Here is a 123557-nt window from a genome sequence, read left to right on the forward strand (position 1 = left end):
TTTCAGTCATCGCAGTAAGATTAAGAGCAAGTTGTTGGTCAAATGATACCTGAACACAGAATAAAAAAAAGAGAGAAAAAAAAAGCAAAGAAACTGATTAACCAGCACACTTTTAATTAGCCTAGGGATAATATGCAATCACGGGGAGAGACTGGAAGCATGAAATTTTGGAAAAGGACTTCAGAGATAATCTAATTTGTTGTTCTAGAAAAGGCTGAGAACTATTAATCTAGTCCAATTATCTCATTTTTCAGACGAGAAACCAGAGATTAAGAAGAAAGAGAAGTGTGAAGGTAACAACTAGCAGAGCTGTTACCCAAAGGGCTCTCACACCTCCAGTGCCCTTTCTGCATATAACATATACTATACTATGCATTGGATTTGTACCTGGGTAGAGAAATTAAATCTTTCCTTCATTTTTCGGTTGCTAGTGGCTCCCTCTGGTATTTTCCCTAAGTGTGCAAGTACGATTCCTGCGAGCTAGGAATCTTTACTCCGGGGGATCAATAGTGAGATCCCCGCAAGCTAGGAATCTTCACTCCAGGGATCAATAATCCTTTCCTACTTGGGTACTGGTTATGCCTTAGTGGCAGAACTTCATGCCCCAAATCTAGAAGTTACAAAAGGTGGAGCTAAAGAAAAAGGTGAGTCCAAAGAAAATGTGAGCTACAGTGCTTGCCACTTCAGTCTTGTTTAAGACTTTGCTAACTAAAACATATTCTTCCCTTTTTCTAAGTTTGAACTAATAGGTAAACATTTACATGCTCTCCAATTATTTCATGTGTAGTGTGTCTCTCTAACTGGATAAAACAGGCAGGAATCATATCTTATTTATTATTTTTTGAGACAGAGTCTCGCTCCATTGCCCAGGATGGAGTGCAGTGGTGTGATCTCGGCTCACTGCAACCTCCGCCTCCCAGGTTCAAGAGATTCTTCTGCCTCAGCCTCCCCATTAGCTGGGATTACAGACAGCCACCATGCCTGGCTAATTTTTGTATTTTTTAGTAGAGATGGGGTTTCACCATGTTGGCCAGGCTGATCTCAAACTCCCAACCTCAGGTGATCCACCCACCTCGGCCTCCTAAAATATTGGGATTACAGGCATGAGCCACCACACCTGGCCAGGAATTAGATCTCAGATTTCAAAATATTTCCAACTTCTATAAAGAACTCAATAGCTAATTGTTGACTTGTAAGTCAAGGAAGTAGAATTATATACAAGATTTAAAAACATACACACAGAGGGTTCAATAATCTGGTATGGATGGGACACAGAAAACAGAATTTGTAGATCGGGCGCAGTGGCTCATGCCTGTAATCCCAGCACTTTAGGAGGCCAAGGTGGGCGGAACACGAGATCAAGAGATCGAGACCATCCTGGCCAACATGGTGAAACCCTGTCTCTACTAAAAATGCAAAAATTAGCTGGGCGTGGTGGCGCTCGCCTATTAAAAAAGATAATTGTATCTTTTCTGAAAAATGTTTAAAAAAAGAAAAAATTGTTTTTTTACCCTTTTCATTTATTCTTGGCAAATAATGCCACGTGGCAATTTTACTTTCACATCTTCACCAGTGCATCATTTTAAAAAAGAATAATCAGCCTCTCAAAATAATGGCATAAATAAAAATGTATAGGCATAGTGCAAATCCCACAACTTTAACCCAACTACTTCCCCTATATTTATGGGAACAAAACTAAGTGACACTTTACAAAGCCAAACAACGAGAAGAGAATCATCTGGGTAGCTTGATTCTCTTGCTGAAGGAGAACACAGCACGGACTCTGGATTCCAATTCTGATTTGCCACTCACTAGCTATGACATCCTGAATAAGTTCTCTATACCTGTTTTCTTAACATGGGAAGAAAGTATACATTTTGTACGATTCTTAGGGAGATTGAAGAGGAAAATGTACACAAAAGTATCTGGTGCATGCCAATTAGTATTAAGTTTCCTGTTCTTTTCTCATTTGGCACTGTTCTCTTCTCCAGTTCCTTCCGATACCAATTTCAAAAAAGTATTCCTCTCACTTTTTTCCCACTAGTTTTCTTCTTCTTCTTTTTTTTTTTTTAATTTGAGATGGAGTGTCGCTTTGTCGCCCAGGCTGGAGTGTAATGGTGCGATCTCGGCTCACTGCAACCTCTGCCTCCCAGGTTCAAGCCATTCCCCTGCCTCAGCCTCTGAGTAGCTGGGATTACAGGTGCACGCCACCACACCCAGGTAATTTTTGTATTTTTAGTAGAGACGGGGTTTCACCATGTTGCTCAGGCTGGCCTCGATCTCCTGACCTCAGGTGATCTGCCCACCTCGGCCTCCCAAAGTGTTGGGATTACAGGCATGAGCCACCGCGCCCGGCCTTCCTGGTAGTTTCCATTCCATCTCCCTGTATTTTTCTCTTATCACTCTCGAAGTCTATCTTTCTTGTTCTTTTCCTCCCTAGCTTTTTTTTTTTAAACACTCCTTTCAAGCTGTGTCCAACACCCACAAGGAATGACTATTTTTAACTAATCTTACTGACCTCATTTAATCTATTCAATAAAACCTCTGCCCTAAGGAGCAAAGAAACTTGCAGAGGAAGTAAGGCAAACTGGAAGAAGCATACTGTCAGCGGATTAAATTCTTGAGCAAGGCAATACTCCTTATGGACTCTTCCCATGTACAATCCGTAACTCTTCCCATGGGCCTTTATATCAACCCTAAGATAATTACACTCCTGCCTCAAAATAAAATAAAATAAAACCCACCACATCTTGTATTGTAGACATCCCAGCTGCATGTTAAGCTGGGTGAAAGTACCATGCTGTCTTTTAAATCACTTTATATCTACTTAATCATCCCACAGTAACCCGAGTTGAAGAAGTTACTTTGGTTTCTCATAAATGAATATGCACGTGCTGAACATATCGGAAAGAACCACACCCTCTCACTGATGAACACGTTGGCAGTTCTCCCAACTGTTTTATCAAGAGAAGCCAGAAGGTAAAGAGAAGGAAACAGAGCCCTATAGGAAAAATGATTGACTTCACATGTTTGAGCGATTTGGGCTTCAGCTATGACTTTGCTGGAGTACAGATGGGTGCCATCAGAGCACAAAGCTGAGCAAACCTCTCTTCTTACCCTGTGCCCTCCCTGAATTTTTGGATTTCTGAGCCTGTCTACTACCAACAAATGTTTTACCCTCCAGTGCACCTTTGACAGTATACAGCTCTATTCTTCAAACGGCAAGTATGTTATCCAAGTTCAGAGATACAACTGAGGAATTAACATGAAAACCATCTTTCACTCAATAAATCAGAAGCTGCTAGTTAAGTAAGCCTCAAGAACCTAAGAAAAAACACCAAAGTGTAAGTATTACTCAGTCACCAATCTAAAGAGAGAACTTTGACTCAAGGTAGAAATGAAACCGTAATTATATAAATATATTTATAAATATTTATACAATTATATACTTATACATAAGCACTTACACAGACTTAGAAAAAAATTTAAGAACATTAATTCAAAAGGACTCACTGAAGAATAAACAGATTTTTCCATGATTTCCTTGAGGAGATACAAAACTCATTCTTTAGGGAGAGTTCCTCAAAATTCAACCATTAGAAACCATATCCTATAACTGTGTACTAGCAACACATGGCATCTTTTTTCTTCTTTTCCCAAATCCCCTAATTGCCAAGAGAGCAATCTTAAAGTAGATGAAAACCTAAAGGTCTCTACGCAACATCTGAGGAACATACGCTCCTCAGATAAAAGAATCAATCTAAATCCTCAACTGACAAAAAGGTCCATTTAATATTTTTCATTTTACAAGTTAAAAGTTCTAGTTTTGCCACCAGAATCACGACTACCCCCCCTTCAGAGGACTCCACTTAAGCTCAAAATACGAAATGAGCATAGGGTGAAGTTGATGTGTAAATGGTATTCTACAGATTCAAGATGGCCTCTTCTAAAAACACTGAAGAAAGCTTTCACCAACTCTAATTTGATTTTGGGTTTTGTTGGCAGAAAAAGCCCATGACATCTGAAAATTACTAGTAACCTCCGCCATCCTCCTTACTAAATGTTGTCTTCTGGAGTTGAAAGGTCTTCCCCTTAGAGAGGCTTTCCGTTTTGATACCTTTTGAAAGAAAACAGCATGCAGACTCATGTTCAATTCAGTCACCAGAGCCTTTTAGAGACTATTCCAACCAGGGGCAAAAAATGAGCCATTATTTCTAACCAAAAGAACATGGTTAGCAACTCTCAGCTGAATGGTTTTCTTTTTCCCCAGGGACATACCTAAGTATGCCTGAAACAACACAGGACAATCAATAACCACAGTGGTTACAATTCCAAGCCATTGTACTACATGATTATTGACCAGCTGCCTTCCTACAGATCACTGCAGACTCAGACAATGGAGGGCTCCAAAGGAACTAATATGCTGTGCTGGCAAAAATAGCAAGCACCTTCCTATCCCAGTCACCACGACAGGTTCACTTCATGTCCATTCTTGGACTAGCAGGATCAATACAGAGTAATAAGGAAAACTGTCTCAGGTTAGGACAATGAAAGTCACCCCATGCTATATGCTCCATATTTAACACTCATTCTGCCAATAACACATGTCATGGAAATAGTCCTTATAGCTGGGAACATGAAAATCCTTTGAAAAAGGTTTTTAAGTATGATGAGCAATCATTACAAGGGATGCTTTTTCCACGTAAACAAAAGCCTGGATATTTTGTTAAGCGACATTTCCACATGAAGAACACAACAAAACCAAACCCATGTTAGAGAATTTCTTCTCCCTGCTAAACACGGGGACTTACAAAAAAGGGAGGGTTGTTCTTACTCTGAATCTAGCCATTCCTTTGCCCGAAGAGTCTGGGGAGTAACGTTAACATTTGATCCCAAAAAAGTGCCGTGCAAGAGACCACTTACTGGAACACACAATTCCTGCTGCTAGTACTAGGAGAGGTCTTATCCTTACACTTCAGTTTGGTCACCAGATTAGGTAAGAAAGAAAAGTGTGGGGGGAGGGGGGAGGCGGAAGGGTACGGAGTGGGGAGAGAGAAAACAGAAGAGGAGAAAGAAACAAAGGGGGAGAAAGAGACTGATTACAGGAGAGATCAAGAAATAAGAGAAGGAAGGTGACTTGCTTGCCCAACTTTGGCTCTGTGGTCCTATGAGCCAAAATGCATACTTAGTGACATGGTATCTCACAGGAAAAGGGAAAAAAGGGGTAAGCTGAGAGAGGTCAAGCCATGGTGTTAATTTCTTTCCTGTACAAAGACAGTCTCTTGAGGACAAAGGCCTGCCTCTTGCAATGTAATATCATAGTCCAGATGAGATAATTTCCTTCGAGGAAAGTTGGTGAGAAGTTCAAAACGTTCATTTGGGTATCCTTTAGACTGGACGTGCTTCACCAAAGCCTATAAAAACAAGAGAAAGACAAAGCCATCAGACGGAAAAAGAGGAAAGAGCATATTAGTGAATTAAATAGAAAACATTCTCTTTTTAATCATATTAGATCAGCTATTAAATGTAAGTTCTTCTTTCATATAACCAAAGCTTGCCCTTGGGGAAGGGCCAATATAAACCTTTGGACGGGGAGATAAATCTGACCCCAATTACTTACAGCCATTAAGTGATACTGAAATACACAGTTATTATTTGGCTCCCCAATAAATATACCCAGTCACTATTTATCAAATTAAATTATTTTCTCATTTTAAAACATTTTATCCGTTTTCCTTTCTTCCTTTTATCAAGGAAGATATGTCCTTCATTCTGCCTACACCCAATCTTGCCACCTGTGCACTGAATCTCTTCTTGCCTTCTCAGAAACTGGACCATTCCCATCTTTTGCAGGTTTCTCCAACATCTCCCTCTCTGCTTCCCATCAAACTTCAACACTGCTTGCATTTCAGTAACACAGTCTTCAAGAATCAGCCTAATTATCTCCAGCCACAGCTAACGGCCAGCAATGCCTGACCCAAGGGATTCATTCACAGGCTAAGCTAAGCTAAGCTAGTCAGACTCAAGATTCTGTTTCCAGCAGTTAAAAACAGAGGGTGTCGGGGCACGGTTGCTCACACCTGTAATCCCTGCACTTTGGGAGGCCAAGGAGGGGGACAGCTTGAGCACAGGAGTTGGAGACCAGCTGGGGCAACATGGCAAAATCCCATCTCATCAAAAAATATGGGCCAGGCATGGTGGCTCACCTGAGGTCAGAAGTTCGAGACCAGTCTGGCCAACATGGTGAAATCCCGTCTCTACTAAAAATACAAAAAAATTAGCTGGGCATGGTGGTGCGCACCTGTAATCCCAACTACTTGGGAGGCTGAGGCAGAATTGCTTGAACCTGGGAGGCTGAGGTTGCAGTGAGCCAAGATCATGCCACCGCACTCCAGCCTGGGTAACAGAGCCAATCTTCGTCTCAAAAAAAGTAAAAATAAAAATAAAAACTAGCCGGGCATGGTGGTGTGTGCCTGTAGTCCCAGCTACCGGGAAGGTCAAGGTGGGAGGAGAATGGCTTAAGCCTGGGAGGCAGAGGTTGCAGTGAGCCAAGGTCGTGCCCCACAGCACTCCAGCCTGGGCAGAGCCAGATCGTGTCTACAAGAAAAGGAAGAAAAAAACAAAAACAACACAAACCAAAAACCACAGAAAGCTCATCAGCTGTGTTAGACGAAAATGCCCGCAGCATCACCATGATGAACCACGTGAGAGCTGAGGAATAAACAAAAGCCACCAGTATGCAGAGAATGGTGTGAAGCAGAGAATCCCAAGAGAAAACCTACAGGCCCCAGAAGAGAAACATAGAGAAAAACAGACACAGTTCTTAAACACTTTGCAGTTCCAGCTGCTGGAAAACCACTATCCTCTTCAAATAACCCCAGTCGTCCTTTTCCAGAAGTAGTCATTTCAGTTGGGTTTCTATTCCATGCAGGCATGAAACAGAAAAATCTTCACTGGAACATACCTTATGTGGCTTACCTAATTTAATCTGGGAAGGAAATAAACTAATTAGAATTAAGATTCACAACCGGGTGCTCCCACCTGTAATCCCTGCACTTTGGGAGGCTGGGGCAGGAGGAGACTTGAGCTCAGGAGTTCAAGACCAGCCTGGGTAACATAGTGAGAACCCTTCTCTACAAAAAAGAATTTTAAAAAATTAGCTGGGTGTGGTGGCACACACCTGTAGTCCCAGCTACCTGGGAGGTTGAGGTGGGAGGCTCGCTTGAGCCCAGGAGGCAGAGGTTGCAGTGAGCTGAGATTGGGCCACTGCACTCCGGCCTGAGCGACAGAGCGACCCTGTCTCAAAACAACCAACCAACCAACAACAACAAGATGACTCACCACAGTTTGCAGTTAGAGATCAGACTAAACATCTAACACCTCTTTCTTTCTTTTTTTTTTTTAAATAGAGACAGGGTCTCGCTTTGTTGCCCAGGCTGGTCTCAAACTCCTGGACTCAAGTGATCCTCTCACCTTGGCCTCCCAAAGTGCTGGGATTACAGGAGTGAGCCACTGCACCTGGCCTCCCACACCTATTTCAAAGAATTATCAAGCAAAGCTCACTGAACTTACTCCAATGAATTAGCTTCTCTGCTTCGAGAAAATGCTTCCAACGCCCTGTTTCATTGTGCTTCAAGTTACTGAAGGTCTGCGGCAACCTTGTGTGTCAAGTGCCTCTATTGGCTCCATTTTTCAAACAGCATGTGCTCACTGCCTGTCTCTGTGTCACCTTTTGGTAATGCTTGCAGTTCATTATTTTATCTATTATAATGAACTGTGAGCAGTTACCTTTGATGTTACTATTCTGCTTTTGGGCACCACAAACCACGCCCACACAAGACCGCAAACTTAATAAAGAAGTATGTTCTGACTGCTCCACCTAATGGGAGTTTTCCCATCTCTCTCCCTCTATTCAGGCCTCCTTATTCCCGGAGACATGACAGTATTGAAAGTAGGCCAATTAATAACCTACCAGTGTAGGCCTCTCAGTACCCAAGTGAAAGGAAGTGTTGTCCGTCCTCAAAATCAATCAATTGCTAAAAATGATGAAGCTTAGTGAGAAAGGCACGTGGAAAGCTGAGACAGACACAAAGCTAGGCCGCTGGCACCAAACAGCCAAGCTGTGAATGCAAGGGAAAGTTCTGAAAGGAAATTAAAAGTGCTACTCCAGTGAACACACAAATGATAACAAAGCAAAACAGGCCGGGAGCAGTGGCTCACACCTGCACTTTCGGAGGCTGAGGTGGGTGGATCACCTGAGGTCAGGAGTTCGAGACCAGCCTGGCCAACATGGTGAAACCCCATCTCCACTAAAAATACAAAAGTTAGCTGGGCGTGGTGGTGGGCGCCTGTAATCCCAGCTACTCGGGAGGCTGAGGCAAGGAGAACTGCTTGAACCCGGGAGGCGGAGGTTGCAGTGAGCTGAGATCGCACCATTGTACTCTAGCCTGGGTGACAGAGCAAGACTCTGTCTCAAAAAAAAAAAAAAAAAAAAAGGAAAGAAAGCAAAACAGCCTTACTGCTGTGCTGCTGAAAAGGAGAAAGTTTTAGTGGTCTGTACAGAAAACTCAAACCAGTCACACATTCCCTTAAGCCAAAGCCTAATCCAAAGCAAGGTTCTCTTTTCAATCCTATGAAGGCTAAGGGAGTTAAGGAAGCTACGGAAGAAAAGCTGGAAGCTAGCAGAGGTTGGTTCATGAGGTTGAAGGAAAGAAGCCATCTCCATAACATCAAAGTGCAAGGTGAAGCAGCAAGTGCTGATGCAGAAGGTGCAGAAACTTATCTAGAAGATGTAGTGAAGACAGTTCATGAAGGTAATGACACTAAATAACAGATTTAAGTTTGACAAAACAGCCTTCTATTGGAAGAAGATGCCATCAAGGACCTTCACAGCTAGAGAGAAGTCAGTGGCTGCACTCAAAGGTTCAAACAGGCTGACTTTCTTGTTAGGGGGTAATGCAGCTGGTGACTTCCAGTTGAAGCCAATGCTCATTTAACATTCCAAAATCCCAGGTCCCTTAAAAATTATGTTAAATCTACTCTGTCTGTGTTCTGTAACTGCAACAACAAAACCTGGAAAGACAGCACATCAATTTACAGCATAACTTACTAAATATTTTAAGCCCACTGTTCAGACCTACTGCTCAGAAAAAAGATTCAACATATTACTGCTCATTGACAATGCACCTAGTCACGTAAGAGCTCTGACGAAAATGCAAATAAAAATGAATGCTGTTTCCAGTCTGCTAACCCAACATCCATTCTGCAGCCCATGGATCAAGGAGTCATTTCAACTTTTAAATCTTATTTAAGAAACACATTTTGGCCAGGCATGGAGCCAAATCTCAACACTTTGGGAGGCTGCGGTGAGAGGATTACTTGAGTCCAAGAGTTTGAGACAAGACCTGGCAACACAGCAAGAAACCATCTCTACAAAAAAGAAAATTAATTGGGTGTGGTGATCTACTCAGGAGGGTGAGGCAGGAGGATCACTTGAGCCGGGGCGGGGAGTCAAGGTTACAGTGAGCTACGACCACTGCACACCAGCCTGGGCATAAATACAGATTCCTTTGATGAATCTGGGCAAAGTAAACTGAAAACCTTCTGGAAAGGATTCAGCAGTCTAAATACCATTAAGAACATTCACAACTCATAGGAAGTCAAAATATCAACATGAACAGGGCTTTGGAAGAGGTTGATTCCAACCCTCATGGATGACTTTGAGGGGTTTAAGAATTCACTGGAGGAAGTCACTGCAAGTGGGGTAAAAACTGCAAGAGAACTAGAATTACAAGTGGAGGATGGCGATATGACTGAATTGCTGCAATCTCATGATCAAACATTAAAGGGAGGGGGGTTGCTTCTTATGGATGAGCAAAGAAAGTGATTTCTTGAGATGGAATCTACTTCTGCTGAAGATGCTTTTAACACTGTTGAAATGACAACAAAGGATTTAGAATATTGCATAAACTTGGTGGATAAAATTGCGGCAAATTCTGAGAAGACTGACTCCAGTTTTGAAAGAAGTTCTACTGTGGGTAAAATACTATCAAACGGCAGCACATGCTACAGAGAAATTTTTTGTCGAAGGAAGCAATTGATGCAGCAACTTCACTGCTGTCACATTTTCAGAAACTGCCACAGTACCCATCACCCCGATCAATCAGTAGCCATCAATATCAAGACCCTCCACCAACAAAAAGATGACTCACTGAAGATTCAGGGGATCGTTAGCACTTTTTAGCAAAAGCTTTTTAAAATTAAGTTATGTGCTTTTTTTTAGATATAAAGCTACTGCACACTTAATAGACTATGGAATAATGTAAACATAACTTTTATATGCACCAGGAAACCAAACAATTTGGGACTCGTCTTATTGCAGTGGTCGGAACTGAACCAAAGCAAGCCTGTACTTACTAGCAGTTTAGCTTGCTCTGGAAGAGTGATCTGTTCCCTTTTTCCATCTGGATACCGCAACATCAGCTGTGCTTTTGGTCCTAAAGGAAGGGTTTAAAAAAAAAAAAAAAAAAAAACGGGATACAGGAGTTTAAGACAGAATATTAGTTTAAATAAATATGTAAATAAATACAGCCATTCAGCAATTACTCAAGTGTTTTGCTGGAGTGCAGTGGCGTGATCTCAGCTCACTGCAACCTCCGCCTCCCTGGTTCAAGCCACTCTCCTGCCGCAGCCTCCCAAGTAGCTGGGACTATAGGCACGTGCCACCACACCTGGCTAAGTTTTGTATTTTTAGTAGAGACAGGGTTTTGCCATGTTGGCGAGGCTGGTCTTGGAACTCCTAACCTCAGTGATCCACCACGCCCGGCCCCAATATCTAAGTGTGAAGTAAAGTATGTCTAAATGTAACTTACCATTTACATCTATCCCCTCCACTACTCCATCTGCTTTTTCAGGTGGCATCTCCAGTATCTCTGAATCCACAGCTGGCAATCCTTGGTGGTTTGTGGCTGTTCCAGGATCAGTTCTGACTGGTGGCTCAGTCAGCGGCCTTCTATTCTCCTCTTTTCTATGCCCCAAATCTTTGTGGGGAGACTTTCTGGACTTGGCAAGATTCTCTACCTCTTCTTCTTCATCAGAGCCACAAACGGATATGAACTCCTCACTGCCAGAAAAAAGTTCAGATTCAGATTCTTCATCTGAGCGGCTATCCTGTTTTGTCTGTGTTGAATCAAAATGTGTTTCTTGTAAGGAGGCTCTGATGGCAGCTTCTAGCTGGCTGTCTTCACTTGCATCTATAAGGCTCTCCTGTGAGATGGAGTCATAAAACACAGGAAAAAGAACAAGTTAAACCAAAAAACAAGGCAAACGGCATAAGAAATATAATAGCTTGCCATTCATTATTATGTTCTGCTGACTGTATCCCTTCTACTTTAAGAGCAAGGACTGTGTCTTACACAGCCAAACTGGAATGGAGATATGTATATGTGTGTGTATAGACACACACACACGTTTTTGTTGTTTTGTTTTGTTTTGTTTTTGAGATGGAGTCTCACTCTTGTTGCCCAGACTGGAGTGCAGTGGCGCGAACTCGGCTCACTGCAACCTCAGCCTTCCCAGGTTCAAGCGATTCTCCTGCCTCAGCCTCCCAAGTAGCTGGGATTACAAGCGCCCGCCACCACGCCCAGCTAATTTTTATTTTTTTTGTGTGTGTATTTTTAATAGAGATGGAGTTTCACCACGTTGGCCAGGCTGGTCTCAAACTCCTGACCTCGGCCTCCCAAAGTGCTGGGATTACAGGCGTGAGCCACCGCACCTGGCACATACATACATACATACATACATACATATACACATATTTTTTCTTTCTTTCTTTTTTTAAGAGACAGGGTCTAAGTTCCCCAGGCTGGTCTTGCACTTCTGGATTCAAGTGAGCATACGCATTTTTTTAAGTATCAAAATGAAGGCCAGGCCGGGTGGCTCATGCCTGTAATCCCAGCACTTTGGGAGGCCCAGGTGGGTGGATCAAGAGGTCAAAAGATCGAGACCATCCTGGCCAACATGGTGAAACCCCGCCTCTACTAAAAATGATTAAGCTTAGTGAGAAAGACATGTGGAAAGCTGAGACAGACACAAAGCTAGGCCTCTTGCACCAAACAGCCAAGCTATGAATGCAAGGAAAAGTTCTTGAAGGAAATTAAAAGTGCTACTCCAGTGAACACACAAATGATAACAAAGCAAAACAGGCCAGGCACAGTGGCTCACACCTGCACTTTGGGAGGCTTGAGGCGGGCAGATCACCTGAGGTCAGGAGTTCGAGACCAGCCTGGCCAACATGGCGAAACCCCATCTCCACTAAAAATGCAAACATTAGCTGGGCATGGTGGTGTGCGCCTGTAGTCGCAGCTACTCAGGAGGCTGAGGCAGGAAAATCACTTGAACCCGGGAGGCAGAAGTTGCCAGAGATTGCGCCACTGCACCCCAGCCTGGTGACAGAGCGAGACTCCATCTCAAAAAAAAAAAAAAAAATCAAAATGAACAAAATCAAGAAAAGTTTATCTATTACCTGCCTAGAGAAAGACAAGAATTAAAAGTTTTAACTATAAAGTCAAAACACCATTCTTTAAAATGACTAAAACATAGAGACAAATGTTAACTTTGTTCACCACTGCATTCTTCAACTAGTAATTCCATTAATTACAGTGAAGGTTTTCATTATGATAACGAGAAATGCAAACTTCTACAGTTTTTCCCTTGGTAAAGTTCTAATGCCACAGATTTTACTAAACTTAATGAATCACAAAATACGTTGTTTGAGTGGAACTTACTTAGCTCCTGACTCAAACATACTATAGAGGAAAAAAATCGTAAGATAATCTAAAATTGAACACTGGATATTTCAGGATATTACAGAATTACTGCTCATTTTTAAGGGTATAATAATGACATTGTGATAGTATTTTTAAAAATAAAAAAGGCTTTATCTTTTAAATATATATGCCAGAGTATTAATTAATGAAACAATGAATTCTGAGATTTGCTTCAAAATAATTCAGATGTGATGGGATACAGAGGAAAGAAGACTGGCCATCTGTTGATAATTACCGAAATTAGCTAACAAAGAGGCTCAATAAACTACTTCAACTTTTGAATATGCTTAAAATTTTCCACAATAAATAGGTAAAAAAAAAAAAAAGTGTGAGTTGCTAATAAAAAACTAAAGAAACCACATTTTGGCTTTTACTATCAGGCAATCATGTAGCAAAAAATTAAAGGGAAAAACATTTTTTTGCTGGTTGTTTTTTTTTTTTTGAGAGAGGTTCTACTCTGTCACCCAGGCTGAAGTGCAGTGGCACAATCTCAGCTCACTACTATCTCCACCTGCCAGGCTCAAGCAATCCTCCCACCTCAGCCTCCCAAGTAGCTGGGATTACAGGCACACACCACCACACCCGGCCAAAGGAAAAATTTAAAGTAAACTTCAGGCGAACTTACCACCCCTAAAAAGCAAGTAGAGGTGTCTATGTGACATGCAATGGCTTAGGTGGATTGTAAATTTATAGCAATGACATTGCACATATAGCATGTAGCTCGATTTTTAAAATTGTGGCCATGGCAGACACTGTCAGGCTCCTATTGAATTTCATTCTCCTCTGATTTCCTTACTTATATAACCCTATTTAAGTTTATAAAACGTGTTCAACTAAAAAATTCATTTTACTAATTTCTCTTGTAGCTAGAAAATAGTACTGAGCAATAGCAATTCTTATCGAAAAATTATAGAATTAAATGCTTATATTAGAAGAGAGAAAGGTATCAAATTAATGACCTAAGCTTCCCCACCTTAAAAAAAAAAAAAAAAAGAGTATACATCCAGGAAAAGAAAATAAAATTAAGCTCAAAGAAAACACAAATTAATAAATGACCTAGAAAGCAAATACAATAGAGAAAAACAAAAAAACCCCACCAAAATCCCAAAAGCAGTTTTTTGTTTTGTTTTGTTTTTTGTTTCTTAAGAGACAGAGTCTTACTGTTGCCCAAAGACTGGAGTGCAGTGACTACTCACAGGTATGATCATAGCACACTACATTCCTGAACTCCTGGGCTCAAGCAATATTCCTGCCAAGCAGATGGGACTATAGGCACATGCCACACCCTAGCTGGTTCCGTAAGATCAATAAAACTACTAAGCCTCTGGCCAGACTGTCAGGGGGAAAAAAGGGAAGCCACAAATTCCCAAAAACAGAATTAAGAGAGGGAACAACTACAATCTCTACAGTCATTCATGGCATCACGAGGGACTATAATGAACTCTGTCAATATAGTAAAATGAACAAATCCCTAGAAAGATACAACTTGCTAAAGCTTATCCAAGAAGAAACAGATATCAAGTAGTCACGTATCTACCGATAAGATTGAATTTGTAGTTTAAAATTTTCCACCAAAAAAAACTCTAGGCCCATGTAGCTTCACTGGTAAATGTCATCAAACATTAAGGAAGAAATAACAACAATTCTACAGACACTACTGCAGAAAACAGAAGAGGAAGAAATACTTCTCAATTCATTGTGAGGTCAGCATTAACATGCTACCAAAAGCAGAAAACGACATTATAAAGCATTACATGGAAGAAAGGAAACAACAACAACAAAATGCTCTCAAAAAAACTATAAATCAAGCAGGAGAACTGCTTGAGGCCAGGAGTTCGAGACCATCCTGGCCAACAAGATTTCTATACTATCCCTTAGGGCTTTTCCTTAAATAGGCACTTTATTATAGGTGATAACTGAAGAAGTGTTCCTCACATCTTCTAAAACTATTTTTAGGCTGGGCATGGTATGGTGGTTCATGCTTATAATCCCAGCACTTTGGGAGGCCAACGGAGGAGAATTGCTTGAGCTTAGGAGTTTGAGATCAGGCTGAGTAACATATTGAGACCCTGCCTCCACAAAAAATAAAAAATTAGCCAGGCATGATGGTGCACACCTGTAGTCCTAGCTACTCAGGAGGCTGAGGCAAGAAGATCGACTGAGCCCAGGAGTTCAAGGCTAGCAAGTTGTTTTTTTTTTTTAAAGTTCTCTCAAAGCTGCAAAGACTACAGTGAGTTAATATCATGCCACCGCAGTCCAGCCTGGGCAACAGTGTGAGACCACATCTCAAAAAATACAATACAATAAAATAAATACAATACAATAAAAATTTTGCTGGGTGTGGTGCTCACACCCAGAATCCCAACATTTTGGGAGGCTGAGGCAGGAGGATTGCTTGAGGCCAGTTTGAGACCAGCCTAGACAACATATGGAGACCTCTGTCTCTACAAAACTTTAACAGCTTAGCTGGCATGGTGATGCACATCTGTGATCCCAGCTACTTAGGAGGCTGAGGTGGAAGGATCGCTTGAGCCCAAGAGGTGGAGGCTGTAGCGAGCCATGATCACACCACTGCACTGCAGCCTGAGAAATGGAACAAGATCCTGTCTAAAGAAAAAAACAGGACAGGCGCGTTAGCTCACGCCTGTAATCCCAGCACTTTGGGAGGCCGAGGAGGGCGGATCACTTGAAGTCAGCAGTTTGAAACCAGCCTGCCCAACAAGGCGAAACCCCATCTCTACTAAAACTACAAAAATTAGCCAGATGCAGTGGTGTACGTCTGTAATCCCAGCTACTTGGGAGGCCAAGGCAGGAGAATCGCTTGAACCCAGGAGGCGAAGGTTGCAGTGAGCCAAGATCACACCACTGCCCTCTAGCCCTAGCAACAGAACAAGACTCTGGCTCAAAAAAAGGAAAAAAAAAAAAACCAACAAAACAAAACTATTTTTATCCCTACTGCTATCAAAGCCAAACAGCCATGAAAACCAATGTGAGATTGCTGTATCTTTGCAAGTTCAGTCTCTTATTTGCAACCAATCTTGATACCAATTATCAAACATGTCTACCTAGTAATAGTATATTCTAGAAATTAAGTATAGAAGTAAATTCTAGGAGGGCCAGAGAGCCAGGCCCTAAAGCTATATTAACCAATAAAAATGCTCAACTATACCACGACAGTTGTTTCAGCAAAAACAAAAAACACCACTTCCAGCCGGCTGTGGTGGCATGTACCTGTAGTCCTAGCTACTCGGGCAGTTGAGGTGAGAAGCCTGCTTCAGCCCAGGAGTTCTAGGACAGTCTGGGCAAAACAGCAAGATCCCACTCCAAAACAAAAAACAAAACACACAAAAAAACCAACCACTTTCACTGCTATTTAGACCTGGATATCAGAAGCCCTCCCAGAGCTGCCCCTCAGGAAGTAGACACCTTTACCACTAGGCTTGCCAGGTCAGTCCTCCTGCCCAACCTATTCACATTGCTTCCTTCCAAATCCAGATCCTGGGGCATCTGCCTGCACTCTAGCTGCAAGACAGACTGGCAGGAGTATGAGTATCATGATTTCACCAAGAAGATGGAACTCTCATGTGGGAAATTATCAAAATATAAGGAGGATATCTAAGATGCTATAGCCACAGTGATAGTTGTCCACTAGTTAGATTATCTTTACCATCTTAACATCGAACATTTTATATAAGATGCTTATGACCAATTACATTTATTTTCCCATCACCACCTCCTAATTATACTTACTGAACGGGCACATTTTTTGGGGGGACTGCTAGAAAGTCCATCCAGTTGTCCATGTTCACCCAGAAATCCCGTCACTTGGTCCAAGAAAGAAGATACATCTAACTGGTGCCATTCTACTAGCTTCTGACCTAAGGATTAAAAACCAAGATCTATAAATATAATATCTAGAATCCTTCTGAACATTCTCCAGGATCTATAAATATAATACCTAGAATCCTTCTGAACACTCTCATTAAGTATCTCTTTCAGTATATGCATAGATTAAAAACCAGGATCTATAAAGGTAATATCCAGAATCTTTCTGAACATTCTCATTATCTCTTTCAGCACATGCATAATTAAACTGTACTGTAAAGACATATCCTCTCCACCAGCTTATGCTACATAGTGTCTTCATAACCTAGAAGTCACATCAATTATACTCACCTAACAGATTCCCACCCGTAATGATAGGGCAACTATCTTATCTGCTGCTATCACTTACTGCCATTTAGGAAGAAGAGATTCAGACAAGGCAATATCTATATAAAACACCATCAATTAATGAAACCAGCTCCACCCTCTGCTTCTCGGGTGGGATTACAACTAGTATCTGGGCAATCTTAATATTTTAATGATAAAAAAAACTTTTGTCTTGTTTTGTTTTTTTGAGACGGAGTCTCACTCTGTTGCCCAGGCTGGAGTGCAGTGGCGCGATCTCGGCTCACTGCAACCTCCGCCTCCCGGGTTCAGGCCATTCTCCTGCCTCAGCCTCCCAAGCAGCTGGGACTACAGGCGCCCGCCACCACGCCCGGCTAATTTTTTTTTGTATTTTTAGTAGAGATGAGGTTTCACTGTGTTAGCCAGGATGGTCTGGATCGCCTGACCTCGTGATCCGCCCACCTCGGCCTCCCAAAGTGCTGGGATTACAGGCATGAGCCACCACGCCCAGCTGGTAAAAAAACTTTTAAAAATCCCTTAAAAAAGGTAAGATGAACATATCAGTCATTCTTCAAAAGAACAGAACTGCACAAACATAAAATACTACCATCTCCCAATGTTGCCAGAAAAAGATGTCCTAAATACATACATCAATAGACGTTTAAATAATTATAAAGGGAAAAAAACGAAACCTTCACCTAAATTACTGCAATTCTGAAAACAGATCCAGTCAAATATTAAAGATCAATCATTTAGGTAACTGAAAGACAAGTAATAGGTTAAAAGCTGCGTGCTGATATAAATCTTACCTGTCCGTGGGTCCAATATGGAAACATAGGGGAAATCCCCTAACTTATAAAACTGTATGTATCTCTGACCTTCCTCACTGTCATGATAAACCTGTTAAATCATTGATATAAAAAAAAAAGTCAGCCTCTAAGAAAAGAACCAACTATAACCTTCTTATATACCAACATCAATTAGCTCTCCAAATATACCTCCGGCCTATGTATTAAGATCTCACTCCTACACTAAAAAGAAAATGAATCTGGTTTGAACTCCTTCAACTTCCCACTTCCAGCACTCTCTGGAAATTTACCATAAACATATTGACCCATTCCTCCTCCTTTCCCAGTTCAGATGAGGTATTATTCTTCCTGCTCAAGTTATCTGTCAACTATGTCATTCATAACTCTCAACCATATACATCTTAATAAATTACAATATATTAAGATTATGGGCCAGGCATGGTGGCTCACGCCTGTAATCCCAGTACTTTGGGAGGCCGAGGCGAGTGGATCACAAGATCAGGAGATTGAGACCATCCTGGCCAACATGGTGAAACCCTGTCTCTACTAAAATACAAAAATTAGCCGGGCCTGGTGACAGGCGCTTGTAGTCCCAGCTACTCGGGAGACTGAAGCAGAGGAATCGCTTGAACCCTCCCGGGTGAGCTGAGATCGTGCCACTGCACTCCTGCCCAGCGACAATGCAAGACTTGTCTCAAAAAAAAAAAAAAAGATTATGGCTCCACATGGTGGCTCGCACCTATAACCCTAGCACTTTGTAGGGCAGAGGCAGAGGACAGCTTGAGGCCAGGAGTTTGAGACCAGCCTGGGCATCTCCACGAGAAGTTTTTTTGTTTTTTTTTTTGTTTGTTTGTTTTTAAATTAGCCAGGTTTAATGGTGTGCACCTATAGTCCCAGCAACTCAGGAGACTGAGGTGGGAAGATCCCTTGAGCCTATAGGGGTTAGAGCCTGCAGTGAGCTATGACTGCACCACTGTGTTCCGGCCTGGGTGACAGAGCAAGACCCTGTCCATTTATTTAAAAAAAAAAGAAAAAAGAAAAGAAAAGAAAGAAAGAAAAAAAGATTATAAGCTCAAGAGTCCAGCACAGTGCTAAGCAAAGAGCTGCTCGATCAATATTTGTTGAATAAAATACAAGGAATTTTACCATTACAGTTACATTAAATTTAGGGGCCTGTAAAATATAAACAGGCAAATTAATAACATTAATAGCATATCTTACAGTAGGGGAAAAAATTAAGCTCCTTCATAAGTTTTTATTTTCTATAACTTTTCACAAAATAAAAAATAAAAAAATTGAGCCGGCACGGTGATTCATGCCTATAATCCCAGCACTTTGGGAAGCCAAGGGAAGCAGATGGCTTGGGCCCAGGAGTTCGAGACGAGCCTGGGCAATATGGCAGGACCCCATCTCTACAAAAAAAAAAAAAAAAAAAAAATTATATGGGCATAGTGGTGCATGTTTGTGGTCCCAACTACTCAAGAAACTGAGGTGGAAGGATCATTTGAGCCCAGGAGGTCAAGGCTGAGCCATGTTCATGCCACTGCATTGCAGCCTGGGTGACAGAGCAAAACCCTGTCTCACAGTGGGGGAAAAATGATACAAGGTCTGTAACCTTATCTCATTAGCTGGGAAGACTAAAGTGACATGTCTAAGAACACAGAGTTAAAAAGTATCAAACTCAAGCTAAAATCTAAGTCTTAGCCAAATGCTTCCAATTATCTCAAGATCTTCTATACCTGCACTGTCTAATACAGCAACCATTATCCACAAGTGGCTACTGAAGCACCTGAAATCTTGCTACTCCAAATGGAAAAGGGGTGTAAGTATAAAATACAAACCATATCTTGAAGACTCAACACCAAATAAATGCAGATCATCTCATTATTTTTGTATTAGTTATATAGATATATTGATTTAACCAAATACATTATTAAAGTTAATTTCATCTATTTTGATTAATCTTTTTTAATGTGGCTACTGGAAAAATTTAAATTATGTGTACAGCTTACAATATATTTCTACTGAACAGTACAGTTTGTTTGTTTTGTTTTGTTTGAGACGGAGTCTAGCTCTATTGTTCAGGCTGGAGTGTAATGGTGTGATCTTGGCTCACTGCAGTCTCCGCTACCCGGGTTCAAGTGATTCTCCTGCCTCAGCCTCCCGAGTAGCTGGGATTACAGGTGCCCGCTGCCACACCTGGCTAATTTTTTGTATTTTTAGGAGAGACAGGGTTTCACCATGTTGGCCAGGCTGGTCTCAAACTCCTGACCTCAGGTGATCCGCCGGCCTCAGCCTCCCAAAGTGCTGGGATTATAGGCATGAGCTACTGCCCCCAGCCGGTTTTACCTTTTTTTAAATGTCTTAATTCATTATAACCCAATTCCTTTCCCTCAACAACCCACACTACAAAAGTAAAATTCTACAAAACTTCTGATTAACTCTCCTTTTCACCTGCCAGAAAATGAAATGTTCCCGGATAATATTCTTCACAGCTTCGTTGCTCCACACATCGCGGTTGAGGCACTGACATGCAAAGTCTTGAACATTTTGAATGTTTATCATCAGCCACTTATTTTGCATCTGGCCACACTCTTTAGCCTGCAAGAGTAAAGTTACACATTTGTTAGAAATAATTTCTACTTAGTGACAGATGTTTCCGTAGTTGTTCAGAGGTTGTTGTCTTTCATTAAAAATACTAAGTTTTTGCCAGATATGACATCTAGAGTTTTCAGCATTTATACATTCTATATATTTACTTCGCATATGCATGTATAGCTATACTGTCCATTTCAAGCACTTCTCAAATTTAAATGAACTCATTTCTCTTTTATCCAGTTATTTGTTATAATGGCTGATTCTTTCTTTCCTTTCTTTCTTTCTTTCTTTTTTTTTTTTTTTTTTTTTTTTTGAGACAGAGTCTAACTCTATTGCCCAGGCTAGAGTGCAGTGGGGCAGTCTCGGCTCACTGCAACCTCCACCTCCTGAGTTCAAGTGATTCTCTCGCCGCAGCCTCCCAAGTAGTTGGGATTAAAGGCGTGCCCCAACACGCCTGGCTGATTTTTGTATTTTTAGTAGAGAGGGGGTATCAACATGTTGGCCAGGCTGGTCTCGAACTTCTGACCTCAAATGACCCGTCCACCTTGGCCTCCCAAAATGCTGGAATTACAGGTGTGACTCATCATGACCGGTAATGGCTGAATTTTTAATGTATGTTTAAACATCTTTACCTGAAAAGGATTCAACAAACTTAAGATCAACAAGTCACATAATTTTATTCTCTTGCAACCTCCATCAACAATTTTTTTTTTTTTGAGACGAGCTTTGCTCTTGTTGCCTAAGTCGGAGAACAATGGCACAATCTCAGCTCACTACAGCCTCCACCTACTAGGTTCAAGTGATTCTTCTGCCTTAGCCTACCGAGTAGCTGGGATTACAGGTGTGTGCCACCACGCCTGACTAATTTTTTATATATTTTTAGTAAAGAGACGGGGTTTCACCATGTTGGCCAGGCTGGTCTCAAACTCCTGACCTCAGGTGACGCACCCATCTCAGCCTCCCAAAGTGCTGGGATCATAGGCGTGAGCCACCGCGCCCAGCCAATTATACTTCTTTTTAATGAATGCAATTGGTGTGTATATTTTACTTTGTTTTCTTCAACATCATTTCTGGAACATTTTTAAACTGAGATTAAATCATATTAATCTCAGTTATTAGGCATATATGCTGTTTTGGAGAATCACCCTAAACATTTTAGTAAAAACTGCTGAGAGTTTTTTCTCTTAAGAGTTGTCTTCCTAGGAGTAGATTCCAAAAATTGGGATTACAAGGTCAAAGAATGTTTGAGAATGATCCTCAAACAACTCTACGATTCGTACAACAGATATCGATACATCAATCGTTAGTGCGTACTTTTTGCCTGTCAGTCCCTTGTCAGCATAAAGACCCATGAAATGCTGCTGAGTGGAAAACAATGGCAGAAAAGCAAATAAGCAAATGCTGCCTCAAATCTTTGCCTAGGAAAGAACAGTGACACGAAACCATAGTTTTGGAATAAATTTATCCTAGAACAGTATTCTTTTCCAAATCAGTGTGACATGGGAAAATCTTAAGAATCAATGAATTTGGTGTAATAACAATCCAAGAACATACTGGACATCATTTTGTGGGTACTGAAAAATGTGAGACTGAGAATATCTTCTGTTTTAAGAAGGTCTACATCATCTCACAAATAGCTTTTTTTTTGTATGAATCCCCCAGAATAAATTATTTTCTTTTTTGTTTTTTATATTTTTTGTAGAGACAGGGGTTTCACTATGTTAGCCAGGCTGGTTTGGAACACCTAGCCTCAAATGATCCTCCTGCCCTGGCCTCCAAAAGTCCTGGGATTACAGGTGTCAGTCACCCTACTCAGCCCCAGAATAAATTATCTTCTAATATTTGCTTACTGATTCCATGGGTGAAAACCCAAGGTCTAAAAAGAAATATCCTCATATTGTGCCAGGAAGCCACATTTAACTGGTCAAAGGCTTATTTTAAAATATACAAATATAATAATTTCTTGCTTATAAGAAGTAATATTTCCATTTACTTCCTTATAGGACAAAGATTAAAAAAGTGAATGATAAATGAATAATTAAGCTGCTTTAACTACAGAAACAGTATTTGAAAATAAACAGAAAAATGACCATACGTTCTAGAGATAGACTAGAGCGCACATATTCCTACAGCAGGGTAAATTTACATAAGTCTGCCCCAAAAACAATGACAAGAAAAAAATGTACACAACTGAAAATGAATAAAAGTCCAGAGTTTAAAATGGAAGAGTCACTTTTTTTTTTCGCTTTTAAAAATTTGTTTACTCACATTCATGCTTTCATTATCTCAGATTTATTCATTCAACAAATACTGAGTACCTATCATGTTTCAGGTACAGTTATAGATATTAAAGTTATAGCAGTTCTAAAATATAAAAATCCTTGCCTTCGTGAAGCTTCCAATGGGGGAGAAACCTAATACTAGCAAAAGAAACTTGGAAATGATACTAACCACATTGAAGATACTGTTAAAAAATTGTTACTGCTAAAAGGAAGGGTGCAAAGACACAATTTTCAAACAAAACAACAATATTGGGAGGGAATAAAAGAGTCTTGAATAGGCCAGGTGCAGTGGCTCACACCTGCAATCCCAGCACTTTGGGAGGCCGAGGTGGGTGAATCACCTGAGGTCAGGAGTTCAAGACCAGCCTGGTCAACATGGTGAAACCCCATCTCTACTAAAAACACAAAATTAGCCAGGCATGGTGGTGGGCACCTGTAATCCCAGCTACTCAGGAGGCTGAGGCAGGAGAATTGCTTGAACCTGGGCGGCAGAGGTTGCAGTGAGCCAAGATCGTGCCATTGCACTCCAGCCTGGCCAACAGAGTGAGACTCTGCCAAAAAAGAGAAAAGAAAGAAAAGAAAGAAAAGAAAGAAAAGAAAGAAAGGAAGGAAGGAAGGAAGGAAGGAAGGAAGGAAGGAAAGAAAAGAAAAGAAAAGAAAAGAAAAGAAGGAAGAAAAAAAGGAAGGAGGGAAGGAAGGAAGGAAGGGAAGAAGGGAGGGAGGGAGGGAGGGAGGAAGGAAGGAAGGAAGGGAAAGGAAAGGAAAAAGGAGAGGAAGAAAGAAGAGTCTTGAATAAGTCTAGAGATCTCATGTACAACATGAGGACTATACTTAATAATATCGTATTATACATTGAAAATGTGCTGAGAGCAGATTATTAGGTGCTGTTACCACACACACACACACACACACACACACACACACACGTAAAAAGACAATTATGGAAGGTAAGGACAGGTTAATTTGCTTGACTGTAGTAATCATTTTACTATGTATATCCAATCTTCATGTTATACATCTTAAATATGTACAGTAGTCTGGAGCAGTGGCTCACACCTATAATCCCACTGCCTTGGGAGGCCAAGACAGGAGGATTGCTTAAGGCAAGGAGTTCGAGACCACCCTGGGCAACACAGCAAGACCCCATCTCTAAAAAGATTTAAAATAATTGAATATATGCAATTTAAAAAGAGAGAGTCTTAAAAATAATCTAAGTATACCAATTATGTGAATCAAGGACTGGAGGTGAGAGTGGGCCATGAGAAAAATAATCTCCTCATGGAAGATTATCATTGAAGAAGATTACTGGAATCCTTGGAATCTATTAGGTTGTTCTGAATCAACATTTCAAAGCCATTATAATGGAGACCCCAGAGTAAAACAGCGGGAGACTAACGTCTCTCCCAGTACCAGCCAGATCAGGAAGGCATGATAAAAAAGGATTTAGGCCTGGCATGGTGGCTCATGCCTGTAATCCCAGCACTTTGGGAGGCCGATGTGGGCTGATCATTTGAGCCCAAGAGTTCAAGACCAGCCTGGTCAACATGGCGAAACCCCATCTCTACTAACGATACTAAAATTAGACGAGCGTGGTGGCGCATGCCTGTAATCCCATCTACTTGGGTAGCTGAGGTACAAGTATTGCTTGAATCTGGCAGGCAGAGGTTGCAGTGAGCTGGGATCATGCCACTGCACTCCAGCCTAGGCAACAGGGCAAGACTGCCTCAAAAAAAGAAAGAAAAAGAAAATGAAGGATTTGAACAAATTTAATATGTTTCAGTAAGTATATATGCATAAAGTCGAGAAGAAAATATATTAAAATATACACAGTACTTTTTTATGGAAATGGAAATTACAATTTTATTTTTCCTTGTTCATTTTCTAAATTTCAATGATTTGTCTAATTTGAATAAAACTAAATGTAAACAATATAAAGTTTAATCAGAAAAATGTTATATATTGCCAGGGGCAGTGGCTCTTGCCTGTAATCACAGCACTTTGGGAGGCCGAGGTGGGTGGATCACCTGAGGTCAGGAGTTCGAGACCAGCTTGACCAATATGGTGGTGAAACCTCGTCTCTACTAAAATTTAAAAAATTAGCCAGGCGTGGTGGTGTGTACCTATAGTCCCAGCTACTCGGGAGGGTGAGACAGGAGAATCGCTTGAACCCAGGAGGCGGAGGTTGCAGTGAGCTGAGATCGCGCCACTGCACTCTGGCCTGGGCGACAGAGCGAGATTCTGTCTCAAAAAAAAAAAAAAAAAAAGAAAAGAAAAAGGAAAAATTAGTTACTAAGTAGGCTCTTCTTCACATTTTCGGCTATTTTCACTTGCATTTATATTAAATACTTATGAAATTAACAAAATATTCTTAGTAATTAGAGCTAGGTGCATGTGTAATGGGATACCAATTTAAAATGTGGGGTTTTTTTCCTCATGAAATAAGAAATATTGGCCGGGTCCAGTGGCTCACACTGGTAATCTCAGAACTCTGGGAGGCCAAGGCTGGTTGATCACTGGAGCTCAGGAGTTCAAGACCAATCTGGGCAACGTGGCAAAACCTCATCTCTACAAAAAATACAAAATTTAGCCAGGTATGGTGGCACACGCCCATAATCCAGGCTACCTGGGGGACTAAGTTGGGCAGATCACTTGAACCCAGGAAGTTGGGGCTGCAGTGAGCCGAGATCGTGCCACTGCACTCCAGCCTGGGTGACAGAGTGAGACTGTGTCTCAAAAAAAAAAAAAAAGGAAGAAATATTACCGAAATTGTTCTGATTCTTTCTGTACAAGATTCCTTCTGGCATAATCATGATTTCACAAAGGCTAATTAATTAAACTGCTTTAGACCCCGTGGACACACAACAGTCAAGAAAACGAAGGCCCTGTGTTCACACAGCTTACAGCATGGTGGGGAAAGAGGAAAACGTAGGAAACATTCCCTTGCCCAGGTCAGACCATTTGGCCTCAGTGCTCTGCTCACTCAGCTGGTCTTCTTGGCGGTACCAGCTCTTTCCAACATCAGTATGCTCACACTGTATTTTCCCTCAGACCTGCCCATCGTTCGCATTCCCTCGCTTCACTAAGGTTTCTATTCATATCTCATCCTTTCAGAAATCTTCCCTAATCTTCCTAATACAGTCCTTTCTCTTCACAATTATAAACATATGTGGAACCTACGAAATCAATCTGGCTTTCAATTTGGCTGTAAGAAGAAACTGAATTTGGCAACATGGACACATCTACTTGCAAAGGACACTAGAAATTTCCAGATGCTTAACTCAATTCAGACCACACACATCAAATGGCCCTGAACAAAATACAGCCCCCCTCTCTCCTTCCCTTATTGTATTTTATTCTCCTTTTTTTTTCTTTTGAGACAGGGTCTCCCTGTGTTGCTCAGGGTGGAGGGCAATGGCACCACCACAACTCACTGCAGCCTCAACCTCCTGGGCTCAAGCGATCCTCCTACCCCAGCCTCCTGAGTAGCTGCTGGGGACCACAGGTGTGCACCACCACGTCCAGCTAATTTTTTCGACTTTTTGTAGAGACAGAGTTCCACCATATTGCCCAGGCTGGTCTCGAACTCCTGGGCTCAAGTAATCTACTCCCTTCAGCCTCCCACCAAAGTGCTGGGATTACAGGCATGAGCCACTGCATCCAGCTACATTTTATTCTTTCTCCAAGCAACTACTATAACTTGAAATCAATGTCACACTCTCTCTCTCCATCAAAGACAAACATATGTATTATATTCACTATTATATATATGTGTTTGTTTTACGTTATTTGTTTATAGTCTGTTTCTCCTACTAGATTATAAACGCTACAATGGCAAGGATTTTATATAATTTACCACTATCTCCCTGTGGCAGAAACTGCTTATAGGTACCAAATAACCCATTCTCCCCTTGTCCCTCTTACTTATAGAACCTCCAGTTTTTAACTAAGCATCTGGATTTCCTAGTGTCCCTTGCAAATGGGTGTAGCCATGCTGCCAAGTTATAGTAGATGGAATGTAGACAGAAGTGCTGGGTACAACTTCTAGGTTGTTCCCTTCAAGGGAAATGTGTACCCTTATCAGCTCCTCCCTCTTCCATGTTGTTTATTTTTTTTTAAGTGAAAGCAAGTTTATTAAGAAAGTAAAGGAATAAAGTATGGCTATTCCATAGGCAGAGCAGCCCAAGGGCTGCTGGTTGCCAATTTTTATGTTTATTTCTTGCTTATATGCTAATCAAGGAGTGGATTACTTATGAGTTTTCCAGGAAAAGGTTGGGCAGTTCCGAGAACTGAGGGCTCCTCCCCCTTTTTAGACGATACAGGGCAACTTCCTGATGTTGCCATGGCATTTGTAAACTGCCACTGCACTGGTGGGAGTGGAGCAGTGAGGATAACCAGGTCACCCTCATCACCATGTTGGTTTTGGGGGATTTTAGCCAGCTTCTTTCCATGTTGGTTTTGGGGGATTTTAGCCACAGCTTCTTTCCATGTTGGTTTTGGTGGATTTTAGCCAACTTCTTTCCATGTTGGTTTTGGGGGATTTTAGCCACAGCTTCTTTCCATGTTGGTTTTGGTGGATTTTAGCCAGTTTCTTTCCATGTTGGTTTTGGTGGATTTTAGCCAGCTTCTTTCCATGTTGGTTTTGGGGGATTTTAGCCAGCTTCTTTCCATGTTGGTTTTGGGGGATTTTAGCTTCTTTACTGCAACATGTTTCATCAGCAAGGCCTTCATGACCAGTTTCTTGTGCTGACCTCCTATCTCATCCCATGACTTAGAATGTCTAACCTTCTGGGAATGCAGCCCACTAGGTCTCAGCCTTATTTTACTGAGCCCCTATTCAAAATGGAGTTGCTCTGTTTTAAATGCTTCTGACATTTCCTCCCTCCCTTTTACAAGAGAACCCTTAATCCTAAGGGTTGTAGAGGGAAAAAGATTCAACTTCTGTAACTTCTTCATGCTTAATAGGGATGATGATATTCCTGTCTATTAGATCTCTTGCATTCAGAGTAGAGAGGACCTCAGTCTGAAAGCATCTGTATGGCGAGCGCCATTCCTAACTCTTGAGTCCCAACAGAAGGTGGTATCCTTCAGCCAACTGGTGCTCACAGATGATTTTCCTTTGGGTCAGGGGTATCTTCGGTATCATCCCTTCTGTGATTCGCCAGAAAGATGTTACTGGGCCCCACCACTTAACCAAAGTTAGCCTTTGGGTTGGTGGTTTCCTCAGTATTGTCCCTTCTGTGGTCGCCAGAATGTTACCGGAAAGGGGTCCGGATCCAGATCCCAAGAGAGGGTTCTTGGATCTAGTGCAGGAAAGAATTCAGGGCGAGCCTATAGAGTAAAGTGAAAGCAGGTTTATCAAGAATGTGAAGGTCACGCCTGTAATCCCAGCACTTTGGGAGGCCAAGGCGGGTGGATCACGAGGTCAGGAGATCGAGACCATCCTGGCTACCAGGGTGAAACCACATCTCTATTAAAAAATACAAAAAATCAGCTGAGCGTGGTGGTGGGCGCCTGTGGTCCCAGCTACTCAGGAGGCTGAGGAAGGAGAATGGAGTGAACCTAGGAGGTGGAGCGTGCAGTGAGGCGAGATAGCGCCACTGCAGTCCAGCCTGGGCGAAAGAGCGAGATTTCATCTCAAAAAAAAAAAAAAAAAAAAGAATGTGAAGGAATGAAGAACAGCCACTCCATAGGCAGAGGAGCCTTCCATGCTGTTTAGTAAGCAAACATGGTGGTAAGGCAACTTGAATCATGCAGACAAGGGCAAGCAAGACCTAGGAGATGGCAGAACAAGACAGAAAACAATTCTGCAACTCTAATAACTTTACAGAGCTAATCATCCTAATAGCCTGGACTTCCATCTTGCTTAAGCTACTGTTTGTTTGTGGTGGGGTGTTCCAAGATGGCCAAATAGGAGCAGCTCCAGTCTGCAGCTCCCAGCATGATCAATGCAGAAGACGGACAATTTCTGCATTTCCAACTGAGGTACCTGGTTCATCTCACTGGGACTGGGTGGAGAGCGGGTGCAGCCCACGGAGGGCGAGCTGAAGCAGGGCAGCGTGATGCCTCACCTGGGAAGTGCAAGGGGTCGGGGAAATCATTTCCCTTTCCTAGCCAAGGGAAGCCGTGACAGACTATCTGGAAAAACGGGGCACTCCCACCCAAATACCGCATTTTCCCCAAGGTCTTAGCAATTGGCAAGCAAGGTGATTCTCTTTCGTACCTGGCTTGGCAGGTCCCATGCCCATGGAGCCTTGCTCACTGCCAGCGCAGCAGTCAGAGATTGATCTGTGAGGTGGCAGCCTGGCTGAGGGAGGGGCGTCCGCCATTGCTGAGGCTTGAATAGGTAAACAAAGCGGCTGGGAAGCTTGAACTGGGCAGAGCCCACCACAGCTCAACAAGGCCTACTGCCCCTAAACTCCACCTCTGTGGGCAGGGCATAGCTGAACAAAAGGCAGCAGACAACTTCTGCAGACTTAAACGTCCCTGTCTAACAGCTCTGAAGAGAGCAGTGGTTCTCCCAGCATGGTGTTTGAGCTCTGAGAACGGACAGATGGCCTCCTCAAGTGGGTCCCTGACTCCCGTGTAGCCTAACTGGGAGACACCTCCCAGCAGGGGCCGACAGACACCTCATACAGGCGGCTGCCCCTCTGGGACGAAGCTTCCAGAGGAAGGCTCAGGCAGCAATATTTGCAGTTCTGCAGCTTCTGCTGGTGATACCCAGGCAAACAGGGTCTGGAGTGAAACTCCTGCAAACTCCAACAGACCTACAGCTGAGGGACCTGACTGTTAGAAGGAAAACTAACAAACAAAAAGGAATAGCATCTACATCAACAAAAAGGTCATCTACACCAAAATCCCATCTGTAGGTCACCAACATCAAAGACCAAAGGTAGATAAAACCACAAAGATGGGGAGAAACCAGAGCAGAAAAGATGAAAATTCTAAAAATCAGAGCGCCTCTTCTCCTCCAAAGGATCGCAACTCCTTGCCAGCAACGGAACAAAGCTGGATGGAGAATGACTTTGACAAGTTGACAGAAGTAGTCTTCCAAAGGTCGGTAATAACAAACTTCTCCGAGCTAAAGGAGGATGTTCGAACCCATCGCAAGGAAGCTAAACACCTTGAAAAAAGATTAGATGAATTGCAAACTAGAATAAACAGTGTAGAGAAGAACTTAAATGACCTGATGGAGCTGAAAACCACAGCACAAGAACTTCGTGACGCTTGCATAAGCTTCAATAGCTGATTTGATCAAGTGGAAGGAAGGGTATCAGTGAGTGAAGATCAAATTAATGAAATAAAGTGAGAAGACAAGGTTAGAGAAAAAAGAGTAAAAAGAAACAAACAAAGCCTCCAAGAAATATGAGACTATGTGAAAAGACCAAATCTACGTTTGATTGGTGTACCTGAAAGTGATGGGGAGAATGGAACCAAGTTGGAAAACACTCTTCAGGACATTATCCAGGAGAACTTCCCCAACCTAGCAAGGCAGGCCAACATTCAAATTCAGGAAATACAGAGAACACCACAAAGATACTCCTCAAGAAAAGCAACCCCAAGACACATAATTGTCAGATTCACCAAGGCTGAAATGAAGGGAAAAGTGTTAAGGGCAGCCAGAGAGAAAGGTCGAGTTACCCACAAAGGGAAGCCCATCAGACTAACAGCAGATATCTCTGCAGAAACCCTACAAGCCAGAAGAGTGGGGGCCAATATTCGACATTCTTAAAGAAAAGAATTTTCAACCCAGAATTTCATATCCAGCCAAACTAAGCTTCATAAGTGAAGGAGAAATAAAATACTTTACAGACAAGAAAATGCTGAGACATTTTGTCACCACCAGGCCTGCCTTACAAGAGCTCCTGAAGGAAGCACTAAACATGGAAAGAAACAACTGGTGCCAGCCACTGCAAAAACATGCCAAATTGTAAAGACCATTGATGCTAGGAAGAAACTGCATCAACTAATGGGCAAAATAACCAACTAACATCATAATGACAGGATCAAATTCACACACAATAATATTAACCTTAAATGTAAATGGGCTAAATGCCCCAATTAAAAGACACAGACTGGCAAATTGGATAAAGAGTTAAGACCCATCAGTGTGCTGTATTCAGGAGACCCATCTCACATGCAAAGACACACATAGGCTCAAAATAAAGGGATGGAGGAAGATCTACCAAGCAAATGGAAAGCAAAAAAAATGCAGGGGTTGGCCGGGCACAATGGCTCATGCCTGTAATCCCAGCACTTTGGGAGGCCAAGGCAGGTGGATCACGAGGTCAGGAGATTGAGACCATCCTGGCTAACATGGTGAAACCCCGTCTCTACTGAAAATACAAAAAAATTAGCCGGGCGTGGTGGCAGGCGCCTATAGTCCCAGCTACTCGGGAGGCTGAGGTGGGAGAATGGCATGAACCCAGGAGGCAGAGCTTGCAGTGAGCCCAGATCGTACCACTGCACTCCAGCCTGGGCCACAAAGCAAGACTCCATCTCCAAAAAAAAAAAAAAAAAAGAAAGAAAAAAACACAGGGGTTGCAATCCTAGTCTCTGATAAAACAGACTTTAAACCAACAAAAATCAAAAGAGACAAAGAAGGCCATTACATATTGGTAAAGGGGTCAATTCAACAAGAAGAGCTATCCTAAATATATATGCATCCAAATTCAAAAAGCAAGTCCTTAGAGACCTACAAAGAAGAGACTTAGACTCCCACACAATAATAATGGGAGAATTTAACACCCCACTGTCAATATTAGACAGATCAATGAGACAGAAAGTTAACAAGGATATCCACGACCTGAACTCAGCTCTGCAGCAAGCAGACCTAATAGACATCTACAGAACTCTCCACCCCAAATCAACAGAATATACATTTCTTCTCAGCACCACATCACACTTATTCCAAAACTGACCACATAGTTGGAAGTAAAGCACTCCTCAGCAAATGCAAAAGAACAGAAATCACAACAAACTGTCTCTCAGACCACAGTGCAATCAAATTAGAACTCAGGATTAAGAAACTCATTCAAAACTGCACAACTACATGGAAACTGAACAACCTGCTCCTGAATGACTACTGGGCACATAACGAAATGAAGGCAGAAATAATGATGTTCTTTGAAACCAATGAGAACAAAGACACAACGTAACAGAATCTCTGGGACACACTTAAAGCAGTGTGTAGAGGGAAACTCATAGCACTAAATGCCCACAAGAGAAAGCAGGAAAGATCTAAAATTGACACCCTAACATCACAATTAAAAGAACTAGAGAAGCAAGAGCAAACACATTCAAAAGCTAGCAGAAGGCAAGAAATAACTAAGATCAGAGCAGAACTGAAGGAGATAGAGACATAAAAAACCCTTCAAAAAATCAATGAATCCAAGAGCTGGTTTTTTGAAAAGATCAACAAAATTGATAGACCACTAGCAAGACTAATAAAGAAGAAAAGAGAGAAGAATCAAATAGACGCAATAAAAAATGATCAAGGTGATATCACCACTGATCGCACAGAAATACAAACTACCACCAGATAATACTATAAACACCTCTATGCAAATAAACTAGAAAATATAGAAGAAATGGGCAAATTCCTGGACACATACACCCTCCCAAGACTAAACCAGGAAGAAGTTGAATCTCTGAACAGACCAATAACAGGCTCTGAAATTGAGGCAATAATTAACAGCCTAACAACCAAAAAAAGTCCAGGACCAGACGGATTCACAGCCAAATTCTACCAGAGGTACAAAGAGGAGCTGGTACCATTCCTTCTAAAACTATTCCAATCAACAGAAAAAAAGGGAATCCTCCCTAACTCATTTTATGAGGCCAACATCATCCTGATACCAAAGCCTGGCAGAGACACAACAAAAAAGGAGAATTTTAGACCAATATCCCTGATGAACATTGATGCGAAAATCCTCAATAAAATACTCGCAAACCGAATCTAGCAGCACATGAAAAAGCTTATCCACCATGATCAAGTCGGCTTCATCCCTGGGATGCAAGGCTGGTTCAACATATGCAAATCAATAAACATAATCCATCATATAAACAGAACCAACGACAAAAACCACGATTATCTCAACAGATGCAGAAAAGACCTTCGACAAAATTCAACAGCCCTTCACGCTAAAAATTCTCAATAAACTAGGTATTGATGGAACGTATCTCAAAATAATAAGAGATATTTATGGCAAACCCACAGCCAATACCATACTGAATGGGCAAAAACTGGAAGCATTCCCTTTGAAAACCGGCACAAGACAAGGATGCCCTCTCTCACCACTCCTATTCAACATAGTGTTGGAAGTTCTGGCCAGGGCAATCAGGCAAGAGAAATAAATAAAGGGTATTCAATTAGGAAATGAGGAAGTCGCTCTCCCTCTCCCTCTCCCCTTTGCACGGTCTCCCTCTGATGCTGAGCGGAGGCTGGACTGTACTGCCGCCATCTCGACTCACTGCAACCTCCCTGCCTGATTCTCCTGCCTCAGCCTGCTGAGTGCCTGGGATTGCAGGCGCACGCCACCACGCCTGACTGGTTTTCGTATTTTTTGGTGGAGACGGGGTTTCGCCGTGTTGGCCAGGCTGGTCTCCAGCTCCTGACCGTGAGTGATCTGCCAGCCTCGGCCTCCCGAGGTGCCGGGATTGCAGACGGAGTCTCGCTCAGTCAGTGCTCAATGTTGCCCAGGCTGAAGTGCAGTGGCGTGATCTCGGCTCGCTACAACCTCCACCTCCCAGCCGCCTGCCTTGGCCTCCCAAAGTGCCGAGATTGCAGCCTCTGCCCGGCCGCCACCCCATCTAGGAAGTGAGGAGCGCCTCTGCCCCGCCACCCCGTCTGAGATGTGAAGAGCACCTCTGCCCGGCGGCGACCCCGTCTGGGAACTGAGAAGTGTCTCTGCCCCACCGCCACCCCGTCTGGGAGGTGAGGACCCTCTCTGACTGGCTGCCCCCTCTGAGAAGTGAGGAGCCCCTCCACCCAGCAGCCGCCCCATCTGGGAAGTGAGGAGCCCCTCCGCCCAGCAGCCGCCCATCAGGGAGGTGGGGGGCAGCCCCCGCCCGGCCAGCCACCCCGTCTGGGAAGGGGGGGGGCGCCTCTGCCCGGCCGCCCCGTCTGGGAAGTGAGGAGCCCCTCTGCCCGGCCGCCACCCCGTCTGGGAGGTGTACCCAATAGCTCATTGAGAACGGGCCATGATGACGATGGCGGTTTTGTCGAATAGAAGGGGGGGAAATGTGGGGAAAGGCAGGAGAGATCGGATTGTTACTGTGTCTGCGTAGAAAGAGGTGGACATAGGAGACTCCATTTTGTTCTGTACTAAGAGAAATTCTTCTGCCTTGGGATGCTGTTTATCTATGACCTTACCCCCAACCCCATGCTCTCTGAAACATGTGCTGTGTCCACTAAGGGTTAAATGGATGAAGGGTGGTGCAAGATGTGCTTTGTTAAACAGATGCTTGAAGGCAGCATACTCGTTAAGAGTCATCACCACTCCCTAATCTCAAGTACCCAGGGACACAAACACTGTGGAGGGCAGCAGGGCCCTCTGCCTAGGAAAACCAGAGACCTTTGATCACATGTTTATCTGCTGACCTTCCCTCCACTATTGTCCTATGACCCTGCCACATCCCCCTCTCCGAGAAACACCCAAGAATGATTAATAAATACTAAAAAAAAAAAAAAAAAAAAAAAAGGAAATGAGGAAGTCAAATTGTCCCTGTTTGCAGATGACATGATTGTATATTTAGAAAGCCCCATCGTCTCAGCCCAAAATCTCCTTAAGCTGATAAGCAACTTCAGCAAAGTCTTAGGATACAAAATCAATGTGCAAAAATCACAAGCATTCCTATACACCATTAACAGACAAAGAGCCAAATCATGAGTGAACTCCCATTCACAATTGCTAGAAAGAGAATAAAATACCTAGAAATCCAACTTACAAGGGATGTGAAGGACCTCTTTAAGGAGAACTACTAACCACTGCTCAACGAAATAAAAGAGGACACAAACAAATGGAAGAACATTCCATGCTCATGGATAGGAAGAATCAATACCTGAAAATGGCCATATTGCCCAAAGTAATTTATAGATTCAATGCCAACCCCATCAAGTTACCAACGACTTTCTTCACAGAACTGGAAAAAACTACTTTAAAGTTCGTATGGAACCTAAAAAGAGCCCACATTGCCAAGACAATCCTAAGCAAAAAGAACAAAGCTGGAGGCATCACGCTACCTGACTTCAAACTATACTACAAGGCTACAGTAACCAAAACAGCATGGTGCTGGTACCAAAACAGATATACAGACCAATGGAACAGAACAGAGGCCTCAGAAATAACACCACACATCTACAACCATCTGATCTTTGACAAACCTGACAAAAACAAGAAATGGGGAAAGGATTCCCTATTTAATAAATGGTGCTGGGAAAACTGGCTAGCCATAGGTAGAAAGCTGAAACTGGATCCCTTCCTTACACCTTATACAAAAATTAATTCAAGATGGATTAAAGACTTAAATGTTAGACCTAAAACCATAAAAACCCTAGAAGAAAACCTAGGCAATACCATTCAGGACATAGGCATGGGCAAAGACTTCACAACTAAAACACCAATAGCAATGGCAACAAAAGCCAAAATAGACAAATGGGATCTAATTAAACTAAAGAGCTTCTGCATGGCAAAAGAAACTACCATTAGAGTGAACAGGCAACCTACAGAATGGGAAAAAATTTTTGCAATCTACCCATCTGACAAAAGGCTAATATCCAGAATCTACAAAGAACTCAAACAAATTTACAAGAAAAAAACAAACAACCCCATCGAAAAGTGGGCAAAGGATATGAACAGACACTTCTCAAAAGAAGACATCTATCTATGCAGCGAACAGACACATGAAAAAATGCTCATCATCACTGGTCATCAGAGAAATGCAAATCAAAACCACAATGAGATACCATCTCATGCCAGTTAGAATGGCAATCATTAAAAAGTCAGGAAACAACAGATGCTGGAGAGGATGTAGAGAAATAGGGACGCTTTTACACTGTTGGTGGGAGTGTAAATTAGTTCAACCATTGTGGAAGACAGTGTGGCGATTCCTCAAGGATCTAGAACTAGAATTACCATTTGACCCAGCAATCCTATTACTGGGTATATGCCCAAAGGATTATAAATCATGCTACTATAAAGACACATGCACACGTATGTTTATTGCAGCACTATTCACAACAGCAAAGACTTGGAACCAACCCAAATGTCCATCAATGATAGACTGCATTAAGAAAATGTGGCACATAGATATTCAGAGAAGGACTGTGTGGTAGATAGAGCTCCCTCTCCCCTCTCCCCTCTCCCCTCCCCCCTCTCCCCTCTCCCCTCTCCCCTCTCCCCTCCCCCCTCCCCCCTCTCCCCTCTCCCCTCTCCCCTCTTTCCACGGCCTCCCTCTGATGCCGAGCCGAAGCTGGACGGTACTGCTGCCATCTCAGCTCACTGCAACCTCCCTGCCCGATTCTCCTGCCTCAGCCTGCCGAGTGCCTGCGATTGCAGGCGCGCACCGCCACGCCTGACTGGTTTTCCTATTTTTTTGGTGGAGACGGGGTTTCGATGTGTCGGCTGGGCTGGTCTCCAGCTCCTAACCGCGAGTGATCCGCCAGCCTCGGCCTCCCGAGGTGCCGGGATTGCAGACGGAGTCTCGTTAACTCAGTGCTCAATGGCGCCCAGGCTGGAGTGCAGTGGCGTGATCTCGGCTCGCTACAACCACCTCCCAGCCGCCTGCCTTGGCCTCCCTAAGTGCCGAGATTGCAGCCTCTGCCTGGCAGCCACCCCGTCTGGGAAGTGAAGAGCGTCTCCGCCTGACTGCCCATCGTCTGGGATGTGAGGAGCCCCTCTGCCTGGCTGCCCAGTCTGGAAAGTGAGGAGCGTCTCTGCCCAGCCGCCATCCCATCTAGGAAGTGAGGAGCGCCTCTTCCCGGCCGCCATCACATCTGGGAAGTGAGGAGCGTCTCTGCCCGGCCGCCCATCGTCTGAGATGTGGGGAGCACCTCTGCCCTGCCGCCCCGTCCGGGATGTGAGGAGTGTCTCTGCCCGGCCGCCCTGTCTGAGAAGTGAGGAGACCCTCTGCCTGGCAACCGCCCCGTCTGAGAAGTGAGGAGCCCCTCCGCCCGGCAGCCACCCCGTCTGAGAAGTGAGGAGCGTCCTCCCTCCTCGTCTGGGAGGGAGGTGGGGGGGTCAGCCCCCCGCCCGGCCAGCCGCCCCATCCGGGAGGCGAGGGGTGCCTCTGCCCGGCCGCCCCTACTGGGAAGTGAGGAGCCCCTCTGCCCGGCCAGCCGCCCCGTCCGGGAGGGAGGTGGGGGGGTCAGCCCCCCGCCCGGCCAGCCGCCCCATCCGGGAGGGAGGTGGGCGGATCAGCCCCCCGCCTGGCCAGCCGCCCCGTCCGGGAGGGAGGTGGGGGGATCAGCCCCCTGCCCGGCCAGCCGCCCTGTCCAGGAGGTGGGGGGGGCGCCTCTGCCCGGCTGCCCCTACTGGGAAGTGAGGAGCCCCTCTGCCCGGCCAGCCGCTCTGTCTGGGAGGGAGGTGGGGGGGTCAGCCCCCGGCCCGGCCAGCCGCCCCGTCCGGGAGGGAGGTGGGGGGGTTAGCCCCCCGCCTGGCCAGCCGCCCCATCCGGGAGGTGAGGGGCGCCTCTGCCCAGCCGCCCCTTCTGGGAAGTGAGGAGCCCCTCTGCCCGGCCAGCCGCCCCGTCCGGGAGGGAGGTGGGGGGGTCAGCCCCCCGCCCGGCCAGCCGCCCCGTCCGGGAGGGAGGTGGGGGGGTCAGCCCCCCGCCCGGCCAGCCGCCCCGTCCGGGAGGGAGGTGGGGGGGTCAGCCCCCCGCCCGGCCAGCCGCCCCGTCCGGGAGGGAGGTGGGGGGGTCAGCCCCCCGCCCGGCCAGCCGCCCCGTCCGGGAGGGAGGTGGGGGGGTCAGCCCCCCGCCCGGCCAGCCGCCCCGTCCGGGAGGGAGGTGGGGGGATCAGCCCCCCGCCCGGCCAGCCGCCCTGTCCGGGAGGTGAGGGGCGCCTCTGCCCGGCCGCCCCTACCGGGAAGTGAGGAGCCCCTCTGCCCGGCCAGCCGCCCCCTCCGGGAGGGAGGTGGGGGGGTCAGCCCCCCGCCGGGCCAGCCGCCCCGTCGGGGAGGTGAGGGGTGCCTCTGCCCGGCCGCCCCTACTGGGAAGTGAGGAGCCCCTCTGCCCGGCCAGCCGCCCTGTCCGGGAGGGAGGTGGGGGGTCAGCCCCCCGCCCGGCCAGCCGCCCCGCCCGGGAGGGAGGTGGGGGGGGTCAGCCCCCCGCCCGGCCAGCTGCCCCGTCCGGGAGGTGAGGGGCGCTTCTGCCCGGCCGCCCCTACTGGGAAGTGAGGAGCTCCTCTGCCCGGCCACCACCCCATCTGGGAGGTGTACTCAACAGCTCATTGAGAACGGGCCATGAAGACAATGGCGGTTTTGTGGAATAGAAATGGGGGAAAGGTGGGGAAAAGATTGAGAAATCGGATGGTTGCTGTGTCTGTGTAGAAAGAGGTAGACATGGGAGACTTTTCATTTTGTTCTGTACTAAGAAAAATTCTTCTGCCTTGGGATCCTGTTGATCTGTGACCTTACCCTCAACCCTGTGCTCTCTGAAACATGTGCTGTATCCACTCAGGGTTGAATGGATTAAGGGCGGTGCAAGATGTGCTTTGTTAAACAGATGCTTGAAGGCAGCATGTTCGTTAAGAGTCATCACCACTCCTTAATCTCAAGTACCCAGGGACACAAACACTGCGGAAGGCCGCAGGGTCCTCTGCCTAGGAAAACCAGAGAACTTTGTTCACTTGTTTATCTGCTGACCTTCCCTCCACTATTGTCCTGTGACCCTGCCAAATCCCCCTCTGCGAGAAACACCCAAGAATGATCAATAAAAAAGAAAAAAAAAAAATGTGGCACATATACAACATGGAATACTATGCAGCCATAAAAAAGGATGAGTTCATGTCCTTTGCAGGGACATGGATGAAGCTGGAAACCATCATTCTCAGCCAACTATCACAAGGACAGAAAACCAAACACCACATGATCTCACTCATAGGTGGGTATTGAACAATGAGATCACTTGGATACAGGGCAGGGAACATCACACACTGGGGCCTGTCGGGGGCTGGGGGGCTGGGGGAGGGATAGCATTAGGAGAAATACCTAATGTAAATGAGTTGATGGGTGCAGCAAACCAACATGGCACATGTATACCTATGTATCAAACCTGCATGTTATGCGAATGTACCCTAGAACTTAAAGTATAATAAAATAAATAAATAAATAAGCTACTGTTTGTTTTTTTCCAGTCTCTCTCACATGCAGTCAAACCTTTACTCTTGATCACCTAGAACTAGGTCCTGCAACACAAGGCCTCAATAAATATGTATTGAGTGAACAAGTGAATTAATCAGTCTCTCTCATCTGGTTAGCATGAGCCAGAAAGAATCCTTGAACATGACCTACCTCTAGTTACACTAGCTTCTAAACCTGTAAAACTGTGGCTCACATTTACATCTAATATGAGGAACAAACCTATGGGCCCTCCTTGGTCAGCCAAAGAGTATCCCTCTAATTTTTAACATTTATCTTTCTAAACTTCAATGACTTAATTTTGCATGTTATCTCCCTAATTGTTATAAAACTAATACATGTATCATTAACCATAATGAAATACCTGCTTTTGGAAGGGAATATTTATTTCATTTAAAGTCTTGCAGATGGTTAAGTATAATATTATCAGTGAAAAAAAAAATGGACTGCTGTAAACACAGGCCATGAAATACAAGGCAAAAAAGGTGATATAACTTAAATTTCAGGGGACAACATCAAAAGAGATTCATATTTTCCCTTAATGACCAAGCAGAAAAGTAACTGCTTTTTCACTCCAAAGTGACCAAACTAAATCAAGCTTAGTTACTGCATTACGTCCTAGAGCAACTCATAAGCTAATAAAAATAGAACACGTGCCAAAACAAACTAAGATCCTTTTCTGCCTTTCATATTGCTGCTATTCTCTCTCTCAACGGCTGTAGTATCACCAGAATACTAGAAAGGATAGGCAGCTGCCATGTTGAGACCATGAAGGAAAGATGAAGAAAACTGAGGAGACATCTAACCTGACATCTTTGAGCTTATGAATGAACACCAATAATTTCTTCAACTCTAGGCTTATTACTGACAAAAAGAAAGCATTGTTTGGTCAAATTATCATCATTTGGGTTTTCTGTTACATGCAGCCAAACCACTTTCAAGGTTTTCTGATTCAGAAAATTGAAACTGGAGAGCACGCTGATATGGTTTGGAAATTTGTCCCCTCCAAATCTCACACTGAAATGTAATCCCCAGTGTTGGGGGTGGGGCCTCGTAGGTGGTGTTTGGGTCATGGGGGCAGACCCCTAGTGAATGGCTTGACCCCTTGCTGCTCGCACCATGTGCTACACCGGCTTCCCCTTTGCCTTCTGCCATGACTGCAAGCTTCCTGAGGCCTCACCAGAAGCAGATGTCAGCACAATGCTTTCTATACAGCCTGTAGAAACGTTGAGTCAAAATATACCTTTTTCTTTATAAATTGCCCAGTCTCAGGGATTCCTTTCTAGCAATGCAAGCAAACTAACACACAAGCTTACATTGAAATTCCTTCTCCTAAATACTTCATGTATGACAGTGTAAAAGTATATCAAAGGACACATTTTTAAAAAAATAATCATAACATGTTCAAATATACAGCTGATATACATCGGTTGTTTATTTTAAGAAATGGGGTTTCAGCTCATGCCTGTAATCCCAGCACTTTGGGAACCAAGGCAGAAGGATCACTTGACACCAGGAATTTGAGACCAGCCTGGGGGAACACAGCAAGACCCCCTCTCCACAAAATATTTTTAAAATTGGCCAGGTGTGGTAGTGGGTGTCTGTAGCCCTACTTATTTGGGAGGTTAAGACCAGGGGATCAATTGAGACCATAAGTTGGAGGCTGCAGTGAGCCATGATTTTGCCACTGCACTCCATCCCAGGTGACAGAATGAGAACCTGTCTCAAAAAAAAAAGACAAAGGAAAGGGAAAGATAGGGTCTCACTATGTTGCCCAGGCTGGAGTGCAGTGGTTTTCATAGGCATGATCATCACACACCACAGCCTCAAACTCCTGAACTCAAGGGATCCTCCCACCTCAGCCTCCCAAGTAGTAGTTAGTTTGGGGCACCTGTTGGGCTTGATACACATCATTCTTGCAGTTATTCTTTGGCCTACAGGGTCCTAACAGGTAAGACTTAACTGAAGGCTGGGCGCGGTGGCTCACGCCTGTAATCCCAGCACTGTGGGAGGCTGAGGTGGGCAGATCACGAGGTCAGGAGTTTGAGACCAGCCTGGCCAATATGGTGAAACCCCGTCTCTACTAAAAATACAAAAAATTAGCCAGGCGTGGTGGTGCGCACCTGTTTTCCCAGCTACTCAGGAGGCTGAGGCAGGAGAATTACTTGAACCTGGGAGGCGGAGGTTGCAATGAGCTGAGATCGTGCCACTGCACTCCTACGAGACTCCATCTCAAGGAAAAAAAAAAAAAAAGACTCAACTGAAATGTAACTGATTTACATCTATGGAAATGCTATTGTAATTCAAAAGAGCATTAACATGTTAATCAACACGAAAAGGCAAGCTGTTTGAACACCTCAACAGAAGAGTATCTAAAATCTTTACTAAACTCCTTCATTTAACATATGTGTTCCTCCTAATGCAAGAGAATGGGTCCCAAGGATTATTAAAAAGAATGATCTTTCCTCTGCCCTAAGTAAGTCTGTAAGTTAGCAGACAACCAAGTAAACATACTCTGGAAAGTTTTTGTTTGGGTTTACTCATGATAAAACCAAGAAGAACTGAGGGTGAATGTGTTCTCCAATTAGAGATATTCTTTTCAAACACACTACGATCCGCACAGAAATATAGACAAAAGACTCCTATCAACAATTTACAAATGGCTAACAAACCACACACACTATTCTCAGTAGTCAAAGATATATGAACAAGTGAGATATTTTAAAAAGCTATCAAAATGGCAAAGATTCTAAAATGACACCGCACAAGGCTAATAAAAGGATTTCATCAATCTCATATACTGCTGGTAGAAATATATTTCATATATTGCTGGTAGAAATATAAATCAATGTAACCTTTAGGCATATCATGTAGATATACTTATTATAATGCCAATTCCCTATACACTGACAATGGTTTTTTGTTCTTATAAAAATAAAAAATGCCACTGAAAGCCAGGTGCAGTGGCTCACACCTATAATCCAAGCAGTTTGGGAGGCTGAGGCAAGAGGATTGCTTGAACCTAGGCATTCGAGACCAGCCTGGGCGACACAGTGAGACCCTGTCTCTACCAAAAAAAAATTTTTAATTAGCTGAGTGTCATGGCACATGCCTATAGCCCTAGCTACGTGGGAGGCTGAGGTGGGAGGATCCCTTGAGCCCAAGAGTTCAAGGCTGCAGTGAGCTATGATTGTGTCACTGCAGTCCAGCCTGGACGATAGAGCGAGACCTGCCTCTAAAACAAGTAATTTTTTTAAAAAGGCATTGAAAATGCAAAAGGATTCATAGTTAAGGCACTGACTCTCCAACAACTTACTGTTTCAAAGCTGCCTTTATGCATCAAATCAATGGGTGGCCGGAATAGATCTGCAAGGGTAGTTAATTTCTTATCGATAGCTCCTCCATTTCTTAATTCTTGTTCTTGCCGAACTATAATACAGAAGGATGAAAGTTTCAGTTAGCCATAATCATGAATCACACTTAAAAAAAAAAAAAAAAAAAAACTTCTGTCAATTGAAGGAATTGCTGTCAATATGCTTGACCTCAAATACAAAGATCTAATGTTGACTCTGGAAAAAAAAAATGCAAAGGGAGATAAGAGGAATCTTAAGACTTGGTGGTATTCCCTATCCCAAGGATACAAAGAAAATTAACTGAAAATATCCACTTAATCAAAGTAACCTCTTCACATATTCAGAAACTAACTGTAACATGGGAGAGGCTGAGTGCGGTGGCTCATGTCTATAATTCTAGCACTTTGGATGGCCGAGGTCAGCAGATCACCTGAGGTCAGGAGTTTGAGATCAGCCTGGCCAAGATGGTGAAACCCCGTTTCAACTAAAAATACAAAAAAAAAAAGCCGGGCATGGTGGAGCATGCCTGTAATCCCAGCTACTCGGGAGGCTGAGGCAGGAGAATAGCCTGAACCCTGGAGGCAGAGGTTGCAGTGAGCAGAGATCGCGCCACTGCACTCCAGCCTGGGCAACAGAGTGAGACTCCATCTCAAAAAAAAAAAATTAGCCAGGTGTAGTGGCGCATGCCTGTAGTCCCAGCACTATGGGAGGCTGAGATGTGCGGATCACCTGAGGTCAGGAGTTCAAGGCCAGCCTGGGCAACATGGTGAAACCTCATCTCTACTAAAAATACAAAACTTAGCCGGGTGTGGTGGCACAAGCCTGTAGTCCCAGCTACTCGGGAGGCTGAGGCAGGAGAATCGTTTGAACCTGGGAGGTGAAGGTTGCAGTAAGCTGAGATCATGCCACTGCACTCCAGCCTGGGTGACAGAGCGAGACTCCATCTCAAAAATAAATAGTAATAATAAAAAAAAGATTATGACAGTAGAGATGATGACCACTGTTGTCACCTTCCACTGGAAGGACACAGGATTCCCTAGATGACTTGAGTCAGTTTAGGTTCCCCATCAATTCTCTCCAAAGTTACAAGACCTATCTGTGCCTCAGTGAACTCATTCTAAATAAACTACAAAATCAAGCATGGAAGGGTTTCTCATATATCCTAACATAACTGTCCTTTCTTTAGGATTCCATTGCTAAATCAATACTAAATCCTCTAAAAGCATAAGACCAAGATTCTCATTCTAATTTATTACACAAAAATATTTCAAATAACTGTAGCCAAAATATTAATAGTGGCTGCTTTGGGTGGCATGGCTTTTCCTCCTATTTTTCAATCTCTTACAATAACCATTTTCATTATATATTCCTTTCATTGACAGAAGTCAGGATCCTGAGGGAAATCAGTTTATTTTATTATAGTAAGCATTTTAAGTGTTTATTCACAAGCGAATTAAGTTTATCAATTACCATATTTCCTACATTATCTCCATCTCCTTTACTATTTTTCTATAACCAAATAGGTTAGAATTTGGAACAATTTAGCTCAGGGGAGAATTAATCACATTCTGGATCCATAATTTCACTTTTTAAAGAAGGTGAAAACTTAAAAGTAATTGGGCCTAATAGTAATCATCTTTGTCTTTTTAATAGGAAGAGAAGAGGGAGATGATAAACTGGTCCATAGATACCTACTAGTTTCAGTTTGAAAATCCCGGAAACCATCAAAAATTGAACGTGCAGGCCGTCGTCTTTTAGGAGCTTTGGGGAGAAAAAATAGAATTGAAAAAATTTTTAATTAATTTTGAAACAATTCTAAAAATGTCCTTATCTAAAAGTATTTTTTAAATAAAACATATGAAACCCTTCATGAACTGCATGTCACCCTTGCACAGGGGCCGTGCTAATCTCTGTCTCGTTCCAATTTTAGTAAATGTGCTGCCGCAGCGAGCACAGTATTTCTTGTTTTAAAACACTCAAGATTCATATGGTGCCTTCCCTCAAAAAATAAAAAAGTTTAAAAACTTTCAAATCATTCATGTATAATTAATCCAAACAACTTCCATCCAGTCATCTTGTATTACAAATGAGAAAATTCAGGCCCAGTTACAATAGACTTAATCAAACTTATGTAAAAAGTTTACTATCGGCTGGCCATGGTGGCTCATGCCTGTAATCCCAGCACTTTGGGAGGCCAAGGCGGGTGGATCACCTGAGGTCAGGAGTTTGAGACCAGCCTGACCAACATGGTGAGCCCCTGTCTCTACTAAATACAAAAAATTAGCCAGGCGTGATGGTGCATGCCTGTAATCCCAGCTACTTGGGAGGCTGAGGCAGGAGAATCACTTGAACCTAGGAGACAGAGGTTGCAGTAAGCCAAGACTGCCATTGCACTCCAGCCTGGGCAACAAGAGCGAAACTCCATCTCAAAAAAAAAAAAAAAAAAAAGTTTACTATCCTGGCCAGGCACTGTAGCTCACACCTCCTGTAATCCCAGCATTTTGGGAAGCCAAGGCAGGTGGATCACCTGAAGTCGAGTTCAAGACCAGCCTGATTAACATAATGAAACCCTGTCTCTAATAAAAATACAAAAAAACTAGCCAGGTGTGGTGGCACGTACCTGTAATCCTAGCTACTTGGGAGGCTGAGGCAGGAGAATCACTTGAACCTGGGAGGTGGAGGTTGCAGCGAGCCAAGATCACGCCACTGCACTCCAGCCTGGGCAAGAAGAGTGAAACTCCGTCTCAAAAAAAAAAAAAAGTTTACTATCTTAATATCCAAGTGGTGATATCAGGAAGAAAGAAGATTTTGAGGATGATGCCACGTAGAGATGAAGCCACACACATGCTGCAGATATCCAATTCAGGTTAGCCCTGTTGTATAGAGTAACTCTACATTCTAAACCATAAGACTTAAGGACTATTTCTTAGGGATTGGATTGGACCCACGTGCAGAACTATAAAGACAAAAAAGTCTTTAATTCTGGAAACTTTTTTCACAGTTACACAATGGTTTAATGACAGAAAAGTAAACAGATCCACCTAAGGTATTCCACTACCCCTGTAGAGTGTCTATTACCCAGTCTTTAAGTATTTTACAGATAAGGTGTAGAATGCTAGAATCAAAATGTTATCTTCCTATATCTATGTGTTCTTAAACCTAAACAAATTACCAGATCATTTATGTACATTACAATAAATAAAGGCTTTTCATTATTCCCTCAATATGGGTAAGTAACTAAGTTGGCTTATGGCAAGGCTGGCCAGCATGTAACCAGAATAATTATCTGTTAATAAATGATTAGTATCAAGATTAGACAGAGACTACAGAATCCCCTTAACGCGTGTCAAAACATCTTTCCCAATAACTCGTGTTTGTGATTACACAGGATAATTCTTTATATCCAGAACTACCGAGTAAAAGGCAAAACAAAGCAACAAAAAAATGCACAACATATTAAAAACTTCATTTTTGTTTAAAACATATATTCATATGCATATCATTCCTGTGTATATGTGTATGTTTTTATGTTAAACAATCACACTATCATCTCTGGGAAAAGAGATTTTGTAATACACTGTCATGTTTTATTTATTTTTTTTTTTTTGAGACAGTGTCTCACTCTGTTGCCCAGCTGGAGTGCAGTGGTGTGATCATGGCTCACTGCAGACTCCATCCTCCTAGGCTCAAGCCATCCTCCTGCCTTAGCCTCCCAAGCAGCTGGGACTACAAGTGTGCAGCACCATGTTCAGTTTTTTTGTTTGTTTGTTTGTTTGTTTTTTTAAGAGACGGGCATGTCACTATATTGCCCAGGCTAGTTTGGAACTCCTGGGCTCAAGGAGTCCTCCCACCTCATCCTCCCAAAGTGCTGGGATTACAGGCACCAGCCACCATGCCCAGCCTGAATTAATTAATTAATTTATTTATTGCGACAGAGTCTCACTCTGTTGCCCAGGCTGGAGTGCAGTGGCATGATCTCAGCTCACTGTGACCTCCGCCTCCCAGGTTCAAGGCATTCTCCTGCCTCAGCCTCCCTAGTACGTGGGACAACAGGCATGTGCCACCATGCCCAGCTAATTTTTGTATTTTTAGTAGGGAGGGGGTTTCACCATGTTGGCCAGGCTGGTCTCAAACTCCTGACCTCAAGTGATCCACCCACCTCGGCTACCAAAAGTGCTGGAATTACAGGAGTAAGCTACTGAGCCTGGCCTGAATTTTATTTTTAATTTAAATATTGCACCCTGTGTCCCTCTCTACCTTCCTCCCTCCCTCCTTTCTTCATTTCTATTCAAGAAAAAGCAAGAAATGTCATACTTTTCAATCTTGGATCTATTTTTGATCAAGAGCTCCTATTTCAAATGTACATGGCCTCTAGCAGGAATAATATAGCCTGCCAAAGAATGCCTCTAAAACTAGTTATCTGGCCCTGGTGCAGTGATGTGCGCCTATAGTCCCAGCTGCCCAGGTGGCTGATGTGAGAGGATCGCTTGAGCCAAGGAGTTCGAGTACAGTCTGTGCAACATACTGACACCCTGTCTCTTTAAAAAAAATAATAATAACTTTTTAAAAATAACTAGATATCTGAAACTTTTTAACTGTAACAATTAAGAAACTGGCTGGAGGCTGGGCATGGTGGCTCACGCCTGTAATCCCAGCACTTTGGGAGACCGAGGTGGGTGGATCACGAGGTCGGGAGATTGAGACCATCCTGGCTAACACGGTGAAACCCCATCTCTACTAAAAAATAGAAAAAATTAGTCAGGCGTGGTGGCGGGTACCTGTAGTCCCAGCTACTCGGGAGGCGGAGGCAGGAGAACAGCGTGAACCCAGGAGGTGGAGCTTGCAGTGAGCTGAGATCGCACCACTGCACTCCAGCCTGGGCCACAGAGCGAGACTCCATCTCAAAAAAAAAAAAATAGAAACCAACGATGTCTTAGAATAAGAATAGCTGCCTAAGAAAGTATATTATTTTAGGAAGGTAGCACATAAAAGGTAATTTTCTTCTACTTTTAAACTGCCAAAGATAGGTTAGTCAATATTCCACATCACCTTTCCAACCTCCCCCTTCTCTATAAGGGACCGATCTCGGTATACTCACTAGTTCCTCTTATTGCTATCCTTCTACCCAATTCCTTTTACTTCTTGGGCTAATAACCCTCTTCCCATTTGTCTTCCCTTCGTTTACCCTATTTCTAAGCAAAAACCTCTCCTCAGACCACACCACCTCTAGCCCTAAGACTATTACTGCTACCTGCCTTTTCAATGTGGTCTCCTGGCTCTTCCAAGCCGTCTGCCACAAGCAAACATCAGTCCTCTGTCCTCACTCTACTGCCCACATAATAGAAGTACTGGTCACTGAAGCCAAAGAGACTAAGCTATAAAGAGCTAAAAGAGATTCAGGAGCTTCAAAGTCAGCATAGGGAAGGGACAGGTGGAGAAAAAATGTAGTGAGAAGAGTGGCACTGTTTTACATGTCCACGTATCTGTTCGTATTTGGCTTCAGAGAAGACATCTGGATCTTCAGATCTGCTTCTGCATTCCTTTAGATCTGCTGTTATTCTTTTAGTTCAAGTATAGAAAGAAAACTAAAATTTACTTCACGCAGACACGCAGTTGTAAAAGGGAGGAGTGGGCTTTTTGTTTTAAAAGATGGGGGTCTCACTATGTTGCCCAGGCTGAAGGGCAGTGGCTATTCACAGGCACAATCCCACTACTGATCTGCACCTGCTCCGTTTCCTCTTCCTTAGGTCATCTGGTGTCCTCCACTGCCGGCAGGTCACCATATTGATTCCGAACTTAGTGCAGACACCCAATCAGCATAGGGCCCTACAGCCAAGAACTCCTGGGGCTCAAGCCATACTCCCGCCTCAGCCTCCAGAGTAGCTGAGACTACATGCCTGTGCCACCATACCCAGCAGGGAGGAGTGTTTTAAAGTCTTAGATGATTGTGGATATTCCTCTTTAATAGTACACCAATACTTAACCAATGGTAGTTTCTTAGAGGACAGCTGCAAAGTGGAATCTGAAATCTTATCAATGAGTTTTTCATACTGTTTCATTAAAACCCACTGTACTATGTGGTAGGCAGTGTCTAAGACAGCCCCCAATTTTCCCTGTCTCCCAGTATTGATAACCTGTGGGTGAATACCTTGAGTACAGGCAGGACTGAACAGAATGTGGCAGACATGATGGGATTTCACTTCCAGATTACGTTACAAAAAGACAGTGGCTTCCATTCTGGGCTGCCCTCTCTGGCTCTCTCATTTGCTCTGTGTTAAGAATGGATGCCCCCAGGCAATAGCCACATGAATGAGTTTAGCAGATCCTCCTCCATTCAGGCTTTGAGATGAATGGTAGCCTAGCTGACATGCTGACCACACCTTTGTAGGAGACCCTAACCAACGGCCACACCCAGATTGCTGACCCAAAGAAACTGAGATAACAAACGTTTGTTTTTTTCAGGCAGTTTAATTTTGGAACAATTTTTCACTCAGCAATAAATATCTAATACAATTCATCTCGCAGTCTGAATGGATCTTTTACCTATGCACAATTTTGTAGTATCATGCATTGGTTATTCAAAAATACTTGTTTACTGAGTAATGCAAACATTTCAAATATTAATGGTTTCATTACACAGTATTTTAAAAATCATCTGTTTCATGTCACCACTGATCTTATCAGAAAGCCTTCAAGTACTGGGAAAGTATCAAGCTCACAAAGGTGGGTACAAAAAATTTTCTAAAATCCTGTTTTTTGCCTGAAAGCTCTTTTGTAATTTATCATTGTTTTTGAGATGAGGTCTGTCATCAGTAGGCTGAAGTACAGTGGTGCAATCATGGCTCATGCCTTGACCTCCCAGGCTCAATCCATCTTCTCACCCCTCGGCCTCCTGAGTAGCTGGGACTACAGGCATGTGCCACCACACCCAGCTCATTTTTTTCTTAATTTTTTGTAGAGATGGGGGTCTCCCTATGTAGCCCAGGCTGGTGTGGAACTCCCAGGCTCAAGCAATCCTCCCGCCTCAGCCTCCCAAAGTAATCCCAAAGTGTTGGGATTACAGGTGTGAGTCACCACGTCCGGCCAAACCTCTTTTTTAAAATCACTGATAACAAACACTCTCAGTTGTATTGAAGTAACAAGCTCACATTTTCAAGAAAATGCCAACTGTCAAAGTGTAAACTGATAGTCTGTCAGCGATTTTTCAAGTAAAAAGAATGTTCCATGAAAAAAGCTGCCTACTTCAGCTCGCTACTCTAACAATCACACAAGTGCTTTTCCTTAAGGTAATCATAGTACTTCATTATGCCAAAGTGCTTTGTGCATACATCCTATTTCAAACAATATTTTAAAACTGTGTACTCAAGGGTCAGGATTTAATGAAATTAATCATTTTTATTGCTTCATCAAGAACATTATTAAAGAAAACTGCTTTTAAATTAATTTATTATTATTTTTTGAGTTGGGGTCTCAATACATTGCCCAGGCTGGTCTCAAACTCCTGGGCTCAAGCAATCCTCCCGCCTCAGCCTCCCAAAGTGTTGAGATTACAGGTGTAAGCCACTGCAACTGTCCTATTTATGTTTCTTTTATAGACAGGGCCTCACTCTGTTACACAGGCTGTAGTGCAGTGGCATGATCATAGTTCACTGCAGCCTAGAACTCCCAAGCTCAAGTGATCCTCCCACCTCAGACTCCCAAGTAACTAGGACTACAGGCATGTGCCACCATGCCTAACGAATTTATTTTTATTTTTTGTAGAGATAAGAGTCTTCCTATGTTGTCTGGGCTACTCTCCAACTCCTGGTTTCAAGTGATCTGTTCAACTGTGGCCTCCCAAAGGACTGGGATTACAAGCATGAGCCACTGCACCTGGCCCTGCCTTTTAAATTTTTTTGTAAACTTCAAATATGCAGCAGTGAAGAATTCACTATCTAGTGATACAGCCTGAAGCCACCGCATGAATTCAACCAAGATGCCAGCAGTCTGACTCATCATTGTGTCTGAACTATCAGTCTAAATGTCACCACAATGAAAATAATTTGATGTCCAGTATAATGGTGCATGCCTATAATCCCAGCTACTCAGGAGGCTGAGATAAGAAGATCACCTGAGCCTAAGAGTTCTGGCCTGTAGTGTGCTATGCCAGTCAGGCGTCTACACTAAGCTCGACATCAATATAATTACCTCCCGGAAGTAGGGGGACCACCAGGTTACCTAAGGAGGGGTGAACTGGCCCAGGTTGGAAACAGAGGTCAAAACTCCTGTGCTGATCACTAGTGGGATCACGCCTGTGAGCAACCACTGCACTCCAGCCTGGGGCAACACAGCAAGACCCCATCTTGGGAAAAAAAAAAACCCTTAGTATTATTACATGAGTTGTTTTAACTTTACAGACAACCTGAAAGGGAATATTAGGGACCTGAGCCCACACCTGAACTGTGATTTAAATCAATACTGTCTTAAGAAAATAGTTTCTAAAGACCCATTTCAAGTTATAACATCTAATAATGAAAGGTAAGAATGACTTCCTAACTGTAAAAAGTCATTCTCAGTGTCCTCCTTACTGTACACCAATTCAGAGATAAAAAAAGGACGAAAGCGGCCAGGTGTGGTGGCTCACGCCCGTAACTCCAATATGGGCCAAGGCCAAGGCAGGAGGCTTGCTTGAGACCAGCTCCATAGCAGCCAGGGCAAGCAGCAATGCCCTGTCTCCACAAAACAGAACAATCAGCCAGGCGTGGTGGCATGCACCTATAGAAGGCTGAGGTGGGAGGAATCCTTGAGCCCAGGAGTTTGAGACTGCAGTAAGCAAGGACTGTATCACTGCACTCCAGCCTGGGCAACAGACTCCATCTCTGCAAAACAAAAGAAAAAAAAAAGAGTAAAGTGGGGCTTCCAAATGGAATTCTTTTGCCTCTGTTCAAAAGCAATACAGCACAGAATTTACTTCCTATAGTCCTACAAAGACCCTGTATTATTCCTTGCAATAAAGAGAAGATAAAGCTTCCAAGGGCATTACTCTTTTGCTCCAAATCTATTCCTAGCATTTATATTTTTAAAATTATGAGCAATATGGTATATTAACAGCATAATGACTATCTGCAGTGAGCAGTCCAGAAAGCACTTCATTACACTACAATATTCAGACTTTACAGCTTTCCTCTTGCCTTTTATTTCCAAATCTAGACAGTATATTCTTTTGTTTCTTGCTATAATAAACACCAAAGCTGCCAAGTTAAAAACATTTATCTCGGCCGGGTATGGTGGCTCATGCCTGTAATCCCAGCACTTTGGGAGGCCGAGGCGGGCGGCTCACCTGAGCTCGGGAGTTCAAGACCAGCCTGACTAACATGGAGAAACCCCGTCTCTACTAAAAAAAAAAAATATATATATATATATACACACACACACACACACACACACATACACATATATACATACAAAAAATAAAAATTAAAAAAATAAACAAAAACGTTTATCTCATAAAAACTCTCAACTAAAGTACTTTATCAAAAGACATACATATAATTTTATTCATCCTTTTGTTACAACGTATATTTCCTCCTCTTAGTTTACCGATGAAGGCTATATATGTATTATCCTAAGTGAATTAATGAAGGAACAGAAAGCCAAATACTGGACGTTCTCATAAGAGAAAGCTAAACACTGAGTACAAACAGACACAAAGAAGGGAACAGACACCAGGGCCTGGTTGAGGGTGGAGGGCGAGGATTGAAAAAAATACCTATAAGCCAGACGTGGTGGCTCGCTCCCGTAATCCCAGCACTTTGGGAGGTTGAGGCCAGAGGATCGCTTGAGCCCAGGAGTTTGGGACCAGCCTGGGCAACATAGCAAGACTCCATCTCTATTTAAAAAAAAAAAAAAAAAAGGAAAGAAAGAAAAGAGAAGAGAGAAGAGAAGAGAAGAGAAGAGAAAAACTACCTATTGGGTACTATGCTCATTACCTAGGTGATAATCTGTACACCAAACCCACGCAACATGCAATTTACCCATGTAACAAACCTGCACATGTACCCCAAACCTAAAATAAAAGTTGGAGGGAAAAAAATTTGTATGTCTCTTGTACTCAATTGTATTTATTTATTTATTTTGAGAGAGAGTCTTACTCTGCTGCCCAGACTGGAGTGCAGTGGCAGTATCTCGGCTCACTGCAACCTCAGCCTCCTGGTTTAAGCAATTCTCATGCCTCAGCCTCCTAAGTAGCTGGGATTACAGGCATGTGCTGCCATGCCTAGCTAATTTTTGTACTTTTAGTAGAGATGGGATTTTGACATGTTGGCTAGGCTGGTCTTGAACTCCGGGCCTCTAGTGATCTGCCCACCTCAGCCTCCCAAAGTGCTGGGATTACAGGTGTGAGCCACCTCAACACAAAGTATTTCTCTGCATTAACTGTTCTCAATATATACTATATACAGTTTTCTGTCTTGGTCTGCCCAAGCAGATTATAATTCCATCTTGTATTTTTTTCTATATAAACTCATGATTAACACAAACTCTTTGGCTTACAAAAGGGAAATGCTTAACGATAAATTAATCTGATTAAATGTCCCATTCTCTATTGCCAGTCTCTATCCAGATTCATATCACAATTTTTCACATGAATGAGGGGTTACTGTGCCCTTCATCCACATGAGGAACAGCACTTCTACAAATTAAGAGAGAAGGTAAGGCATATCTAGAGAGTAAGGATATGGCAGTCAAGTAGGTATCCAGAAAATAAAAATAATCAGAATCTTTTCATTATTCATTCCCATTACAAGGCAGCAATTCTTTTTGCTAACGTCCCTCCTTTTGGCATTTTCCAACAAATATCAATTTTTAACATCTGCTTCACTCTTTGTGAGTCAACTGTGCAACTTTCTGTACAGGACTATAGAAAAAATAAGAAATGACACTACACTTCTAACAGTCTCCTAGCAAGCCTTCACATCTTTTGATGGTTTCATTAAAATCCTAAAGAACAAAATCAAATAAGGCTAAGGGAAAAAAGTGAACTTACCACCAAATAATGGTTCTGGTTCCACCAGTATTTCCTGCTTTTGAGGAATTGGGGCACGAACTTCTTCTCTATTAAAAAAAAATGGGAAAATAAAAAATGAAAACTGTTTTCTGCTACCTGTTTGCTTTCTGTAAATACTGTGAATATATTCAAATTAACATAGTGACTTTTAGAAGCACAGTAATAATAAGTTTTTGTGTTGCTATTTTTTTGGGGGGGCGGTGGAGACAGTGTCTCACTCTGTCGTCCAGGCTGGAGTGGACCGACACGATCTTGGCTCACTGCAACCTCCACCTCCCGAGTTAAAGCGAATCTAGTGCCTCAGCCTCCCTAGCAGCTGGGACTACAGGCATACACCATCACACCTGGCTAATTTGTTTTCATATTTTTAGTAGTGACAGGGTCGCGCCATGTTGGCCAGGCTGGTCTCGAACTCTTGAGCTCAAGCAATCCACCCACCTCAGCCTTCCAAAGTGCTAGGATTACAGGCATGAGCTACTGCATCCGGCTGATAAATGAGTTTTAGATAGTTTCCACATAAAGCTCAAGTGGAAAAGAGTACCTGGCATATATAGCTCAAATGGTTTGGAAATAAAAACAATTTCCCCTTCCCTCTCAAGTTTCCTACCTTAAATTCTGTCAGAAAAAAAGAAAAAAATTTTCCCCCAAAAAGTCAGGCAGAAATGAACAGAAAAATATAGGCTTAATAGAAGCAATATCACATTACTACTATATCAAAGAATAATTAAATCACAAAGACATATTAAAATAAACTTTAAAAGGCAGTGAATTTCATGCTAATTATGAAAGAGGCTAACAGGTATGATCTTGGATTATTTACTAAAAAGATCCTAATATACAGAACAAAAAAAGTAATTACTCATCTTTTAAAAGCCTATTTTCTTCAAAGTTTACATTCATAGGGTTTACTGATAATCCATCTCTTCCAATAAGAAAAAACTCATTTAGATATACTGTAAAAATGGTGTGTGCCTTTAAAGATTAGTTTATTTTAGGTTGGGCATGGTGGCTCATGCCTGTAATCCCAGTACTTTGGGAGAGGAGGCAGGAGGCTCACTTGAGCCCAGGAGCTGGAGACCAACCTTGGCAACATAGTAAGACTCCATCTCTAAAAAAAAAGAAAAAGAAAAAAAAAATTACTTTGTTTTACAGTTGTAACTCAAATATTGAACTTTGCTGATTAATGTTCACAGCAAATAGTAACTTCCTAATTCATTATCTTCCTGCTTATAAGTATTATTATATAAGCATGTAAATTCCATATAAATTTATGTTAGCCCTAATGGTTTTTTTTTTTTGAGACGGAGTCTCACTCTGTGGCCCAGGCTGGAGTGCAGTGGTGTGATCTCGGCTCACTGCAAGCTCCGCCTCCCAGGTTCACACCATTCTCCTGACTCAGCCTCCCAAGGAGCTGGGACTACAGGCGCCCGCCACCACGCCAGGCTAATTTTTTGTATTTTTAGTGGAGATGGGGTTTCACCGCGTTAGCCAGGATGGTCTCAATCTCCTGACCTCGTGATCCGCCCGCCTCGGCCTCCCAAAGTGCTGGGATTACAGGCGTGAGCCAGCGCGCCCGGCCAATGGTTTTCATTCAGGTGTTCTGAACAGTATTAACTAAAGATCTTGTTTTTGACATTTAAGCGTTGGAACTCCAAAACATCCTTTATGAAATGAAGTAGGAATACTCATTTGTCAATAATTACATCCTGTAATCAAAGAACAACCAGTTAAAGAAATTTCCAATAAACCAAGTGACAAAAGGATAATTCAAAATTATGTTAAGTACCCTTTCCTACTGCTCACACACAAAATTTCAATAATCTGAAGAAACAGATGACACATCTATAAGAGTAAGCTCTGTCAATCCTTTTATCAAAAGGAAATAGGCCAGCCAGGCATGGTGGCTCACACCTGCAATCCTAGCATTTTGAGAGGCCAAGGCAGTTGGATCGCTTGAGCTCAGGAGTTCAAGACCAGCCTGGGCAACAAGGCAAAACCCCATCTTTACAAAAAATACAAAAATTAGTCAAGTGTGGTGGCATGCGCCTATAGTCCCAGCTACTTGAGGCGCCGAGGTTGCTTGAACCCTAGAGGAGGAGGTTGCAGTGAGTTGAGAGCAGTAAGCAGAGATCACACCCCTACATTCCAGTCTGAGTTACAGAGCAAGACTGTGTTTTTAAAAAAAGAGTTAATTATCTTAAGAAAACTGGTGCACACAGTGGCTCACGCCTGTAATCCCAGCACTTTGGGAGGCCGAGGTAGGTGGATCACGAGGTCAGGAAATCGGGACCATCCTGGTCAACGTGGTGCAACCCCATGTCTACTAAAAATAAGAAAATTAGCCGGGCGTGGTGGAGTGTACCAGCAGTCCCAGCTACTTAGGAGGCTGAGGCAGGATAATCCACTTGAACCCAGGAGGCAGAGGCTGCAGCAAGCCGAGATCACACCTCTGCACTCCAGCCTGGCGACACAGAGAGACTCTGTCTCAAAAAAAAAAAAAAGAAAAGAAAAAAAAAGAAAGAAAGAAAACAAACAAAACTTAAACAAAACTTTCCATTATTGTTATACCTCGCTTTACAGTGTGTGTGTGTGTATATATATATGTATATATCTATATATAATTGTCTCAATCTCAGACAACTCAGTTGTTCTATGAACAAACTTTAATCTGATGAAATGCATCAATTAGAGGGGTGGATTAAGTAGTACAGTTGTCCTTACACGAAAAGACTTGATTACTACGTTATCTGAGGGTATCTGTACCAAGACTGTCAGCTACCAAGAATGGAAGGATGGAACAGAAAAAAGTGAATAAAGAAAATCATACTTTAGGAATTAGGAGCCATTATCAAATGTTAATCAATTAGCAATACAAACTATCTAAGCCAAGTTATATATAGGGCAATTCATTAGGAAAAGATATTCATTTATCAAAACTATTTTTCAACACAATTGAGAAAACATGTTTTATACAATGAGGATAAATATGCTCTCCCAAAACAACTATGAATATTTGCTATTCAAGTTTCTGTATTAGGTGGTTTTTTGGTTTTGTTTTTTGTTTTTTGTTTTGAGACAGGAGGCCTCACTCTGTGTCATCCAGGTTGGAGTGCAGTGGCACAATCATGGCTCACTGCAACCTCAACCTCCCAGGCTCATGTGATCCTCCCATCTCAGCCTCCCAAGTAGCTGGTACTACAGTCGCGTACCACCACACCCGGCTAATTTTTGTATTTTTTGTAGAGACAGGGTTTTGCTATATTGCCCAAGCTGGTCTCAAACTCTTGGGCTCAAGCCATCCTCCTGCCTTGGCCTCCCAAAGTACTAGAATTACAGGCATGAGCCACCATGCCTGGACCTTTTTTTTAAATATTAAGGTTTTCATACTGATTTCTGTTAAGAGTTTGAGCTATATTGGGAGCGAAATACATGGCCAACATTAACAGAAAAAACTCTACACGATATTTTTATTATTTTTTTGAGACAGAGTCTTGCTCTGTCACCCAGGCTGGAGTGTAGTGGCACGATCTCTGGTCACTGCAACCTCTGCCTCCTGGGCTCAAGCAATTCTTGTGCCTCAGCCTCCCGAGTAGCTGGGATTACAGGCGCATGCCACCACGCCTGGCTAATTTTTGTATTTTTTTTTTTAGTAGAGACACGGTTTTACCATGTTGGTCAAGCTGGTCTCGACCTCCTGACCTCGTGATCAGCCCACCTCGGCCTCCCAAAGTGCCGGGATTACAGGCATGAGCCACCACGCCCAGCCTAGCTTCAAGCATTTTTCATAGCAACTCAAAACATTTCTGTGACAATGCAGAAAAACCTACAATTGGGAAATCTGAACTTTACTGGGCTCTACTGCTACTTAATTGCTGTGTAGCTTGGGGAAATGGCTATGCCTCTGCTTCCTTATTGGTAAAATGTTGATAATGCCATCCAATAAGGTGTTTGTTTATTTGCTGCTGCCGTGAGGCACACAGGCCCTGCTGGCCACGGGCCAATCCTAGCAGAGCACCACCACACACTCCAACCAACCCCATCTCCCCGACTTCACAGAGCCTACACGGTTCCTTTGAGGATTAAATAAGCAAGACAGTACTCTAAAGAATTTAAAGTATGTAACTACAAAAATTTCTACTTCATACTTTTTCAGAGGCTTTCAGCCTTTCATTTATTTCAAAACCAGAGAATCGACCTAGCTTTGATAAAAATGCAACTACTTAATTTAGGCAATGGATAGCTCCTGACAACACATAATAAATTCATACTCTGTGTGTGGTCTGACAGTAGAGACACTTGCTGAACTGGTACTGGGCTCTTCAGCGATTCCTCCACCATCCAAAAACATAGTGACTGCCATTTCCAGATTATTGTTGCACGCTTCAAGCATATGTTTTCCTACACTTTCACTTGCACCTGAAACAGTAAAAAGACAGGAAAAACGTTAAAAAAAAAAAAAGACAGCCTCTTTCTTCAGCTCATATTAGAATTCCCAAGTAAATTAATAGTATTTTTCCCTTTTAGAATGAATGACTTTCTTGTGAAATACACAGAGCTAGAAAAAAATGTACACATTCTTGAAGTGAAATACACAGAGCTAGAAAAGAATTTAGCAGCATTAAAGAGTAATCATCCGTCATAATAAAACAAAAACTAAATAAAGCATTTTTTGGCCATTTCTTTGGCCATTTATTTAAATGGCCAAAATATATATTTGGGAATAAGCTGAAAAAAGATAAAGAAAAATGAAAGACTACATTCTAGAAAGTTAGAAATGCTTTGTTAGAAAGAATACATTTCAGTTAGCATTTCTGTTTCTGTTAAAAAGAAAGCATCAGGCTGGGCGCAGTGGCTCACACCTGTAATCCCAACACCTTGGGAGGCTGAGGCGGGCAGATCACGAGGTCAGGAGTTGGAGACCAGCCTAACCAACGTGGTGAAATGCCGTCTCTACTAAAAACACAAAAATTTGCCAGGCATGGTGGTACACACCTGTAATCCCAGCTACTTCGGAGGCTGAGATAGGAGAACTGCTTGAACCCAGGAGGCAGAGGTTGCAATGAGCCGAGGTCATGCCACTGCACTCCAGCCTGGGCAACAGAGCGAGACTCTGTCTCAAAAAAAAAAAAGCATCTTTAATACCAATGCCAAAGAAGTGAGATGGAACATTTTTTGTCTAAGACATAACTAAGTCAAAATCTGGTAAGAAATGTCAATCTTCATCATTTAAAAATGTCCCTATTACAAATGTCTCATTTGTAAATAACGTAAAGCTAACAGAGTCTGCTAAATGAAATGTAAATTGGTAAGGTCCTTTAAGACAACAATTTTACAACATGTATTCCAGAAACAAAAATACTCATTCCTTTTTCGACTCAGTAATTTGGGCTTCTAGTCAAAAGAAAATAAAATCTACATAAAATACTATAGGCATAAACATGTTCATACACATGTCCAGCATAGCTTCAGTTTATATTGAAAAGTTGGAAATAACATAAATGTCTAGTGATAGAATGTAAATTGAACATTTTCTGGCCACTAAAAAGCACCTCAAGCTTTCCATTTGGGATGATTTTTCTTCTATCTGAATTATGTCCCTTAGAATCTCCTTCTCTTGGTGGTAAATGCTCTTAAGTTTTTGCCTGCAAATGTCTTTATTTCGCTGTCATTCCTGACAGTTTTACTGGGTATTCCATTTCAAAGCTGACAGCTATTTTCTCTCAGAATATTGAAGACAGCATTCCAATGTCCTCTGGCTTCTGTTGTTGCTGCTGGGAAATCAGTTGCCAGACTAAAGAAAAATGTTTTTATAGCAATCTGTTGTTTCTAGTTGCTTTTAAGACCCTCTGTCTTTAGCCTTCTGCAATTTCACTCTGATTTGTCAGGGTGATTTTATTTAACCTCTTTGGGATTCAATGGACTTCTACCACTTGAAGATTATCTTTTATCAATTCTGAAAAATTCCCAGTGATTTATATTTGATCGTTGTCTCACCCCCTCCATTCATACTTATTTCCTCTGTAACTCCAATTAGATGTATGTTACAACTCTTCACTCTAACCTTTATGTCTCAACCTTTCTTTCATATGCATATTGTCTCTTTGAGCTCTCTATGGTGCATTGTGGGTAATCTCTTCAATGCTATCTTCCAGTTCACACATTCTCCCTTTAGCTGTGCCAATCTGTTTCTTCACTTGCTCACTGAGCTTTTGATTTCAGCTAATTTTTTATAACTAGAAGTTCTGTTTTTGTTTACGTCCTCATCTGCTTGATCATGTTTTGGAGATCCTTAATTCCTACTATCCCAATCTTTCATTTCTTCAAACATATTAACCCAACTTATTGGAATCACTAATCACTAAGGGAAAAAATAAATTTTCTACAGTTTCTATAGGTCACTGTTTCTTGTTTCTGCTGGACTTGCTCACTGTGCCACAGTTTTTGTGTGATTTGTGATTTTTTTTACTGTGATGTCATGTGCCTTGAAATTTTAATCTACAGAATTCTGAAGCCTGGGTTGAAGGTACATTTCCTCCTAAGAGGATATGATTTGACAGACTTTGCAAGGCACCCACAGGGACTACCAAACTGAGACCACTTTAAATACACTTCTGACTTGGAGGTTTTTCAAGACCACATGGGAAATGTGACTGTAACAATCTTTGTTATAAATTCTCTGTGAAGATGTTCATCTCCATACATCCCCTCCCCACTGCCAAGGTAGAAGCATCCTACTCTCTGCTTTATGAAGGGGAGGAGCCTTCTTTCAGGCCCCTTTCCTTGCTAAGGCCCCAAGCTTTCTTTCCTGTGACCCATGAGTCTACCAAAAGGGAAGTTCAAAGCCATCCAGTGTGGACAGATTCCACCAGACCTGCTTTAAAGGTAGCTAATTTCTGCATTCTTCATTTTTAGCCTGGTGCTAACCAATAATGTATTTTAAAAGAAACTTTTTTTTTTTTTTTTGAGACGGAGTTTCACTCTCATCACCCAGGCTGGAGTGCAATGGTGCGATCTTGGCTCACTACAACCTCCACTTCAGGGTTCAAGCGATTCTCCTGTCTCAGCCTCCCAAGTGGCTGGGATTACAGGCGCCTGCCACCACACCGGGCTAATTTTTCTATTTTTAGTAAAGACAGGGTTTCACCATGTTGGCCAGGCTGGTCTTGCCCTCCTGACCTCAGGTGATCCACCCGCCTTGGCCTCCCAAAGTGCAGGGATTACAGGAGTGAGCCACCACACTTGGCCTAAAAAATGTTTTTTAAATACATACATTCTTCAGCACTTTTTTTCTCAGCAGCAGGGTTATTCATGTTATCACTCTACATTACCCTTACTGCAAGAAATGGAAGTGCTAACTCTACTCTTAATGTCTCTCATTTGTTTTCTCTTCTGTACTACTGTCTCTAAGGCAAATCCTTAATACTTACCTCAATTACTTCAATAGGCTACTAACTGATCATTATTCCATTTTCCACCTTGCTGCAGAGGGTATGTTCCAAAATATAAGTCTCATTATATCATCCCTCTGTTTAAAATCACTTCATGGCAGCCGGGCACGGAGGCTCACGCCTATAATCCCAGCACTTTGGGAGGCCAAGGTGGGCGGATCATGAGGTTAGGAGTTCAAGACCAGCCTGGCCAAGATGGTGAAACCCCATCTCTACTAAAAATACAAACATTAGCCAGGCATGTTAGCACACACCTGTAATCCCAGCTACTCAGGAGGCTGAGGCAGGAGAATCTCTTGAACCTGGGAGGTGGAGGTTGCAGTGAGCTGAGATTACACCACTGCACTCCAGCCTGGGCAACGGAGCAAGACTCCATCTCAAAAAAAAAAAAAAAAAAATCCCTTAATGGCTTTCTTCTGATGCCTGCAGTATAAATTCAAGTCTTTATGATCTGGAAAGCCCTTTGTGATCAGGCCTCAGCTTATTTCTCTGGCTTTGCCTTTCTTCTTCCTCATCCTACACAGTTTACTATAGTCAAACTAAATTACATGCTTAGAATGCCCTTATCCTCCCCATCGTCCCTCATCTAGTTCATGCATGCTGAAATCAACAGAAATGTTACTTTGTTGATCTGTGCACTAGCCTACCTGCCCGTTCCCATCCCTGTGATAATGTTCTATTATATCCATGGATACACTACTAGTAAATGCTGGTTCCTTTTCTGGCTCCCCCAAAAGAATAGAAGGTTCTTGAACAGAGGAACTGGTTTTCTTGCCTTGGTATCTCCCAGCACCTGGCATCACACTTTGCTTGCATGTGATCAATGTCTGATAAACTTAGTGATATCTCACAGTACTTTAACTCATTAGCTACATACTAGAGAGAGGGAGTAGGCCTTAGTCAAAACCACTGGCAACCCTTTTATAACAATTTAATTTTGTACTCTGTGCATATACATATGTTTTAAAATTAATTTATAAAGCAGTACAGTTATGTTGTGGAAATAAATAGCAAATGGATACGCTGGATTCATGGATTTAAGATAAATTTAAAGAGAAGTGAAAATAACAGGCTTCAAAAAACTAGCAGATGGCCGAGCACAGTGGCTCACATCTGTAATCCCAGCACTTTGAGAGACCAAGGCAGGCAGATCACCTGAGGTCAGGAGTTCGAGACCACCTGACCAACATGGTGAAACCCCTTCTCTATTAAAAATATGAAAATTAGCCGGACGTGGTGGCAGGCGCCTGTAATCCCAGCTACTCGGGAGGCTGAGACAGGAGAATCGCTTAACCTGGGAGGCGGAGGTTGCAGTGAGCCAAGATCGTGCCATTGCACTCCAGCCTGGGGCACAAGAGTGAGACTTCGTCTCAAAAAACAAACAAACTAGCAGATGACATGGAGTAGCTATAGCCTTTTCTGATAGCTGATAAAGATATATATTTAAGGTGCAAATGAAAACAACCGAATAAACTCATTTCATAAAATATGACTGAAAAAAGGCGGCCGGCCAGGTGCGGTAGCTCATGCCTGTAAACCTGGCACTTTGGGAGGCTGAAGTAGGTGGATCATTTGAGCTCAGGAGTTCGAGACCAGCCTGGCCAACAGGGTGAAACCCCATCTTCTACTAAAAATACAAAATCAGCCAGGCGTGGTGGCGGGTGCCTAATAGCTCCCAGCTATTAGGGAGGCTGAGGCAGGAAAATTGCTTGAATCCAGGAGGCGGAGGTTACAGTGAGCTGAGATCACACCACTGCACTCCAGTTTGGGTGACAGAGCGAGACTTTGTCTCAAAAAAAAAAAAAAAAAGAAAAAAGAAAAAAAGCATGAATATACAACGTGTGTAATAATGTTAAATCAATAAATATTACCAAAGAAAGCACCTGATCATTTCACTTAAATCTCTAGAAACGCACATAGTTGACAGTCAACTGTTTTTTTTAGTACCAGCTTATACCCATTAAAAAGGCTACTATTAAAAAACAAAAAATAACAAGTGTGGGTGAGCATGTGGAGAAACTGGAACCACTATGCACTCTTGATGGGAATATAAAATGGTACAACTAGGGTGGAAAACTATGGAGATTCCTCAAAAAGCTAACAACAGAATATGATCCAGTAATTTCACTTCTGGAGATATACCCAGAGAACTGAAAGCAGGGTCTCAAAAATATATTTATATGCCCACTTTCATAACAGCATTATTCACAGTAGGTAAAACATGAAAGCCACCCAAGTATACATCAACACATGAATGGATAAACAAAAGTAGTATATTCATACAATGGAATCTCATGGAGCCTTGAAAAAGAAGGAAATTCGGACATGAATGAACCTTGAGGACATTATGCTAAGTGAAATAAGCCAGTCACAAAATTACAAACGCCATATGATTCTACTTATGTGAGACATTTAGAGCACTAAAAATCGAGTCAGAAAGTAGAATGACGGTTGCCAGGGGCTGGAGGAAGGTAGAATGAGGAACAGGGAGTTCTTGTTTAATGGGTATAGAGTTTCAGTTTTACAAAACAAAGAGTTATAGAGAGGGACGGTGGTAATGGTTACACATTATTAATGTATTTAATACCACTGAACTGTACCCTGAAAAATGGTTAAAATGGGCCAAGCACGGTGGCTCACGGCTGTAATTGAGCACTTTGGGAGGCCGACGTGGGCGGATCACTTGAGGTCAGTTAGAGACCAGCCTGGCCAACATGGTGAAACCCCGTCTCCACTAAAAATACAAAAATTAGCCAGGTGTGGTGGTGGGCACCCATAATCCCAGCTACTGGGCAGGCTGAGGGAGGAGAACCGATTGAACCCAGGAGGCAGAGGTTGCAGTGAGCCGAGGTTGCTCCATTGCACTTCAGCCTGGGCAACAAGAGCGAAACTCTGTCTCAAAAAAAAGGTTAAAATGATAAATTTTGTTATATACATGTTAATACAATTTTAAAAATTGAAAAAACAAACACCCTTTTTGGGAAATTTAGAGAAAATCGCCTTTCATTTGGGGTCTGCCTTTTATCTAGGTATATATGGTAATTTAAGTTACACAGGACCAGGGAGGTTTTTCCTTTAAAAGAGCTTCATACATTACTCAAATGTGAGAAACATTCTTAGACCCTTCTTTCTCCCCCGAGTGAACATCCCATCAGTTAACCAAAGAGAGCTACAGTTCCTTCTAGTTAATACCACTCCTAACCAACCTTTTCTATGTCCACTGCTACAGTCTTAGTTCAAGCCCTCAACATCTCTCACATGAATTACTGTATCTCACACCTCATGGCCCCCTTTGATATAGAGTCATCCCTCCAGTATCCATGGGGCACTGGTTCCATGACCGTCCAAGGATACTAAAATTTGAGAATGCTCAAGTTCTTCATATAAAATGGTACAGTATTTGCAAACAATCTATACTTTAAATCATCTCTAGATTACTTATAGCACCTAATACAATGTAAATGCTATTACATTGTACCTAATACAACGTAAACAGTTGTTATACTATAGAGAATAATGACAAACAGAAAAGTCTCTACGTGTTCAGTAGAGATGGAACAATGTTTTCTTTTTCCCTGAATATTTTGTTTCTTTTTTGCTGGAGTGCAGTGGTACGATCTCCGCTCACTGCAACCTCTGCATCCCAGGTTCAAGTGATTCTCCTGCCTCAGCCTCCCAGGTAGCTGTTCTGTTGCCACCACCATACCTGGCTAATTTTTGTATGTTTAGTAGAGACAGGGTTTCACCATGTTGGCCAGGCTGGTCTTGAACTCCTGACCTCAGGTGATCCGCCTGCCTTGGCCTCCCAAAGTGCTGAGATTATTTACAGGCATACGCCACTGCACCCGGCCTTTTCCCTGAATATTTTCAATACGCAGGCTAAATTCACCAATACAGAACCCATGGATATGGAGGGCCAGATGTACCTTCAACACAGCAAAATAATGTAAGTTCAATTGTCTGTCTTCCTATTTCAACAGTTCTGTATTGCTGATTGAAAAAGTTTTAATCCCTCTCAAGCTGCATACAAGATTTGTTCCTTACCCCTCCCATGTTATATCCCTCTACTCTCATCTCACCTCTGTACCATTCCCTTCAGCCACATGGACCTACCGGCATCATCTAGGCAGTTCCCTTGGTAGGACTTTATAAAACCCTATCTTTGCATGATTTGGATAGTGGTTAGGACAACAAACCAAACACCCACCTTTCTGTTACATTCTGAACATTTCCCCTGCCTCCTCACTCTGAAGCAGGAACAAATATATACTTTCCCATTGAGTCATAATCTTTACCCTTGTCTCTGCTAGCTGCTCTGTCTCTCAGACTTTAAAAGCTCACTCAACTAGCGCAGATCTCACTTTTCTCATCCCAGTTACATTCTTCCTAAGTTCTCAGTGGAGCTGAACCAAAAGTTAAGTTGTAGTATATACAAATTTAACATTCTAACCATCAGAAAACACTTTAAAAAATGAAATATCAAAACAAAAACACAAATGCAACTTTTTGAAGGAAAGGAAAAGTTCTAATATCCCCACAGCCAACCTTATGTAACTAAATACAAATTCTTGGGGCAAAAACAGCACAAATTTGATAAACAATTTCAAGACACATATGCTACCATATTCTTACTCATAAAACCTGAGGCTTTGTTTCAGTGTTTCCCTAATATTTGTACATTGCCTCCAGTTACATTGTGTTGTATTATCATACTTCTTTTTTTTTTTTTTTTTGAGACAGAGTCTCATTCTGTTGCCAGGCTGAAAAGCAGTGGTGCGAATCTTGGCTCCCTGCAACCTCCACCTCCTGGGTTCAAGTGATTCTCCCGCCTCAGCCTCCCGAGTAGCTGGGACTATAGGCGCACGCCACCACTCCCAGCTAATTTTTGTATTTTTAGTAGAGACGGGATTTCACCATGTTGGCTAGGATGGTCTCAATCTCCTGACCTTGTGATCCGCCTGCCTCAGCCTCCCAAAGTGCTGGGATTACAGGCGTGAGCCACCGCACCCAGCCATATTATCATACTTCTTGAATGCTAGACTATACAAGTTCAGCAGGCTGGGTGCGGTGGCTCACACCTGTAATCCCAGCACTTTCGGAGGCCGAGACAGGTGGTCACGAGGTCAGGAGCTCAAGACCATCCTGGCCAACATGGTGAAATCCCGTCTCTACTAAAAAATAAAAAATTAAAAAATCAGCTGGGCATGGTGGCGCGTGCCTGTAATCCCAGCTACTCGGGAGGCTGAGGTAGGAAAATCGCTTGAACCAGGGAGTCAAAGGTTGCAGTGAGCCAAGATTGTGCCACTGCACTCCAGCCTGGTGACAGAGCAAGACTTCATCTCAAAAAAAAAAAAAAAGTTCAGTGACTACTGTGCTCTACCATTTTAATTTAGACAGCAGCTAAAAATTAAAGGTTTCTTACAGGAAGACTACTTTCGGCTGCTTGTTCTAGCAGAGATGCACAATCTGTTAACATCTGCGTCCCAATGAACCCTAAAACTAGCTTCTCAATGTATGGACCAAACTTTCTTTTCAGAGAATTAAGTGGCCAAGTTCACACTATTTTGGCTCTTGTCTAAGTGCTCACACCGCATTACAGCACCACAAAAAAAGCAGAAAGAACATGTTGATGGTGAAGTGAAACTCACTTCTGCCATAACAGCAACCAATGCTGGCTACTTTCATTCACAAACTTATCTGGTCATAGGAAATTCAACTTACACCGGGTGCGGTGGCTCACGCCTGTAATCCCAGCACTGTGGGAGGCTGAGCGGGGGGCGGATCACCTGAGGCCAGGAGTTCAAGACCAGCCTGGCCAACATGGTGGAACTCCATCTCTACAAAAATTACCCGGGCACGATGGTGGGTGCGTGTAATCCCAGCTACTCGGGAGGCTGAGGTGGGAGAATTACTTGAACCCAGGAGGCAGAGGTTGCAGTGAGCTGAAATCGCGCCACTGCACTCCTGCCTGGGCGACTGAGCTAGACTCTGTCTCAAAAATAAAAAAAAAAAGGAAAAAGGAAATTCAACTTAAAAATGCCACTGCATACAAATATTGTTGCCACCCTTTCTACCACCCTTCATCTACCAGAACTCCAATGCCACTGCCAGGGGAACCATTTAGAGAATTTGTGGGTTCTGATGAGAATCAGAACTTGTGAAGTCAATCCTCAAGCAAGCAGGCCTGTCAACATTTTAGTCTGCCTAGCCCAAGTCTTTTCCTAACTGCATATTTTTTTTCCACGTTATTATGCTACCTAAAATACTTCCAATTCAGAGATTAATTCGGGTAAACAAACATTCTATTTAAAAATATGAAGACTTACTAGAGTTAAGGATGTATCAATCATTTCATAACATAAATTAATTCAATCATATTGCCTTCTCTTAAAAGCTAGTAACAATATATTTAGAGTCGATATACAGAGGAAAAGGGTGTTGATTTAGAAGAAGAGGGATGTAAGTAGCTTTAGTGTCACAAGTGCCTTTTTGGGGAGAGGTAAGAAAGGCCTGCAGTACCACGTGAGGGCAACTTAGGGCATGAAAAGACACTGAACACCTGGAGCCACAGACACAGCAAGAAGTTAAAATAAATGTACAGACAGGCGCGGCGGCTCACGCCTGTAATCCCAGAACTTTGGGGGGCTGAGGCGGGCGGATCACAAGGTCAGGAGATCGAGACCATCTTGGCTAACACGGTGAAACCCCGTCTCTACTAAAAATACAAAAAATTAGCCGGACGTGGTGGCGGGCGCTTGTAGTCCCAGCTGCTGGGGAGGCTGAGGCAGGAGAATGGCGTGAACCCGGGAGCGGAGCTTGCAGTGAGCCGAGATCGCGCGACTGCACTCCAGCCTGGGAGACAGAGCGAGACCCCATCTCGAAAACTAAATAAATCAATCAAATAAATAAATAAATGTACAAAAACCTTTGCCTCCGCCCTGTCTTATGCCCAGTAACAAAGAGAAAATATTCTTCAAATTCCCTTCTGTACTCATGCTAAGGAGTACAGAAGATATGATTTAATAAGAGCCTGGAAACTACTCAGCTAAACCTGGGTTCGACTTCTACTTCTGTCATTCACTAGTGTGACTCTGAGTAAGATACTAATTTCTCTAGGCATCAGTTTCCTCAGTTATAAAATGGGGATTTATCAACTTCATGAAGTGCTACCATGAATTAAGAGAATTCAGCTGGGCGTGGTGGCTCACACTGTAATCCCAACACTTTGGAAGGCCGAGGCAGACGGACTGCTTGAGCTCACAAGTTTGAGACCAGTCTGGGCAAAATGGTAAAAAACAAAACAAAGCAAAAAAAAAAACCCATCTCTACAAAAAAGATTAGCCAGGCGTGGTGGCACATGCCTGTAGTCCCAGCTACTCAGGAGGCTGAGGTGGAAGGATTGCTTAAGTCCAGGAGTTTTGAGGCTGCTGTGAGCTATGATCATACCACTCCAACCTGGGTGACAGAGCAAAATCCTGTCTCTAAAAAAAAAAAAGAAAAGAAAATTCACATTAAAGAACTTGGGATACCTCTTAATTAGCAGTTAGCTATTAATAAAGACTGGCCAGGCACAGTGGTTCACTTGAAGTCAGGAATTCAAGACCATCCTGACCAACATGTGAAACCCTGTCTCTACTAAAAATACAAAATTAGCTGGGCGTGATGGTGGGAGCCTGTAATCCCAGCTACTCGGGAGGCTGGGGTGGGAGAATCGCTGGAACCCAGGAGGCAGAGGTTGCTGTGGGCCGAGATCACGCCACTGCACTCCAGCCTGGGCGACAGCAAGACTCCATTGAAAGAAAGAAAGAAAGAAAAGAAGGAAGGAGGGAGGGAGGGAGGGAGGGAGGGAGGGAAGGAGAGAAGGAGAGAAGGAAGGAATGACGGAAGGACGGACAGACAGTCCCAAGTTTACAGTACTCTATACGTAAATGACATGGAAGTATAAAGTGTGAATATATATAGCTTATGGAGAAATACATTTTTGACAGTAAACAGGCAGAGAAAGACATCTCAGTTTTCTTTTTCTCACTCATCTGATGCTATGAACATGTGTCTCATTCAAGTTAAACACTCATTTTTTTAAAAGCAGTACAATGAAGACAGCAAAAACCTATTACACTAGAAAAAAGTGAATGGTATGCATAGAGAACAACACGATACATGAAAGGGATCTGCTTCAAAGACATCTATAACAGCACTCCAGTGTGACTGAGAAGCACTGAGAGGTGATAGGGAGGCAGTAGAAAACTAAATACAAGTACAGTATGTATTCTAGAATTTCTAAAGATTCACAGGTCTATAGAGCTAAACATTAAAACAGAAGATTCTACAGAGAATGACATTACGACACAACAAATAAAACTATAGTAACGGAAGTAACAACTGTAATATTTTGGGGCAGATGATGTCAACACTCAGGGTCCAGAGTTAGAGGATAGGGAAAGACTATTTTACCATCCTACCTACAATCTTCACACAATCATTTAATGCGAGAACCTAACCTTTAGGGAGCATATTCCTGAGATGGTGCTACCATACCACTGGTAACAATCTGAGGTCGAGTGCGGTGGCTCACGCCTGTAATCCCAGCACTTTGGGAGGCCGATGTGGGTGGATCACTTGAGGCCAGGAGTTGGAGACCAGCCTGGCCCACATGGTGAAACCCCATCTCTACTAAAAATAACCAAAATTAGCTGGGCCTGGTGGCGGGCGTCCACCTACTAGGGACGTCCCAGCTACTAGGGAGGCCGAGGTGGAAGAATCACTTGAACCCAGAAGGCGTAGGTTGCAGTGAGCCAAGATCACGCCACTGCACTGCACTCTGTTGCCTGGGCAACAGAGCAAGACCCTGTCTCTAAATAAATTAAATAAATAAATAAATAAATAAACAAACAATGTGACAGGATGACTTCCATCTTTGGAGTCTGTCAGGATAGTGAACTGCAAGAGCGTTCCAAAGAAAGTACCACTACACATGCAGATTTTTTAAAAGGAAGCACATGCTAAATCTTGGTTAAGTCTGAACAAAGGCAGTGCTAGAAAGAAGCCCATGAAGCAAAGTATACCATCCACTTTCTTAAACAAAGCCAAGCTAAGCCATCTGTTCCCGTATCATCAGTTGTTCTTAGCGTATCACTTAGTGAATCATTTTAGAAACAGGAGCTAACTGAAAGATAATTAAAGGTTCCAGTGGTTCTTTGTGTCGAAGCACTAGAGGCATTCAGTAACATGAGAGACCATTTTTGGTGTTTCATGCCTGGGGAGTCGGGGATACTACTGGCGTTTCATGGAGAGAGGCCAGGGGTGATGTGGTGGACTGAAAAACGTCCTCCAAAAGACTACTCGAACCTTCATTTCAGACTTCCGGCCTCCAGAACCATCACAGAATAAATGTGTGTTAAACCAACTCAATTTGCGGTAATTTGTCAGCAGTCAAAGGCAACTAAAAGTGTTAAACTTCTGGAATGGATAGAACAGTCCTACTGTAATTGCCAATAACACTACCACTGAGCTACACAGAGGAATACGAAGAAGTGAAGGTTAACTGAAAGGGAAGAGGAAAAGTAAAGAGGGCTAAATGATGTAAGTGAAGGAACAGTGATAAACAAGTTTAGTGAAGGTACACATTTTACCCACATTTTACCTATACACCCAAGAGGGACTTAACAATTTCTGATGGATCAGCTGTAAAGAATTTGGACTTCTATCTTACTACAGTTAGAAGAACATGCCTTTTTTTTTAAGGGGGGGCTAATAAAACAAGTTTGACAAGTTTACGATTTAAACTATTTGCAAACTTGTTAAAAATGGGCTTTTTGGGACCGGGTGCAGTGTCTCACATCTGTAATCCCAGCACTTTGGGAGGCCAAGGTGGGTGGATCACCTGAAGTCAGAAGTTTGAAACCAGCTAACACCGCGAAACCCCGTCTCTACTGTAAGTACAAACAAAATTAGCCAGGCATGGTGATGCGTGCCTGTAATCCCAGCTACTGAGGAGTCTGAGGCAGGAGAATCGTTTGACCCCAGGAGGTGGAGGTTGCAGTGAGCCAAGATTGCGCCATTGCACTCCAGCCTGGGTGACAGAGCGAGACTCCATCTCAAAAAAAAAAAAAATTAAATTAAATTAAAAAACGGACTTATTTTGAGGCTCCGATATTGTAGGCAGCAGCAGGGTGGCTTAATCTAATCCAGTCATCTATACTCCGTGACAGGAGTCCTACTTTGTTTCTCACCACATGAACCCCCTTCTAAAACATCCTTTATCTGTCCTTCTCTCCATCTGTTTTACACTTGCTACTGAATGGCACCAAACGGCCTTCCTTAACCCAGCTGTGGCACACAACTTATGATGGCCATTTTCATGCTGCTATCTCCTAGTTTATACTCTAATGCATATTGTCTACACTACTCTCAGTGCCAAAAGACGGACAGTGATCATCTCTTCACTACCATCCAGAAACCAAAGTATAGCAGTCACAGAGACTTTTAAAAACAATCATCATCATCCCTCTATAGAAATGATAGGGACAAGAGGTTACTTTTCGGTTCCACATTTTCCCCAGCAATGATACCAAAGTAAGCTAAACTATTTGCAAAGGATATGGGAGTGGATGACAGTTGTGAGAAATAAGCTGAAATTTTAACCTCAGTCTCTAATCCTGGAGTTTTTAAGCTTTCAAATATTGAAAACATTTTTAAATGCATACCAGAAAAAACTGAGTACAGAGAAATCGAATTACTAAGTTAGGGGATGGATAAGGCAAACATTCATTAGTTCACAAAAGGAACCAATGGTGCGGGAAGTAGTGCTAATGGTGGGAAATACATGCGCCCAGGAGCCAAGATGCCAGAGTTCCAGGCCCTGTTCTGCCATCACCTAGGCCAGTACTTAGTCCTTAGACCAGCTATCTCTTACTAGTCTGTGACAAGATAAAAATACAAATTCCAGTGGAAGCATTCAGAAACGTTTACAGCAATTTGAGAGAGTAATTTTATGTCTGTTGAATCTCATAATTAAAAGTTGGGGCTTGAAAGATTTATGGATAGTGGCCGGGTGTGGTGGCTCATGCCCATAATCCCAGCACTTTGGGAGGCTGAGGCAGGTGGATTACAAGGTCAGGAGATTGAGACCATCCTGGCCAACATGGTGAAACCAACCCCCCTCCCCCGTCTCTAGTAAAAATACAAAAAATTAGCTGGGTGTGGTGGCAGGCGCCTGTAGTCCCAGCTACTTGGGAGGCTGAGGCAGGAGAACAGCTTGAAACTGGGAGGTGGAGGTTGCAGTGAGCCAAGATCGCACCACTGCACTCCACCCTGGCAACAAAGCGAGACTCCATCTCAAACCAAAAAAAAAAGATTTATAGATGGTAAGTTATTACATGAAAAATGCCCCAAATCATTAGTCACCTGAAAAATGCAAATTAAGACCACAATGACATACCATTACACACTTATTGAAATGGCTTTAAAAAAAAAAAATGGCCAGGCGCGGTAGCTCACGCCTGTAATCCCAACACTTTGGGAGGTTGAGGCGGGCAGATCACTTGAGGCCAGGAGTTCAAGACCAGACTGGCCAACGTGGTAAAACCCTAGTCTCTAGTAAAAATACAAAAATTATCCAGGCAAGGTGGTGCACGCCTGTAGTCCCAGCTACTTGGGAGGGTGAGGCAGGAGAATCGCTTGAACCCAGGAGACAGAGGCTGCAATAAATCAAGATCACACCACTGCACTCCAGCCTGGGTGACAGGATGAGACTCCATCTCAAAAACAAAAAACAAAAAAGCCCAGGCGTGGAGGCTCACACCTGTAACCCCAGCACTGTGGGAGACCAAGGCAGGAGTTTGAGACCAACCTGGGCAGCACAGGGAGACCTCATCTATACAGAAAATTAAAAATTAGCTGGGCACGGTGGTGTGTGCCTGTAGTCCCAGCTACTCAGGAGGCTGAGGCAGGAGGATTATTGACCCCAGGAGCTTGAGGCTGCAGTGAGCTATGATAACATGGCTGCACTCCACCAGGGGCAAGAGAATGAGATCTTGTCTCAAAAGAAAAAAAAAAAAGACAACTAAAAATACCAAATGATGGAAAGAATGCAGAACAACTGGGACTCTCTTTTATTACTATTTTTTAATACAGATGTGGGGGTCTCTCTTTGTTGTCCAGGTTGGCATCAAATTCCTGGCCTAAAGCAATCCTCCCGCATCAGCCTCTCAAAGCCACTATACTTTCCAAAGTGACTTTGGAAAGTCACTATACCAGAAAGTCACAAATTATTTGTCAGCTTCTTAGAAAGTTAATATAACTATTATTATATGATCCAATAAACACACTCCTAGGTATTTATCAAAAGATATTCACACACTTGTACACGATTGTTTTTGGCAGCTTTATTTATAATGTCCCCAAACTGGAAAGTGTCCTTCATTTGAAAAATGCGTAAACAAACCACAGTATAACCATACAATGGTATACTATTCCCCAATAAATAGGAAGGAACTACTAACCATGACAACATGAATGAATCTCAAACACAATAGTTTAAGAGCAAGAAGCCAGACTCAAAAGGTTACATATTGTGATTACACTTACATGACATTCTGGAAAACAGGAGACTAAAAACAGATTAGGCTATGGGCAGCCCAGCCCGCCAAGTCCTCGCCTGGCTGCACGCCAGCCTGATCAAGCCATAGCCAGAGGACACAACAGCCCAACCTAGCAGGGCCAGTCACCACCTGGTCTGGGGATCATCTCTACCACAAGGGGCTGAGGCACAGCTGCCCTGGGGAGGGCGGAAGGCCAGGCATGTGGGCTAAACTGGCAGGTCACCGCAACATGTAAATGTTTCCACGCCAGCAAACATTTACTGAGTATCTACCACGTATAAGAACATTGGCAACAAGCCCTCCAACAAGCCAGTCCCTGAGAGGAGCATGTGGACAGTGCCTGTGTGGGCCAATGGACCCTCTCTGGAGCTGCAGGGCCAGCCATCCCACTGGGATGGGTGGAGCTGGCCCCCTCATCCGCTCCAGATTGTGGCCTGGCCACTGTGCCTCTTTTCTTGGCTGTGATGGGGCTTGGGGTACTTGTTCCCCTCCTGCCTGAACATTAGGTGCCAGCTGGCTTCACTGTATCCTTGGGAAACTGTGGAGCTGGGTCATGGAAGAGTGGGGACATGGCAGAGGCCTGAAACTCAGCTCAGAGCCTCAGGGAGCATAAGGTGGGGCATAGCAGGACAATCCCAGCCTTGGAGACCAGTTGCTTATCTGCCTGGCCTCCAACCCCCATCTGACTTATCCACCTGACAAGGTGAGTGGATAAACCCAAAGTACCTTGGGGCACTTAAAGTCCTGCATGGATGTGAATTTTATCAACTCTAAGATTCTGAAGCACCACAGGGACAGAAGAGAGCCATCTTGAAGCTAATTGTGTTAGCTAAACAAAGGACTAATTAGAGACTATTCCATTTACAAAATAATTTTTCACTTTTTTTTTTTTTTTTTTGAGACAGAGTCACACTCTCTTGCCCAGGCTGGAGTGCAGTGGCACGATCTTGGCTCACTGCAACCTCTGACTCCCGGGTTCCAGCGATTCGCCTGCCTCAGCCTCCCGAGTAGCTGGGATTACAGGTGCCCACCACCATGCCCGGCTCATTTTTTGTATTTTTAGTGGAGACAGGGTTTCACCATATTGGCCAGGCTGGTCTCAAACTCCTGATCTCGTGTGATCCACCTGCCTCAACCTCCCAAAGTGCTGGGATTACAGGCATGAGCCACCACACGTGGCCACTCCTGATGCTTTAAGTGCCATGATACTCTCCTGGTTTTCCTCCTACATCTTTGGTTTTTCCTGAGTCTTCTCTGCACTTTCTTCTTTGCAGTCCCCCGGATGTTGGTGTTCCTTCAGCATTGTGTCCTGGAGTCTACTATTTCCCACACTACACTCCCTCCTGCAAGATGCCATCCTTTCTCTTTTCCTAATTTTTTTTTTTTAGAGACAAGGTCTCTCTCTGTCACCCAGGCTGGAGTATAGCAGCAGGAGCATAGTTCACTGCAGCCTCAAAGTTCTGGGCTCAAGCAATCTTCCCAAGTCAACCAGGATTACAGGCGCACACCACCAGGCCCAGTTAATTTTTTTTTTACTTTTTGTAGAGACAGGCTCTTTGCTATGTTGCCCAAGCTGGTCTTGAATTTCTGGCCTCAAGCAATCCTTCCACCTTGGCATTCCAAAGTGCTGGGATTACCAGTGTGAGCCACTAGGCCTCGCCTCATCCATTTTTATAACCTTTTTTTTTTCTTTGAGACAGAGTCTCACTGTCGCCCAGGCTGGAGTGCAATGGCATGATCTCAGCTCACTGCAACCTCCGCCTTCCAGGTTCAAGCAATTCTCCTGCCTCAGCCTCCTGAGTAGCTGGGATTACAGGCACACACCACCATGCCCGGCTAGTTTTGTATTTTTAGTAGAGACGGGGTTTCACCATGTTGGTCAGGCTGGTCTCAAACTCCTGACCTCAGGTGATCCACTCGCCTCGGCCTCCCAAACTGCTGGGATTCCAGCTGTGAACCACCGCACCTAGCCCCATTTTTATAACTTTAACTGCCATGAATATGACAGATTTCTCACTCTTCTTTCTAGACCCAAATATTCATCTGCTTGAACAGCTCCATCTGGAAGTCCTATTAGCAGCACCTTAACTTATCCAAAACTGAGCTAACCATCTTCTCCCCACACCTTTCTGCTATTCCATACCTTCATAAATAGCACTGTTACATACCTAGGTGTCCAAAACAGAATCCTAAACTTCATTTTGACTCTGATTTCTTCCCATACCTTTCGGAGTCCACTTCTCCGCCACTAACTTTTTTCAGGACACCACTATATTTCTTGGGTTAATATAACAGCCTTCTACTGATCTCTGTGCCTATCTCTTCTCCATTATAGCCAAGTAACTCTTTAAAAAAAAAAAAAAAAAGTCAAATCAGATGTAACTCCTTTTTTAATAAATAAAATTTTAATACATTTTGTAGAGATGGGGTCTCACTATGTTGCCTAGGCTGATCTCAAGCTCCAGGCCTCCCACCTCAGCCTCCCAAAGTGCGGGAATTATAGGTGTGAGCCACAGTGCCCAGTCTCACTCCTCTAATTAAAACTCTTGACTCCCCACTATTCTCAGAATAAAGACAAGATTTTTTTTAACATGGCTTATAAGGCCCAACCCAATCTCCCATTTATCTCTTGAGGTCCATTTATTGCACTAGCTGTGCTTTACTCATTTGGAATTATCAATTCCCTAAACCGATTGTCTCCCCTCTCATCTCTGTCTGTATACATGTCTGCCCAATTCTCCTCCAAGTCTCTGCATGTTTCTCCTGCAAGAAACATCTTCCAGATTTTAGATAAAAAAGTATTTATTCTGGGAAGGTTTTCTTGACCTCCCTCTTTTGTGCTCCAGTATTAGCTGCTTACCATTCTCTCACTGTGTTCTAATACCTATTCATGTGTCTCTATTCCTGTTAACCTTTAAGCTTTCTGAGGACAGACACCACGCCTTGCTCACAGTTGTATCCTTAAGATGTGAACCATGCCTGGCACGTAGCAGTCTACCAATAAATGAATCTACTAGTAAGATTCCATTCGCAACTCAAAATTACCTCCCTTAAATTTCTGAAACTTCAGCCAGGCATGGTGGCTCAAGCCTGTAATCCCAGCGCTTTGGGAGGCTGAGGTGGGTGGATCACCTGAGGTCAAGAGTTTGAGACCAGCCTCGCCAACAAGATGAAACCCCATCTCCATTAAAAATACAAAAAATTTAGCTGGGTGTGGTGACGCGCATCTGTGGTCCCAGCTGCTCAGGAGGCTGAGGCAGGAGAATCACTTGAACCGGGGAGGCGGAGGTTGCAATGAGCCAAGATCACAGCACTGCACTCCAGCCTGGGTGACAGGATAAGACTTCGTCTCAAAAAAAAAAAAAAAAAGAAATTCTGAAATGTATTCCCTATTGAAACTGTTCTTAAAATTCCTGAAGTTTTCTCTTAACATCTATAATACTGTGACCACCTTTCCGGACACAGAGAACTTAATCATATTTTAATATTAACCCAAGAGAAAGGAAATGTTCTGTACAAAAGCATATGAATGAGGCCAGGCGCGGTGGTTCACACCGGTAATCCCAGCACTTTGGGAGGTCGAAGCAGGAGGATCACCTGAGGTCGGGAGTTCGAGACCAGCCTGACCAAAATGGAGAAACCCCGTCTCTACTAAAAATACAAAATGAGCCGGGCGTGGTGGCGCATGCCTGTAATCCCAGCTACTCAGGAGGCTGAGACAGGAGAATCGCTTGAACCCGGGAGGTGGAGGCTGCAGTGAGCCAAGATCGTACCTTTGCACTCCAGCCTGGGCCACAGAGTGAGACTCTGTCTCAAAAAAAAAAAAAAAGAACATGAATGGAAATTGGCCATAAAGTTAAATACCACAAACATGACAGCCCCTAATTTTTATAATAAATATGCACTCATCAACCATCTGAAAGATTAAGGTCTCTTCTACAACTGAGGTTCTATAATTTTCTCAAGTATGTGATTGCCACTATGCACAAAGCTCTATGAATTTCCGTACCAGTAACCTCTTGTACTCTTCTTAGCCTCCACTTTCTATGCCCTCACATTTGTCCTTAGACTGCTAGTTTATTTTTCACCTGTTCTATAGAGTCTATGTATCCCTCACCTTCACTCCATGAATTATTCTGATTACACATGTGCACCAGTGTATATGCGTGGTGGATGTCAGCCCAAAGTTGGTGCTAATGGAATACTGCCATGGCTCAAAACATTTTTACCTTTATTTACTTTTTCTTTTTTTGAGACAGGGTCTCGCTCTGTGCTCGCTTCAGCAGCACATATACTAAATTGGAGACAGAGTCTCGCTCTGTCGCCCAGGCTGGAGTGCAGTGGCTGGATCTCGGCTCACTGCAACCTCCGTCTCCTGGGTTCACGAGATTCTCCTGCCTCAGCCTCCTGGGTAGCTGGCACTACAGGCGTGCACCACCATGCCCAGCTAATTTTTGTATTTTTAGGAAAGACAGGGTTTCACCAGGTTGGCCAGACTGGTCTCAAGCTCCTGACCTCCGGTGATCCCACCCGCCTTGGCCTCCCAAAGTGCCTGGGATTACAGGCGTGAGCCACCGCACCTGGCTTCAAAACATTTTTAAAAATTGCTCTTTCAGAATAGATCCAGTCGCATATTTTTCCTTCATGTTTTGAGAATTGATATGACTTCTGAGTTTTCAACAGTAATTCAAAGCCATGTATGATAAATATCAGAGAAGATCAAACAGTAGTATTGTAAAATGTGGAATGACTACAAAAGTAACAAGACTGGTTTTCTTATGTAGCTTTAAATGACACAGAAAGCATCAGTGGGGCCAGTTGCAGTGGCTCACGCCCATAATACCAGCACTTTGGGAGGCTGAGGTGGGCAGATCACTTGAGGTCAGTTTGAGACCAGCTTGCCCAACATGGTGAAACTCCATCTCTACTAAAAATACAAAAATCAGACGGGCATGGTAGCTTGAGCCTGTAATCCCAGCTATTGGGGAGGCTGAAGCAGGAGAACTGCTTGAACCCAGGAGGCGGAGACAGCAGTGAGCCGAAATCACGCCACTGCACTCCAGCCTGGGTGACGGAGTGAAATTCTGTCGAAAACAAAAACAAAAACAAACAAAAAGCAAGCATCAATGGTAAACCATACTGTATACAGCTTCTCAGTGTGGTTACTTCAAAGGTCATCACTTCTCTTGGCTACCTGCTTATCAGTCTGACCATGCAAAAAAGGTTTGTAGCATAATGTTAAGTGAAAATTTCAGAACCGTGTATTTTAGCTGGGCATGGTGGCACATGCCTGTAGTTGTAACTGCTCTGGAGGCTGAGGCAGGAGAATCACTTGAGCCCAGGCGGTAAAGGATGCAGCAAGCTATAATTGTGCCACTGTACTCCAGCCTGGGTGACAGAACAAGACCGTCTTTAAAAAAAAAAAAAAAGAAAAAAAAAGAAAAAGAAATCTCAGAAATTGTATATACTATGATCCACAATGTAAAAATAAGCATATAAACAAGAAGTGGAAGATAATATGTAAAATAAATATTGCTGTTGTGAGAAGGAGAATTAGTTCTTTTCCCTTTTATCAAAATTATTTCGGCCAGGTGCAGTGTCCCACACCTGTAATCCCAGCACTTTGGGAGGCCAAGGTGGGTGGATTGCTTGAGCCCAGGAGTTCAAGACCAGCCTGCACAACAAAGTGAGACCCCATCTCCACAAAAAATAAAGAAAGTTACCCTAGAGGCTGCAGTGAGCCGTGATCACACCACTGCACTCTAGTCTGGGTGGCAGTGTGAGACCCAGTCCATCTCAAAAAAAAAAAAAAAAGTTTTTATGATATTGTCTTTTTAATAATATTTTTTAATCAGCCATTACTGAACCAGGCACAGTGATGTGCACCTGTAGCCCCAGTTACTGGGAGGGCTGAGGCAAGAGGATGGCTGAGCCCAGAAACTGGAGAACAGCTTGGGCAACAAAGAGAGGAGACCTCCATCTCTTAAAAAAAAAAAAAAAAAATCAAAAATCAGTCATTAGGCCAGGCGCGGTGGCTCACACCTGTAATCCCAGCACTTTGGGAGGCCAAGGCAGGCGGATCACGAGGTCAGGAGATCGAGACCATCCCAGCTAACACGGTGAAACCCCGTCTCTACTAAAAATACAAAAAAATTAGCCAGGCGTGGTGGCAGGCGCCTGTGGTCCCAGCTACTTGGGAGGCTGAGGTAGGAGAATGGTGTGAACCTGGGAGGCAGAGCTTGCAGTGAGCCAACATCACGCCACTGCACTCCAGCCTGGGTGACGGAGCGAGACTCCGTCTCAAAAAAAAAAAAAAAAATCAGTCATTATTTCATACTCACTGAATCAGAGAGAGATCTGTTCTATTCAGTAAGAAATAAGACTTTTCTAAAATCTTTCAATTTTCCGTTCTATTTCTAAATGCCAAAAAAAGATAAGACTCACATTTATTTTTATTTTTTCTTTTTCTTTTTTTTGCTCCTGCCTAAAAAGTAAGGACTCACGTTTCTGATGATGCATTTGTTTTTACAAGAATATTGAGCTTCCAAGTAAAACCTTTGTGAAATCAGAGCATAAGCTATTAAGGTCACTAAAATAAATATAAAATACCTTTTAATTATAAACACTACGATTAAAACATATGTGGAGAGAACCCCAAAAAATTTTTAAGACATGTAAAAAAGGCAAAAAGAAATCAATCATGTGTTTCTAACGGTTAATCACTATCTTGTAAAAAGAATCCCAAAAATTATCAATAGAAATTCACAATATTTGAAGAACACTCAAAGGTATTTTCCCTCTGTAGATCTCCAGATACCACTGTCTACTGATTGAGGGACTCCAACTTGATCCAGCAATCAAGCTACGTAGACTAACAGAAACAGAATTAAAGCAATTAAGTGAGTCAATTCAACTCACCACACTTCAGTTTTTGTGTGTACCTAATAAAAATGTTGCAACAGAAGAAGTAATGTGGCGTTAAACCAATCAGAGTTTGGGAAGAGTAGTAATTAGCATAAGAAACTGAAAATTAATTAAGTGGCTTTTAGGGCCAGGCACGGTGGCTCACGCCTGTAATCCCAGCACTTTGGGAGGCTGAGGTGAGTGGATCATTTGAGGACAGGAGTTCAAGACCAGCCAGGCCAACATGATGAAACCCCACCTCTAATAAAAATACAAAAATTAGCCGGGCCTGGTGACAGGCGCTTGTAGTCCCAGCTACTCGGGAGGCTGAGACAGGAGAATCGCTTGAACCCGGGAGGTGGAGGTTGCAGTGAGCCAAGATCGTGCCTGGGAGATCTGCACTCCAACCTGGGCGACACAGCGAGACTGTGTCTCAAAATAATAATAATAATAATAATAATAATAATAATAAGTGGCTTTTTTTTTCTTTTTGAGAAATGATCTTGCTCTGTTGCCAGGGATGGAGCGCAGTGGTATGATCTACTCACCGCAGCCTTGAACTCCTAGGCTCAAGCAATCCTCCCACCTCAGCCTCCCCAGTAGCTGGGACTACATGTCGGTGCCACTACATCCAGCTCATTTTCTTATTTCTGTAGAGATGGGGCCTCACTATGTTTTGCCCAGGCTGGTCTGCAACACCTCGCCCCATGTGAATCTCCAGCCTCCGTCTCCCAAACTGCTAGGATTACAGGCGTGAGACACCGCGCCAGGCCCAAGTGGCATCATAAACCATCTCTAGGAAATCTAAAGGATTAATAATGATATTCACTTCTCTATCAGATTCACTGCAAAGATTTTTCTATATAAGCATAATGCAGCAACACTAACTTATATACACAATAATCTTCTCCATAGCAATGATTTGTCAGACATTAGGAAATCCTTTACATATTTAATATAATAATCCAATCCTTTATATCTTCAATAATCCAATCACAAAGTTTAAAAATATTAAGAGAAGTTATCATGCAACTCCTCACCCCAATTTTATTACAAATTTTACTTTACTAACTTTGACCTGATGTTCCATGCCCACAAGCTAGATAACAATGCGTCAAATATCTCATCATTGCAAAGCAAAAAAATAAAACTAGCTTTAATATAAAACGGTAACTAGTATACAACCTGTAGTAGTTAAAACAATATAAAATTTTACTTAACCAGATATTGCACGTTAAACTCTAGGAACATTAACAGTGGAAACATTCTCCGCATCTAACAAATTACGAGATAAAGTATAGATCCGTTGAGAGAGGGAACTAACATTCTGACCTCCTTCCAAAATGACAAACTAGAACGGCAAAATTACACTCAGGCACATTGGAGTACTCTTCTCTCAAATCACTCCACAGAGAACTTCATCATTTGCTCCGCCCTCTAATAACTCATGCAAGAAAAGTTCAGCACCATCAGAGAGAAACAAGACAGAGAGAATTCATAGAATGGCTTTAGGGCCTTTCCTCCAGGCGGTAAGAGGATCTGCGTGTGCCCTTCGCAGGGGTCCTAAGGGAGAGAACAACCTAGGCCTAGGGTTTCGGGGATACCGACACCCAGAAACAGATTTTCTCTCAAAGAAGTTTCTGCCGCCATCCCTATCTTATCAGCAGGAGGCCCCGGCGCCATCGTCTCCGTCTTTATGATTTTATTATGGGGAGGTGGGAAACGCCACCCTGGATTCTTCCAGGCCTCCCCTATTCAGCTTGGGGGTTCCCCCTCATTCTTCCCTCAAAGCCTCAGTCCCTGAGGTCCTCCTCAGCACCCCCCGCTTCTGGCGGCCTGTCCCCCGTGAAGTGTAAAGGCACGGCCGAACCCACCGGCCTTGCCGTGAAGGCGGGAGGGCCCGAACCCGCCAGGGCCACGGCGATGGCTCCGAGGGGCCCAGAAAGGGGAAGGGCAGGCCGGGGACCGGGGCAGAATGACCTGGCCGGGGAAGAAGGGAAAAAAGGAGGTGAGGAGACGCACCGCACCGCAGGGCTGCACAGAGAAGGGAAGATGATGAAGGAGGAGGAGGAGGGCGGTGGCCCGGGTGCGGCCCCCCACTCCTCCCGCCCCCGGGTCCCCGGGCCGGCGGGGGCGGACGGACTCGGCCCATTCCCAGGTCTGGGCTGGCGGGGGGTTGGGGGATCTCCCTCCACACTACTAGGAGACAGAGAACGAGGGTATCGGGAGCGGGGGGGGGCTGTCTCCCGCCTGAACCCGGAGACCCCGACGCCGTCGTCGCCTCTTCCTCAGGAGGGAGGACGGGAGCTGTGGGTAAAGCCCGAAGGAGGAATGCCTGAAGGTAAGGGGAAGCCCGGGGCAGACCCGCTGCCCGCTCCGGACCCCACTCCCCACCTTCCGGTAACCGCGTCTCTTACCGGTAATGGTGGTGAACTGTTGAATTAACCCCTTCAGCGCCGAGGACGCCGCGGAGCCCCCGTGGGCAGCCATCTTACCGCCGCCGCCGCCGCCGAACAACAACACAGACACACACGGACTGCCCTCCCCCACCTCGCCGTGCGGTGTGCGCAGGCGCATTGACCGCCCCTCAAGCCCCGCCCCTCCCGCCCCCAGCGGTCTGCGCAGGCGCATTTTCCCACCGGGCCCGCGCGCTCCCAGCTCTCGGGTTGGCTGCTCGGTTGCTGCCTGCTCAGTGCATCCTTTTTGCCATTGCTGGTGCCTTCCTCTCCGGGCTCCAAGGCTAGCCTCGCAGGCGCGGTGTCGATTCCTAGATTCCGAAGGAAGCTTCGGTCTCGGCAGATAGTTCTTCGCATTTCAGCTTCGCAAGCTTTATTGACAGAGCCAACTGCCGATGACAGCATTTTTCTGTTTTGCGGTTGTACCGCACTCTATTAGGTTTCCCGCAGGTCCCATCAAAATGCAAACCCTACCTCCTCGCTTTGAAGCGACTCTCCCCGTACTCGCCCCCCAGCCTCTAAACTAATGGCTTAGCTAACCGATTGTGACGAGTGAAATACCAGAACCCTTCATGCCAAAGAAAGCACTTAGCGCAGGGTTGCCACCCAATAGGTTTTCATAAACGATTGTTTAGTCTGCTTTCCTTAAATAAATTGGCCATCACGTCTCCCGTTAGGGTCTTAATGAGACCCCAAGAGGTGTCATTTGTATAAAAAGAAACTCTGTATATGCAGTAGAGGAAAGAAAACATATAGAAAGGAGACTGGAAAAGTGTGCTCAAAACGCTGGTAACGGTTACCTCCAGAGAAGAGAATGATCGGGACGATGGTCAAAGCGGACTTTACTTCGAGTTTCTTATTTATCTTTTTATTTTTAAACAAACATTATTGGCCGGGCGCGGTGGTTCATGACTGTAATCCCAGCACTTTGGAAGGCCGAGGTGGGAGAATCGCTTGAGGCAAGGAGTTCGAGACCAGACTGGGAAATATATCAAGAATCCATCTCAAAAAAAAAAAAAAAAAAAAAGATATTCGTGTGTTCCTTGAATAATTTTAAGTATTTTGCAAAACAGTTACATGAGTGGGGTGCGCTCAAATCTAATAATCCCCCACCTTGCCCATAAAGTTAAAAGATTCCATGTGATTCCGTTTCTTTTAGCCTCCCACCTTCCAACCTCCACCCACATATTTTGCATCTTCATAGGAAAATGGCCCAATAAAAGATGGGATGAGCTGTCTGAAGAATTGACACATCCTAAGAGTAAACATGCTACTGGGGAGAATTAAGAAAGAGTCATGTCAAATCAAGGGGTATAGTTTTTTGTTTTGTTTTGTTTGACAGGGAGTCTCGCTCTGTCGCCCAGGCTGGAGTGCACTGGTGCAATCTCAGTTTACTGAAAGCTCCGCCTCCCGGGTTCAAGCGATTCTCCTGCCTCAGCCTCCCAAGTAGCTGGGATTACAGGCACACGCCACCATGCCTGGCTAATTTTTGTATTTTTAATAGAGACGAGGTTTCACCATGTTGAGCAGGCTAGTCTCAAACTACTGACCTCAAGTGATCCACCCGCCTCGGCCTCCCAAAGTGTTGGGATTACAGGCGTGAGCCACCACACCCAGTCCGGCTGTAGTTTCAAGAAGATATGATTGATGTAAAAGAAAGCAGACTCCAGTAATCCCAGCACTTTGGGAGGCCGAGGCGGGCGGATCGCCCGAGATCAGGAGTTCCAGACCAGCCTGGTCAACATGGCGAAACCCCGTCTCTACTAAAAATACAAAAATTAGCCGCTGTGGTGGCGCGGGCACCTGTAATCCCAGCTACTTGGGAGGCTGAGGCAGGAGAATCACTTGAACCCGGGAGGCAGAGGTTGCAGTGAGCCGAGATCATGCCACTGTGCTCCAGCCTGGGTGACAGAGCAAGACTCCGTCTCAAAAAAAAAAAAAATGTATTTTAAGTTAAATGACAGATTGGTCCTGGCACTGCCTTCCAGGTTGCTGCAGTTCTCTAGATGGGCTGAGGGAGGGCAGGGATCAGTCATAAATTTCGGAAGCTGATTCCTTCACATTTGATGCAGAGGTGCAAAAACAGGCAAGGGAAGAAAGCCAAATCAAGAAAGTGTTACCTCTGTCTCCCTAACCCTTCATCCTAAAGGCTGAGTCACTAGCCAGCCATGCAAAATCAAGCTTCACGTAAAATGGTATAACACCATTAACTACAAAAACTAAACACAGTGATTACTGTACCTCCATCAGATGGAGAGGCCAGTAATGAGCTCTGCAGGTTTATCAGGTTTATTTCCAAAATCTTATAATTCAGATTTAATGATATGATTTAGATTAACAGTGCAGGAAAAGGTGATAAAGTCTGTGGCATCCACAACTCCAGAAGGCATTTTTTTAGAAATTAAAAAATAAGATAAAAGAAAATTAGACAGGTGGCCAAAAAGATTCCATGGTCGGGGGGAGGGGGGGAAAGAAGGGAAGAAAATGAGACAGTTTCTATGGATAACCAGGGAACTGGGAAAAATAAATAAAGAAGTAATGAATAATACAACCTTGAAAAGCTTTTTTGGATTATTAAAGAATATGAAGGACTGACCAGGTGCGGTGGCTCACACCTGTAATCCCAGCACTTTGGGAGGCCGAGGCTGGGGATCACCTGAGGTCAGGAGCTCCAAACCCTCCTGACCAACATGGTGAAACACCATCTTTACTAAAAATACAAAATTAGCTGGGCGTGATGGTGCGTGCCTGTAATCCCAGCTACTCGTGTGGCTGAAGCACGAGAATCGCTTGAGCCTGGGAGGTGAAGTTTGCAGTGAGCCAAGATTGAGCTACTGCACTCCAGCCTGGGCAACAGAGTGAGACTCCGTCTCAAAAAAAAAAAAAAAAAAAAAGAATATGAATATGAAGGATGGGTGTCGTGGCTCATGCCTGTGATCCCAGCACTTTGGGAGGCCAAGACAGGAGGATCACTTGAGCCCAGGAGCTTGAGACCAGCCTAGGCAACATAGGGAGACCCTATCTCTGAAAAAAGAAAAAAAAAGTTTAATTAGCCAGGTGCGGTGGTGCAAGCTTGTAGTCCCACCTACTCTGGAGGCTGAGGCGGGAGGATCACTTGGGCCCAGGTGGTCGAGGCTGCAGTGAGCCGTGATGACACCACTGCACTCCAGCCTGGGTAAGATATGTGGAAATCACAAGGAACAGTGGAGGATCTCATACTAGTAACAGTAGAACTGTCACAACCCATACGTCCAAAGAGATGAGAACAGAGAGAAGTTAGAGAAATCCCAAGTGAGATTTTTTTGCAGAGCAAACCACCATGCAAGAAGCAATGACCTTCTGTCAAGGGACATAAATAAGCAGCTTGAGGCAATCTCAGAGAGGAGCTCAGGGACATAGATACTCTGACCTCGATCTCCTCTTCTGTCTCCTGCCAGGAATCCCCAATGGCTGAACCCAAATGGAAGACAGAGGGCACGGCAAGCAGCCCCTTGTAGTTCCCACAGGCAGCCCCGGGGCAGAGAGCGGGATGGAAAAGAGGAAATTGATGGACACAAATGTAAAATGGAATGGTCATGGAAATACATTCCAAAACTTGAGGAGCTTTTTGGTTTGTTTGGGTCTTTTTTGTTTCATCTTGTTTTGTTTTTTGAGACAGGGTCTCTCTCTGTCGCCCAGGCTGGAGTGCAGTGGCAGGATCTTGGCTCACTGCAGCCTCTGCCTCCTGGGTTCAAGCGATTCTCCTGCCTCAGCCTCCCAAGTAGCTGGGATTACAGGAGCAGGCCACCATGCCCAGCTAATTTTTGTATTTTTAGTAGAGACAAGGTTTCACCATGTTGGTCAGGCTGGTCTTGAACTCCTGACATCAAGTGATCCACCTGTCTCAGCCTCCCAAAGTGCTGGGATTACAGGGTGAGCCACAGAGCCTGGCCCAAAACTTATGGAGTTTTAACAGAAGCTAAAGGAGAATATATAAGCTTAACTGGTTATATTAGAGAAGAAGACTGGAAAATAAGTAGCTCAGCATTTAATCAAGAAGTTAATAAAGGAACAACAACTCAGCAAACAAGGAAATATGACAGGAAAAATGTGAAGAAAAAATGCTAAAGAGCAGAAATTGATAGAATACAAAATACAGAAGAGAGGATTCATAAAACCAAAAGCTGGTTCTCTGAAATAACAATATTTAAAACCTTTGACAGGCCAGGTGTGGTAGCTCACACCTGTAGGCCCAGCACTTTGGGAGGCCGAGGTGGGTGGATCACCTGAGGTCAGGAGTTCCAGACCAGCCTGGCTAACATGGTGAAACCCCGTCTCTACTAAAAATACAAAAATTAGCTGGACGTGGTGGCAGGCGCCTGTAATCCCAGCTACTTGGGAGGCTGAGGCAGTAGAATCACTTGAACCCAGGAGGCAGAGGTTGCAGTGAGCCGAGATTGTGCCATTGCACTCCCGCCTGGGTGACAGAGTGAGACTCCATCTCAAAAAATAAAAAAATAAATAATAATAAAACCTTTGACAGATTAAGAACAAAGAGAAAGACACAAACAATATTATGAAAAAAAGACATAGCAGACACAGCCATGGCTTGAAAAATAAGAGAATATTATGAATAATTTTATGCTGATGAATTAGGAAACAGATAAATGACAGTTTCCTAGAAGAAATAATTAACAAAATGGAACTCAACTATGCATAGACTTATGACCATTAACAAAATGAAATCTGCCACACAAATGACCACACCCCAGTGATTTTACAGGAGATTGCTACCAAAAAAGTTAAGAAACAGATTATCCCAAACTTATACAAATGCTTCCAGATAAAGAACAATGGGAACAAATAGCTCATTCTATAAGGGTAGCATAACCTTGAAATCAAATCAAACAAAATAATAAATGAGAATTCATCCTCACTCATGGCTACTGAAACAGATATCTTAAATTAAATCAGAATTTAGAAATCCACATATTCACACATACATGTACATATTTTTTTTTATTGGGTTTACTTCAGGAATGCAAGCATAATTTTGCAGTAAAAAGCTCTTACAAATGGCACAGTTGCTCGCCCCTGTAATCCCAGCTACCCAGGAGGCTGAGGTAGGAGGACCACTGGAGCCCAATTGTCTAGGAGTTTGAAGCTGAATGAGCTATAATTGCACCCTGCACACTCCAGCCTGGACACCAGAAACTCCAGAAAAAAAAAAAAAACACCTCTGTCAATGTAATTCACCATAGTAAAACAAATTAAATAAGAGAAATTATTTGATTCATTTGATCAGACACAGGAAAACCATTGATATAAATGCACATCCATTCACAAAATGTTTTTAAAACCTTAACAAACTAGATAAAGAAACTTCCTTAATTTAATAAAATGTATCTACCAAAAATGCAGAGTAAACAGCATCATAGTTAATAATTAGACATTTAAAGTCAGTAACAATAATGCGTTCTATTATTACGTCTACTCAATATTATTCTAGAGGTTCTAACCATGGCAGTGAGACAAGAATAGGCAGTAAATTAAAAACCTATATTCAGGGGCCAGGCGCCTTGGTTCACGCCTATAATCCCAACACTTTGGGAGGCCTAAGTGGAAGCATCGCCTGGAGTCAGGTGTTTGAGACCAGCCCGGACAACATAGTGAGACCTCATTGCTACAAAAAAGAAATTGTTTTTTAATTATTCAGGCATGGTGGCACATGCCTGTGGTCCCAGCTACCTGGGAGGCTAAGATGGGAGGATCACTTGAGCCCAGGAGGTTGAGCCATGACTGCACCACTGCACTCCAGCCTGGGAGATGGAGTGGGACCCTATCTCAAAAAAAAAAAAAAAAAAAATCTATATTCATGTATGGAAAGACTCAATATTATAAAGATGCCAGTTTTCCATATATTAGTCAGCAAATTCAATGTAATTTCTTTTTTTTTTCCTTGAGATGGAGTCTCGCTCTGTCGCCCAGGCTGGAGTGCAGTGGCGCGATCTCGGCTCACTGCAAGCTCCGCCTCCCGAGTTCAGGCCATTCTCCTGCCTCAGCCTCCCTAGTAGCTGGGACTACAGGTGCCACCCACAATGCCCGGCTAATTTTTTGTATTTTTAGTAGAGACGGGGTTTCACCATGTTAGCCAGGATGGTCTCGATCTCCTGACCTGGTGATCCGCCCGCCTCGGCCTCCCAAAGTGCTGGGATCACAGGCGTGACCCACTGCACCCGGCCAATTCAATGTAATTTCAATCAAAATCCCACAGAGTTTCTAAGCATTTGTGTAAGGTTATTTTTAAATTCACGAGTAAAGAGTCAACAATAATCAAAGCACTTTTGAAGTAAAAGGACTTGTGGAAGTCTTGCCCTACCTTGTATTAAGAATTTTTAGGCCGGGCGCGGTGGCTCACGCCTGTGATCCCGGCACTTTGGGAGGCCGAGGCGGGTGGATCAGGAGGTCAGGAGATCGAGACCATCCTGCCTAACACGGTGAAACCCCGTCTCTACTAAAAACACAAAAAATTAGCCGGGCGCGTTGGCGGCCGCCTGTAGTCCCAGCTACTCGGGAGGCTGAGGCAGGAGAATCACTTGAACCCAGGAGGCGGAGCTTGCAGTGAGCCGAGATCGCGCCAGTGTACTCCAGCCTGGGCGACAGCGCAAGACAAGGGAAAAAAAAAAAAAAAAAAAGAATTTTTATAGGCCGGGCGCAGTGGCTCACACCTGTAATCCCAGCACTTTGGGAGGCCAAGGCAGGCGGACTTCTTGAGGTCAGGAACTCAAGACCAGCCTGGCCAACATGGTGAAACCCTGTCTCTACTAAAAATACAAAAATTAGCTGGTGGTGGGGGGGGGGGGGGCGGGCGGTTGGCACGTGCCTGTAATGCCAGCTCCTTGGGAGGCTGAGGCAGGAGAATCGCTTGAGCCCGGGGGACAGAAGTTGTAATGAGCCGAGACTGAGCCACTGTACTCTAGCCTGGGTGACAGGAACAAGACTCTGTCTCAAAAAAAAATTATTATAAAGGTGTAGTAACTAAGACTACTCACACTGTGTGGTATTGATAGGGAGTGAACAAATCCAGTACGGAATAGAGAGTCCACAAACAGACACGAATATATACAGACAGTGCGGCAGAAGTGGCATGACTAACCAATGGAGGAAGGGATGCACTGTGACCCAGGACCAGGTAAAATAGGGTTCCAATCCCAAATCGGATACAAAAATACATTATATATTTCTGAAAGATTTAAGTGAGAATAACAAAACTTGACAACTTTCTTTTTTTTGGTGGGGGGGTTGAGGGGACGGAATTTGGCTCTCGTCGCCCAGGCTGGAGTGCAGCAGTGCAGTCTCGGCTCACCACAATCTCCGCCTCCTGGGTTCAAGTGATTCTCCCGCCTCAGCCTCCTGAGTAGCTGGGATTACAGACACGTGCCACTATGCCTGGCTAATTTTGTATTTTTAGCAGAGACAGGTTTCTCCATGTTGGCCAGACTGGTCTTGAACTCCCAACCTCAGGTGATCCGCCCACCTCGGCCTCCCAAAGTGCCGAGATTACAGGCGTGAGCCACTGCACCTGGCTGAAACTTGACAACTTTCACAAGAAAATATAGGGGCTTATTCTAGTGATTTCTAATAGAACTGCTTTGCACAACTTAAAGGGGATGCCGTCCACTCTGCATCCCAGGAAATGCCATCCACACAACACGACATAACTGGACAGCCTTGAAGTTGTGGATCATGAAAGTCCAGCTTGAGGAAGGGGAAGATTTTATAAAGAAGACACGAAATCAGAAACCATAAGGGCAATGACTAATAAAGTTGACTTCATTAAAATTAGAAACATCTGTTGGCCAGGCACAGTGGTTCACTCCTGTTATCACAGCACTTTGGAAGGCTGAGGCAGGTGGGTCCCTTGAGGCCTAGAGTTTGAGACCAGCCTGGCCAACATGGTGAAACCCCATCTCTACCAAAAATGCAAAAACTAGCTGGGCATGGTAGCACATACCTGTAGTCCCAGCTACTCAGGAGGCTGAGGCATGAGAATCACTAGAACCTGGGAGGCAGAGGTTGCAGTGAGCTGAGATCTCGCCGCTGCACTCCAGCCTGGGCAACAGAGTGAGACTGTCTCAAAAAAAAATTAAAAAAAGAAACATCTGTAATGTAAGAAGTGAAACTGGGATTTGAACCCAGACAAAATGAATTGACAGAAAGTTTGGGGAGGTGATGTGCATAGCAATTAGTATTTAAAAAGAAAGTTCAAAGAATAAAAATATTTCAGTTATTTTTCAGCACTTCTCAGGTGGGCCAATATCGCTACCACCAAAAAGACATATTATATTGTGGGACAGGCATTAAGTTGTTTAGGGTATTGGATGTTATGTCGGGAAAACGCAATTTAGCTAGCTTAAATAGCAAGGTGAGCTAGGGTAGGGCCTGCGTCGGGTACCACAGGGCTCCAGCTCTGCCTCTGATTCTCTTGACTTTCCCAGGACTGTCTGAGCTTTGTTCTAGGCTGGTAGCAAGACAGCTGCAGTAGTCTGAAGCATCACATTCAGGTACAGTAACATGCAAAGGAAGAAGCATCAGCTCGTCTCTTCTGTGAGAAAGGACACATTTCCTAGAAGTCTCCTGGGAGAGACATTCCTTCAAAATTCGTCTGAATTGAGTCTGAATTGAGTCACAATTCTGTTCCTAAACCAGTCTCTGCCAAGGGATGTGAGATAAACATAACTGGTGTAGTAAAGCATATGGCTTTGTGGAGGAAGGTGGATACCTCCCCAAAGTTTGGTGCTTTTAAGGAGAAAGAAGGAGGGGAATGAATGTTAATTAGGCAATTAACAAAATCTGCTCCATTCATGAAGCTTCACTATGAGCACCATGAAACATACCCACACTTCCCTTCGTTCTGATTCCACCTTTACCTAGAATCTTTCTGATTGACACTTAACTTTTCCAGATTTCTTGATACTAGGAAAGTACTGAATGAGTCTGTCAGTCACTGAAAACATCTATCTCTCACTATTAAATTTAAAATTTGATATTTTGGTTTAGGGTTAGGGTTTTCTGTTCCTACGATTTTTGCTATTTCTAGAATGTTACGTAAATGGAGTCAAACAGAATGCAGTAGCCTTTCAAGTCTGGCTTCTTACACTTAGCATAATGCATTTAAAGTTCCTCATGGCGGTGTCTGCGTCTGTATCTTTTTCCTTTTCATTGCTGAGTATCAATCCATCATAAGGATGCATCCCAGTCTGTCTATCCATTCCCCAGTTGAAGGGCATTTGGGTTATCTCCAGGTAGGGGCAATTATGAATAAAGCTACTATAAACTCATGTACAAGTTTCTGTATGAACATAAGTTTTCATTTCTCTTCTAAAAACACCTACACGAGGAATTGCTGGCTCATATAGTGAGTGTATTTTTTTTTTTTTTTTTTTTTTTGAGATGGAGTCTCGCTCTGTCGCCCAGGCTGGAGTGCTGTGGTGCAATTTCGACTCACACAACCTCCGCTTCCCGGGTTCAAGCGATTCTCCTGCCTCAGCCTCCCGAGTAGCTGGGATTGGAGTCACCCACCACCATGCCTGGCTAATTTTTGTATTTTTAGTAGAGATGGGGTTTCACCATGTTGCCCAGGCTGGTCTTGAAGTCCTGACCTCAGGTGATCTGCCCGCTTCAGCCTCCCAAAGTGCTGGGATTACAGGCGTGAACCAACCTACCAGGCTGTGAGTGTATGTTTGACATTATAAGAAGCTGAAAAACTGTCCTGTGATTCCTTATTTTTTATTTAATTTTTATTTTTTTTTAGACGGAGTCTCGCTGTGTCGCCCAGGCTTGAGTGCAATGGCACAATCTCGGCTCACTGCAACCTCCGTCTCCCGGGTTCAAGCATGTTCTCCTGCCTCAGCCTCCCAAGTAGCTGAGATTACAGGCATGCGCCACCACTCCCGGCTAATTTTTGTATTTTTAGTACAGATGGGGTTTCTCCATGTTAATCAGGCTGGTCTTGAACTCCTGAGCTCAGGTGATCCACCCACCTCGGCCTCCCAAAGTGCTGGGATTACAGGTGTGAGCCACCATGCCTGGCCTGGCCTGTGATTCTTAAATGTCAATTTGGGGAAGATATCTGGCAACCATCACTTTAACCAAGTGATCCAACTTAACATTAATGAGTGGGACAACCTGATAATTTTGATGTGATGCGTTAGGAAATGTTCAGTATCACCTATGACATATTCTTGGCAAAACTGTACCAATCAAGCCTCTAGGCCTAATTTCCAGACTACAAAAAGTATAGGAAGATCAAGATACAGGTTAAAGGAGGCCATGAGGAAGCACTCAGGCAAATCTAGACTATGGGCATTCGTAAGATAACTGTCCTGGTCAGCCGGGCTCGGTGGCTTACGCCTGTCCATCCAGCACTTTGGGAGGCCGAGGCAAGCGGATCACCTGAGGTCAGGAGTTCGAGACCAGCCTGACCAACACGGCGAAACACCATCACTACCAAAAATACAAAAATTAGCCTGGCATGGAGGGAGGCGCCTGTAATCCCAGCCACTGGGGAGGCTGAGGCAGGAGAATCACTTGAACCCAGGAGGCAGAGGCTGCAGTGAGCCAAGATCGTGCCACTGCACTCCAGCCTGGGCCACAGACCAAGACTCAGTCTCAAAAAAAAAAAAATTAATTTAATTTAATTTAAAAGGCCAGGCACGGTGGCTCACGCCTGTAATCCCAGCACCTTGGGAGGCCAAGGTGGGAGGATCACTGGAGGTCAGGAGTTGGAGACCAGCCTGGCCAAGAGAGGGAAACAGGGGAACTGTTATGAATGAAAAGAGAGTAAAGACAATACAAGAAGATGCAAAGCTTTGATTGAATCCTGGTCATTAAAAGCAATCTTCCTGCCTCGGCCTCCCAAAGTGCTGGAATTATGGGCATGAGCCACAGCTCAACTGAATTTCTCCCAAGGGCCAGGCGCCGTGGCTCATACTTGTAATAGTGCTTTGGGAGGCTGAGGTGGAAGGATCGCTTAAACCCAGGAGTTTGAGAGCAGCAACATAACAAGACTCTATCTCTACAAAATTAATTAATTAATTAATTAAAAATTAGCTGGGCATGGTGGCACAGGCAGCTTGCTCGGAGGGCTTAGATGGGAGGACTCTAACCACCCAGCAGGTTCACCTTGCCCACTGCCTAGATAGAGCTGATTTACCAAGACAGGAAAATTTAAACAAAGAAACAGCGATTCACAGCCGGCTGCATGGGAGACCAGAGTGTTGTGTTTTATTGTGTTTTGTTTCGTTTTGTTTGAGACGGAGTCTCACTCTGTTGCCCAGGCTGGAGGGCAGGGGCGCAATCTCGGAGTGCAGGGGCGCAATCTCGGCTCACTGCAACCTCCGCCTCCAGAGTTCAAGCGATTATCCTGCCTCGGCTGCCCTTGTAACTGGGATTACAGGCGAGCACCACCACGCCCAGCTAATTTTTTATATTTTTGGTAGAGACGGGGTTTCACCATATTAGCCAGGATGGTCTGAATCTCCTGACCTCAAGATCCGCCCACCTCGGCCTCCCAAAGTGCTGGGATTACAGGCGTGAGCCACCACGCCTGGCCTGGGACGGGAGATTTATTACTACTCAAATCAGTTTCCCCTAGCACTTAGAGATTTTTAGGATAATTTGGTTGGGGGTTGGGGGTTGGGTGGCAGTGAGTCAGGAGTGCTGATTGATTGGTTCGGAGATGAAGATATAAGAAGTGGGAGCTGTCTTCTTGTGCTGAGTCAGTTCCTGGGTCGGGGCCACAAGATCAGATGAGCCAGTTTATCCATCTGGGTGGTGCCAGCTGATCCATCAAGTGCAGGGTCTGCAAAATATCCCAAGCGCTGATCTTAGGTTTTACAATAGTGATGTTATCTCCAGGAGAAATTCAGAGAGGGTCAGAATCTTACAGCCTCCTCGGAGGTTGCAGTGAACCAAGATCAAACTACTGCACTCCAGCCTGGGTGACAGAGCAAGACTCCGTCTCAGGAAACAAAAGAAAAAGAAAACGAAAAAAAAAAACCACAATCTTACAGCTTCCAGCTTCATGGCTCGTAAACTGTAATTTCTATCTTTTGGCTAATTTGTTAGTCCTACAAAGGCAGTCTACTCCCCATGCAAGAAGAGGGTTTGTTTTGGGAAAGGGCTGCTATTGTTTTGGTTTCAAACTATAAACTAAGTTTCTCCCAAAGTTAGTTTGGCCCAGGAATGAACAAGGACAGCTTGGAAAAGTTTTGACAAAGGAAGGAAGGAAAAAAGGAGGGAGAGAGGGAGGGAGGGAAGGAGGAAGGAAGGAAGGAAAGAAGGGAGCGAGGGAAGGAAGGAAGGAAGGAAGATGGAGTCGGTTAGGTCAGATCTCTTTTACTGTCTCAGTTATAATCTTGCAATGGTAGTTTCATGATCACTTGAGCCCAGAAGGTCCAGCCTGCAGTGAGCTGTGATTGAGCCACTACACTCAGCCTGGGCTATACAGAGTGAGACCCTGTGTCACTAGCAATGATAATGATAATAATAACTTTTAAAAGTTTAAAAAGAAATAAATTTAGTTTACCCTTAAACTTGAAAGCAAGGATGATAACAGTCCCTCCCTAAAACTAATCCCCTCCTTGCTCAAGGACCAAAAACTGCCTTCGTGGAACCAATAAAAGGTCACAAGATTAGGATTGTGGGAGGGGCCTGAACTCTGCTAAAATGTAAGCGTAGTTTATTTTTCTTTTCTTTCTTCTTTTTTGAGACTGAGTTTTGCTCTTGTTGCCCAGGCTGGAATGCAGTGGTGCAATCTCAACTTATCGCAACCTCCGCCTCCCGGGTTCAAGCAATTCTCCTGCCTCAGCCTCCGAAGTAGATGGGATTACAGACGCCTGCCACCATGCCCGGCTAATTTTTGTATTTTTAGTAGAGACAGAGTTTCACCGTATTGGCCAGGCTGGTCTCAAACTCCTGAACTCAGGTAATCTACCTGCCTCCACCTCCCAAAGTGCTAGGATTACAGGCGTGAGCCACCACGCCCAGCCTGTAAGTGTAGTTTCTATATTCCCTTTCTACTCAGGAATCATGTGGCCAGAAGCCACAAAACAGGTGTAGTTTCTCCATCCCCAGTTGCTTCTGTAGATATTGTCACTATTGCAGAACCTACGATTACTTTTTTGAGATTTTTCTTTGGACTGACCACCTGGGCTTGGGACTCATGACTGTGGCCCCACCTAGAGGTGAACTCAGCACACAAGGACTGTTTTCCACACCCCTCTCTTTTTTTTTTTTTTTTTTGAGATGGAGTTTCGTTCTTGTCACCCAGGCTGGAGTGCAATGGCATGATCTCAGCTTATTGCAACCTCCGCCTCCCGGGTTCAAGCGATTCTCCTGCCTCAGCCTCCCAAGCAGCTGGGATTACAGGCATGTGCCACCACACTCGGCTAATTTTGTATTTTTAGTAGAGACGGGTTTCACCATGTTGGCCAGGCTGGTCTCGAACTCCTGACCTCAGGTGATCCGCCCGCCTTGGCCTCCCGAAGTGCTGGGATTACAGGCGTGAGCCACCATGCCTTGCCACACCCCTATAATTTTATATCCAACCAATCAGCAGCACTCATTTTCTAGCCCCTTTTCCACCAAATTGTCCACAAAAACCCTAACCTTCAAGGCTTGGGAGAGACTAATTTGAGTAGTAACTCCGTCTCAAATGTGGTTGGCGTCACATTAATTAAACTCTTTTTTTATGGCAATACCATGGTCTCAGTGAACTGGTTTTGTCTGTGCAGTGGGCAGGAAGAATCCATCAGGCAATCAAAATTTCTACTTTTTTTTTTTTTTTTTTTTTGAGACAGAGTCTCGCTCCGTCACCCAGACTGGAGTGCAATGGTGAGATCTCGGCTCACTGCAACCTCCGCCTCCCGGGGTCAAGCAATTCTCTTGCCTCAGCCTCCTGAGTAGCTGGGATTACAGGCATGCACCACCACGCCCGGCTAATTTTTGTATTTTTAGTAGAGATGGGCTTCACCATGTTGGTCAGGCTGGTCTCAAACTCCTGACCTCAGGTGATCTGCCCTCCTCGGCCTCCCAAAGTGCTGGGATTACAGGCTGAGCCACGCACCCAGCCCACATAATTTTGTAAAAAATAATAATAATAATAAGCAGCTCAGAGTAAAAAAGAAAATGCCTAAGTACACACACAAAATCCAAGTACCATGTATTAGAAGCAGTATGAACAACAGATAGCGTGAACAGACTTGCAAATAGTTCAATACTGGAATTTCAGACATTGATTTATATAATAAGTATGTGGCCAGGTGAGGTGGCTCATGCCTGTAATCCCAGCACTTTGGGAGGCTGAGGCGGGAAAATCACCTGACGTCAGGAAATTGAGACCAGCCTGGCCAACATGGTGAAACCCCGGCTCTACTAAAAACACAAAAATTAGCCAGGTGTGGTGGTGCATACCTGTAATCCCAGCTACTTGGGAGGCTGAGGCAGGAGAATTGCTTGAACCCAGGAGGCAGAGGTTGCAGTGAGCCGAGATCATGCCACTGCACTCCAGCCTGGGCGACAGAGTGAGACTCCATTTCAACAAAATAAAATAAAATAAAATAATAAAATAAAATATGTTTATCATGGGTGAAGAAATTGTAATCCCAGCCTGGACAATATAGCAAAACCCTGTCTGTACAAAAAAATAAAATAAAATCAGCTGGGTGTGGTAGCATACGTCTGTAGTCCCATCTACTTGACGGGCAGCTGGGTATGGTAGCGTATGTCTGTAGTCCCAACTACTTGACGGGCAGCTGGGTGTGGTAGCGTATGTCTGTAGTCCCAACTACTTGACAGGCTGAGATGGGAGGATTGCTTGAGGCCAAGAACTTGAGGCTGCAGTGAACTATGACCGCATCACCACACTCCAGCCTGGGTGGCAGTGAGACCCTAGGAAAAGAAAAAAAAAAAGCACCACTGCGTTCCAGTCTGGGTGACAGAGCGAGATGTGAGACTCAAAAAAAAAAGTGTAGGAATTTGTTGAGGTCTAAGATGGGACATTTCTCCAGAGGGAATTTACATTTGCTCCTGCCTGGCATTGATGGACACTACCACACCAGTAGCAACTAACTCAACTCATCATTTGAAGCTTTCTGAACCACACACGCAATATGAATTTGGGCTGCAAATCAACATGTAAGAACTGCCCAGGGGCTACAGCTTCTCAGGACAGCCCCCTCTCCTCACCCCCCATCACCAAGGTAACCTTGCTTGCAGCCTCACAATGCAAGGAGTAGAAGGGCTGTTTACTTCTGGTTCTCGTTACCAGAGAGGTCCTAGTGTTTTGTGGAGCATTTCCTATTAGATCTCTTTTGGCAGATAAACTGTGCCCCCTTCCTCCCAACAGATTCCTGTGTTGAAGCTCTCACTCCCCAGTACCTCAGAATGGTACTGTATCCCTTTAAGGAGGGGATTAAGTTAAAATGAAGCCTTAGGGTGGGCCATGATCCAATCTGACTGTGTCCTTATATGAAGGGAAATGGGCCGGGCACGGTGGTTCACGCCTGTAATCCCAGCACCTTGGAAGGCCAAGGTGGGCAGATCACCTGAGGTCAGGAGATTAAGACCATCCTGACCAACATGGTGAAAACCTGTCTCTACTAAAAATACAAAAATTAGCTGGGCATGGTAGTGGGTGCCTGGTAATCCCAGCTACTTGGAAGCCTGAGGCAGGAGAATCGCTTGAACCCAGGAGGCAGAGGTTGCAGTGAGCCGAGATCACACCATTGCACTCCAGCCTGGTCAACAAGAGGGAAACTCCATCTCAAAAAAAAAAAAAAGAAGAGGAAATTAGGACACACAGAGAGACACCAGGGGCAAGGGAGCACGCACAGAGGAGAGACCACAGGAACATACAGCAAGAAGGCATCCCTCTGCAAGCCAAGCACGGGGTCCTTCGGATGAAGCCAGACCTGCCAGCCTTGATCTTGGACTTCCAGCCTCTAGGACTGTGGGAAAATACATTTCTGTTATTTGAGCCCCCAGTCTATGGTATTTTATTATGGCAGCCCTAGCAAACTAATGCAATTCCCCACCTTTGGTGGCCTTGGCCTTTGACTTTTTTATTTCACAGCCCCTTGGGGTTTCACTCTTGTCGCCCAGGCTGGAGTGCAATGCTGTGCATTCTTGGCTCACTGCAACCTCCGCCTGTCAAGTTCAAGCCATTCTCCTGCCTCAGCCTCCAGAGTAGCTGGGATTACAGGCACCCACCACCACGCCCGGCTAATTTTTTTGTATTTTTAGTAGAGACGGGGTTTCACCATGTTGGCCAGGTTGATCTCGAACTCCTGACCTCAGGTGATCCGCCCGCCTCGGCCTCCCAAAGTGCTGGGATTACAGGCATGAGCCACTGTGCCCAGCCACCACTTCCTTTTCTTTTCTTTCTTTCTTTCTTTTCTTTTTTTTTTTTTTTTTGAGATGGAGTCTTGCTCAGTTGCCCAGGCTGGAGTGCAATGGCATGATCTCAGCTTACGGCAACCTCCACCTCCCGAGTTCAAGCAATTCTTCCACCTCAGCCTCCCTAGTAGCTGGGATTACAGACGTGAGCCACCACACCCGGCTAATTTTTGTAGAGACAGGGTTTCACCATGTTGGCCAGGCTGGTCTCAAACTCCTGACCTCAGGTGATCCGCCTGCCTCGGCCTCCGCAAGTGCTGGGATTCCGGGTGTGAGCCACCGCGCCCGGCCTTCCTTTTCTTTTCTGAGATTTGATTTGTCGCACTCATTCCTTACTATCTTGCCACCTCTGTGATGACGTTAAGAGGTATATTTGTTTGTTTTAAAACAATATCCAGCTTTTCAGTTATTCTCATTGTCTATCCAAATACCTTCCCCCACAGATCAGCTAAAAGGTAGAGAAGTCAAGAAACGACAGCAGAGGGACCGAGGAGCTGATGAGGAAAAAGTGAAGGGCAACTTCAAGGTTTTCAGCCTGGGAGGAGGTTTAAAAAATGGTTTCAAAAAAATAAAAATAAAAATAAATAAACAAAACAAAACAAAAAAATGAAAAAAAGTTGGTTTCTAGCAAGAAAAGAAAGAAAAGCAAAGGTCAGAAAGAAAAGCAAATTTTCAGAGAACAACCGACTTTGGTTTGTATCTGTACTGGACACGTATAAGCTTTTGTTTTGTTTTGTTTTTGGTCATTGTTCACTAAACAATACAATATAACAACTATTGCATAGCATTTATGTGTTTTTTGTTTTGTTTTGTTTTTTTGAGACGGAGTCTCATTCTGTAGCCCAGGCTGAAGTGCAGTGGTGTGATCATGGCTCCCTGCAACTCCACCTGGGTTCAAGCAATTCTCCTGCCTCAGCCTCCCGAGTAGCTGGGACTAAAGGCATGCGCCACCACACTCAGTTAATTTTTGTATTTTTAGTAGAGATGGGGTTTCACCATGTTGGCCAGGCTGGTCTCGAACTCCTGACCTCAGGTGATCTGCCCATCTCGGCCTCCCAAAGTGCTGGGATTACAGGCGTGAGCCACTGCGCCTGGTCTAATTTTTGTATTTTTTGTAGAGACAAAGTTTTGCCAGGTTGCCCAGGCTGGTCTTGAATTTCTAACCTCAAGTGATCCACCTATCTCGGCCTCTGAAAGTGCTGGGATTACGGGTGTGAGCCACCACACCTGGCCATTTATGTTGTTATTAGGTATCCTAAGTAACCTAGACATGATTTAAAGTATACAGGAAGATGTATGTAGGTTATATGCAAATACTACACATTTTATATCAGGAGTTTGAGCATCCTCAGATTTTGGTGTGTGTGTGTGTGTGTGTCTTGTAAGATGGATTCTCACTGTCTCCCAGGATTGAATATCCTCAGATTTTGTGTGTGTGTGTGTGTGTGTGTGTGTGTGTGTGTGTTTTGTAAGACAGTCTCCCTCTGTCTCCTAGGCTGGAATGCCGTGGCGCAATCTCTGCTCACTGCAACCTCTGCCTCCCGGGTTCAAGCAATTCTCCTGCCTCAGCCCCCTAAGTAGCTGGGATCATAGGTGACTGCCACCAAGCCTGGCTACTTTTTTTTTTTTTCAGATGGAGTCTTGCCCTGTTTCCCAGGCTGGAGTGGGGTGCCACGATCTCAGCTCACTGCGACCTCCACCTCCCAGGTTCAAGCGATTCTTCTGCCTCAGCCTCCCGAGTAGCTGGGATTATAGGCGCGTGCCACCACGCCCAGCTAATTTTTGTATTTTTAGTAGAGATGGAGTTTCACCATGTTGGCCAGGCTGGTCTCAAACTCCTGACCTTAGGTAATCTGCCTACCTCGGCCTCCCAAAGTGCTAGGATTACAGACGTGAGCCACCGCATCCAGCCCCAGCTAATTTTTTTTTTGGATTTTTAGTAGAGATGGGTTTTCACCATGTTGGTCAGGCTGGTCTCGAACTCCTGACGTCAAGTGATCCGCTCGCCTCAGTTTCCCAAAGTGCTGGGATTACAACCGTGAGCCACCGTGCCTGGCTAATCCTCAAATTTTGATATCCAAGGGACGTCCTGGAACCAATTCTCCATGGACACGCAGGGAAAATTGTAATAGTAAGACATCAAAAGGTAAGAAAGGAATAACATTTTCAGTCAAATGAGAATTGCTATATTGTAAGTGTGTATCTTCATACACAAACTCATGTAACAGGAAATATAATTTTATTTTTCTATAACTCAGTTTAACAATTTAACAATTTAACTTTTATTATTCCCATCAGCACCATAGGAAAAGTAACAATGAAAAAAACTGTTACTATTCCCAGACCAGGGAATCCTTATGTAGTCTAAGGATGTGGTAGCCTGTTTACTTGTCATCAATTCTACCAAATCTATCGGCCATAGCCTTTTTTTTTTTTTTTTTTTTTGAGACAAGGGTCTCTGTCACCTGGACTGGAGTGCGGTAGCATGATCATAGCTCACTGCAGCCTCAAGCTCCTGGCCTCAAGAGATTCTCCCACCTCAGCCTCCCAAAGCACCGGGATACACATGAGACATGACACCTGGCTATAGCTCAAGTTTTGTTTGACCCATCTGCAGGTTTTAAAATTCAAAAGCTGGCCAGGCATGGTGGCTCAAACCAGTAATCCCTGCACCTGGGAGGCTGAGGTGAGTGGATTACCTGAACTCAAGAGTCTGAGACCAGCCTGGCCAACATGGCAAAACCCCGTTTCTACTAAAAATACAAAAATTAGCCCAGTATGGTGGTGTGCACCTGTTGTCCCTGCTACTCCGGGGGCTGAGGCAGGAGGATCACTTGAGCCTTGGGAGGCTGAGGTTGCAGTGAGCCATGATCTCCAGCCTCAGTAACAGAGGGAGACCCTGTCTCCGCTGTGGCTGCAGCTCACACCTCTAATCTCATCACTCTGGGAGGCCAAGGCAGGAGGACGCCTTGAGGCCAAGAGTTCAAGACTAGCCTGGACAACATAAGAGACCTTATCTCTCCAAAAAGTTTAAAAAATGACCAGGTGGGGTGGTACACTTACGTAGTCCTAGCTACTCAGGAGGCTGAGGTGGAAGGATCACTTGAGCCCAGGGGTTGGAGGTTACAGCAAACTATGATCACGCCACCATACTCCAGCCTAGACAAGAGAGCAAGACTTTGTCTCTCTTTTTTTTTTTTTTTCTTTTTTATTGATCATTCTTGGGTGTTTCTCGCAGAGGGGGATTTGGCAGGGTCACAGGACAATAGTGGAGGGAAGGTCAGCAGATAAACAAGTGAACAAAGTTCTCTGGTTTTCCTAGGCAGAGGACCCTGCGGCCTTCCGCAGTGTTTGTGTCCCTGGGTACTTGAGATTAAGGAGTGGTGATGACTCTTAACGAACATGCTGCCTTCAAGCATCTGTTTAACAAAGCACATCTTGCACCGCCCTTAATCCATTCAACCCTGAGTGGATACAGCACATGTTTCAGAGAGCACAGGGTTGGGGGTAAGGTCACAGATCAACAGGATCCCAAGGCAGAAGAATTTTTCTTAGTACAGAACAAAATGAAAAGTCTCCCGTGTCTACCTCTTTCTACACAGACACGGCAACCATCCGATTTCTCAATCTTTTCCCCACCTTTCCCCCCTTTCTATTCCACAAAACCGCCATTGTCTTCATGGCCCGTTCTCAATGAGCTGTTGAGTACACCTCCCAGATGGGGTGGTGGCCGGGCAGAGGAGCTCCTCACTTCCCAGTAGGGGCGGCCGGGCAGAAGCGCCCCTCACCTCCCGGACGGGGCGGCTGGCCGGGCGGGGGGCTGACCCCCCCCACCTCCCTCCCGGACGGGGCGGCTGGCCGGGCGGGGGGCTGACCCCCCACCTCCCTCCCGGACAGGGCGGCTGGCCAGGCAGAGGGGCTCCTCACTTCCCAGTAGGGGCGGCTGGGCAGAGGCGCCCCTCACTTCCCCGACGGGGCGGCTGGCCCGGCGGGGGGCTGACCCCCCCACCTCCCTCCCGGAGGGGGCGGCTGGCCGGGCAGAGGGGCTCCTCACTTCCCGGTAGGGGCGGCCGGGCAGAGGCGCCCCTCACCTCCCGGACGGGGCGGCTGGCCGGGCGGGGGGCTGACCCCCCCACCTCCCTCCCGGAGGGGGCGGCTGGCCGGGCAGAGGGGCTCCTCACTTCCCGGTAGGGGCGGCCGGGCAGAGGCGCCCCTCACCTCCCGGACAGGGCGGCTGGCCGGGCGGGGGGCTGACCCCCCCACCTCCCTCCCGGACGGGGCGGCTGGCCGGGCGGGGGGCTGACCCCCCCACCTCCCTCCCGGACGGGGCGGCTGGCCGGGCGGGGGGCTGACCCCCCCACCTCCCTCCCGGACGGGGCGGCTGGCCGGGCGGGGGGCTGACCCCCCCACCTCCCTCCCGGACGGGGCGGCTGGCCGGGCGGGGGGCTGACCCCCCCACCTCCCTCCCGGACGGGGCGGCTGGCCGGGCGGGGGGCTGACCCCCCCACCTCCCTCCCGGACGGGGCGGCTGGCCGGGCAGAGGGGCTCCTCACTTCCCAGAAGGGGCGGCCGGGCAGAGGCGCCCCTCACCTCCCGGATGGGGCGGCTGGCCAGGCGGGGGGCTAACCCCCCCACCTCCCTCCCGGACGGGGCGGCTGGCCGGGCGGGGGGCTGACCCCCCCACCTCCCTCCCGGATGGGGCGGCTGGCCGGGAGGGGGGCTGACCCCCCCACCTCCCTCCCGGACGGGGCGGCTGGCCGGGCGGGGGGCTGACCCCCCCACCTCCCTCCCGGATGGGGCGGCTGGCCGGGAGGGGGGCTGACCCCCCCACCTCCCTCCCGGATGGGGCGGCTGGCCGGGAGGGGGGCTGACCCCCCCACCTCCCTCCCGGACGGGGCAGCTGGCCGGGCAGAGGGGCTCCTCACTTCCCAGTAGGGGCGGCCGGGCAGAGGCACCCCTCGCCTCCTGGACGGGGCGGCTGGCCAGGCGGGGGGCTGACCCCCCCACCTCCCTCCCGGACGAGGCGGCTGGCCGGGCAGAGGGGCTCCTCACTTCCCGGTAGGGGCGGCTGGGCAGAGGTGCCCCTCACCTCCCGGACGGGGCGGCTGGCCGGGCGGGGGGCTGACCCCCCCACCTCCCTCCCAGACGAGGAGGGAGGACGCTCCTCACTTCTCAGACGGGGTGGCTGCCAGGCGGAGGGTCTCCTCACTTCTCAGACAGGGCGGCCGGGCAGAGACACTCCTCACATCCCGGACGGGGCGGCAGGGCAGAGGTGCTCCCCACATCTCAGACGATGGGCGGCCGGGCAGAGACGCTCCTCACTTTCCAGACTGGGCAGCCAGGCAGAGGGGCTCCTCACATCCCAGACGATGGGCGGTCAGGCGGAGACGCTCCTCACTTCCCAGATGTGATGGCGGCCGGGAAGAGGCGCTCCTCACTTCCTAGATGGGATGGCGGCCGGGCAGAGACGCTCCTCACTTTCCAGACTGGGCAGCCAGGCAGAGGGGCTCCTCACATCCCAGACGATGGGCGGTCAGGCGGAGACGCTCCTCACTTCCCAGACGGGGTGGCTGCCAGGCAGAGGCTGCAATCTCGGCACTTAGGGAGGCCAAGGCAGGCGGCTGGGAGGTGGTTGTAGCGAGCCGAGATCACGCCACTGCACTCCAGCCTGGGCGCCATTGAGCACTGAGTTAACGAGACTCCGTCTGCAATCCCGGCACCTCGGGAGGCTGAGGCTGGCGGATCACTCGCGGTTAGGAGCTGGAGACCAGCCCAGCCGACACATCGAAACCCCGTCTCCACCAAAAAAATACGAAAACCAGTCAGGCGTGGCGGCGCGCGCCTGCAATCGCAGGCACTCGGCAGGCTGAGGCAGGAGAATCGGGCAGGGAGGCTGCAGCGAGCCGAGATGGCAGCAGTACCGTCCAGCTTCGGCTCGGCATCAGAGGGAGACCGTGGAAAGAGGGGAGAGGGGAGAGGGGAGAGGGGAGAGGGGGGAGGGGAGAGGGGAGAGGGGAGAGGGGAGAGGGAGCTCTATCTACCACACAGTCCTTCTCTGAATATGAAGACAAGGCTTGTCTCTCTTTTTTTAATAAAAAACATTTTCATTTATTTATTTCAGAAGAGAACTAGAGTGAAGACCTTGTCTCTTAAAAAAAAATCAAAAGCTGACAATTGATTCCTTTCTTCCTCCTTCCCCTAACCTGCTACCATGTCAATGGCATTAGTTAGGAGTGGTTTTGGCTGCAAATAACAGAACATTTGAATACCAGAGGCTTTAGTGATTGAAGATTGTTTCTCTGTTTTTGTTTTGTTTTGTTTTGTTTTTTGTTTTTGAGATGGAGCCTCCCTCTGTCGCCAGGCTGGAGTGCAGTGGCGCAGTCTTGGCTCACTGTAACCTCTGCCTCCTCCCAGGTTCAAGCGATTCTCCTGTCTCAGCCTCCCGAGTAGCTGGGACTACAGGCGCCCGCCACCACGCCCCGCTAATTTTTTTGTATTTTTAGTAGAGATGGGGTTTCACCGTGTTAGCCAGGATGGTCTCGATCTCCTGACCTCGTGATCTGCCTGCCTCAGCCTCTCAAAGTGCTGGGATTACAGGCGTGAGCCACCGCGCCCGGTCCCAGGAACTCCCTCTTACAAAGCAGTTCAGGGCTATGGTGGTTTAAAAATATTATCGACCAGGCCTGGTGGCTCACGCCTGGGAGGCTGAGGTGAGAGGATTACTTGGGGCCAAGAGTTCAAGACCAGCCTGGGCACATATAGTGAGACCTCATCTCTACTGAAAAAAAAACAGCTGGGCATGGTGGCAAGCCCTGTAGTCCCAGCTCCTGGGGAGGCGGAGGAGGGAGTGTTGCAGGGTCCCTGCGGTGTTGGTTTTCTGGCCAGAAAACTCTGTGGCTGGTGGCACCTTTGCCCGAGTTTTACTCAGGCCCTCTGGGGTCATTTTGCCCACTCAGCCTGGCAGGCTGTGCTCAGCTCATGCTACCAGCCTGGATCTCATGCTTGCCAAGGGCGAGGCAGGTGTGGAGCAGCGAGGGGTGTGTAAGCAAGCGAGCTGGGGTCTGGCATATCTTCTATTTCTGTGTCTTGCCCTGTCGGGCTTTTCCTATCACTACTGTCAACGTCCTGTAGAAAACAGAAAAAGACTGAGTGAACCAGGGGAAGATATCAAATCATAAGATGTAAGTCTAATTACACTGATACTACAGCTGAACTGTCACTATACATTATTATTACTAATAAGGTATATTTCTTTCTTTCTTTTCTTTTTTTTTTCCAGAGTCTTGCTCTGTCGCCCAGGCTGGAGTGCAGTGGCGCGGTCTCAGCTCACTGCAACCTTCACCTCCCAGGTTCAAGTGATTCTCCTGCCTCAGCCTCCCAAGTAGGTGTATATTTATTCTTAACAGTATTTTTATTTCATGGACAAATTTAGATTAAGCTATTACTTCATTTTCACTCCCTTTTAATGATTGTGTTACAATATAAATTGTTCCTTTTGTAAAGCTACTATATATCTTAATTTTTTAGTTAAAAACATTATCCTCAGGAAATGTTGGGGCGAGGAAAACTCGGAGTTTGTCTACGGCTGTCACCTTGCTATGTTGTTTTGGAGCTTGCAGGGGTCTGGGGCTCAAGGTCTCATTCTCTAGGAGCTCACACTGCAGCTGAACTTGTAATGCTGCTTTTTTTTTTTTTTTTTTTTTGAGACAGAGTCTTGTTCTGTCGCCTAGGCTGGACTGCAGTGGTGCGATCTCGGCTCACTGCAACCTCCGCCTCCCGGATTCAAGAGATTCTCTTGCCTCAGCCTCCCAAGTAGCTGGGATTACAGACGCGCACCACCATGCCCAGCTAATTTTTGTATTTTTTAGTAGAGATGGGGTTTCACCATGTTGGCCAGGCTGGTCTCCTCCTGACCTGGTGATCCGCCTGCTTCGGCCTCCCAGAGTGCTGGGATTACAGGCGTGAGCCACTGTGCCTGGCCAATGCTTCTTTTTTTTGAGATGGAGTCTCACTCTGTCACCCAGGCTGGAGTGCAGTGGTGCAATCTCGGCTCACTGCAACCTCTGCCTCCCGGGTTTCAGTGATCCTTTTGCCTCAGCTTCCTGAGTAGCTGGGATTACAGGTGCCTGCTACCACGCCCAGCTAGTTTTTGTATTTTTAGTCGAGACAGAGTTTCACCATATTGGTCAGACTGGTCTTGAACTCCTGACCTCAGGTGATCCACCCGCCTTGGCCTCCCACAGTGCTGGGATTACAGGTGTGAGCCACCACGCCCAGCCAACATCAGGTATATTTACAAATCTCTTTTCTTGTGTTGAGTTCGTTCTGTTTCTCTCTGAAAGGTAGATTTTTGAAATGCAAAAGCACGAAACTAACTTGTTTTTCTCCCAGGTGAACCCTTTCCTGAAGGAAGAAATGGAGAACGGCCCAGATGACTAAATCAGAGAAGGACCACATAATCCAAGGATAGGGTAAAATATTGGTTAATATTTTAAAAACTTATCCTATCACATATATGCGATGTCACTGAATCTTTTCAACAATTTTATGAGACATAAATTCTATTTTACAATTTAGGAAACATTCAGAGAGGTTAGGGCTACACAGCTAGAAGCAGAATTTGGCCAGGCACAGTGGCTCACGCCTGTAATCCCAGATACTCGGGAGGCTGAGGCAGGAGAACTGCTCGAACCTGGGAGGCGGAGGTTGCAGTGAGCTGAGATTGTGCCATTGCACTCCAGCCTGGGTGACACAGCGAGACTGCATCTCAAAAAACAAAGAAAACAAAACAAAAAATAGAAGCAGAATTTGAATCCATGTCTATCTGATTCTAGGATCCTGTCCTTGCCATCTCATTGTACAATACCTACAGGCATTTTTAAAGTGTAACTTGAATGTTCCAGTTCTTATCAGCCTAGGGGTGCAAATAAGGTCACATCAGCACTTACCCACAATTTTGCTGGCAGGTCACCCCTCATTTGCTCACACAGAACCTCAGCTTCCTTCAAAATGCCTCCCCAAAAGATTCTTGTAGCTATCCAAGAACGAGTTTCCTTTATTAAGTACTGCCGCGCTCTCATCTCCTTGGCAAGAACTGACACGAACATGATATTCTTGCTGCTTGCTGTGCCATGAGTAATAAAGTCCTTTTTCTCATACCAGGAATTTGATGTCTTCTGCCAACACTCATGAAGCAGTAATAGGCTAACTTATTAGCTTGTGAGTAGGGTAAAATCATCCCAGCCCTGACACATGGCACAGGCTTGAGGTCAGGTGCTATGTGGTGGCAACCACAAGAAGCTGTTGAGAGTCCAGTGACAACTGGGTGCTATAGGCCGGGCCCAGTGACTCCCGCCTGTAATCCCAGCACTTTGGGAGGCTGAGGCAGGAGGACTGCTTGAGCCCAGGAGTTTGAGATCACCCTGAGCAATATAGGGAGATTTTTTTTTTTTTTTTTTTTGAGACAGAGTCTCACTCTGTTGCCCAAGCTGGAGTGCAGTAGCGTGATCTCGGCTCACTACAACCTCCGCCTCCCAGGCTTAAGTGATTCTCCCACTTCCACCTCCTGAGTAGCTGGGATTACAGGCTCTTGCTGCCACGCCTGGCTAATTTTTTTGTATTTTAGTAAAGATGGGGTTTCATCATGTTGCCCAGGGTGGTTTTGAACTCCTGAGCTCAGCCAATCCACCTGCCTTGGCCTCCCAAAGTGCTGGGATTACAGGCAAGAGCCACCGCGCCCGACCAATATAGGGAGATCTTGTCTCTACCATTTTTTTTTTTTTAATTAGCTGGGCATGGTAGTGCATGGCTGTGGTCTCAGCCACTTAGGAGGCTGAGGTGGGAGGATCATTTGACCCATGAGTTTGAGGTTGCAGTCAGACGAGATCACGTCACGGCACTCCAGCCTGGGCAACAGAGGGATACCTTTTCTCTAAAAAAACTAGAAGAAAGAACTGGTTGCTGTAGCAGTGGCTGCCATAAGAAAAAGGTAAACCAGAGGAATCGAAAGAAGTGTCTCTACTGTCTCTCTCTGCAAATCTCATTAGCCACTGTCCTGCTTACTCTCAATGAAGACTAGGAAAGCTAGTGCTGTCAAGCAAGAACTCCTTTGACGGCTGGGTGCGGTGGCTCACGCCTGTAATCCCAGCACTTTGGGAGGCCGAGGCAGGCAGATCACCTGAGGTCAGTAGTTTTGAGACCAGACTGGCCAACATGGAGAAACCCCATCTCTACTAAAAATACAAAAATTAGCTGGGCATGGTGGCACATATCTGTAGTCCCAGCTACTTGGGAGGCTGAGGCAGGAGAATCACTTGAACCCAGGAGGAAGAGGTTGCAGTGAGCCGAGATCGTGCCGCTGCACTCCAGCTTGGGCGACAGAGTGAGACTCCATCTCAAAAAAAAAAAAAAAAAGAACTGCATTTTCTGGTATGAAATCACTGATATGAGCTGACTTACTTTCTTTTTTTTTTTTTTTTTGAGACAGAGTTTCACTCTTGTTGCCCAGGCTGGGGTGGAGTGCAATGGTGTGATCTTGGCTCACTGCAACCTCCACCTCCCGGGTTCAAGTGATTCTCCTGACTCAGCCTCCCAAGTAGCTGGGATCACAGGCAGGTGCCTCCACACTTGGCTAATTTTGTATTTTTAGTAGAGATGGGGTTTCTCCCTGTTGGTCAGGCTGGTCTTGAACTCCCAACCTCAGGTGATCCGCCCACCTGGGCCTCCCAAAGTGCTGGGATTACAGGCGAGAGCCACTGCGCCCGGCCATGAGCTGACTTTCAAAATATGAGGCTGTCAATGACTGTTGGTTTTCAGAGGTGTATTCAATGAACCAAGTTGTCCCTGACTGATGTGATAGATTTATAAACTGTTCTAGTGGTTACTTGTTGGCACAGCTATAGAACAATCTATCTTTTCCTAGGAGTGTGGGAACTCTGATTTGCATTTGGAAATGTTTCTGTAACTCATTATATAGAAAGGGTCAATCTTCCTAATATACAAAGACCACCTAAGGTTGGGGGCAGTGGCCCACCCTCACAATCCCAGCACTTTGGGAGGCCAACGTGGTAGGACTGCTTGAGGCAAGGAGTTGGAGAAGAGTCTGGGCAACATAGTGAGACCCTGTCTCTACCACCCACCCTGCCAAAAAAAAAAAATTCAGCCAGTTATTGTTGCTCACTCATGTAGTCCTAGCTAATAGGGAGGCTGATGTAGAAGGATCGCTTGAGCCCAGGGGATCAAGGCTGTAGCGAGCTATGATCACGCCACTGCACTCCAGCCTGGGAAACAGCAACATCCTGTTAAAAAAAAAAAAAAAAAAAAAGCCCCTAGAAATTGAGAAGAAAACGACCAACAAACCAATAGAAAAATAGGAAAATAACTCAAATAATTACAAATGGCTCAGAACACTGGGGGACAAAAACCTAACCTCGACCCCATTCATAATAAATGTTTTCTCTCTTTTTCTTTTTTTTTCGAAACAGAGGTTTTGGTCTGTTGCCCAGGCTGGAATGCAGTGGTGCAATCTCAGCTCACTGCAACCTCTGCCTCCCGGGTTCAAGCGATTCTCCTGCCTCAGCCTCCCGAATAGCTAGGATTACAGGTGTGCACCACCATACCCAGCTAATGTATTTTTAGTAGAGACAGGGTTTCTCCATGTTGGCCAGGCTGGCCTCGAACTCCTGACCTCAGGTGATCTGCCTGCCTCAGCCTCCCAAAGTGTTGCAATTACAGCCGTGAGCCACCGGGCCTGGCCACGAATGATTTTTTAAAGCCAAAGAAAAGAGCAGTGGTTAGTTCAGAACCTTTTTGGTTGCCTTAGAAACTTAGGGTTTTTGCTATTACATAACATTAAAATTGCCACTTCCTCCTCTAAAGACCTAAGTCTGAGATAATTAGCCCTCATCTTTTTTTCAGACTGTGACCTATTCTTCTCAGCCCCAAAGGAAAATTTGTTTTTAAGATCATGCTTTAAAAAGTACTACTGGTTTGTGCCCAATGCTTGGCAAGTAAAAAACAAATAAAAAGTACTATTAGTTTAAAAAGTTAAAGTCTTCTAAAATCAAACTAGCTAAATTCATGTATTTTTAGCTTTATCCAAATAAAAGATTTAAAATGTTTTCTAAGCATTTGCCAGTAGAAGGAATCATTTTTTTTTTGTTTATAAGATGCTTTTCCAGAAGTTATTCTTGAGATTCTGAGATTTTTAAGCACCGTTTTCAAGTCAATAAACTGATAATAGTGTTGTACAAATTACAGCACCTCGAGCTCTTTGTGGGTGGAAAGGTTCTCTCACATGTTAAAACCAAGTTGATTTACTATCATGTCAGTGCCTCTTGCTAGGATTGTTACACAACTCCCCTCTCTTGATTTGTTGTAATGTAGGTTTACTCTGGAGAATTACTTCATTATGATCTATTTTTAATTAATTCCAATGCCCTCCTTTTTTTTTTTTTTTTTTTTCGAGACAGAGTCTCGCTCTGTCGCCCAGACTGGAGTGCAATGGTGTGATCTCGGTTCACTGCAACCCCCACCTCCCAGGTTCAAGCGATTCTCCTGCCTCAGCCTCCCAAGTAGCTGGGACTACAGGCACCTGCCATCACGCCTGGCTAATTTTTGTATTTTTAGTAGAGACGGGGTTTCACCATGTTGGCCAGGATGGTCTCGATCTCTTGACCTCGTGATCTGCCCACCTCGGCCTCCCAAAGTGCTGGGATTACAGGCATGAGACACTGTGCCTGGCAAATGCCCTCCTTTTAATAGACAGATCAGGCTGGGCACAGTGGCTCACGCCTGTAATCCCAGCAGTTTGGGAAGCTGAGGTGGGTGGATCACCTGAGGTAAGGAGTTCAAGACCAGCCTGGCCAATATGATGAAATCCCATGTTTACTAAAAATACAAAAATTAGCCAGGCGTGGTGGCACGTGCCTGTAATCCCAGCTACTCTGGAGGCTGAGGCAGGAGAATCGCTTGAACCTAGGAGGCGGAGGTTACAGTGAGCCGAGATTGTACCGCTGCACTCCAGCCTGGGAAAAAAAAAATGATCAAATCTTATCCTGGTGTTCTATTATTTCTGGATTGTATCCTTCTAGGAGCTCTGGGAATTTAGTGATGATGTCTGATGGCTTAATTTCCTATGGAGGAAATTCCAAAGAGGGTTCACCTGGTAGGTGAGGAATTGTGGGATTTGTAGTGCTTGCAGGGGCGTAGGAAAATGGGACAATGGTAGCTTTAGGTGACCACCCGTTTGTGTATGGGGATGGCAGACACAACCTTATTCTCTGAATCATCAGCTCTGGACATAATCAGAACAACAACAACAACAAAAACTAAAGAATTGGAAGTGCTTTCTGCAGGTACTTAAAGGTTCTCTAGGTGGCCGGGCATGGTGGCTCACGCTGGTAATCCCAGCACTTTGGGAGGCCGAGGCGGGTGGATCACTTGAGGTCAGGAGTTCGAGACCAGCCTGGCCAACATGGTGGAACCCTGTCTCTACTAAAAATACAAAAATTAGCCAGGCATGGTGGTGAGCGCCTGTAGTTCCAGCTACTCGGGAGGCTGAGGCAGGAGAGTCACTTGAACCCGGGAGGCAGAGGTTGCAGTGAGCCGAGATCATGCCACTGCACTCCAGCCTGGGTGACAAGGCAAGACTCCATCTCAAAAACATAAAAATAAATGAAAATAAAGGTTCTCCAGTTTTCTCCTATAGATCCTTCATGAGGCTTAACTTCTCCTGGGAATTTGTGGATAAGCATCATTTTTCCACACATACTAACACCCATCTTGTCTAGGTAGGAGCGTTATAGGTTTTTGCCTTAGACGTTTCAAGACACCTTAGTCCAGAATCTATTAAAGGAAAACATCTCTGGTGTGTTTTCTTTCCCCCTCTTGTCTTGCAGCGTCAAACCTGCCATTCTAAACTCTGCTGATACAAAAACCATTTGCCCAGACTCCTTTGCCAGTTGGCTTCTTGTAAAGTTCTATCAATAAGCGGTTCTAGGAAGGAGGAAAGGAAAAGGGGGCTACTTTTTTTTTTTTTTTTTTGAGACGGAGTCCTGTTGCGTCACCCAGGCTGGAGTGCAGTGGCATGGTCTCGGCTCACTGCGACCTCCGTCTCCCAGGTTCAAGCGATTCCCCTGCCTCAGTCTCCTGAATAGCTGGGACTACAGGCGTGTGCCACCACACTGGCTAATTTATTGTATTTTTAGTAGAGACGGGGTTTCACCATGTTGGCCAGGCTGGTCTTGAACTCCTGACCTAGTGATCTGCCCCCTTCGGCCTCCCAAAGTGCTGGGATTACAGGCGTGAGCCACCGCGCCTGGCCAAGGAGGCTTCTTTCTTCTTTGTTCCTCTTGTCCGTGTTGCCCAGCAGTGCCAGTTGACTCCAGCCTCCAAATTATTCCAGCTCTTCTAGAAGTAGACTCACTGGGACATTTCAGAGGTAGCAGCAGCAGCTGGGAGGTATTTCCTCCTCAGAGATCTGCACACTTCTGCAGGGTCTGCGGGGTCCACCTACCCCAGCCCTCAACTCCTACATTCTAGTGATTGAAACCCTTCCCTTCAGTTTCTCAGCAGCCGCTTCCTCCGCTTATCATCCTTAGGTGATCTGAGTGTTCCCTTTTGCTCCAAAACCTGTGTAACCAATTCCCTCTACTGAATACCCTCTGCTGAAATCCTTATTGTGATTTGTTTTCTCAACTAGACCCTGATCAATGCCCCAGTCATAACCAGCATGAGCTCTCCTCCTCATCCTGCAACTCAGAAGTCCACAGTGAGTCAGTCTAACCTGAGGTAAAAAGAGACAACTGAACGTTTCATGAGCCTTAAGACTTGGAGGGCAATGATGGAAAGTATGGACAGGGGCCGGGCGCAGTGGCTCACGCCTGTAATCCCAGCACTTTGGGAGGCTGAGGCAGGTGGATCACCTGAGGTCAGCTGTTCAAGACCAGCCTGGCCAAGATGGTGAAACCCGATCTCTACTAAAAATACAAACATTAGCCGAGCGTGGTCACGCATGCCCGTAGTCCCAGCTACTCTGGAGGCTGAGGCAGGAAAATCGCTTGAACCCGGGAGGTGGAGGTTGCACTGAGCCGAGATGGCGCCACTGCACTCCAGTCTGGGAGACAGAGCAAGAGTCTGTCTGAAAAAAAAAAAAAAAGAAAAGAAAAAAGAAAAAGAAATGAAAAAAGAAAGTATGGACAGACAGACTCAATTTATGATCCCTCCGCGAGAGAGACTTCTGAATTCAAGCTTTAGGGATGAAGCCTAATTGTAGCAGCCTGACACCACAAAAGTCAAGGTCGCCCCCAACTCACATTGAACTCAGGGTCCATGTTACAAATCCTGCCAAAACCTGGCAAAATATTCCAGAAAAAAATCAGACTCAAAATTTAAAGTTATGGTTATTTATTATAACTTTTACACAGGAAGAAGAAATGGGTAAAAGGACAAGAGGAACATGGACAAGAGGAACAAAGAAGAAAGAAGCCTCCTTGGCCAGGCGCGGTGGCTCACGCCTGTAATCCCAGCACTTTGGGAGGCCGAGGGGGGCAGATCACTAGGTCAGGAGTTCAAGACCAGCCTGGCCAACATGGTGAAACCCCGTCTCTACTAAAAATACAATAAATTAGCCAGTGTGGTGGCACACGCCTGTAGTCCCAGCTATTCAGGAGACTGAGGCAGGGGAATCGCTTGAACCTGGGAGACGGAGGTCGCAGTGAGCCGAGACCATGCCACTGCACTCCAGCCTGGGTGATGCAACAGGACTCCGTCTCAAAAAAAAAAAAAAAAAAAAAAAAAAAAAAGTAGCCCCCTGTGGGATACAGACTCACCTATCCCACAATACAGACTCAATTATCCCAAAATACAGACTGAACTCTCGCACAATACACTCAACTCTCCCACAATACAGACTCAACTCCCCTACAATACAGACTCAACTCCCCTACAATACAGACTCAACTCCCCTATAATACAGACTCAACTCCCCTACAATACAGACTCAACTCCCCTATAATACAGACTCAACTCCCCTACAATACAGACTCAACTCCCCTACAATACAGACTCAACTCTCCCACAATACAGACTCAATTCTCCCACAATACAGACTCAACTCCCCTGCAATACAGACTCACCTATCCCACAATACAGACTCAATTATCCCAAAATACAGACTCAACTATCCCACAATACAGACTGAACTCTCCCACAATGCAGACTCAACTCGCACAATACAGACTCAACTCTCCCACAATACAGACTCAACTCCCCCACAATACAGACTTAACTCCCCTACAATACAGACTCAACTCCCCTACAATATAGACTCAACTCTCCCACAATAGACTCAACTCCCCCACAATACAGACTCAACTCCCCCAAAATACAGACTCAACTCTCCTACAATACAGACTCAACTCTCCCACAATGGAGACTCAACTCCCCTACAGTAGACTCAACTCTCCCACAATAGACTCAACTCTCACAATACAGACTCAAGTCTCCCACAATACAGACTCAACTCTCCTACAATACAGACTCAACTCTCCCACAATACAGACTCAACTCTCACACAATACAGACTCAACTCTCGCACAATACAGACTCAACTCTCGCACAATACAGACTCAACTCTCGCACAATACAGACTCAACTCTCCCACAATACAGACTCAACTCCCGCACAATACAGACTCAACTCTCGCACAATACAGACTCAACTCTCCCACAATACAGACTCAACTCCCCTACAATACAGACTCAACTCCCCTACAATACAGACTCAACTCTCCCACAATACAGACTCAACTCTCCCACAATACAGACTCAACTCCCCTACAATACAGACTCAACTCCCCTACAATACAGACTCAACTCCCCTACAATACAGACTCAACTCTCCCACAATGCAGACTCAACTCCCCTACAATACAGACTCAACTCTCCCACAATAGACTCAATTCTCCCACAATACAGACTCAACTCTCCCGCAATACAGACTCACCTATCCCACAATACAGACTCAATTATCCCAAAATACAGACTCAACTATCCCACAATACAGACTGAACTCTCCCACAATGCAGACTCAACTCGCACAATACAGACTCAACTCTCCCACAATACAGACTCAACTCCCCTACAATACAGACTCAACTCCCCTACATATAGACTCAACTCTCCCACAATAGACTCAACTCCCCCACAATACAGACTCAACTCCCCCAAAATACGGACTCAACTCTCCTACAATACAGACTCAACTCTCCCACAATGGAGACTCAACTCCCCTACAGTAGACTCAACTCTCCCACAATAGACTCAACTCTCACAATACAGATTCAAGTCTCCCACAATACAGACTCAACTCTCGCACAATACAGACTCAACTCTCCCACAATACAGACTCAACTCTCCCACAATACAGACTCAACTCTCGCACAATACAGACTCAACTCTCCCACAATACAGACTCAACTCTCCCACAATACAGACTCAACTCCCCTACAATACAGACTCAACTCCCCTACAATACAGACTCAACTCTCCCACAATACAGACTCAACTCTCCCACAATACAGACTCAACTCCCCTACAATACAGACTCAACTCCCCTACAATACAGACTCAACTCTCCCACAATACAGACTAAACTCTCCCACAATACAGACTCAACTCCCCTACAATACAGACTCAACTCCCCTACAATACAGACTCAACTCTCCCACAATACAGACTCAACTCTCCCACAATACAGATTCAACTCTCCTACATTACAGACTCAACTCTCCTACAATACAGGCTGAACTCTGCAGTCTTATTTTTCTTGTATGTCCTTCCAAATGGATTGTGTCTTTAAAAAATAACTAAATTTTTAAATATAATAGAGATGGGGTTTTGACATGTTGCCCAAGCTGGCCTCAAATTCCTGGGCTCAGGCAATCCTCCCAGCTCGGCCTCCCGTAGTGTTGTGATTACAGGTAGGATTACTTTGCACCTGCATGATCCTGCCTTTTTAATACCTCCAAGTTTTTAGTGTCTTGTTTTCCAAATTTTTATCCACGCCACATATGCAGAGCTAGTATGAGAACTTGAGTAAGTCACAAGGTATTTCTGAGAATCAGTTTCTTCTGGAGCCAAGGTCTTTTGTGACCCAGGATACATCTGGCAGAGAAGAGGTAAGAGGAGGCTTCATCAGAAGACAGATCACTGCAATCTACTGGATGCCGTATCTGGGGACTTATGGCAGCACAAAGTCACTGGATGACTCCAAGAAGTGAGACTCTTCCAAGAAAAAAGTGGGGCTGGCAGAGCAGTGGGGGTGGAGAAGAGCCAGAAGGAAGGAACTGTCACTTATTAAGGATTATTTTTCTCAGAGGCCATGCCAGCTGCTCTACACATATTACTTACCATAGCCACTCTGGTGGTTACATTATGATATTCATTACAATCTTTTTCTTTTTTCTTTTAAAGACAGACTCTCGCTCTGCCGCCCGGGCTGGAGCAATGGTGCCATCTCTGCTTTTGCAACTTCTGCCTCCCGGGTTCAAGTGATTCTCCTGCCTCAGCCTCCTGAGTAGCTGGGATTACAGGCGTGCACCACCACACCCAGCTAGTATTTGTATTTTTAGTAGAGACAGGGTTTCAGCATGTTGGTCAGGCTGGTCTCGAACTCGACCTCAGGTGATCCACCCGCCTCGGCCTCCCAGTGTTCTGGGATTACAGGTGTGAGCCACCACCCCAGCCTCATTACAAATTTAAAAGTGAGGTAATGAAAGCTAACTAGCTCCCGCAAGGTCACACAACTAGAGACCGAGTTAAAAAGAAAATTATTTTATTTTTTCCCTCCTGCACGACATGACTGTTTTGATTCTCAAACTCATGTCAGTTACTGGGCCTGCCAGGTGTGGTGACTCATACCTGTCATCCCAAAGCTTTGGGAGGCCGAGGCAGGAGGATTGCTTGCAGCCAGGAGTTCAAGACCAGCCTGGGCAACACAGTGAGACCCCCATCTCTACCAAAACAAATTGTTTGAATTAGCAGGGTGTTGTGGCATGTTCCTGTAGTCCTAGCAACCTTTCCACTTGGGAGGCTGAGGCAGAAGGACTGCTGGAGTCCAGGAGTTGGAGGTCACAGTGAGCTATGATCGCACCACTGCACTCCAGCCTGGGGAACAGAGTAAGACTCTGTCTCTCAAAAAAAAAAAAAAAAAGTTATGGATCCTATAGTTCAATTTCCTTTTTGGTTTTTTTTTTTTTTTTTTTTAGATACTCTCACACTCTGTTGCCCAAGCTGAAGTGCAGCCTTGACCTCCCAGGCTCAAGTGATCCTCCTGCTTCAGCCTCCCAAGTGGCTGGGACTACAGGCTGAAGCCACCATGCCCAGCTAATTTTTTTTTTTCTTTTCTTTCTGTAGAGACAAGGTCTCACTATGTTGCCCAAGCTGGTTTCAAACCCCTGGGCTTGAGCAATCCTCCCACCTCAGCCTTCCAAGTAGCTGGAACTCCAGGCACGCACCACCACACCTGGCTAATTTTGAAATTTTATGTAGAGTTGGATTCTCATTGTATTGCCCAGGTTGGTCTTTAACTCCTGGACTCAAGTGATCCTCCTGCCTCAGCCTCCCAAAGTGCTGGTATTAAAGGCATGAGCCACGTCACCCAGCCTCATCTTACAAACTAGCTCAGACTAGCAGGGAAAAAAGTGGTTGCAAACATCAATTTGCCTTTTAGGTCTCCCCTCTCCAGAATCTTAGCCGCTTTGGCCCTCATTGTTTCAGTAGCTCACTAATGCTTTTAAGTAATTTGATATTTTTATCTGGCTTCTCCCATTGTTCACAGGATTGTAAATGTCCTGCAATCCAATCTGAAAAGCGCAAGTTTTGTTTTTCAAATATTTTAAAAATAGTTCACTAAAGCTAAATAAGTCAAAAATTCCTCACAATGCTATTTTCCTTTCTTTTTCCTTCCTTTTTTTTTTCTTTCTCTTTCCCCTTCTTTTTTTTTTTTTTTTTTTTTTTTTTTTGAGACAGGGTCTCACTGTCACCCAGGCTGGAGTGCAGTGGTACAATCTTAGAATCTCAGCTCACTGTAACCTCCGCCTCTCAGGCTCAAGCAATCCTCCACCTCAGCCTCCCATGTAGCTGGGACTACAAGCGTGCACCACACTTGGTAGAGAAGGGGGTTTCACCATGTTGCTCAGGCTGGTCTCGAACTCCTGAGCTCTAGCAATTTGCCCACCTCAGTCTCTCAAAGTGCTGGGATTACAGGCATAAGCCACCACACCAGGCCTCTTTGCTCACTGCAACCTCCGCCTCCTGGGTTCAAGCGATTCTCCTGCCTCAGCCTCCTGAGTAGCTGGGACTACAGGCGCCCGCCACCATGCCCAGCTAATTTTTGTATTTTTAGTAGAGATGGGGTTTCACCATGTTGGCCAGGATGGTCTCGATCTCTTGACCTCGTGATCCACCCGCCTCGGCCTCCCAAAGTGTTGGGATTACAGGCATGAGCCACCGCGCCCGGCTACTTTTTTTTTTTTTTTTTTTTTTGAGACAGAGTCTTGCTCTGTCGCCCAGTCTGGAGTGCAGTGGCGCGATCTGGGCACACTGCAACCTCCACCTCCTGGATTCAAGCAATTGTCCTGCCTCAGCCTCCTGAGTAGCTGGGATTACAGGCGCCCGCCACCATGCCCAGCTAATTTTTTTGTATTTTTAGTAGAGATGGAGTTTCACCATGTTGGCCAGGCTGGTCTCAAGCTCCTGACCTCAGGTGATCCACCTGCCTCGGCCTCCCAAAGTACTGAGATTACAGGCGTGAGCCACCGCGCCCAGCCCTACATTTTGCTTTCAAAATTTTGGGGGCGGCTAGAGAGACAGAGCGACACACTGTCTCAAAAAACAAAACAAACAAACAAAAACTAAAATAAAATCTTTTTCGAGACAGGGTCTCACTCTTATCACCTAGGCTGGAGCGCAGTGGTGCAATCTTGGTTCACTGAAGCCCTGACCTCTGGGACTCAGGCGACCCTCCCACCTCAGCCTCTTGAGCAGCTGGGACCACAGGCGTGCACCCCCACAACTGGTTAATTTTTCTACTTTCTGTAGAGATGGGGTTTCACCATGTTGCCCAGGCTGGTCTCGAACTCTTGGGCTCAAGCGATCTGCCTGCCTCAGCCTCCCAAAGTGCTGGGATTACAGTCCTGAGCCACCATGCCCAGCCCCTTTTTTCTCTTAATGCTGAAAAAGCTTTCCTGAATTATAATTTTTAAAACTTAAAAGGCAGAAAAGGGCCATCTACAGTGGTGCAGACTGAGATTTATAAGCTTCCTTTATCTTGCAATATTTTAAGAACATTTTAAGTTTTTTTTTTTTTTTTTTTGAGATGCAGTCTTGCCCTGTCGCCCAGGCTGGAGTGCAGTGGAGCGATCTCGGCTCACTGCAACTTCCACCTCCTGGGTTCAAGCAATTCTCTGCCTCAGCCTCCCGAATAGTTGGGATTACAGGCACACGCCACCACACCCAGCTAATTTTTGTATTTTTAGTAGAGACGGCGTTTCCCCATGTTGGCCAGGCTGGTTTCAAACTCCTGACTTCAGGTGATCTGCCTGCCTTGGCCTCCCAAAGTGCTGGGATTACAGGTGTGAGCCACCATGCACGGCCGAGTTATTGGTCTTTTCTTAATGAACTGGAGGATACTTTACATAAAGGAAATTAGCTCTTTGTGATGAACTGCAACTATTTCTTCCCAAGTTTGCCACAGCTTCCAATTTCCCTTGATGGTAGTTCTTGTTATGCAGAACTTTTAATTTTCATGTAGCTGATTTTTACATATTTTTAAGTTGTGGTAAAATACACATAATAATCCATTTTTATTTTTAGTATTTTATTTTTCAGATTCTCAGCCTCTGCACAGCCTTAGTACTCCCTGAGAAATTCAACGTTTGCATATCCTTTCCACAAAAATGAGAGGAAAAAGGACCAGTACCTGCTAGTGACTGATACATTTATTAGTTTCTAACAAAAAGGCATACATGGTAGGCAGAGTAGAAATACTAACAGAAATTAGTTTATCTTGAAACCAATTTTAGTCAGGAAGACTTCTTCACAGAGAATGAGCTGAATATATAAATCCCAAATATATCACACCATATATGTGATATATTTACACCTAAATATATCACACCCTCCTTTTTGGTCACAGACTATTCCAGGAAGATTAAATAGATAACGTTTAATTTGAGGCATTCAAGAATGTCCACCCTAAAACTTAAAGTGAAATTGCTCTTAGAGAAAAACTGGTTTGATGAGAAGATTGATCTTAGCCTGTCTCAGACAAATTTGGTTTATTTATTTTTACTTAACAACCCATGTGATAGTATAGTTGCAAGCTATACTTCATTTAACTACAATCATTACTCAGAGGACAATCACCTTAAGAGGCAAATTAAGTTTTAAATGAGCACAGAATTTATAATTACCCAATCAGCATTGACATAGATGCCATCAGGTATGCAAAGATTAACAAAATTCTATTACCAACCTTAGAGGAAAAAAACTTAATGACATACAGAAGAAATACTGGCAAATTTAAGCTAGAATTAGCTCCAGGACATTTTATCGTATTTTCACATTAAAAGAATAGATTACTAGATATCAGCAGAAATGCTGTTAAAGCTATTTTTTTACTAATAGTTGTTCATATTAATGAAACAAAAGATCAATCGTCTCTGAGCTAAATTTCACAAAATGAAATCAGTGTCTTCTGATTTAACTTTCAGGAGTAAGAAAGGGCAAAACCCAAGCACCATACTTTCTATTTCTGTTCATAAACTCAAATAAAAGCAGTATCAACACAAATGATCATATAAGAAAACACGTGGTTATGCTTCAGGTTCCACAACATAAGACACTGTGAGGTAACTCTCCTGTAATACATTCCCATTTTTTTCTGGAATAGCAGATGAATAGAAATGCAGGTTTCCAAAAATTCACCCAATTTAGTAACTAATTTTGATTCTGATGCCTGATAGTAGGGTGTGAAAAGCTGTAAAACCCAAATGTTTCCTGTGTTCTTTCACAAGGACAAGGGAAGAGGATGCTCTGCCAAACTGCCCCTGCTGCGTCATAGTGGACCAGTTTCAATGATCCAGACTGTCAGTCACCCCATCCAGCCTCATCCTCATCTGGACCCGTTTCTGACCACCCAATCAGTTTCAATGATCCAAACTGTCAGTCACCCCATCCAGCCTCATCTGGACCAGTTTCTGACGACCCAATCAGTTTCAATGATCCAGACTGTCAGTCACCCCATCCAGCCTCATCCTCATCTGGACCCGTTTCTGACCAACCACCCAATCAGTTTCAATGATCCAGACTGTCAGTCACCCCATCCAGCCTCAGCCTCATCCTCATCTGGACCCATTTCTGAAGACCTAATCAGTTTCAATGATCCAGACTGTCAGTCACCCCATCCAGCCTCATCTGGACCAGTTTCCGACGACCCAATCTGTTTCAATGATCTGGACTGTCAATCACCCCATCCAGCCTCATCCCAGCTCTTAACTCCTTCTGCATAGTTCAGTTTCCTTTCTGGCAACTAATTCCCAATTTCCTAGAAAACCCTGATTTTCTGATTTAACACTGATTCGAATCCACTTTAAACCAAAGGAAACAGGCCGGGCGTGGTGGCTCACGCCTATAATCCCAGCACTCTGGGAGGCCGAGGCAGGTGGATCACCTGAGGTCAGGAGTTCAAGACCAGCCTGGCCAACATGGTGAAATCCCATCTCTACTAAAAATACAAAAAAAAAAAAAAAAAAAAAAAAAAATTAGCTGGGTGTAGTGGCACATGCCTGTGATCCCAGCTACTCGGGAGGCTGAGGCAGGAGAATCGCTTGAACTTGGGAGGCGGAGGTTGCAGTGAGCTGAGATCGCACCATTGCACTCCAGCCTGGGTGACAGAGCAAGACTCTGTCTCAAAAAAAAAAAAAAAAAAAAAAAAAAAAAAAATCTGGGATTTCCCACATATGAATATGAATCCAAATTTTGAAACTCCGTCTAAAAAAAAAAAACACCAAAGGAAATGCTACAATGCTGAAAATTGAATTAAATTGGAGATGGAAATTAGATTACTTTAGGAAAACCTTTTGAGTACTCTGTAAACATTGGACAATAGCAAGAAAATGGATTTTAAACCCTGCATGGGTTCCTTAATCACTCAGAATAGTATAATCTTGCTTTGATTACCAGTCACGACAAAAAGGTGAGCAAAGGCCAT

General features: G+C 44.7%; 1 protein-coding gene, 1 long non-coding RNA gene and 1 other non-coding gene across 5 annotated transcripts; 1 reads left to right on the forward strand and 2 right to left on the reverse strand.

Annotated features, from left to right (window-relative positions):
* Positions 1-3773: 3773 nt before the first annotated feature.
* UBXN7 (UBX domain protein 7) lies at positions 3774-82958 on the reverse strand. 3 transcript variants are annotated; one of them, XM_054680292.2, is made up of 12 exons: positions 82809-82958; positions 57707-57854; positions 53418-53485; positions 45015-45137; positions 44090-44155; positions 42358-42470; positions 20261-20407; positions 17807-17897; positions 16578-16705; positions 10872-11265; positions 10417-10496; positions 3774-5414 (listed from the first exon to the last, which is right to left on the reverse strand). In XM_054680292.2, exons 1-12 carry the CDS (start codon positions 82879-82881, stop codon positions 5253-5255), a joined length of 1593 nt encoding a protein of 530 aa, XP_054536267.1. In that variant the 5' UTR covers positions 82882-82958; the 3' UTR covers positions 3774-5252.
* Positions 44246-44348, reverse strand: LOC112208755 (U6 spliceosomal RNA). The gene has a single exon (XR_002943330.1). It is a non-coding gene; the product is annotated as a U6 spliceosomal RNA (small nuclear RNA).
* Positions 81832-83516, forward strand: LOC107970416 (uncharacterized). The gene is made up of 2 exons (XR_010155423.1): positions 81832-81920; positions 82684-83516. It is a non-coding gene; the product is annotated as an uncharacterized LOC107970416 (long non-coding RNA).
* Positions 83517-123557: the final 40041 nt, after the last annotated feature.

This window comes from Pan troglodytes, chromosome 2, assembly GCF_028858775.2.
Source record: "Pan troglodytes isolate AG18354 chromosome 2, NHGRI_mPanTro3-v2.0_pri, whole genome shotgun sequence".
NCBI lineage: Eukaryota > Metazoa > Chordata > Mammalia > Primates > Hominidae > Pan > Pan troglodytes.

Excerpts from the sequence above, each read along its gene's own strand:
- UBXN7 (XM_054680292.2), bottom strand. The coding sequence starts at position 82,881 with ATGGCTGCCCACGGGGGCTCCGCGGCGTCCTCGGCGCTGAAGGGGTTA. Across the intron at positions 44,156-45,014 it reads CCAAGTAGCTAGGATTACAG|CTCCTAAAAGACGACGGCCT; the intron begins GTACGTGCCACC and ends TTCTCCCCAAAG. Across the intron at positions 10,497-10,871 it reads GGAGGGGATAGATGTAAATG|GACCAAAAGCACAGCTGATG; the intron begins GTAAGTTACATT and ends CCCTTCCTTTAG.